This window comes from Vombatus ursinus, unplaced genomic scaffold, assembly GCF_900497805.2.
Source record: "Vombatus ursinus unplaced genomic scaffold, bare-nosed wombat genome assembly UNPS02005286.1, whole genome shotgun sequence".
Taxonomy (NCBI): domain Eukaryota; kingdom Metazoa; phylum Chordata; class Mammalia; order Diprotodontia; family Vombatidae; genus Vombatus; species Vombatus ursinus.
Genome location: NW_020945064.1, coordinates 617,060 through 730,852, shown reverse-complemented (window position 1 = coordinate 730,852; position 113,793 = coordinate 617,060). Strand labels below are relative to the sequence as shown.

General features: G+C 41.5%; 4 protein-coding genes across 5 annotated transcripts; 2 read left to right on the top strand and 2 right to left on the bottom strand.

Moving 5' to 3' along the window:
- Positions 1 to 3,261: 3,261 nt before the first annotated feature.
- PMFBP1 (polyamine modulated factor 1 binding protein 1) lies at positions 3,262 to 69,506 on the top strand. The gene is made up of 31 exons (XM_027846211.1): positions 3,262 to 3,417; positions 5,283 to 5,366; positions 26,513 to 26,665; positions 31,110 to 31,139; positions 35,160 to 35,375; positions 39,558 to 39,788; positions 42,161 to 42,325; positions 42,996 to 43,106; positions 43,952 to 44,078; positions 44,217 to 44,374; positions 45,794 to 46,040; positions 49,839 to 50,028; positions 51,013 to 51,166; positions 51,802 to 51,996; positions 52,200 to 52,328; positions 56,507 to 56,566; positions 57,294 to 57,509; positions 58,824 to 58,958; positions 59,824 to 59,958; positions 60,397 to 60,534; positions 61,735 to 61,872; positions 62,524 to 62,655; positions 63,365 to 63,502; positions 64,852 to 64,944; positions 65,890 to 66,057; positions 66,466 to 66,633; positions 66,671 to 66,709; positions 67,329 to 67,438; positions 67,967 to 68,041; positions 68,484 to 68,577; positions 69,468 to 69,506. Exons 1-31 carry the CDS (start codon positions 3,262 to 3,264, stop codon positions 69,504 to 69,506), a joined length of 4,224 nt encoding a protein of 1,407 aa, XP_027702012.1.
- Positions 69,507 to 73,213: 3,707 nt separating this feature from the next.
- On the bottom strand, positions 73,214 to 96,175 carry DHX38 (DEAH-box helicase 38). Its single transcript, XM_027847178.1, has 27 exons — positions 96,031 to 96,175; positions 94,088 to 94,435; positions 93,492 to 93,679; positions 93,161 to 93,265; positions 92,806 to 92,956; positions 92,242 to 92,360; positions 91,808 to 91,884; positions 90,183 to 90,338; positions 88,691 to 88,852; positions 88,345 to 88,452; positions 87,888 to 88,000; positions 86,123 to 86,260; positions 85,097 to 85,283; positions 84,689 to 84,874; positions 84,109 to 84,249; positions 83,250 to 83,360; positions 83,041 to 83,157; positions 82,740 to 82,847; positions 82,264 to 82,376; positions 80,055 to 80,263; positions 79,783 to 79,937; positions 79,363 to 79,518; positions 78,178 to 78,312; positions 77,827 to 77,952; positions 77,205 to 77,300; positions 76,227 to 76,348; positions 73,214 to 73,750 (listed from the first exon to the last, which is right to left on the bottom strand). Exons 2-27 carry the CDS (start codon positions 94,414 to 94,416, stop codon positions 73,666 to 73,668), a joined length of 3,693 nt encoding a protein of 1,230 aa, XP_027702979.1. The 5' UTR covers positions 94,417 to 94,435; positions 96,031 to 96,175; the 3' UTR covers positions 73,214 to 73,665.
- Positions 96,176 to 96,349: 174 nt separating this feature from the next.
- On the top strand, positions 96,350 to 102,768 carry TXNL4B (thioredoxin like 4B). Of its 2 annotated transcripts, none has more exons than XM_027847194.1 (4): positions 96,350 to 96,513; positions 97,755 to 97,923; positions 98,632 to 98,783; positions 99,890 to 102,768. In XM_027847194.1, exons 2-4 carry the CDS (start codon positions 97,792 to 97,794, stop codon positions 100,053 to 100,055), a joined length of 450 nt encoding a protein of 149 aa, XP_027702995.1. In that variant the 5' UTR covers positions 96,350 to 96,513; positions 97,755 to 97,791; the 3' UTR covers positions 100,056 to 102,768. The 2 variants fall into 2 exon arrangements, with proteins under 2 accessions (XP_027702995.1, XP_027703004.1); XM_027847203.1 differs by lacking the exon at positions 96,350 to 96,513 and adding an exon at positions 96,554 to 96,675.
- Positions 102,769 to 103,193: 425 nt separating this feature from the next.
- Positions 103,194 to 107,711, bottom strand: HP (haptoglobin). The gene is made up of 5 exons (XM_027847185.1): positions 107,606 to 107,711; positions 106,304 to 106,383; positions 105,819 to 105,920; positions 105,035 to 105,109; positions 103,194 to 104,137 (listed from the first exon to the last, which is right to left on the bottom strand). Exons 1-5 carry the CDS (start codon positions 107,608 to 107,610, stop codon positions 103,362 to 103,364), a joined length of 1,038 nt encoding a protein of 345 aa, XP_027702986.1. The 5' UTR covers positions 107,611 to 107,711; the 3' UTR covers positions 103,194 to 103,361.
- Between the last annotated feature and the right edge of the window lie 6,082 nt (positions 107,712 to 113,793).

Sequence of the window (113,793 nt, the reverse complement as noted above, 5' to 3'; positions counted from 1 at the left end):
GGAAGGAAGGAAGGAAGGAAGGAAGGAAGGAAGGAAGGAAGGAAGGAGGGAAGGAAGGAAGGAGGGAGGGAGGACTTTTAGAATTAACCCTGACTCTTGAAGACACGGTTTAGATCCTTAACAGAAGTTATGTCCTGAGGGATGTGTGTGTCTATTTGTGTGTATGTATGTGTGTATGAATCTGTGTGGGTGTGGGTGCCTCTATATATATATGGATATACCTCTGTGTGTCTTTGTGTCTATAAAGGGATGTCTGTGAGTGTGTACGTGCGTGTCTGTATGTGTCTATGTATTTGTGTATATATGTGTCTATATGTGTGTATATGTCCCTGTGTGTATGTATAAGTATCTGTGTGTATGTACATGTATATATGTGTGTCTCTGTGGGTATATGTGTGTACGTGTGTGTCTGTCCATTTGTCTTGGGTGTATGTGTACGTGTGTGTGTTCATTTGTCTCTGTATGTGCATGTGCATGTCTGTGTGTGTGTCTGTATATATGTGGGGGTAGGGGGCTAAGAAGGTTGTATGTGTGTCTGTGTGTGTGCCTGTGTGTCTGAGGAGGACACTAAAGTTGGGTCAGGCCCCTGCAGCCTAGCTGAGCTCACTGGCCCTTCCATCTCTTCCCTGAGAGGAAGAAGAGGGCTCTCCAAGGTCTCCAATTGTCCCTTGGGTCTCCCCATAGGGCACATTCTATGAAAATGCCATTGAGCGGCTGAAGGAAGATTTAAACGCATCCCAAGTGTCCCAAGACCAAATCCTGTCCACCATTCATCTCAAAAAACAGGAAATCCAGGATTCGGAGAGAGAAAGGAAGTTACTCTGTGAGAGGCTGAAGGAGCTGCGGAGAGAGGTTTGGCCCCTCACCATCGTCTGCTGTGGGAAGAGGCTAGCCTTTCCCTCACTGCATTCTGAACCTTTCCTTTGCACCCGGGCTGAGGGAGAAACTGCTTTTGGCCTTATCCGCTCTTGCTTCCATCTCTCCTTCTCTGGGCTGTCTGAGCTGTGCCTTCCTGCCTTTCTCCTCTCTCCCTCTCCTTCTTTCTTTTCTTTTGGGCTGAGATTTTATTTCATGATTGAAACCGGGCTCTTCCTTATGGTCAACTTTTTAAACAGGAAGACTGTGGGCCCTCCTAATCAAATGCTCTTCCACCACGTCTATCGTTCATTGTCTGTTGACTTAGGGTTCAACAGGGGCTGTACAATCCCAATGCACAGCATTAGGGAAGGGAAGAATCATTAGGTAACGCCATTAAGTATTGCAGTAGGGTTTTTAAAGACATCCAGGCAGCCATGTAGAGAATAGGCCTTACATCCATTTAGGGTTCCAAGTCTGAAGACAGACCGGTATTTCTAAGTTAGAGACCCTGTGTGGGGATCATCAAGTCATTCCCTCTGACCCTTGGGATGAGGAATAAGTGTGACAGAAGGGCAGGGAATCTGTCTGGTTTTTCTCCCCTGTAGCTACGCCAAAGGAATTTGAATCACTCAAAGAAGACTACTCAGGAAAGAAGGCGAGCTGAACCAGCTGCCCAAACAGCTCCGACAGTCTCCAAATGTGCTTCAGTACGCCATGTAAGAGAAAGAGAACTACCAGGAGGAGAGAAACTGTCAGAGAGATTCTGGAATGGAGTCAGTGATCCTGGTGGAGGCGAACATGCTACAGGTAAAGCCTCTAAGTATAACACAGCAAGAAGGGAAGGAGAATCTTAAGAAAAGGTGAGACCATCAGAGGTCATAGAAGGAGGCACTTTCTTTAATGGGTGTTGGTTGGATTCTACCCAGGATATTGGAGAGATTAGGACCTGCTAGGAACCTCCCCTCCTGTGTAAGCGTGTTAGGGCAATGTAATCAGAATACAGTGGAAAGAACCAGAAGTCTTGGGTTTGAATTCTAAAACTTATGTGATCTTAGACAAATCACATGACCTCTCCAGGCCTCAGTTCCCTCGTCTGTAAAATGTCTGGCTGGCCTCTGAGATCACTTACAGCTCTAGGCCTGTAGTCTCTATTATTTCTACAGAGAGATGGGCTAGGTGGCACAGTGGATAGAGCGCTGGGCCAGGAGTCAGGAAAACCTTAGTTCAAATTAAACCTTAGACACTTACTAGCTGTGTGACCCTGGGCAAGTCACTTAACCTCTGTCTGCCTGAGTCTTCTCAACTGTGAAATGAGGATAATAATATCACCTACCTCCAAGTTGTTGTGAGGATCAAATGTGGTAATATTTGTAAAGCACTTAGCATAGTGCCTTACACATAGTGGATGCTATATAAACGCTGTTATTATTATTATGACAGCTAGGCGGATCAATGGATAGAGCATTGGACCCGGAGTCAGAGGGACCTGAGTTCAAATCTGGCCTCAGATACTTACTGGCTGTGTGACCTTGGGCAAGTCACTTAACCTCTGTTTGCCTTAATCTACTGGAGAAAGAAATGGCAAACCACTCCAATATCTTTACCAAGAAAAGTCCATGGTCAGTATGGTCCATAGGGTCGTGAAAAGTCAAACGCAACTCAACAACAACAACAACATAAGTGTTAGTATTTCTTGCCAAGTAAGAGGACAACTCAGACTATAGAAAAGAGCTTGGAGGAAATCTTGAGCATACATCTCTAGCATATGCCTCCTACCTGTAGAATGGACATCTAGTTGATGCAGTAGATGTATCCCTATGGAAAAAGAGGACTCACCTAAGCAATGATGAGAGTACTTCCTAAGGCATTATACTATCCTCACCAAGTCTCACCAAGAAAGTTTCCAATCCATGGTCTGGTTTTCTATGATCAGACCATGGATCACAGATAGGAAATGGTGACTCCAGTGCACCTCCTATCAGTTTTCCACAAAGATTCTTTCATAGGCAGCTTTGAGCAGTCAGGACTCAGAATGAATCCAAGAATGGCAGAGCAGGAAGGGACAACAGAGGTCTCACCCTGTCATTTTACAAAAGAGGAAATTAAGGTTCAAAGAGAAGTGAACACTTCTAGTTAGTAGCAGTCAAGACCAGAATCTAGGTGTCTTGACTATTCTGCCTCCTAGAAGACATCCTGGTCTACACCTTCTGTTTGCTGAGCATAGCAAATCCTAAGCTCATCCCTATGATGGCTTCCCAAGCACTGTCCTTGGAACCCTAGTGCCATCTTGACAAGTGAAAGGTAGAGAATGCTCAAGGTACATTAGGCCAGGGCTAACTTGGAAGGGCATTAGACATCACTGTATTGCTAACTAGATTTTTTAAACATTTTAGCTAAGATCGTATGGGAGTTTTTCCCCTTGGGGCACGGCTGTCACAAAGTGAAGAACATGTAAAGAAGCTGATGGATGTAAGAAAACTACTATCCGCGTACATTGGGCGGGCACCAGAGATGAACCACGAAAAAGAGAAGGGAAGGCCTCAGATTGCCTGGGAAGAAGTAAGTCAAAAAACTCTGAGAAGAGACAGATTGACTTGTTTAATGGGAGTACAAGGAGCCGACATTGCCACAGTTGAGAAAACTGTATGAAGTTCCCTCCTTCATAGAATCATGAGCATGCTATATATTCCAGGGGAATGATATGGAGATGAGTTGGATCTGTTGATCAATTATTTTAATCTTCCTGCAAAAACCATGCTACAGCTATACAAAAATGATTACTTTTAGTCTTATTGCCAATAGCTTCTCAAATATTTATCACAAAACCAAATGCTGCCTTCATAAAGCCCTTCTGTCTTGTCTACTCCTGTTGAGAATTAACACGATTCTCACTTCTGTTGCTGCCAAGAGTGGGATCAATTTTCTCAGCTGTAAAATGGGAATGGTAATAGCACCTCACTCTCAGGATTGTTGTGAAGATCAGAGGAGATAAGATTTGTAAAGCACTTAGCACAGGTCTTGGAACATAGTGGATGCTTTATAAATGCTAGCTATTGTTATTTTTATTATTACTGAAGTAACTTTGCCAGTTGCCCTCAGTATCTTTAGTGGGAAGGGGCATTGGCACTCCATGACTTTGTGAATTTGTGAATTCTGTCACTCTAAACGCACTTTTGCAACCCAAACTGCAAACTTGTTGTATGGAGGAGAATATTATAATATGGAGAAGAGCTCTTTCATCCTTACTTTAGAACAAAGAACCTACACAGGATGTAGTCATCTAAGAAAACTGAAGATTTAATTTTAGAATGAGCCTCTAAAAAATACAGGCTTTGCCTTGAGAAAAGTATAATTTTCACCATGATGACTCTTTCATCCCCTAGGATTCTTTCTCACCTCGAGTAATGGAAATTTCTCCTCCTGAAATATCTCAGGTTCATAGATTCCTAGAACGTGGGAGGTGGAAAAGGCTGAAGTTAATGTCTGGTCTGCTTCACTCAGTTTACAGATGAGTTTACAGTTCACAGATGAGAGAAGTAAGCCCACAGACGGGAGATAATTTGCCAGCTAGTTATTGGCTGAGCAGGGTTTGAAATCTAGGTCTCTTCACTCCTATCCAAATTCTTCTTCCATGCCACTGTACTTATCTCTCATCTAGCCTTTGGCCTAGCCTTTGAGCAGGCAAAAGTTACCCTGCCATCCCATAATGCATCTGCTTCTCATGATGGGAAAACAATGCTGCTGATCAGAACCCAACCTGAGGAAACATTCTAAATTCCAGCTATTTAGCTCAGAATCACCAACATTCTTTACCCCTCTCAGTCTATGTGAGAGTGTGGGTGATGGGAGGGTTTGTTTTTTTCACAGGGAGAATATTCTATTAGGTCTCACTTCTGGAACTGATCTCATTGGTAAGTATCTGGTGGAAATTTTATCTGGTCTCAGAAACTGTAAATGTAATTTGTAGGGAGACAGTACTACATAGCAGAAAGAGCACTGGTGTTAGGGTCCAAATATCTATCTATGTTCTAGTTTCATCACGGGCCCTTACCAAGGGTGTGACCTTGAGCAAACTATTGAATCTGTCTGAGACCTGATATTCTCATCCTCAAACTGGATGTAATAATAATTGAATAATTTACCCCAGAAGATAAAGAGGAGCAAATGAGATAATTTGCATTAAGCACTTTGTAAAAGGTTTGAGAGTGGGGTGCTTGGTGTGACCCATAAACACAAAGATTCACTGGCAGCTGGTGCTATGAAAAGCATAAATAGATGGATAGATAAGTATACTGATAAATTCAGAAGGTGTTTCCAAACCCCGTTCTTGAAACCTAGATCCAGATGAGAGAATGAAAGCCTCAAAGTCCTTGATGGACAATTTATCTGTAATTTTCTTATCTCAAATCGTGTGCTTTTTTCAGGTACATGACAAGACTCAGAACATGATTAAAATAAAAGGAGAGTTACAGACCACCAAAGAAGACATAAGGCTAGTGACGAATACGGTAAGGATCTAAAGATATGGCCTCATTTCGTTTTGAGCCTTTTCTTCATAATTCAACAATCTCAATCACAAGTATATAATAAATAAAATCACAAGTCTATAGTAAATGCTCTCTGGTCTATCATAGTTGGGAAGTATCTCAAGTATAGTAAATGCTCTTCTTGTTCATCATGGTTGAGAAGTAAAATGTTTGGATTAATCAACTATTGGAGTCAAGAGGGAGTGAATCATATATACTATTTATGTGACACCAGACCACCATATGCCAGGGGTTTATATCCTTTTTAAAGGGGTAGATAATTCCATCTTCTTTTTGTCCTATTGGGGATAAAGGTTGATTGCTACTGACTCTCAGTGTTTGGGATGGAAAGGGTGTTGGATGGGGAGATGGGGAAGTAGAGATTAGTTGGCCACTAACGGAATGATACTATTAATTTGTAACCTGGGAAGGGAGTGAGCATGTTCTGACTTCCCAGAGCTGGAAGGGAACATGAGCTGGCCACCAGTTCTTTCATTTGGCATTGGGTTTGTAGGTTTATAAACTGTTAAGGAGTCAGGACATAAGAGGCAACTGCTCTGTGTGCCACTGGAAATCGACCATATTGCCTATATCATGTACTGTATGTACATGTATTCCATCTGTGAATTGCCAATGTACAAATCATTTAGAACAGTAGCGTCAACCTCAAATAGAAATGGGGAGCACCAAAGCGTACATACTGACTTGGAAAACATGTTAACCTTACCTATGTTTTTATTTATTTATATTTATTTATTATATTTATTTATATTTTATTTATTTAATTATTTCCCAAATTCATTTTAACCTGATTTGGATCTCACTCAGAAGTGTTACAGGCAGCTAACTGGATCAGTGGATGGAGAGCCAGGCCAGAATGTTGGAAAAACTCATCCTCCTGAGTTCCAATCTGGCCTCAGATACTTCCTGGCTGTGTGACCCTGGCCAAGTCACTTAACCCTGTTCGCCTTAGTTTCCTCATCTGGCAAATGAGCTAGAGAAGGAAATGGCAAAGCCCTCCAGTATCTCCGCCAAGAAAACCCCAAATGGGGTCATGAAGAGTCAGACACAAGTAAAATGACTGAACAATAACAGTGGTCAGTTTATTGGTTGGTTGGTTGTTGTCCTTCATTGTAAAAGAGGGCCAAAATGGCATCACTACGTTGGAGTCAAGGTACAATGTGTCAGACCATGGCTGAATAGTATGGACCCCATGCGGCCTGTAGGCCACATGTTGGAGACCTCTGTATTCTAAATTTTAGAATACGATCAAATATACTAAATACCAAAAACACACTGAACCTAACTCAATCCTTCTCTGATGATTCAGAAGGCCCTTTATGATCTGACAGTGCCTTGAGGTCATCATTATGAGGAACAGGGTATCACCAATGCACCTAGAAGTGCTGGTTATAGGGCTTTCTAGCTGACAGAACATAAGCAAACCCAACTTTTACTGCTTATTGACACTATAGTATCAGAGTCAGCCCTCAATTATTCTCCCTTCTTCATGTATTGTTCAGCACCTTCTAGCACAGTGGAAAGACTATTGGACTGGGGACTAGGAGGCCTGATTTCCAGTTCAGTTACTATCTGTCAAACAAGTCGCTTCCCATCTCAGTCTCAATTTCTCTATATTTAAAAAGGATTTGACTTCAAAATCTCTAAGACACGTCCTTCCCAACACTAATATTCTGTGATTCTATAGTACTCCATTTGTTTTTCTCTATTATCAGAAAGTTTACTACTTGCTCCAAACTTCTAAAGGCAAAAAGTGTAAGCAGATGATGAGATTTATTGGAACCTTGCAAACGTGAGGTTGTTCATAGTAGGGACCTAACACACTGTTCCCACACTTCTTCCTCTTGGCTTCCTTCAAGATTCAAAATCCACCTTCTACTGAAGGTCCTTCCTGGTCATCATCCCCCACCTCCCCCCAGCTACTAGTGCCTTCCTTCTGAAAGTACCTATATTTACACTACATCTATATTGTATGTGAGCAGCTAGGTGGCACGGTGGATAAAGCACCAGGTCTAGAATCAGGAAAACTCATCTTCCTGAGTTCAAATCTGGTCTCAGACACTTATTAACTATGTGACCCTGGGCAAGTCACTTAACCCTGTTTGCTTCAATTTCCTCATCTGTAAAATAAGCTGTCATGTGTGCCTAATTATTTGCATATTGTCTCTTCCACCAGATTACAAACTCCCTGAGGGCAGGGACAGTGTTTTTGCCCTTTTCTTTGTATTAAGAGCCTGGCATATAGTAAGGGCTTAATCATTTCTTGTTGACTGACTGACCCATTGACTTCATAAAACCAAAGCTGCTTGAATGCAACCTCCTTGTTTTCCTCACTTTTGTGCTTACTCATGAGATTCAAATCCTATTTAATCATTTCTTGTTGACTGACTGACCCATTGACTTCATAAAACCAAAGCTGCTCGAATGCAACCACCTTGTTTTCCTCACTTTTGTGCTTACTCATGAGATTCAAATCCTATTTACAATTTGGTCATTAGGGAAAACTGGTTATGTTTTTAACTCAAATGATTTATTTAGAAATCTAGAAATGCTTATTTTCAAATCTAGCGAAGAAACATTTTTCAACCATTTGAGAACAGGCTCAAAATCCCAGAAAGCTATAACCGTCATAGATTTTAGAGATCTAGGCCAACACCCTCATTTGTCAGATTAAGAAACTGCCCCCATGACCTTAATTTTCATAACTCAGTGACTATTAATATAAAATATATCAAAACTTGTATATGTTGGCTCCACTGAAGCCTAACTCTGAAGCCCTCCAGGCTGTTTTTTTGTTAGAGTCAAGGTTACTCAATCTGGCACAATTAACACGTGATATTTCATGGATCAATGAGATCCATAAAGCAGTTAAACAGGGTGGTGTAGTCAAGATAGAACTAAATTTGGATTAAGAGGCCTAGATTTAAAATCAAACTGCTAACTACCCACTTCCTCTGCTAGAGCAAAAAAATGCTATGCATATAGTTTCCTTGGATGTTAGCATAGCACTTACCAAGTGCTACCATGACATCCTTTGGACAACATAGAGCAGTGTGAACTATTCAATAGTAAAGTTACATGGGTCCAAAGATATTTCAATGGCTGGATCCAAAGAGGAGTCACGGTTGATCAAGGCAAGCTTGATATCTGCTTGGAAGGGAATCTCTAGAGTGAAATGCTTCAGGGTACTGTACTTGGTCTTTATGTTGTTTAACATTGCCTTCTGTGACTTAGATGAAGGTATAGATGGAAGCCTTCTCAAACCAAATGGCATCCTTCTCAAAGAGATCTCAGTAGGCTAGTGCAGGAGTTCTATGTGGTAGTAGCCAGAGTGGGAATGTGATCTATGACTCCACAGGGAATGTAAACTACCTTCAGTAAATGTAAACAGCAAAAGGCACTCCAAATATCTCATGGGAAAACTTGCAAGTGACCCTGGGCCATCCCTGGAAATACATCTTCTTTGTTCTGCTTCTATATAATATCTGGTTTGACTTGGGGTTGGTGTGGCAATCCACCATTCTGTCCAGCCACCAAGGACTGGGTCTCGTGAGTAAACTCATCTAACCAACTTAATTAACCTAACAAACTCTAAGAAATCTACACTTATACAACCAAGCTGGCATGTGCCCCTCTTTCTTCTGTATCCCAATATTGTCTCTGAGAGTCTGTGTCCCTACAATTGGCACATCAGGGCAGAACAGATCAGCCCCTTTACATTTGGCCTTATAATTTATGTAGCTGGCAGAATAGTCTACCCCCCTATAAATTTTGCGTCCTTATAAGTTCTTAAGATTTTTTGTGTCATGGACCCCTTTGGCAATCTGGTGAAGCCTATGGACCCCTTCTCAGAATCAAGTTTTTAAATAATCAAAGGTAATAATCAATTTCAGTTAAAATTTAATGAAAAATAAAGATGTATGTAATTCTTTTCCATCCAAGTTCACAGACCCCCTGAAATCTAAATAAGCAAGGTGGAACAGTGGATAGAGCACCAGACTTTAAATTAGGAAGACCTAATTTTGAATCCAACCTCAGATACTCCCTAGTTGTGTGGCTCTGGGCAAGTCATTTAACCTCTCTGTAACTCAGTTTCCTCATCTGTAAAATAAGGATAATAATAGCACCTACCTCCCAGGGTTGTTGTGAGCATCAAATGAGATAATAATTGTAAAGTGCTTTGCAAAACTTAATGTGCTATATAAATGATTATGATTATTATTATTATTATACCTATTCTTGGACCCCAGGTTAAGAACTCTTTAGCTAGAATAGTAAGCTAAATATAATAAGATAAAATTGAATTGATATAAATGTAAAATCTTACCTTTGGGTTCAAAAAATCAATTTCACATCTTCAAGATGGGAGATGTGTAGATGGCTGTTCATCTGAAAAAGTTAAAGTTTTTAGAGAATTATAAATTCAGTGTGAGCCAACAATGTGATATGGCAACCCCAAAACATAATGGGATCTTGAGCTTCATTGAAAGGGATATTGTTCAGAAAAGAGAAAGGTGATGGTCCCCCTTGTACTTGTACTGTGTCCTGGTCAGACACCATCAAAATTATTGTGTTCAATTTGGGGCACCTCAGTTTAGGAAGGACATTAACAACCTGGAGAGTGTCCAGAGGAAGGAATCTAAGACAGAGAAGGGCCTTGACATCATGCCAAGAGGCTTAGTTGAAGGAACTGGGGATGTTCTGCCTGGGAAAGAGAAAGTTTAAGGGATGGGGAATTGGGAGGTGAGGACAGGTATATGAAAGCTGTTGGTTTTGATATAGAAAAAGGACTAGCCTTGTCCTTGGGCCCAGAGGGAAGAGCTATGAACATTGGGTGGGAGTTTCAGAGAAACTCAGAGATTTAAGCTCAGTATGAGGGAAATGGGGGGAACTCCTGACAGAGTAATGCAAAAGGAGATCAATAGAAATGTCTTCCTTCCAATGTCTTCAAGCAAAAGTCATTTGATTCCTGCCAGTAAAGGAAAGTTTTAGGTTTTTCACGTTCAAGTACAAGTTTTTCCATTCCACTTCTGAGATCCTGTGCCAATCCCTCCATCTCAGTTTCCTCATCTGAAAATTGAAAGATCAGACTAAAATGATCTCCAAGATTTTCCAACCTCTCTGCCCTAAAAGCCTGTTTTTATCTCAGCAACTGATAGTGCAGAATTGTGCCTCCCAACTGAAAGGGGTCTGTGCAAGCAATCAGCCTCTTAGCTAAGGAAATGTTATTTGTGTATCATAAGTCTTTCATGGAGGATCTATAGGGTGCTAGAGTAGATATAACCTTAGAGCCCCAAATCATAGATTTGGAGCTGGAAGGGACTTCTCAGGGTTATTGTATCAGGTGAGAGAGCATATGTAAAAGGGCTTTGTAAACCTTAATGCACTATGTAAACTTTATTGTTATCACTGACTAGTCCCAATTCTCTCATTTTTACAACTGAGGAAACTGAGGCCCAAAGAAGTAGGTGACTTGCCCAAGGTCACACAGATAGTAGGTGTCAAAGGTGGGAATTGATCCCAGGTCCTCTGACCACCACCACCTCTTTCTATTGTATCATGCAATCTCCCATCTTCAGCCTCCAAAAGAGATGCCTCTGATGTCAAGGTAAGGGTATGTATGCTCAGTCTGTGTTTCCCTAGACATGTGTGAGAAGCTTGGTGCCTTAGGGTCTATATAGGTGGTGGTGTGGAAAGATTGCTCACTGCCATACTACAGGAGAAAAGGAAATTGAATATAATTGAGATACATCCCACTCACTGGGTTGCTTTATGAATATCAAAGTGCTTTCACATACATTATCTGGTCTGATCCCACAACCACCCTATGAGCTAAGCAGAACAGGTAGGTGTCATTCATTTATCCTCAAGGAAACTGAATCAAGCGAGAGTCATTTGGCACTGGGATTTCCCAGAAATGTTGCTGTCCCTGCTGATTGATTCCCTTGTCGCCATTTAGTACCTGAGGGTTTTTTTAATCATCTTAAGGTTTAATTAGGTTAACAGCATAGCTTTGCCATTAAAAGGATTTCACTGTCTCCAGACTCTCCCCCACCCCCCACCTCCTTTCTCCTAGTCCCTTGTTCTTCTCTTTCAGAGGGATACCATTGGATGGCCTAGCCTCAAGCATGTAATTACCATTAAGACAATTAATGGACTAACTTAGCAAACCTTGCATATGCGTAGCAATTGTAAGAGCCTAAGTAAAAAGATCAGCTTCTCCTGGAATAAAAACTTTGCCATAACCAGGAGCAGCTTCCTGTTCCTGCCCATTAAAGCCCCATGTAGCAATCTGTTATCTAATGTTGGAGTACCTGTCTGTATTCTATGGTTTTAGCTCACCAACTGATTTACATTTGGGATCCAAAAATGTCAGTTTACAGATCTGGCGAGGGAATAATGCTTTGGTTAATAATTAGGGACATATAGGGCAGCTAGGATGGTGCCATAGTACATAGAGCACCAGGCCTAGAATCAGGAAGACTCATCTTTCTGAGATCAAATCTGACCTCAGACACTTACTAGCTACTCAACCCTGGGCAAGTCACTTCACCCTGTATGTCCCAGTTTCCTCATCCATAAAATGGGCTGCAGAAGGAAATGGCAAACCAAGAAAACACCAAATGAGGTCACAGACATGACTGAAACAACTGAACAACCATAATAGTGGCTCTGAGCAGAATAGCTAAGATCCAAAAGTCTTCAACATCGAACTTCAGCAAACATTTATTAAGTACTATGTGCCATTTATTAATGCTATGTGCCAAGCACTGTGCTAGGCACTGGGAACAGAAAGATGAGAAAAACAGTCCCTGCCTTCAAAGAGCTCAGTCAGTCAGCATTTATTAAGTGCCTACTATGTGCCAGGCACTGTACTAAGTGCTCTCCAAAAAAAGCTTCTTGTAAAAGATGGATTTTTAGCTGGAACTTGAAAGAAGCCAGGAGACAGACAAGAGAAAGGAAGAGAATTCCAGGCATGGGGAAAAGCCACTGAGAATTCTGGAGAAGGAAGCTAATCACTGCATCACAGGGTACCTGAAGGGGAATGAGGTGTAAGAAGACTATAAGGTGTAAGAAGACCCAAAAAGTAGGAGGGAATCAGATCGTAAAGAGCTTTGAATGCCAGACAAAGAGTAGAGAGAGACTTAAGGCAAGGGTGTAATGTCAATAGTCCAGGCATAAAGTGAGGAGGGCTGCACCAGAGTGGTATTTGTGTCAGAGGAGAGAAGAGAGCATGTATTATTAGAAATGGTATGAAGGTAAAATCAACATAATTTGGCAGTGGACTGGATATGGGGGAGAGAAAAAGAGGGTAGTCAAGGATGACACCTAGTTTTCAAGCCTGTATAACTGAGAAAATGGTGGTGCTGTTGACAGTAATAGAGAAGTTCAGAAGAGGGGAAAGTTTGGGGGGAATGATAATGAATTCAGTTCGAGACATCGAGTTAAAGATATCTAAGGTTCATGTAGTTTGAGATGTCTAATAGACAGTTAGAAGGTTAGGACAGAAGTTAAGGGCTCCATAAGTAGATCTGAGAATCATCAGCATGGAGATGATATATGAATCCATGGTTGCTGATGAGATAATCAAGTGAAATAGTATAAAGGGAGAATAGAAGAGATCCCAGGACAGAGTCCTGTGGGACATCCACCATTAGCATTCATGACCTGGACAAAGATCTAGCAAAAGACTATGGAGGAGCAGTCAGACAGGTAGAAGGAGAAGCAATTTTAGTTGGAGAGAGAGAGAGAGAGAGAGAGAGAGAGAGAGAAGTAGAGGCGTGTATTCTTGAAAACCTTCTCTGGGAATTTCACCACAAAAGAGAGGAAAGATATGGGAAGATATGAGATGGTAGCTGATAGGCATGGGTAGATCAAGTGAGTTTTTGAGGATAAGAAAAATATGAGCATGTTTGTAGGCACTAGTAAACAGGGAAAGACTGATGATAAGTGAGTGGGTATAATAGATTAAGCAAGCCTCTGTAGAAGATGAGATGTAATGGGATCACTTGTGCCTTTAAAGGGTTTTGCCTTGGTGAGAAGTCTTTATGTGAGATTGGTGAAGGAGGCTATAGCGGCATGATGTGTTTGGGTACGTAAGATGAAGAGAGAAGAGGGAACTCTCAACAAATGTGAGATGAGGGGAGAAGCTCAATTTTTTCAGTGAAAGATGAGGCAAGGTTTTCAGCTGAAAGGGTGGGAGGAGGAGGAGCCTTGGGAGATTTGAGGAGGCATAAAAACACTTTTAAAAGCTGCTATGGTGAGTAGGATAGTGAGTTTATGAGGGAGGAGTACATTTGTCTTGTAGCAGTGAGAGCTCAGTTGAAATTGTGTAAAATAAATTTGTAGTGGACTCAGTCATCATGGTTTCATGATTCTCTCCAATTTTATCCAGCAGCAGGTCAGTAAGAATGAAGAAGGAGCCGGTGGAAGTAATTAAGACTGAGGTTTGGCAGGCAAGATCATTGGTAGAATAAGAGTGAAAGGGTCCCCAGAGAAGAAGGCAATGTAGAGTTAAGCTTGTTCGCCAAGGAGTCAAGATGGAGAGAGTAGGAGAATGGAACTAATTAGAGATGATGGCCTGGGAAAGCCCTGAAGAGTGAAAGGATTGGAAGTCCCATTGAAGACGAAGAAGAAGAGTTGGATTGCAAGACTGAAGGAGAAGTAGGATGACAACAGATTGTGATCAGATATAGGAATTTCAGAATTCATGAACGTGGAAGTGGTACATTTGTGGGTGATGGCAAAATAATGGGTATGACTATCTTTGTATATATATATATATATACATTTATATATATATATATACATATTATTGAAGTAGGGTGGAGGAGTAGGTCATGGAAAATGAGAAAGTTGAGGAATTGTCAGGTTAGAGTATTTGAGGGAGTATCAATATGTATACTGAATTCCCATAAGTATGAGTACAGGAGTTGGAAAGGAGAGAAAGATCATCAGCCAGGCACTGACCTCATTAAGAAAAGAAGGGAACATTGGTAGACAAGTAGCAACCAGAATTTTGATTGAGTGGTAGATACAGATTGAGGGAACCTCAATGGAAGAAAGGTTACTGAGTTATGAGAGCAGAGGGAGAACCTAGAAACAGCAACAAGGAGCAGGAAGTATTCTAACTCCCCACCTTGACCAGTGAGTAGAGGGAAATGAGTGAAAGTACAACCAACGCTATGTCATCAAGAAAGAATCAAGTCTCAGCGAGAGCCAGAATATGGAAGGAATGGGAAGGGGAAAGGGAAAGATTTAAGATGAAAGCAAGTTTGTTACCTATGAGTAACAGTCCAGTGAGCACAGGAGAAGGATTGGGTAGCCTTTGTGTGAAACAGTAGGCAAAGGAAGGGAGTAGTCACAGAACTCTCCAACCCCAGTGGTCTGGAGAGAACATGGAGAGGGTCCCAAAAGTGTTGAGCTTATTTCAATAGTTACCTACAACAGAATGAAAGGAATTCCCAGTAATAAGCTAAATCACCCAAAGAGCATTATGAAAAAAACTCAGAAAATATGGATAAAGACTGATATGGAAAGGAAAATGAGCAAACAATCTAGAAAGAGTCAACACAATGAATAAGTAGTTCTTTTTTCTTCTTTTTAAATAGTATTTTATTTTTCCAATTACATATAAAGATAATTTTTAACATTAATTTTTTAAATTTTTAGTTCCATGTTTTCTTCTTCCCTCTCTCACCTCCCCCCCTCCCTAAGATGGTAAGCAATTTGATATAGGTTATACGTATAAGACATATACGAATGAGTAGTTGAAAATAAAGGAAGTCAAGTGGACAACCCTCAAGGAAGAGAAAAGTATTATGATACTTCAGATCCCTCAAAATTACAAGAGTAACTGCAAGAACCTCCAGAGTGTTTCGGAAGATCAATAAAAGAATTAAAAGAAGAAATAAAAACAAATTGGTATAGAAATTAGGTAAGTTAGAGCTTTCAAGTGAGAAATCAATAAGACAAAAGGATAGAGATGTAGAATAAAAAGAAACCCCCTTCAAAACAGTAGTTTCTCTAAAAAAAGAAAATGGCAGATTTGGGATACAAAAATACAGAAGCAGAAAAAAAATCAAATAATCAAAAGACAAAGATTGGAAGAAGACATAAAGGTTGTATAACACAAAGATATTGAGCTTGAAGATAGAAGGATGTGAAGAGATAATCTAAAGATTACAGGTCTTCCAGGAAAACAAAATTAAAAAAAAAAAACATTTATACCATACTTAAGTAAATAATACAGGAGAATTGCCCACATCATTGAAAGCAGAAGGTAAAGTTAAATCTGATCCAATCTGACAAGCATTTATTAAGCACCTACTCTATGATACAGACAACATCTATGGGCAAAGAATATAAGGGCCAAAAGGGAAGGAGAAAGCAGATAAACATTTTTCAAGAGGAAGGAAGGATTGAATTAGTACCTCTGGGATAAATGGAACACATTTCCTCATTAAAAAATCAAAATGGGGGTAGTTGGAATAGTACAAAGGAAAACCTCTCTAGTGAGCAAGGAACCATAAGGACTCAGAAAAGTGCCATCATCTGACCAGAGGTGATTTTGAAAAAATGCAAGGTGAAAATGATTTTTTTAATTACCTGCCATATATTGTGGAAGCTTTGTGAAAGTCAGGATAGAGTGTTTTTGGCCAGGTCTACAATCAAGGAGTAGGAATAAGATTCCATCCACAAAGGGGGAAGGCTCTAAGGCCGTGTTCCTCCAGAAGTAGGAAGGTATTGTGGGAATCTGGCAATGGACAGGGAGATTGAACACCTCAGAAAAAAAATCTTCTTTAAGCAGGTATGATATTTCTTGGGACAACTTCCCTGTCCAGGTTGGGTCTCTAGGGATAAATATCTCAGAGGATGAGTGGACAGAGACATAGGTCCAGAATGAGGATTCTGACATCAAGAAAGAAAGATAATGAAGGAAAGGGAAAAGAATAGGATTTAATCTCCAATTCTGGAGCATTCCCACTACACCCCACAGCCTACTTTATGAATTAATATTCCTCAGAATTAAGCTCTTAAGAGTCAAAGAGAGATGATGATGAAAGTAAGGCAAGAGAAAGGTCTGTAATTGTATTAATAGGTGAACAGTTAAAGGAGAGAGTGAAGCTTTTGATTCCCAGAAGCCCCATCTTAGACAATGGTCATGAAGATATTAAAGAATGTATAAATGCAATCCATGAATGAGAGATTAGACTCCAGAGTATCCTAGAAGAGAAAAGAATAAGAAAAGAATTGGATTAATTAACATACTTTGAAAGGATACTACAAATGAATGCCATGTGAATATTTTTTTAATTTTTAAAGATTTACTAATATGTTTTATTTTTATATTACAAATATTTACAAATCATTCCCACCTTGAGAGAGTGCTTGTAACAAAGTAAAAAAAATTAAGTAAAACTAATATACAGTGACCCCAACTAAAAGTGCATGCAACATTTCACATCTGTGGCATTCTCCTTTCAATTTTTTTTAATGAACAGAAATCTATTTTCTCTCTCTTCCATCCCCCACACCAGCGGAAAAAAAAAAAAGAAAAGAAAAGAAAAGAAAAATAATTTTTATTATAACAAATCTACATAGTCAAGCAAAACAAATTTCCATGGTGGATATAGAGAGAGACATACTGCAGTAGATGAAATACCAGGCCTGGGGTCAAGAAGACCTGTATTCAAATGTGGCCTCAGACACTTACTAGTTGTGTGACCCTGGGCAAGTCACTTCCCTTTCTTTGCCTCAGTTTCCTCAACTATAAGATGAGCTGGAGAAGGAAATGGCAAACCACTTCAGTACCTTTGCCAAAAAAATCCCCAAATGGGGTCACAAAGAATTGGATACTATTAAAACGACTGAACAGCAACAACAAAAAATAGATTTCTCATTCTGTACCCTAAATCCATCACCTGTCATGGATGGCATTTTTCATCATCAGTCCTCTGAAATCATGAATGGTCATTGTATTGATCATAATTCTTACAACTTTCAAAGTTTCTTGTTTTTACAGTGCTGTTGTTATTTCATAAATTTTTAACCTAGTTTTGTTCATTCTTGTTCATTTCATTCATCATTTTATAAAAGTCCTCAAAATTGTTCATTTTGGTTATATTGATGTTATTGTATATATTGTCGCTCTAGCTCTGCTAATATAAAGACATCTTTCAACATCTTTTGGAAATCTTCTATTTCCTCATTCCTTATAGCACAATAATACTCCATCACGTTCATATACCACGACTTACTCAGTCATTCCTCAATTGGTTGGCACCCCCTTGTTTTTCACATCCCTTTGCCACCACAAAAAGAGCTGCTATCGTTATTTTTACACATATAGGATCTTTTCCTTTCTTTGATCTCTTTGGAGTATAGACCTATACTCCTAAACTATATACAGTGCTATAGCTGGGTCAAAGGGAACATCTTGTTTAGCAACTTTTTGCATGTAATTCCAAATTGCTTTCCAGAGTGGCTGTACCCATTCACAGCTACACCAGCAGAGTAATGGGAAAAGTGCCTGTTTTCCCACATTCTCTCCAACATTAATCATCTTCTTTTCTTTTGCTACCTTTGCTACTCTGATGAGTACGAGGTGGAATCTCAGAAAATTGCTTTAATTTAATTTCTCTAATTAGTAGTGATTTAGAGCATTTTTTTATGTGACTATAGATAGCCTGAGGTTTTTTCCCCCTTGAGAATTGCCTGTTCATGTTCTTATGTCATTTATCAATTGGAGAAAGGCTCTTATTATAAAATTTTCATCAGTTCTTTACAGAGGGTGTCCCAAAAGACTTTGGGGATAAAGAGGAGTTGAGAAAGGCTTTCTGGAGAAGATAAGATTTTAGAAGAAACCTAAAGAAATCCAGGGAAGCCAGGAGGGAGAGCATTCCAGGTATGGGAGACAGCCAGAGAAAATGCCTAGAACCAAGAGAAGGAGTGGAACAGAAAGGAAACCAGAGTTACTGATTTGAAGAGTATGTGAGAGGGAAGAAGAGCTTTGAGTGCCAAACAGATTTTATATTTGCCCAAAGACATTTGAGACACCTGTATCTTGGAAATAAGACTTTTATCAGACAACTTGCTACAAAGTTTTTTCCCCCTGTTAATTGTTACCCTTTTAATCTTAGCTTTATTAGATTTGTTTATTCAAAAAAATTTTATTTTATATAATCAAAGTTATTTAACTTTCTGTAATCCTCTCTATTCCCTGGCTGGTCATGAACTCTTCCTATATCTATACATCTTATAGGTAATTTTTTCCATGTTTCTCTAATTCATTTATGATGTAATCTATTACATTTTATCTAGATCACACACTCTTTTGGAGCTTATCTTTGTATAAGGTGTGAGATACTGGTCTAAATATAATTTCTTCCACACTATGGTCCAATTTTCCAAGCAGTTTTTGTCAAATAGTCCTTATCTAAGTAGCTGGGGTCTTCAAATGGAAACCAGGCAGGAAGGTTTCTTTCCTGGGCCCTCTTAACTTCTCCCTCTGTACTACTTTACTTGATGACCTCATCAACTCCCATGGATTTAATTATCATTTCTATGTTGATTATTTTCAAATCTATCAATCCTGCCCTAACCTCTCTGCTGACCCCTAGTTTCACATCTTCAACTGCCTTTTAGGCAGATCGAACTGGAGGTCTCATAGACATCTTAAATTCAACATGCCCAAAATTGAACTCATCTTTCTCCCTAAGTCTTCCTCCACTCCTTTCTAAACTTCCGTATTACTGTCGAAGGTACCACCATCCTCCCAGTCTCATAGGCTTGCGACCTAGGCATAGTCCTCAATTCCTCACTGTCTCTCACACCCCACATCCAGTCTGCTGCTAAAGCTTATTGGTTCCATCTTTGCAACATCTCTCCAATACGACCCCTCTCTCCTCTGACACTGCCACCCCTCTAATACAGGCCCTCATCACCTCACACTTAGATTATTGCTGCTGGTGGGTCAGTCTGCTTCAATTCTCTCCCTGTGTCAATCTATTCTCCATTTAACCACCAAAGTGATTTTCCCCTATGCCTAAAGGGCTATAAAACTGTGCATACCCTTTAACCCAGCAACACCACTTCTAGGTCTGTATCCCAAAGAGATCATAAAAACAGGAAAAGGCCCCACATGTACAAAAATATTTATAGCAGCCCTTTTTGTGGTGGCAAAGAATTGAAAATTGAGAGGATGCCTATCAATTGGGGAATGACTGAACAAGTTGAGGTATATGAATGTAATGGAATACTATTGTGGTATAAGAAATGATAAGCAGGTGGACTTCAGAAAAACTGGAAAGACTTATATGAACTGATGCTTAGTGAAGTGAGCAGAACCAGAGGAACATTGTACACAGTAACAGCCATATTGTGCAATGACTGACTTTGACAGACTTAGCTCTTCTCAGCAATGCAAGGATCTAAGACAACTCCAAAAGACTCACGATGGAACATGCTATCCACATCCAGAGAAAGAACCATGTAGTCTGAATGCAGATGGAAGCACACCATTTGCTCTCCTCTTCTTTTATTGTTTTGTTTCTTCTTTCTCATAGTTTCTCCCACTAGTTCTAATTCTTCTTTATATCATGACTAATGTGAAAAATATGCTTAATATGAATGTATAAGTAAAACCTATCTCGGATTGCACCCCGTCTTAGGGAGGGAGGAGGAGAAGGAGGGGGAGAAAATTTAAAACTCAAAATCTTATGGAAATGAATGTTGACAACTAAAAATTAATTAATGAATTAATCATTTTAAAAAGTTATTTTCCTAAAGCCCAGGTCTGACCATGTTATACCCCTCCTACTAAATAAAATCCAGTGGTTCCCTATCACCTCCAAGATCAAACACAGAATGCTGTTTGGTGTTCACAGTCATTTGTTATCCAGCCTCCTTCTACTTTTGTAGTCTTCTTACACTTTATTCCACTCCATGTACTCTCCAAACCAGTGACACTGGCCTCCTGGCTCTTCACAAAAAAAGTGAAGGGAGAGGTTAAAAAAAATTAAAAAATAATAATAGAAGAGAACAAAAATCTCAAGGAATTTGGGAGTAGGCAAAAGTAATGAGGGAAGAAGAGTTTGATGGGAGATTTGGTAGGGGGTGACCAAGGTCATATTTTTGTATAAGATGTAAGATGTTATATAAGGCCATAGGTCATATGAGAAAATCAAACCTAAGAGACTAAATGTTGGTTTAAAGAGAAAGACATAAAATAATTTAATGAAAGAAAACACATATGTAGTATTTTAACTCTAAATGTGAATGATTTAAACTCTCCAATAAAACTAAAAAGAATAAAGGAATGAGTAAGAAAACAAATCATAGCAATTTGCTCCATGAATAAATAAAAACCCAGGTCACAGCTAGTAAGTATCTGAATCCAGACATGAACTCAAATCTCCCTGACTCCAGGCCCAGGGCTCTATCCACTGTGTCACCTAATTACAAATCCCAGGTTGACTTGGACCTGGAGATGACTTTAAAACCCCCTCATTTTATGGATGAGGAAACTGAGAGCCAGGGAGTTAAGTAATATTCCCAAGTTCACACAGGCATATTGAAAACATAAATAAATGTAAAAAAGGCAGAAATAACAAACTTAATATTTATAGACCAAAACTACATGAAAATACTAATTAGTAAAGAAAAAAGGAGCAGATGAGCCAGACCTAAATGGAGGAGGCCAAGAACAGACTGAGCTTAAGTGTAAAAATATACAAACAAATGTAAAAAAAAAAATCCCATGTGGCAACATGTCAAAATTTATGGCATGTGGCTCAAGCAGTTTTCTGAAGAAAAACTTACTTCCCTGAAAACATATAATTACAAAATAGAAAATGAACTTATGAATGCAGCATGCAGTTTTTAAAAACTAGGACATAAATTAACTTCAAAATAAGCTCAAAGTAAGAGATCTTGAAAATTAGAGGAGAGATTAAAAAAAAATGGCAGAAATGAAAAGACCATGGAGCTGATAAACAAAACTAAGAGATGTCTTTTTGAAAAGAGTAACCAAATCAATAAACCATTAGCTAACATCTTAAAAAAGAGGAAAACCAAATTAGCAAAATAAAAAACAAGCAAAGTGAATTCACAATAAACAGATAGGAAATAAGGTGAATTATCAGAAACTACTATTCCAAATTATATGCCAGCCAAAATCAAAGGAAATTCTTACTTTTGAGGAGTGAGGCAAAGGACTACTAGGGCAGGATTCTTTATACATTATCAGACATGGAATTGCATTAGGCATTTTTGTTTAATTGTTCTTCTTTGTTGCAAGGAAGGGACCAATCTTTTTTTTTTTTGGTGGGCAAAGGTATTTCCAGAAAGGACTATAATGTAAGAACAAAATGTATTAATAATACTTTAAAGAAACTCAAAGGTAATTTATGAGTTTCTTCAAAAATCTAAATATCTAAACTCACCAAGCAAAAAATAGAAATTTTAAATCATCTAGTCTCAGAAAAAGAAATTGAACAAGCCATAAATGAAATACTAAAGGATAAAATCTTGTTCTAGATGGATTTATAATTTAATTCTATCAAATGCTCAAAAAAACACTAATATTTTAGCTACAAAAATTATTTTCAGTAACACAGAAATAAGAAGCTCTTCTAGACTCCTTTTATGGAACTAATGTGATTATAATATCCAAAACATGGAGGAATAAAGCAGAGAAAGAGAACTATGGGCCAATTTCACTAATAAATATTGATGCAAGAAAAGTAAATAAAATCTTCACCAAAAAAGATTCAACAATATTTTCCAGAAATTCAATATAATCATCTAATAACCATCTGGAATGAACCTAATATTGTGGTTCATTCCAGAAGAGATGGCTCCACATTAGGAAAATAATTAGCGCAATTAAGCTTAGAAACAACAAAAAAAAAACACCAAAACTATGGCTATATCAATACACAGAACAACAACAAAAAAAAAAGCCCTTGACAAAATGTAGTATCCATTTATATCAAAAACCCTAGAAGGCATAAGCATGTAAGATATTTTCCTCAATAATGGTCAAAAGATTTATGAAACTAAAATCTATCCTTATTTGTAATGAAAAAAATAATAAAAGGTTTCCATATAAGTACAGAAATAGAGCAATGATGTTTCTTCTCTTTATTATTGTTTGACATTGTCCTAAAATGATACAATAGCAATAGACAGATAAAAATTAAAGGTATGAGCATCAACAAAGAGGAGACAAAATTATCCCTATTATCAGATGACATGGTAGTTTACTTAGGTAACTCCAAAGAATCAGTGAATAAATTAATCAAAATCATTAATAGCTTCAGGAAAGAAACAGGATACAAAATAAGCCCATAAAAACCATTAGCATTTCTGTATATTACTAACAAGAATCAGGAGAAAATTACATAAAGAGGAAGTACTTTCAGAATAACAACAAAGTACATAAAATATCTGGAAGTAATAAAAACATTCTTTATAGAAATAAAAGAGGGCCAATAATTAAAGCAACATTCTTTGTTCACAGTTGGTTCACACCAATATAATTAAACATTGATGCTATCTAAATTAATTTATGAATTTCGTGTTACACAATTCAAACGACCAACAAGGTACTTTGGAGAACTGTATGGCACCACCATCCTCCCAGTCACCCACTCTAGAGTCACCTTTGTCTCCCCGCCATGTTGAATCTGTGACCAAGTCCTGTCAATTCTTCCTCAAAACATCCCTTGTGTTTCTTTCAAAACATCGCCTCCTCTTCTCCTCTGACACTGTCACAATCCTGATGCAGGCCCTTATCACCTTACACCTAAGATTATTGGTTGGCCTTCTGGTTGGTCTCCTTGTCTTAAGTTTCTTGCTTCTCTGGTCCATTCTCTACTAAGCGATCAGAGTGATCTTCCTAAATTTCAGATCTGACCATATCACTTCCCTATTCAATAGCCAGTGATTCCGCTTACCTCCAGAATCAAATATAACATCCTGTTTGACTTTTAAAGCTCTTCATTAATCTGTCTCCTTTTTACCTTTCCAATCTTCTTACACTTTACTCCTCTCCACACATTATGATCCAGCTATGTTGGCCACCTTCCTGTTCCTCACACACAAGACACTTTCTCTCCCAATTCAGTGTATTTTCACTGGCTATCCCCAATGCCTGCAATGCCCTTTTTCCTCATCTAGACCTCTTGGCTTGTCTGACTTACTTTAAGTCACAGTATCTGACACATAGCATCTCCAATTTCCCCTGCATATATTTGCTTTGTTTGTAGTTGTTTGCATATTCTCTACCCCATAAAATTGCGAGGTCCTAACAACAGTCCATTTTTTTCATTTTTTTCTATCCTCAACTCAATGCTTAGCACAGTGCCTTGCACATAGGAAGTACTTAATAAATGCTTTTTCACTTGATAAGAATGAAATCTACAAACTCTAGACTAGTGACCTTGACTTCTCTTCCTGGCAAAATTCCCTAATGTATGAATTTTTTTCTACTTTTTTAAAATTTTATTTTTATTTTCAGTTCCAACTTTTCACCCTTCTTCCAGCCCCTCATTGAGAAGGCAAGAAATCTAATACCCAATACACATATGAAATCATGCAAAACATATTTCTGCATTAGCCATATTTTTTAAAAAAAGAAAAATAAAGGAAAAAAATACTTCAATCGGCACTGTGAGTCCATCAATTCTTTATCTCAAGGTGGATAACATTTTGCATTATAAGAGTCCTTTGGAATTCCAGTGGAACATTGTATTGATCAGAATCTTTCACAGTTGATTATCTTTACAAATTATTGTTACTGTATAGATTGTTCTCCTGGTTCTGCTTACTTCACTCAGCATCAGTCCATACAAGTCTTCCGAGGTTTTTCTGAAGCCATCCTGCTCATCATTTCTTATAGCACAACAGTATTCCATCACATTCATATACCATAACTTGCATCTATTCCCCAATTGATGGTCTTACCCTCAGTTTCCAATTTATTGCCACCACAAAAAGCACTACTATATTTTTGTACATATGAATCATTTTTCTTTTGCTTTGATATCCTTGGAGTATAGACCTAGTAGCATTATTGTTGGGTCAAAGGATGTGCAGCCCTTTGGGCATAATTCCAAATTGTTCTCCAAAATGGAATGCACTAATATCCCTATTTTCCCACATCACCTCCAACATTTGTCATTTTCCTTTTCTCTTATCTTAGTTGATCTGATGAGTGTGAGATGGTACCTAAGAGTTGCTTTCATTTATTTTTTTCATAGTTTTGATTTCTTCCTCTGAAAATTGCCTGTTCACATCTTTTGGCCATTTATCAAATGGGGAATGGCTCCTACTTTTACAAATTTGGCTCAGTTCTCTATATATTTGAGAAATGAGACCTTTATAAGAGAAACTTGCTGCAAATTTTTTTGTTTTTCCTACTCTTCTAATTTTGGCTTCATTGGTTTTCTAATGTATGATTAAAAGCATAGCTTGGCTATATCAAAAACAAATCATGTCAGACATTTCCTTTTTTTGACAGAGTTGCTAGACTGGTTGGTAAGTCAAAGAAATATTAAGGAACAATCTACCTAGATTCCATTAAAACATTTGGCAGAATTTTACATGCTATTATTGTGGATGAGTTGGAGAGGTATGGGTTAGCCCATCGTAAAGGTAAAACTAGAATAACTACATGCCAAAAAAAAAAAATAGAAGATTCAATGTCAACTTGAAATAAGATATCTACTGGTGTATGCTAGGGCACTTGACCTGTGTGTGTGCCTTTTCAGCTTTATCAATGACTTGAATAAAGGGCTAAATGGATGACCTTGTCAATTTCATTATATGACTCAAGGCTGAGAGATACCTAACATGATATGTGACAAATTCTAGATCCTAAAAGATTCTAAGAGGCTAGAATATTGGGCCATTGGGCTATTAGATTTAATAGTTTAATAGAGATTAAGGCAAAACCCCTATCCTGGGGTTCAAAAAAATCAATTTCACAAGCCTGAGATGGAAGAGTTATGGCTGGATCACAATTCGTATGAAAAAAGTCTAAGGATTTTAGTGAATGTTCTTCTCAATATGAGCAAATAAGGTAGCTAAAAATAATGCAATCTTAGGCTTCATTTAAAGAGACAATTTCTGGAGCTAAGAGGCAACTGGAGGGGCAGCTAGGAGGTGCAGTGGATAGAGCTCCAGCCTTGGAGTCAGGAGGACCTGAGTTCAAATCCGGCATCAGACACTTGACACTTACCAGTTGTGTGACCCTGGGCAAGTCACTTAACCCTGATTGGCTTACCAAAAAGCAAAAAAAAAAAAAACTGAAATAGGAAAAGGAGCACTAGACTTTCTGTCAGGAGGCACCACAATTCAAAACCCATCTTTAGCAATTACTAGCTAGGTGACCATTATAAATCACTTGACTTTTCAAAGTCTCAGTTTCTGTTTCTATAAATTGGGAATAGTAATACCTAGAGTACTTAACTCAAAGGGCTGTTGTAAAATTCAAATGAGATCACACATATAAACACTATGGAAATGCCAACTATCATTATTATTATTGTAGACCTACTATTCTCTTCCCTGATGAGAATATTCCTAAAATATCATGTTCAATTCTGACCACCTAGTTTTAACAAAGACATACTTTGAAGAGCATTCGGGGGAGATCTTAAGATGGTGAAGTCTCAAGGTTGTTCCAAGTTAGCATCAGTTGAAGGAACTGAGAATATTTAACCTGGAGAAGCGGAGAGCTAGGTGGAAGCAGGGAAAGAAGGAAAGAAGGAAGCTGCCAGGAGATAGCTCTAGGTTCCATGCAAGGAGAAAATTCAAACTTTCCAAAAGTAGAACGTATTGCCTTGGGATGCGGTGTGTTTCTCCTCACTAGAGCTTGGGTGAATGACTTTTTGTTGGGATTATAGAGGGGACTCCTGTCCTGATAAGACCTGGATTTTTGTGATGTCTAAGACTCCTTCCATTTCTGAGATTCTCTGATGGAAAAACACTGCCCTCCCCATCTGCCCTACCTCCCCACCCACCCCCGACTAAGCAAACCAAGGAAGCATTTTCTTAACAACGTATACCCAATGTTTTATTTTTGTCTTCTGCCTGCCTAGCTGGAGAGAAACAGGTTGATGAGCAGCCTAAATAATAAGCTGCGGACTCTGCAAGGTGACATACAAAGTCTACATGAAATGTGCAGGAACCAAGGAAGGACCTTGGAAATAAAGGAACTCTCCATTCATGAGATGGAAAGCAGCATCAGCCTGGTAAGGGAAGGCCTGAGCATGCCAGAGCTGGTCTTTTACCAGTCAATCAAATGCACTTACTAAAGACTTGCTGCGTGCAGCATATACACTTAGAAATTACAAAAGAAATAGGAACTACTATCCCTGCCCTAAAACATATATGTGTGTATATATAAATAAATATGTTGTATATATACATATATATATATACATATGTGTGTGTATACATATATACGCATGTATACACACACACAAACATACTCTGTGCAAAAGCTCCAGGTTAAATTCTGGAAACACAAAAGTGAAAAACAGAGTACTTACCCTCAGGAATTTTCAACTTAATATTTTACTGTCCACCTCCTAGATCAAATACATCTAGAACTACGAAGATCTAACTACTTTCTTGTCCAGATCTTCCCATGGGCTATTTCTACAGTATTTCAAAAACCTGCAGTCCTTCTGCCTGATAGATAGTCTATTTCACCCTAAAGATTCTTCACAAGTCTTCTAAACTAGTCACAGAAATAAAAACTCTCCCACCAGACCAGAAGTAGCCTCTTTTACCATTAGCACACTATATCCTGCCAGGGTTTGTAGTAGCAAGGCTGCCCTGATCTCATCATCATTGCAAGCGCCTTTTACTCTGAGCTACTCCTGATGTCCAGACAGTGCATCAGTCAGTCTAGGAGATTTTATTGCAGGCTGAGAATCCCTATCTCTTTGTAGACTCTGGGGCCAACTTTTTAAAAGGCCATCAGACAGTCTTCAAATTTATACCAGCACAGTTGGAGGAATCAGGTACCAAGCAAATTCTTTTGGGAAGTGTTAAGGATGGTATTTCACCTCTCCATGGTTTGGGATTTTTTTTTAAGTTTGCTTATTTTTTTGGCAGCTAGGTGGTACAGTGGATAGAATGTCAGGCCTAGAGTCAGGAAGATCTGAGTCCAAACCTGGCCTCAAACACTTACTGGCTGTGTGACCCTAGACAAGTCACTTAACCCTGTTTGCCTCAGTTTCCTCATCTGTAAAATGAGCTGGAGAAGGACATGATAAACTATTCCAGTATCTTTGCCAAGAAAACCACAAAAGGGCGTCACAAAGAGTCAGACAAAACTGAAAACAACTAAACAAACACCAGAAAAACCTGACATACATACACACACACACACACACACACACACACACACACACCATATGTGTGTGTCTCATATATATATATATAAATATATAGATATAGATATATGAGAGACACATACACACGTAAGGTTAGGGTTATGGTTAGGGTGTGAATTTAGGGTTAGGGATAGATAAGTAGACATGTATATAATATAAAAGACACATTAAAAGAAGGTTGTACATAAATCTGAATATCTCTGTTATGTACAGCTTGCTTTTTTATATATATATTATGTATACAATAAATTCAACTCATAGCTTGCTTTCTTTCTTTTTGTGAGGCAATCGGGGTTAAGTGACTTGCCCAAGGTCACACAGCTAGTACGTGTCAAGTGTTTGGGCTGAGGCTGGATTTGAACTCAGGTCCTCCTGACTTCAGGGCCGGTGCTCTATTCACTGCGCCACCTACCTGCCCCAACTCAGCTTTCAAAGCTGTCCTGTTTGTCTGTGTTTCTTTCTGGCTTGCTTTTTTTTTCCTTTTCACTATACTATTTGTAAAAACATATATATCCCAATAACCTTCTTTTCTTTTTCATTTTTTTTTTTTTGCTATGCCATCCCTAGCCTCCCTCACCCTCCCATCTATCCTTACTGGGGGAAAATGAGCAAAGAAAAGCAAAGCCTTTATGACAAATAGGCATAATCAAGACAAATTCCCACATTGGCTGTGTCTCCAAGGTTCAGTTTTCCTCAAATGCCTTATTTGCCTTCATAATTTTGGCTTTGAGTTGCTGGTAAACTTGGAAGGGATATTGATCACATGGACGCATGGCTGAGTCTTAAAATTACCCTCTGGTTTGCCATCTTATCAACAACTGGGCCCATTAGAGTTGTCATAAAGTTTCTGGTCTTCTTTAATTGTGTCTGTTAGACAGGCCATGCACTTGCCACCTCAATGAAGAGATGAAAAATTGCTAGTCTTCAATGCTCTGGAAATCCTGCTAACACAAACATTTCTACTTCAGCCCACTGAGCATTTCCACCCTTTTCCCAGGGAGTACCAGTTATAGGAGAAACCCTTCAGTTTTCCTAAAAGGTTTCGAGAAAGGATATGAACTTAATTTCCTTTTCTATTAATATTACCCTCAGCTCCACAATTATATCTAGATTCCTCTGCCAGATGTAGGGAGAGATCTTCATATTGCTGCAGCGAGTTTTACTTATTAAGCAATTCTCTTCTGAGACGGGGAGGGTCATGTGACCAAGAGCCCCTGCAGCTCTCTGCCCATACACCCGGCATTTCCCTTCTTCTAATTGCCGGGAAGATGGTCCAACAGCACGAAACCACAGTCAAAGCATTCCTGCTTCTTTCCGGCACTTACAGCAGAATTTAAATTGCTTCCCCATGGAAGCACAAGTAGTTAGATATGGACTCGTATTCATCCTGTCATCTTCTAGAGATATGCAATCATGCCAACTGCCGCATCTACCTTTCTTTTTTTAACCCATCTGTTTATTTGGGGAACACAGACCTACACTGACAGGCCTCCATTCTGAAAGCCACTGACACACATGACCAAGTGTTTTCCTCTAGATCTGTTTTCTCTGGTGGAAACTAAACTTGGAAAAAACTAATGAGGTTAGCTCAGAAGCAAGGGGCAGAAGACAAAATTGTCTGACATTACAACATACAGGCCTTGAAAAATAAGTGCAAATTTCAGGGGAAATATACAGGAGTAACTGAAGGTTTTACCTCAAGCTCACGATGTCTTCAATGGAAAGCTGAGCCCTAATGGAACGGTGTTTGACTAAATGCTAAGTTGGTAAGAATAGAACTCATTCAGAAAGGGCAAGAAGGGGGAAAGGAAAGCAATATAGTCCCATATATCAGAGATATTATTTATACACATTCCAAAACTCAGAAATCAATAGAGCCTTTGAGTTGAGTTGAAAGGGTAAGATAAAGATTAAGAAACAGCAGATAGAGATGAAAACTTTAGGCTGTCAACTGGATTTTTAAATGGTTTGGAATTTTGCTTTCAATGAACATCAGTTATTTGTTTTACTGACCTGACAACTCATCTTCTTTCCTTGTCCATAAGCTATATATACTTCAGGGAGGGGGTTGACCTAGATGACCTAGAAGGTGCCTTTTACCTCTGTAATTCTGTGATCTACTCAATTATAAAGGAGATAGATAATATAATAAGGAGATGCTTAACCAGGAAGAGAAGGTGCAAGAGGCTCTCTTCATAGAATTTCCTAGAGCATCTTTGGGCCTGATGATGATAGGAGACTTTCTCTTTACTCAGACTTCCACTACAAAAAGAAATGATGTAGCAGGCTACATACTGTCACTCCACTGACTGGAGTGTCTTGAGGAGAGAATATCAGCATGAAATTTAGAAGAAAAAACTAGGTAGAGTAGATGCCCTTCTGGATTTGCTTCTTACAAAAGATTGCTGACTGAAAAAAGAGAATTAGATCTTAGCAGAGGTGATGACAAACTGATATCATTTGTAATACTTGGGGATGGAAAAAGAAAATTGAGCAAACTAAGAAAAATGAAACTCACGGAAGTTTAAAGTGTTGGTAAGAAGAAAATCTAAAGAGCAAAAAGTAATCTGGGGATGCTTTGTAAAAAAAAACCAGTTATGCATACAGGCATAAAGATAGGCTTCACTGTAAAGGGCAGGAGATACACCTTGCAAGAAACACAAAAGGTAAGAGATAAATATTATTTAGTGTTAGAAGGCCAAAGAAGAGCTACAAGGAAAATGTCACACACTTACATAAGGAAGGAAAATTGATAACCATGTCTGCAAAAAGGCAGTAGGATTTTTTTTTTACTTCTGTCTTAAACAAACAAACAAAAACTGTGATCAAATAACCAGAACGATTACTCCCTGTGAAGAAACAGCAGGAAGCATGGTTGGAGAATCTTTTTAAAAGTTACATGTAGGCAAATCAGAAGGACCTGATGACAGGCACAGAAGCACACTGAAGGAATTGGCAGGTATTCTTGTGGAACTGCTGTGATTTTTGAGAACTTAAAAAGGAAGAGGATGAGGAAGTCCCTAAGGACTAGAAAAGTGCAAATGATATTTTCAGTGTTTTTTTTTTTTAAAGGTCAGAAAGGACACTTCTGGTAATTATGGGAACAGTTAACTTGGATAACAGGGAAGATACTAGAACTAATCATGAATCAATTAACATCATCCTGAAAAGCACAAACTTGGGGTAACAGCCAGGATGCCTCTTCAAAAAGCAAATCACACCAGACCAATTAATTTCCTTTCATAATGAAATGAGAGACCATCGAGGTAAAGAGGAAGCGAGAGCCATTTAGAAGCAACAAAGCCAATCTGTTAGCGCATCAGTGGACAACAAGGTTGACTAGGCATGGGAACCAGTTCCTGTAGGAATCATGGCTTAGAGTTGGGTGCAAGGCGTGCCTGAGACCAGTTCTGGATCAGATGACCTCTGGAAATGTGGCCTAGCTCTGTGATTCTGTGATTTTTATTCTAAGCACTAATCAAGTTGCTATTAAATTATGTCCAACTTGCTTGATTTCTCCAGATCCCCATTTGGAGGTCAAAATAGAAGCTCATAAAATATTCATATCCTCATTGTATGGAAAGAAAACGTTTCAACAACAAAAGGGTAACAGGAAATGCAATGATGCCTTCAATTATACTTTTCTTTGACTCATATGCAAATTAAATAGAAACAATTCTTTAGCAGCCTATTTTCTATTCACTTTGAATTAAGAAAAATAAAAACCTTTTGAACACATGAGAATAAATAAGTGGAAATTTAAAAGGATTCAAATACATCCAGGCATTCCTCCAAGTCTCCTGAATGTCAATGGTGTCTGAATGTGAAATGTCCTTCTCTTGTCTTCTCCTTATTACTCTGTTACAGGCTGCTCTATTCCAGCCAAAAGAATATAAAACTATCTGAGAAAATGTTTCATGTGGTGACTCTGGAGACAAACACTACAGTTTTTCAGCGGACAGAAATAGTCTCAGAATGTCTTTATAACAAGTGAGACGGTATGAAATAGACCTCTGCTCCCTGATGCCAGGGAGGAATGGACTGCTTCTGCCCAGCTAGCTGGTTTTGAGAGTTCTTTGCACCTTTATAGCTGTCTAGGATACCATGTTATACCAATCTAGCACAAATGTGGAGACTTTCAATATTATCTCCACACTAAGAAAATCATGAGTTTTTTGCACTCGCTAAATATTAAGGGTCGTCACTATTTTCAGCACTTGCTTCTGCTCTCAGGAAATTTCCAAACCTCATTTAAGATATGAATACATGCAGGTTCAGGGTTTATGGAGGAGGTGGCTTTTTTCAAAAATAAAATTTTAAAAGTTTCTTCCATCGTTTTTCTGGATGATGAGAAAAATACATCCACGCAGTGAGGAGAAGGGAAGGCAAAGCAAGGAGAGGTAACTAACAAGGTGATATGGTGCCCAATGTTAGTTTCTCATCAGGTAAAGTATGTCCCAGTCAGCAAAATCCAATCCAGTTCAGCACTGTTGGGGGAACTTCTGTGCGTCCTATTTCCTGATGATCCAAGGTCGAATCATTTTGAAGATGAGTCCTCACTGAGTCAACCTCTGAAAGAAAGGGAATCCAAAAGGAATAAAATGTGCAAAAGCATTTTGTTTGTTGTAATGTTTGCAGCAAGAGGATATTATTGATGAGTCTTTACTTCACGATCCTTTTCCAGGAAGCCTTTCTTAATTCACCCCAACTTTTGACAACCTCTCTCTTGCTTTGTAATCTACCAGCACTGAAGTATCCATAAGCCCAGACTCTGCTACCAGGGCTGTGGCTGGTGTGGTAACGCAACAGGCTCTCTGCCTTCTTTGCTACCACTTGAAGATGTGGAGCTATTTCTCGTCACAGTAGCCTTAAAAGCATCTCATGGCCCTTTGCTTTCCTTATCCTTGTACCTCTCCTCTAGTTGTTTTTCTCCCCCTAACTAACAAGCATTTCTTTTTTCTCCCACCCACCATTGGAAAAAGAAAAAGAAAACGAAAACCCTGATGATAAACACGCAGAGTCAAAGCAAACTCCATATTGGCCATGAAAAATACGTCTCATTCTACAGCTTGAGTCCATCACCTCTCTGGAAGTGATGGATAGTATGCATCATTATTATCAGTCTCCCGAAACTGTGGTCGTTTATTACCATAATCTGTTCAGTCATTCCCTAATTGATGGACACCCCTTTAGTTTCTAGTTTGGGGCTACTATGAAAAGAGCTACTATAACTATTTTTGTACACACGGATCTTTTTCCTTTTTTATCTCTTCGGGGTATAGGCCTAGCAGTGTACCCTTCCTCAGAGAAAGGTAAGTTGTCAGACTGCCACACACTCACACTGACACATTCTTCTTGAATAGAGTAATTACTACTTTGCCAAAAGCAATGAGCTCATATAAGGTCCCAAACTCAAACCAGGTTGGTATACAGGGTTGATACAGTCTGGTCCAGCATTCACCATCCCCAAGTACAGTTTCTACTGATTTCTTCATATCCAGTAGCTCATCAGAGCCAAGACTTAGGTAAGCTTCAATTTCAGTGTTTCATTTTGCCTAACTCTTAGAACCTTCTATCTTCACTTTCTCCTTCCAGGTCAGTCTCTCTCTCTCTCTCTCTCTCTCTTCCTCATCCCCTTCCCTGTCTTGTTCAATCTGAGGTATACTTGCCCCAGCGGCCCAAAAAGTGTATTTCTCATGCAAGCCCACTTGCTTCTCTCTTTCTGGGTCTCAGCCAAGTTGAGATTCCTTTTACCAGCCACCTGAGAAGTCTATGTTCCTTCTGATTCTTAAGACTACTAGAGAGAATATCCCATTGGACCTAGAAGTTCATTGATGTGGGCACTTTATCCATGAGTACAGATCACAATCTCCTGCAATTCTTGTACATTTCCTCCCATAAATCCTCTGGGTCTTTAAAACATTTTGTGGGTATCAGAGAAACACTTCCTTTATTCCTACTTCCTTTCCTAATCATAGGTGTCCTGGATGATATTTTTTCACAGCTTCTTATACTCAAGTCACTGATGATAACATGCCATAGCCTACCTGGGTCCACCATGAATCTTCCCTTTGCATTGTCAGTCACCAGCTTATTTTGGACTAAAATATCTTGCAAAATCTCCTCTTTTTGACTTTCATTGTCTCTTTTCTCGTTCTCTCAGCCTAGAGCCAATTATTCACCCCCTGAAGGATCCAGAGAAGCAACTCTCATTACCCATGGTTAACCACCTAACACATAACATGTAAATATTGGCATACCAAGAATCCCAGACACTGAAAGACATGCAATTGTCTCAAGATGGGATTCGCCAAATTCACCAAACCACAGTTGTTTAGCTTAACATATTTGGTCACTATGCTCATGGAGCAAAGGTTCTCAGTTCACTACCTAAGCAGATTCATTAGCTTTCATTCATTTAAACGTATGTATATATGCATATATACACACCTGTGTGTATACACACACCCATACGTTGAACACCTATGATGTGCTAGATGCTTTTGAAGGTACAAAAAAGTATAAGATATGATCCCTCCTCACAAGGACTTAACAATCCAGTAGAAAGCTCAGATGTGGACATGAATAATCCTAAGGTAGCATATGATAGGTACCCTGTGATTGGCACTAACAATAAACACTATAAAAGGTCAGAGGCCAGGACTACCGGGTTAATCAGAGAAAGTTCCATGGAGGTAGAATTTGAGCCAGGCTTTGTAAGTTGAACAGGCCACCCTGTTAACCCTAGCAACACAAGTGAATGCCACTGGCCTCAAAAGAGCAGTAAAGGTGTAAATGGATCAACGTACTTCTACCACCTCTATGGAAAGAAACGGTTCAAAGAAGTAGTCTAATGATGGTGTGAGCCTAGTGACATCTTTGCATAGGAAAGAAAATACTCATTAGAAATCTGCACATGTTTGTGTGATTAGCTCATGAATATATGGTTCATCTTCCCAATTAGATAATGAGCTCCTAAAGTACAGGGGTCATATATTCTACTTCCCTTGCATCTTCCATTACATCTAGCACATGGTTGCACACAATGGGCTCAGTAAATGTTTGTTGAATGAATGAATGAATGATGTTGAATGACAACTTCTTTAAAAAAATTTTTTCTATTTTTCTATTCCCAATTATCAAAATAAGATAATGCATGTGACAGTAATTTGCAAACCTTAAAGCACCATATGAACATAAGAGATAGGAGGAAATACTTATGAACTATAAAACACGGTGAAAATAGAAGATGGCATGGTTATCTGTTGCTGCTGCTGTTTGTTATCATCATCGTCATCATCATCACCATTGTTATTAATTATTATCATTTCAGTGTAAACAGCAGCTACAAGCAGAGTCTGGGTGCTGTAACCAGACCCGTCAGATACAACTCCATCAGCTAAACAAAAAGTTGCTGGCTCTTCAGCAGGAACTGGAGATTCGCACAGAAGAATTACAGTCTTCTTACTGCTCACTCTTGCAATATCAGTCCATCCTGGATAAGCAAACCTGTGACCTGGAAATGCTTCACCAACACTGCCAGATGAAGGAGGATGAGGTATGGGTTACAACCGCCATTCATGGAAGTGCAGGCCCATTGAAAATCAGGGACTGAGCCCACTGAGCAATCCTACCACTGCTGCATCTCCTTTCTGTTCTCTTTAGGCTTGGTTTTCATAGACACCTCTTTCTGGTACAAAAACTAGAGCTGGGTCATCAAATCCACCTTTCTTCAGGAAAGTCAGATTAAATCCTCCTAAGTGGACTGAGTTTAGCTACTGGTCAAACAAGTTACACATTAATCAATTCACTTCATAAACATTTATTAAGCACCTACTATATGCCAGGCACTGTGCTAAATGCTGAGAATACAAATGAAAACATAGATAACCCTTCAATCTAATGTGGGAAGACAACTGACGAATGGAAGTTGAAAAAAAGTTGAAAAAAAAGCATTGGCAGAAAGAAGGGGAGAAGGAAGGTACTCCTACATGAGGTCATGATGGAGAGATCCAGACATGTCCGCAAGTTGGTGGGAAATGGGGGAGAAAAACTGTGCTGAGTCCCTTCTTTATGGGCCCATAGCCCTGCCCTCCCTCCAGTCATAGGTTCCAATCAGAGGTACAGAGGGGACTGAGGAGATGTGAGGGCCAGGCAGATTCAGTCTTATAGCATAATGAGATTTCCCAATGATGTTTCCCAGGGAAAGAAGACAGATGGGGGTTCCAGGGAAGTCCAAAAGCAGGGTATGTGGTGGGAAAATTTTATAGTATAATCTCTAATATTAACATCACATATTCAGTTAAGATGTATTATAGAATACAGTGTAGGTTATTGGACCAAGCCTAATTTCTGCCAGACTTCTTTCCAGTTTTCCTAGCAGATTTTAGCAAATAGAGAGTTCTTTCCTAAATAATTTATGTTTTCCACTTCATCTAACATTGGTTCCTGAGTTCTATTGTTTTTGATCCTCCCTTATCTAGTCTTTCCTATTAATCTATCCCTACATCTTTTAACCAATACTAAATGGTTTTGACGACTGTTGCTTTATAATGTAGGTTGACGTCTAGAAAGGCCAACCCTCTCCTGCCCCTACCTCTTTTCATCATTTCCCTTGATATTCTAGACCTTTTCTTTTTCCAAATGAATTTTATTAATTTTTTTAGTTCTGTAAAGTATCCCTTTGATAATTTGATTTGGTATAGCATTAAAATGTAAATTAACTTTGGTAACATTATCATTTTTACCATATTGGGACATCCCAACCATGAGCACTGAATATTCCTCCAGTTATTTAAGCTGTTCTTTATTTCTTTAAGAAGCACTTTGTAAGGGGCAGCTAGGTGGTGCAGTGGATAGAGCACCGGCCCTGAGGACCTGAGTTCAAATCCGGCCTCAGACCAAACACTTGACACTTACTAGCTGTGTGCCCTTGGGTGAGTCACTTAACACCGATTGTCTAAAAAAAACAAAAAACAAAAAGAAGCACTTTGTAGTTGAATCTATACAAATATTTTGTGTGTTTTTTGGTAGACTGATCGCCAGATATTTTGTGCATTTTGTAGTTATTTGGAATGGGATGCAATATTCTATTTGGTCTCCTTGCTTCAACTCTCTCCCCACTCCAATCTGTCTTCCATTCAACTACCAAAATGATTTTCCTGAAATTCAGGTCGCCCCACTGCTCAGTAAACTCCAGCTATCTCCCTGATACATCCAGGATCAAATATAAACTCTTCTCTCTGGTATTTAACACCCTCTCCTGCCTGGCCCCTTCCTACCTTTCCAGTCTTCTTACACTTTGTAAGAGAGAATCATCCACATCCTATGGTCCAACAACAGCTGCATTCCTGCTTTTTGCTGCCCACAACCATCATCTTCTCCACTCTGCCCGTTCCCTGTACCTCTGTGCCTGGAATTCCCCACCTACTCATCCCCTGTTAGCTTCCCTGGCTTTTGTCAAGACTCAGTTCAAATTTCCCTTCTACAGGAGGCCTTTGCCAGCCCCTACTGCTGCCACTACCTTCCCTCAGAGATTACATTTCATCCACCTTGTATTTTTCTTGCAAGCATAAAGCTATTTATATGTTGTCTCCTCCACTAGAATGTGAGCTCCTTGAGGGCAGGGATTTGGTTTTTCCTTTATAATTCCAGTTCTTTGCATAGTTCTTAGCACATAGCAAGCACTTAATAAATGCTTGTGGCTGACCACCATTGGAGTGGTGATAATGCTTAAAATGTAGGAATTTTTGAGGAGTGTAGCTATCAGAAGAAGGGGGAAAACATAAACACCAATAACCAGAGACAGAGATAGTAAGAGAAAGGAATGGGAAAGGTAAGCAGTAAGAAGAGGTAAATAAGCTCCAGAGGGTAAGTGTTATCTGCCCAATGATTTCAGAACACTATTTGCAAGGCTGGGTTAAACTTGAATGGTTCAAAGGGGTCGATTTCACTGAGAGAAACTATGCCTCCCACAAGATATCCTAACTCAGATAAAGTGACCCCGGCCTGTACAAATGAGTAAAAGGCTAAAGAGAGATTCAAACAGATATTTCTAGGCATTCTGCCAAGTTCCTCAAACTGAATTCCTCTGAGCACCAAAGCACAAAACTGTCTGAATTTCAAATGCCCCTCTCCTCTCCCCTTTACACAGTGACCACCTTGAACACCATAATTCCTGAAATGTATCTCAAATGAGGGATGGCCATATGTAATCAGCTTAGACTGTCAGATTTAATTTGACTATCAGAGTTCTTCTCAAGATTATTTGGACCCACAGACCCATCCATGAAGTCTTCTCAAATTGCTACAGTTTACATTATCTCTCTCTTTACTCTGAATTTCTATGGTGCTTATCTCATACAACTTAACACTTGCAGGATCATAGAGCCATAAGATTTAAAATGGGAGATAACACATCTGAATGTATACATATCTTTATACATCTCTCTCTCTCTCTCTCTCTCTCTATATATATATATACATACATACACTTATACATACACATACACATATATACTGTCTCTTCATATATAGAGAGAGATGTATAAAGATATGTATATATATATAAAGATATATACATATTTTATACATATCTCTCTCTCCATATAGATATAGATATATGGAGAGAGGGAGAGAGAGAGAGAGAGAGAGAGAGAGAACAAATACAAAAGAGACTCAAGTTAATATTGGGAGGGAATGTACTAAACAGCTAAGGAATTGGAAAAGGCTTCATGAAGGGAGTGTGGCTTAAGGTTAATCCGGTAACAGAATACCGACTTTTCAGGCCAGGATATGTTGATTTGTTATCAAGAGTCCATCTCAATATGGAAAACAGTGGATGTTTTCCAACACACTTTGGGACTCATTTATTTATATGTATTTATAATCTGGTGTTGGTCCTTTCATTGGCCCATTTAAGAAGTCTTGGCAACCTTTTTATGGCTATTTATGTAATCCACAGCAGCCAAAGTAGTACATCTTTCCATTTCATTTTCTCATAATTCATTTGCCACTAAATATTGTTTGTCCCTGTCAATAAGCAAATTTTCCTACACTTTGAGTAAAGCTTGAAGTCACTTTTCTGCCCATTTCCTAATTCAAAACCATCACAACAATCTAATCTCTTTTGCCAAATTGAACAATTTTGAACTTTTAGCTGATCTGATTTTTGTTTCTGAGTTCAGACTTACTTTTGGACAATCTTAGGTTTCCTCTGGGGTGATATTCCAATTTTTAAAGCTTTACCTTTCTAAAACTATGATCGGCTTGACTGCCCAACTCACAAAGTCACAATAGGGTTGTCCTGAAAGATGGGTCCATCAGCTTTTCAACTTGAGAGACAATACAAATTAATAATATTAATTATACCTTTCCTGTGGTCCATCATTCAACAAGATTCATTAAGCACCTACCACGTTCCAGGCGCTGTGCTGGGAAATGGGGATGCATATAGCAGGGTGATAAACTCAGTTGAAGATTTGGGGTGAGGCTCATGAAATTTAGTCAATTAACAGTCTAAATTTAGTCAATTTAGTCAATAACATGTCATATTCTGTGATCTTTGGGTTTTGATTATTCTTATTTGGAGTCTTGTACCATTCATTCCTTCATCCATCCATTCACTCATTCAATGAATACTTACTCAATACTTACACGTGTAAGTAACTCTTTGTGTAGAGATACTTTCTCAATCAGTTGTATCTGAGATGGATAACTCTTGGTGATGTTGTACTAACAGGTTACAATCTATGAGGAAGAGATGGAAAAGAACAAGGAAGATAACAAAAGGCTTCAGGAGAAGCTCCAAATATCTCAGGAACAACTTGCCTTGGCTGAAAACAGGATCATCTCCCTGGAAAGCAGTTTAAATCTGTACAAGGAGAAGTATCAGGCAGCCGAGAAGAGCCTCGAATTGCTGGAGTGCCAAATGAAGGCCTTAGAAGGAGATGTCAAAATCATCTCCGTTCAGGTAAGTCAGAGGCCATGCCCATTCGCTGCAATGAAGTCAAAGGAGGGTCACAGTCACAAGCACAGTGCAGGGCTCCTAAGTTGTTGCTTTGGACAAACCCTGTGGTTCTTTCAAGGGGGAAAAAGCCACCAAACCTTTTGTCAGAAAAGTCCTCTCCTTGAATTTTCAAATTTTGGTCTTTTGAACTGTAGTTCTGTGCTCTCAAAGGGGTTAAAATCTCCTTGAGATTGTAACATGCTTATTTTGAGAATCCCTACTGTGGGAAGGGTTGTCTTAACCCATTAAGGAATAAAGAAAATAGCCAAAACATGTACCTGAATCTCCCATGTCCCCACAGAAAGAAGCGAGATCCTCCACTCAACAAAAATGCAGTTTAACATGTTAGGGAACAGACGGCAAGAGATGGACAGATCACACACAGTGAACAGGAGACAGAACTGAAGTTCTCATATCTTGTTCTCACTTCTCCAACCAACATCCCTTCATTTTGGGAAAGCCTCTTAAAGACTTTTCTGTGCTTCAAATTCATTGGTAGTGAATTGGTAATGATTTATCAATCATTTGGTAAAACAGAGATAATGGTACAGTCAATTCTTAATTGTCTATCTACGTATTACCCACTAAATAATTCTCTCTTTAGAAAATGCATCCTTCACTGTACTTCTGGGCTGCTTCCCCTCACTATAGCCAGTGAATGCAAATTAATTTTAAAATAAGCCCAAGTAAAACATACTAAGGTAAATCCGTTTCAGTGGGGGTGGGGGTGGATGAGGCAAAGTAGGAATACACTGCAATCCAAAGTGATATATAAATGACTTGATAACCTGCTATTAATGAGTACAAAAATCAGTCCTCATTGAGCATTTCAGGTCGTCCAGAAAAAGATTCTAGGTCACAACATGTAGAAAGTATCTATTTCTCCCATCTCCTGTTGTTCCTGTCTTTGGATAGTAGAGGGTGACACCCTTCACTCAATGATGGATATTCTTGTACCTGGTCATAACCTTTACATCCTGGTGTCTCTGAGCTCCTATAGATTATCATCTCAAACCCATTCCATACCCCCTACCAACCAATTCCTCATTCCCATCCCCATCAACCCTTCCACCCCAAAGTTTTGACCTAACTCCATCCAGCCCTTCCACTGTGCCCTCTGGAATGCTTGTTCCATAAGCAACCAACTTACCTTCATCTTAAATCTTTTCCTCTCCTCCTCCTTCCATCTACTAGCTCTTACTGAAACCTTCCCCCCGATGACACAGCCTCCCTGGCCACCCTTTCCAATACTGACTGCAGCTTTACTCATTCTCAGATCACTGGTCAAGGAAGACGAGTTGGAATACTCCTTGCTCCCCATCGCCACTTCCACGTTCTCCCCCCTGCTCCATCACTCAGTAACCTCTCTTCCTTGGAGGTTCATGCTATTCATATCTACAACCCAATCAAAATCTTGGTAGTTATAGTCTACAGGCCCCCAGGTCACTCCCTGTCCTTCCTCAATGAGTTTGGTACCTGGCTCACAATTTTTCTTTCCTGCCCTCATACTGTAGGACTTCAACATACATATTGATTCTGCCTCAAAAATGCTAACCACTCAGTTCCTCAGCCTAGTTACCTCCTCCCAACTTCAGCCACACATAATGATGGTCATACCCTTGAACTTGCCATCCATCAAGTAATCAATAAACATCTATTAAGCACCTGCTATGCGACAAGCACTGTGCTAAGCCCTGGGGATACAAAGAGAGACAAAAGACAGCCCCTGCCCTCAAGAAGTTCACAATCAAATGGGAGATCAGGTACATTAGGTACATCACACAGAGATATACTTCTGTGCTTAAGAATTCTGGAATCCCTTTGTCTGACCAGAAGCTATTGACTTTTCATCTCTCCCTCTGCCTTCCCATTCAAAATCCTACTCCTAGCCTGTACTTTGACTTCCAATCCTTTGACCCCTCAATTCTCTCCCGGGCCATCCCCTGTACTAGCCTCTCTCTCCTTTTCTCCCCTTCTTAACCTCTTGGTAAAATTAATTCAACTTTACACCATCCTCCTCTCTTGAACCCCTAGTCCTTCCCTCTGTTAATTACTTCCTATTTATCCTGAATACAGCTTGCTTTGTATATATTTGTTTATGTGTTGTCTCTCCCATTAGACTGTAAACTCTTAGAGGGCAGGGATTGCCTTTTGCCTCTTTTTGTATGGCCAGCACTTTGCACAGTGCCTGGCACATAGTAGGTGCTTAATAAATGCTTAGTGATATATGGATGTCAACACAAGTCTAGATTTTCTGCCCTCAAACAATTCTGAAATTCCCCCTAAATATATTTACAAAGCCAACATGTGATTTTCTTTTCTCCTAAAAACACCAGGAGGAAGATGGCAAGGGGGATCAGCCAAAGGAAAGAATGGCAGAATATTTAATCTATGAGCTGAAGGAGACCCAGAAGCGTTTGCATGATGCTTTGCAAAATGGCTCTGAACAGGAAGACACGCTTCAGGAGCTCCGCCATAAGCTCTTTTGCAGCAATCTTAAAGTAAATGGGCAGGGAGACCAAGTTTCTCCTAAAGCAACTTTCATAGAGACAAAAAAAAAATTAAAAAAAACCAAAGCTGTCAAGAAAAAAGAAGAGGGAAAGTAAGGGTAGTGAGGGAAAACTATCTCACCCAATGATCCTCAAACACTGTATCATATGGGCTCGTTTCCATTTGTCCTGGTCCACTCTCTAATGCTCATATCCCTTGCTACTCCGACATGTCTGGCCTGCTTCCCTTTCTGATCATAAATTCCTAGCTCTTATACTGCTTCCAGCATGCATAAAGTCAGTATGTGTCACTGCTACTCATACCTACCCTAAACCTTTCCATTACCTTTCGGGCCACATGCAACTATATCATGTGGTCTCAATTAATAATGGCTAACATTTAAACAGCATTTAATAATTTACAAAGCACTTTACACATATTACCTCTTTTGATCCTCTAAACAACCCTTTGAGGTAAACATTGTGGATATTAATACCTGCATTTTACATGTTTACAAGCCAAATCAAAGAAAAATTGAAGAACTTACCCAACTGTCACCCAGCCAGCAGAGACAGAGCAAAGACTTGGCCCCAGGTCTTCTGGTTCCTAACCCAACACCCTTTGCACAATACCATTTAGTATCTTGATTATGTTCTATACCTGAGCTGTGTCCATTTTCAGATATTGGATCATGAAGAAACTCTGATAAAATTAGAAGTGGATTTTGCTACCTATAGAATGTCCCACAGACAACTTTTCTGCCCTCCAGATGAGTCAGAGGATATCAAACAGGTGGGACGTCCTCATTGGAAAATTTCCACCCTACTCGAGACTGAGGATTAGTAGTCAGGAGTTGGAATTTGGATAGAAAAATAGATAGATAGAAAGATAAATAGATCCACACACAGCTATACATATACATATATACAAACACACACACCCCTCTCACACACACACACACACCTTTGCCCACATCCTAAAGTACTCGCAAACTCAGAATTTAGTCTCAGGATTAGGATTAGAGAGGAGAGATAGAGAAATGCAAATCCATCCCCAGGATGGGGAAAACAGCTCACAACCCCAATCACTAGAGGGATCATCTTTGTATACAAAAGATAACATTAGGGCATCAATACCCTTCTTCTTTATCTTTCCACGGGCCACAATGGTGCTCAGTTGGCTGGTCTTTGAAGCTAAGGCTAAGACAGACAGGAAAAACGTCTTCTTATAATTAGCAGTAGGCTGGTAAATGCTTAACAACTAGCTCTCCCAAAAAAAATGTGTGTGCACAGCACACTTTGAAGATTAATCTGCATTATTAACACTTTTTTCATCACCTTCCTCAGTCTAGACAATCAACAAAACAAATCAAGCTCTGATTTGTAGTGCTTACCAATTCACAAGGTGTAAATATGCTCACATTCAAAATTTTACAGCAAGCTCTCATAAGCCAGTATGAGATATGTTCCAGCACACCCCTGGTTGTATACCACCTCCTGGGGATCGGTGAGCTTTCTCTCTTGCAGGTATTCTGTAAACTCGAAGTCAACTGCCTTCCTTTCCTAGACCCATGTCAGAAAGAATATCTTAACCTTGGAAAAACCAGCCATTGACCTCCAGTTATACTGTGTGTCTAGATCTTAGCACATATTGAGGAGCAGTGTGAATACCAATGCATCCGGGTAGAAGAGTACCAGTACCTCCTGAAGGACATGAAGAAGGAACTAGAAAAAGTATCAGAACAGAAGAAGAAGATCATGAAGGGTAAACCTGGGGGGTGGGGGGGTGGAAGGATTCAAATGGGCCCAAGAGGGAGCTGACGTCTTCTCAGCAAGGGACAGCTAGATGGACAATAGCAATTGCGTGTTATGTCCTGTCCTGTCCTGTTCTGTTCTGTTATAGACCTCATGAAGCTGGAGTTAGATATGCACAACCTTCTGCAAGAGACAGCCACCCAAACTGAGTGGAAGGATAGAGAAGCGAAGGACCTGAAGAAACACATTAGGAATCTGGAGGGCCAGCTGAAAGAATGCCAGAACCTCTGTTTGGAGAAGGAAAAGGTAAGACTAAAAGCACTCAGACTCAGTAGGAAAAAAAAAAGCCGGAGAAGACACTAGAGGAGAAAGGGGACCGAGGATCAGAGGACTTCTAGAAATGCTCACTGTTTACATAGATGGCATACAGGCTGTAATCAGAGTCTGCTCAGAGATCAGAGGAAAGCCCAGGATACCATCAACTCACTGAGATCTCTACTCATAATCCCAACGGCTAGTACCTTCTCTCTCTAACAACCATATATTTGTCTTCTTTGTATTAATTTCCTTTAATTATCTAAATATTTATTCTGTACTTGTGGTCTCCTCCACTAGATGGTAAGCTCCTTCAGAGGGGACCAGTTTCCTTCATTGTCTTAGTATGGTGCCTGGCATGCTGTAGGGTACTTAATACCTGCTTGTTGATTGATGGGTACATAGCAGGTTTTTAATAAATACTGGTTAAATTGAAGGAAGAACACTCAATAATATCTACTATTTAAGAAAGAGATTCTTTCTCCAACCCTAAAAAGCAGCATGTGAACACTACAAAGGGACACTAGCTAGGGATATAACTGTACCATATCATTCTTTTTTTAAAGATATCTCAGTGTAGGAGCAGCCAGCTGTCACAGTGGATACAGCACCAGCCCTGAAGTCAGGAGGACCTGAGTTTAAATCTGGCCTCAGAAACATAACACTCACTAGCTGTGCAACCCTGAGCAAGTCACTTAACCCCATTGCCTAGCAAAAAAACAAAACAAAAACAAAAACAAAAAACCAAAACATCTCAGAGTTCAAAAAATATATATGTTTTAGATTTTTTTAAGATATCTCAGTGGTGAAAATATTTCTGTGGTTAGCATCATTAGGGATTTTGATTGATTTTTTAAATTGCAAGACAAACCACACAATGTGAAAACATTCCACATTTTTGCTCAAAATAAATGTCTCTTAAAAGAACGAATTTAACTCAACAGACTTCTTTTAAGTGCATATTATGTGCAAGGCGCTGCACTCCCAATCACAGGTGTTTACGCAGGGTGAGGTGGGGTAGAATTCCACATGCCAGCACTCCTGGCCCACACTCTGTTCACACCTATGCTCTCAACACTAAGAAGTCTAAAATGTGATGAAGCCTGGAAAACCTCTCCTGGAATGGTGAGATTGAGAAACCAGCAGGTATTTCTGTGGCTAATGTTTTCCCATCACCAAACTTCATCAGAACTCCTAAAAGGAGCTAAATTGGCTGGTTTGTGTTTCCCTTCCACATGGTCGTTGGAGGTTCTAGAGAAGAACCAAAACACATGATCCTCTAAGGGAAAAGAGGAGAAGCACTGGGCCCGGACAAACAGCTCCCTATCATCTGGAATTGATTACAAGATGGAAGGTGAAGGGGAGAGCCCTAGACCTCCAATGACCATGCTTCTTTTTTGATCTACTCAGGTCATTCAGAAGAAAGATGAAGCCCTATCCCAAACTAATCAGGAAATAATTCAGGTGCAACATGCTCTTGATGCAAAGGACTCAGATATAGAGAAGCAAAAAGCCAGAGTAGAAGAGGTAGAGCATGCCCTCCAGAAGGTGAAGGAGAAGAAGGAAAAAAGCGAGACCCAGAATGCTGCCCTGGACGCTAAGGTCCAGCAGCTGCAGCATAACCTGAATGAGGCCCACCAAGGACAGCTGCTATTGGGTGAGTGACTTACAGAACCAGACTTGTACGACAACAAGCAAGTCTCTCAATAAAACACTAACTCACATTTTTTTTGTTTTGTAAAGCATTCATGTTTATATAGCACTTTCCTTACTATAGTCTGTGAGGTAGGCAGGCCAAATATCATCCCTATTTTACAGATGAGGAAACTGAGGCTCAGACAGGCTAAATGATTCATCCAAGTTTCCTTCCATTATCTTCTCTTGCCTTAAAAATTCTTTATTCCACTCTCCCCCTCCCTCTGTTTATCTCTCACTGTCTCTGACCTCATTTTAGGGAGAAGATTAAGACCATTCATCATGAGTTCCTCAAGTGCCCCCCACTTCACTTCAACCTATCACTGTCTTAATACCATTCTTTCCAGTCCCACAGGAGAGGTTTTTATCCTCCACTCTAAAACTAACCCTCTCCCTGTCTACTCTGGATGTCATCCCTTTCCACCTCCCCAATTTGATGATCAACTTTTCATTCTTACCCACTGTTCAAACCACAATGCAGTTTAGAACCTAATTGTTCTCCACCCTCCTCTTCAAAAAAAAAAGAAATGAATACTCCTTTCCAATTTTTAATTTCTTTTTTTTTTAGGCAATTGGAGTTAAGTGACTTGCCCAGGGTCACACAGCTAGTAGGTGTCCAGTGTTTGTTCTGAGGCTGGATTTGAACTCAGGTCCTCCTGACTTCAGCTGCCTCCCAATTTTTTTCATTTCTGATAGTGGCACCAGTCTCCCAGGCTAGAAACAATCTCTTGAAATAGTCTCTTCCCTGTACTTCATACACTTTATCCTATTGGCTACTAAGTCCTATGTCTTCCTTCACCATCTCTTTCAAATTAATTGTTGTTGTTGAGTCATTTCAGTTGTGTCTGACTCTTCGTGATCCCATTTTGGGGTTTTCTTGGCAAAGACAATGAAGTGGTTTGCCATCTCCTTCTCGAGCTCATTTTACGAATGATGAAACTGAGGCAAACAGGGTTGAGTGACTTGCCCAGGATCACACAGCTAGTAAGTGTCTGAGGTTGGATTTGAAGTCGAGAAGATGAGTCTTCCTGATTCTAAGCCCAGCCCCATTCTCACTGTCACTGCTTTAGCCATCTGACCCATTTGCCTTGGTAGATGGCCTCCCTACCTACAGTCTCCTTTCTCTGCCTACATGCTTAACAAGCTAGATTGGCTCCCTATTGCCTCAGGCATAGAGTCTACAACCTCTAAGCAGTTTCTAGGATCTTCTATGATCCACTCTCACACTACCTATTCAGCCTCATTTCCCACAACTTTCCAGCAAAAACACTTCATATCTAGACTGATTTATCACTGCCTTCGACATGGAACTCTCATTCACCACTTCATCTCCCTCCACCGTCATCTCCCCAACACACACATCCCCCTCAAATCCTATCCATATTTTTAAAAATGCATTGATGAATTATAATCTTGACACAACAGATACTTTCCTTTACAAAACGTATTTCTGGGGGAAAAAATGGATGATTACAGAAAGGAGGAGTATGGCCTTAAACTTTGGTAGTACAAACTTCGACTGCTATACTTGACCCAAATTCTGTTGCCTCTCTGTATTGGTTGTTCACATCCTTTCAGTCACTGTCTACACTGTTCCTTTGCCTCTGCTTTTTTCTATTCAGTTTCAATTCATAGAAATATTCCCATTTTTCTTTGAATTCTTCATATTTGTCTGTGTTTCGGCACAGAAACATTCTGTTACGCTCATATACCATAATTTGCTTTAGCTAGGAACCAATCATTTGGCACCTAGTGATTTCCAGCTTTTTGTTTTTACACATAATGCAACCATTGATGTTTTTATACATATGGGTCTTTCCTTCAATCCTGTCAATCACTTACTTGGGATATAGTTCTAGTAATAAGATCTCTGGGTGAAAGGGTATAAATAAATAATTCTTCTCACATGCTTCCTAATTGATTTCCAGAATGGTGTCGCCACTCCACCAACAGTGAGTTAGCATCACTGTCTTCCCACAACCCCTCCCAAGTTTTCCTAACTTTTGGCATCTCTGCTAGTTTGATGGATATCTAGGTAGTTTTTATTTGCATTTCTCTGATTGTTATTGATTTGAAATGTTTTTTTTCAGGTTGCTATTAATAGTTTGTGTTTTATCTTTTGAGGACTATTTATGTCCTTTAACTATTTGTCTACTGGGGAGTTCAAATGATTATTTATAATGTGTATTTCCTCTTCTGAAAACTATTCTTTTTTTTAACTATTTGTCTGTTGGGGTACTATCCATCTTTATCTTCTCTACATAAAGGGAAGACATAAAGACTTCTCCAACTCTCTCAGCTCTACTTTGAATTCCTGTTGCAATTATTAAATAAACCTCCAGGTTAGAATTTAATTGGCTTCTCTTTGTCCTGTAGGTATTAAGTCTGTCTGCCCAACTATAGTGTTAAATCTGTGAGGGCAGGGTTCATATTTTCTTCATCTTCCCCTCCTCTCCAACACAGCTTCTCCTCCCTGCCCCATATCTACCCCAGGGTTAATAACAAAGGGCGTTGACACTTCCAAGCTACTGAAGGAAGAAGGATAAATAGTCTGCCTGCTAACTAAACAGGCACAGAAAACCCTAAGGAACCCAGGGAGAATACACTGGGAAATGGGAAGATATGAGGGCTCTCTAGCACCCTTAGCACCCTTTCAACAAATACGAATCAGATCTGGGCAATCACCATCCACACTTGACAATCTCAGGCTACATTAGGCATAGTGTATAGAATAATGGATGGGATGGTCCTCTCACCACATCTGAAGTATTGTGTTTAGCTCTCTGGGACCCACATTTTAGCAGGGTGACCAAGATGGCCCAAAGACTGGAAACCACGCCATAAGAGAAGACTGGTTGAAGGAGATGGGGATGTTCAGCCTGAAGAGGAGAAGGTTTAAGGGGATGTGATCAATGCCTCCCAGTACCTGAAAAGCTGTCACGTGGAGAAAGAATTAGACTTCAATTATGTCATGTTTACTCACCGTATGCCCAAGTAGAATGTAAGCTCCTTGAGGGCAGGGACTGTTTTCATTTCTGCCTTTATATCCACAGTGACTTACAAATACAAGATGCTTAGGAAATCCTTGTTGAATTGAACTCATGAACGCTACATTTCAACCAAACTGCCATTCCCCAAATTTGATCCTCTCTCTCTCTCCAGCCTCTACGCACTCACACAAGCCAATCTCCTTGCCTGGAATGCACTCCCACCTTATCTCTACATCTCAGAATCTTTGTCTTCCTTCAAGACTCAACTCTGAAGCCTGTCCTGGTTCCCCTCGGTTTTTCCCTCTTCCACTTTCCTTGTGCTATACTTATCTGTATAGACTGTAAGCTCCTTGAGAGCAGGAACTCTTTTATTTTTGCCTTTTGTATCCCTAATGCCTTGCACATAGTAGGGCAGTTTAATAAATGATTTTTGAATTGAATTGAATTGAGTGGAATTGACTTGTCCCACTTGGCCGTGGAGGACAGACTGAGGATGAGTGGGTAGAAAGCACAAGAAAGGCAGATTTCCTTTCAACATGAACTGTTCCCTTTCGTGGAATGGGCTATATTAGGAAGCAGTGGGTTCCCCTTCATTAGATGTCCTTAAGCAGAGGTGAAATGGCCCCAGAGGCAAGATGATCTGGGATTCCTGCTCATATATGGGTTGGATTAGATGGAACTCTGAGATCCCTTCCAATTCTGTAATCCTATTATTCTGTGATTCTCTTCTCCCACTGAGACTAAAGTGGTTCTTTCACTCTCTCCTCTAGCTCAGAAGCTGTCATGCGTTGATAAACAGACATCTATGCTAAAGGATAACCTAGACTGTACCCAGCGGAAGCTGGAAGATAAGATAGCTGAGAACATGGAAAAGAAAGAGCTTATCGACAAGCTTTCCAGTGAGCTCAAAGGACATCAGAAAGATAAATCCACACTAGTGGATCTACTGGAAACAGAAAGGTACTAGAATAGTTACCAAGGACAGGGAGCTCGACCTCTCCTGACATAGCCTTGAGAAAAGGAAGTGCTTTGGACATTGACAGCTGCCTACACAGGCTTACTGACTGGAACATTCCCATTGGGGGAAATTGTCCCAAAATTGGGACAAATTATGGAATCTAAAGCTATCCAACTGCTCATGGAATCAGGTTTCAGCTCTCTAGACACTCCTATTGCCACATGGCCTCAGTCTCCACAAGGGCTGAGGCACTCAAGGCCTACTCTGTTGAAGATATTCAAACTAAGGGGATGGGGTTTACAGCCTTCCCACTTGTCACCTAATAGCTATGGTATTTTCCCCTCTGTTTTGTTTTTATTCTTGTGTTTCATTTTTATTTCCAGTTTTTGGTTTTACTTTCATATCCAGATATGTCCCTCTTCTTTCCCTTCTCCTCAAAGAGTTACCCCTTATGACAAAGAAAAAAGAGAGACATAAAAAGAGTTCAGCAAAACTAATCAATACATTAACCAAGCAGTCTAACAGTATATGCAACGTTCCACACCCACAGTCATCCTATCTCTGCAAAGAAGGGAGAGAAGGGCACTTGCCCCTTCCCACTGACTTTTTTAAGGCGAAGCTTAATCATTACAATTGTACAGCATTCAATTCCAGATTTTTGGTTCTTTCTATTTACATGATTGTAGTCATGTATATTATTTTCCTGACTCTGCAACAGTTTATATAATTCTTCCCATGTTTCTTTGTAATTTTCATATTCATTCTTTCTTATGGAGTGGTACTATTCAATTACATTAATGTCAGTCAAACATCAATCATTTTTCAAGCACCTACTTTGCACCAGGCACTTTGCTAAGTGTTGGAGATACAAATTTGGAAAAGCAAATGATAGTCTCTACTTCAAGGAGTTTACAGTCTAATGGATAACAATCTATTTCATTATTCTCCCATCAATGACTTTGCCTTGATTTGTAACATTCTTCTAGAAAGAATATTGAAATGCTGACGTCAGAACTTGAAGTATCCAATAGGAAACACCATGATGCAGAAAAGGAGATCACAGAACTTCAGAAATCAGTGGATGATATGAAACCACAGCTGTGTAAAAGCCAGGAGAAGATGAAGGAACTTATAGACGAGGTTTGATGGACAGACAGGAGATCAACCTTTGATTTTCCTTTGCTCTAGATATAAACAGGAACCTTTAGATAGGAAAGATGATGTTACCAATTCACTGTGAAATATTTTTTTCCAGAACTAGTGGTAGATTGTGCTGAGCCATTCATATATCTCCTCTACTGATCTTGAGACTAAGAGCATGCACATGTAAGCTAGCTGGTCAAAGTTAGTTTTCACTTTTTGCTAAGCTGACAAGGGGTGAGCAGCCTCTTTCTTTAGAATATTTACCCCCAAAGAGAAGATGCTCATAAAAGAACAATAAGAAAAATTCATTGCCCAATGAGATTTCATATAAAAAATATTGGTGGGAGATGGGGAGAGGTAAAAATCTACAGCTGAAGTCCATTAGTATGCCCAAGGCCAAGGCGATCAATGATGGCTAGGAGAAACTGAAGAAATGAAGGAAGTTTTTTTCCTGAATATTAGTGGAAACTCCATCATGAAAGCTGACTTACCACAGAGATGGCCTCAATTATTCTCATAGTTTTCAAATTACAATTACGTGTAATTTCTTTCTTTCTTTATGAGTGCAATGACCATCCCAGAGGGGCATCAGAAAAGATACTGACCCTTTGGTCCTGATTTTATATTCTCAGCTTGAGGAGGAATGTTATATTAATCAGAGTCTGCGAAAACAACTGAAACAGCTAGAGAGGGAGCGAGAGAACCACCAGGACTTGAGACTAGCGTGGAAAAACCAGGAGAAGGAGCTAAAGGACAAAATTGAGACACTCAAGAAGGAAATCCAAGACAATAAGAAACTGGTGAGAAATATTATGCAGGGAACTGAGGTAACGGACCCAGGCAGGGCAGATACATCAGAGAATAGATAAGCAGACATCAAAACTAATAAGAACAATAGAGCATTTGTGGCAGAGAGGTGAGCAGGGCATCCCAGGATGGGAGCAGGACTAGAATGGGGCTGTAGGTGTTATTATTTTAGACAGCATGTGATATCTCAGACTCTGATCTTTGTTCTCTGATGAGGTAATAGGAGATGGAGAAACTGAGTGTCCTTGAACATCAGGTCAAGAATCTTCGGGATCAGCAGAAACATCCTTCACAGCAGAGCAGAACTCAGAACAAGCTCGAGACTGTTATGACATTGCATCTCTCTGAAGAGGTGAGCAGACCCAAAAGACCACAGCAATGGAGAAAAGGGACAACTTGGCCCAGTCCCCTGCACTCCCTACCCATCCTCTGATACACAGACACCACCCACCCAGTGAGTAACACAAAAAAACCCTGTGACCACTGTCACCCCTCAGCTGACAGTCAGCATGCATACCCCTCATGCCAAAGTCTGGTTTCACTTTCATATCCCAGCGACCAGTCAGAGCCCCTTTCTCCAGAATTTATAACCCAAAGAGAAGATGCTTGGCTTCTGTCTCCTCATGTACATATGCATACAGACAGAGACAGATATAAATGTGAATCCTGCAAATATCTAGACCCTGGCATCACCCTCTGCCTTTCCCCATCTCCTACTTCAGGTTGAAGGGGTGTACTGATTGACTGGTTAGTTGTTTAACAGCATGAAATCCAAAGAGGAAATGGCTAGGAGTGGAAAGCAGGAGGATGCCTACCCTCCCAGTGTGTGAGTGAGGAAAAGATGAAAAAAAAAGGCCAAGAATACTAAAATTTCCAACTATACTGGCTCCAGTTTTCTTTTCAAGAGATGAGTTTGTAGAAGAGGTCAAAGAGAGGAAGATGAGGAAAAAAGGAATAAGATCTCACAGGAGGAAGTGTGGAAGAATAGAGAGAAAGAACAACAAGCGTGGGTCTGGGTGGTAGCTGAGGAATCACTCTCTCGAGCTCTAGGCTTCATTTCTCCATGAGGAATAGGAGAAGGAAAGGCTTGCTAAGATAGAGGCTGAGAAGCAGGCTCACTCTCCAGGATCAGCTACAACAGAATTCATTCCAATTAGAATCAGTTACACAAAGTGTTGTCGAAAAGATCCAAGAGCAGGTAAATAAGGTGAGCAGACCCAAAATCACCACAATGGTGGAGAAGGGGGACAGCTTTGGATAGGCAATCTCTGATCCAGCCACCCATCCTTTGTCACACAGGTATACCAACCCAGTAAGTAACTAATGCCTAAAATCCTATGACAAAGGTCAATCCTAGGCATCCTGCTGGAACATCCAGCCCTTCCTATCCTCATAACAGAGCCATGTTTCAGTTTCACGTCACACTCACTAAGGCAAAAGTCACTTCTTTCTCCATGAAGGAAGTGTTTTTTTTTAAATATAGGCTTACTAGCTGAGCATAAAAAGCTGTACCTTGGAACCACCTTTTCCCACCTACTCTTTGAGGTTGGCTAACTGGTTAGTTGGTTGGATTTTTAAACCTGGAAATTTAAAAAAAAAAAAAACATAGATGGAAGTAGAGAGCAAAAGACTACCTCTCCACATTCCTAGGTGAGTAATGAAGTGAGAATAAAGTAAATCCAAACAGTCAGTTTTATAACCTAACTCACTCCAAGGATCTTTGTAAGAGTTTGTAGAAGTCTAATAAATTGATGAGAACAGGCCAAGAAATCACAGGATAGAGTGTAGGTATGACTCCAGGTGATGCAATTTTAGATGACAGGTAATTCCTAATGGTTGGAGCTTTGTTTTTCAATGACAAGTAGGAAGACAGATTGAATGAGCCTGAGGAGGAGAAAGAGACTCCAAGATCAGGTAAAACATTATCCACTGTGATAGGAATCACTTACAAGAAAAGTCAGTCCTGCTGAGAAGAAGATACAACAGGGAGAAAAGGTGAGGACGCCAAGAGCACCACAGGGGTAGGGAAGAGGAACAGCTCTGGACAGTCATTCTCCAAACTAGCCACCCATCCTTTGTTACACAGCTATCAATCCCTAGTTTGTAACTAGGACCTAAAATCCAAGGACAAGGATAAATCTGTGGCTTTCAGGTCAACACACAACCATCCCTCTCCTCCTACCAAAGCCAGGTTTCACTTTCTTATCAAACTCACTGAGGCGTATGTCATTTCTTTCTCCAAGTAGGGAGCCCTTTTAAAAAAAATATTGATTTAATAGGAGCCCCTAACCATCTAGAGGTTGGAACGAGTTTTTTTTTTTCATATCCTCTTTGAGGTTGGCCAACTGGTTGATTGGTTGCATGTCTTCCAGGGGAAACAAAGGGAAAAAGGGAGTGGAGGGCAGGAGAATACCTACTCACTTCCTACTATGTGAGTAAGGAAATAAGAGAAGAGAAAGTCAGTCAGTTTTCCCACCAAACTCACTCCAGTGTTCTTTGCAAAAGTTTATAGAAGAGGTTAAAGAAATTGATGAGAACAGGCCAAGATACCAGGGAATGGAATGTGAGACTGTGGCTAAGGATAAGTATAAGCATTTTTAGGTCACAGGTAATTTCTGATGTCTGAGACTTTGTTCTGCAATAATGAGTAGGAGGACAGGTTGTATGAGCCAAGGGATGAGTACCAGCAAAGCCAGGATAAGATGCAATATTACCCATCACAACGGGACTCACTTCAAGAAAGCACAATGCTGATGAGAAGATCTAACAACAGGGAGAAAAAGTGAGCAGTGCTGGGGAAGGGGGACAGCTCTGGAGAGTCATTTCACTTTCATGTCACACTCACTGAGGCAAAGCTCACTTCTTTCTCCATGTAGGAAGCATTTTTTAAAGTATTTATTTAATAGGAGCCCCAAACCACCTGGACCTTGGTACTACCTTTATCCATCTCCTATTTAAGTTTGGCCAACTGGTTGGTTGATTGGTTGGTTGATTTAGAGCAAGACCATAAAGGAGGAATGAGTGAGAGAGAAAGGCAGGAGGCTACATACCCTGGTTCCTATTATGTGAGTGAAGAAGTGAAGAAAAGGAAAGTCAAGAGAGTCATTTTTCGAACCAAACTCACACCAATTTCCTTTGCAAGAGATTGTAGAAAAGGTGAAGAGAGCTCTTCCTCCTCCTCCTCCTTCTTCTCTTCCTCACCATCACCACCATCATCTTCCTCCTACTTCTGCTGCTTCTCCCCGCACTCCCTTGGCCATGCCTCTTTAGTGAAGCAGCAGCTGAGGAGACTCCCAGACTTGCCATGGCCAAGAAAAAGCCTAAGAAGGAGTCAAGACTGAAAACAATGACCACGTTAATTTGAAGGTGGTAGGACAAGATGGTTCAGTGGTACAATTTAAGATTAAGAGGCACACACCACCTAGTAAACTAATGAAAACCTGTCGTGAACGACAGCGCTTGCAAATGACACAGATCAGATTCCAATTTGATGGGCAACCAATCAATGAAACAGACACACCTACACAGTTGGAAATGGAGGATGAAGATACAATTGATGTATTCTAGCAGCAGATAGGAGGCACTTACTAAAAAGAGAACCTGCAACTCTACTCCAGAACCGTGCTCCCAAAGAAAACAATACATTCACAATTAGAAAACCAAGATTTGGTTCATCTACATCCTGACTACTTCAGTATAGTTTTCTCTCTTCTTTGATTCCCTTCCCCCATGCCTTTATTGTAACTGGTATATGTGCACAGGCATAATGTGTATTTTTTTAACTAAGTGGCTGATGGTATGCTTTGATCAACATCAAATGGAGATGGGGGAAGTGGGAAAACAAACTGGTTCTATGAAAATAACCCTTTTCCCCATTAGTGGCATGCTTATTAACTTTTATCTTTCTATTCCAGTAAGTTATTTTGCTATTTAACACCACTATTTAACAACAAAAAAAAAAACTCACCAAAAAAATACTTGTATATCTTGTTTAATTGGACAATTTCCATGTCTTTCTTTTATCACTGTAAAACTAAGGGTGATTTTATAACCTTTTTGTACGAAGCTGTTACATGTAGGACAGTCTCTGTCTCTCAGTAGGAATAAATTACTATAAATAAATTGATCCCCAGCCCCAGACACAGAACACTTACTAGCTGTGTGACCCCGGGCAAGTCACTTAACCCCATTGCCTAGCCCAAAAAAAAAAAAAAGAAAGAAAGAAAGAAAAGAAATTGATCCTAGATAGTTTTCCCTTCAAGTCAAACAGCATGTTATTCAAATAAACTTCTTGTTTAAAATAAAATTTAAAATGTTTAAAAGGTGAAGAGATTGACGAGAACTGGCTAAGATATCACAGGATAAAGTGTAGAACTGTGACTCAGGGCTATAGGCATGAGCATTTTAGGTGGCAGGTAATTTCTGATGTCTGGGGCTTTATTCTTATATGATAATTAGGAGGGCAGGTTGAATGAATCCAAGGATGATAACCAGTTTCCAGGATAAGTGCAATATTATCAATTGCAACAGGACTCACATACAAGCAAGCTCAGTGCTGCTGAAAGCCTCATCCAACAGCAGGCAGAACAGGTGAGCAGAGCCAAGAGGACCACACTGGTGAGGAAGATGGACAGCTCTGGACACACATTCTCTAATCTAGTCAAACGTCCTTTCTCACACAAGTATCACTCCCTAGTAGGAAATTAATGCCCAAAACCTCACAACAAAGCTCAATGCTAAGCATCCTGGTCAACATCCAATCCTTCCTATCATCCTACCAAAGGCAGGTTTCACTTGCATGTCATGCTCACATGTAGGCTTGCGGGTCACCATCCAAGCCTTCTTGTCGTCCTACCCAAGCCAGGTTTCACTTTTATGTCACAGTAACTGAGGCAAAGGTCACTTCTTCCTGTTTGTATTCAGAGATTTTTTAAAAATATAGACTAATTAGGAGCCCCAAATCACCTGAACTTTGGCACCACCTTTTCTCACTTGTTCTTTGAGGTTGGCTAACTGGTTGTTTGGTTGGTTGTTTGAAAGCTGGAAACCAAAAAAAGAAAGGACTGGGAGTAGAGGTAGTAGCCTACTACCCTTGTTTTCACTGTGAGAGTAAGAAAAAAAAAATCAAGATAGTTTTCCAAACAAAATCACTCCAATTTTCTATGCAAAAGTTGTAGAAGAGGCCAAAGAGATTGATGAGAACAAGCCAAGACATCAGAGGATGAAATGTGGGACTGTGGCTCAGGGCGATAGGTGTGAGCATTTAAGTAGCATGTAATTCCTGATGTCTGGGGCTTTGTTCTTCAATGACAAGTAGGAGGAGGACAGATCGAATGAACCTGAGGATGCAGATGAGAACGAGTGTCTACAGGAGTTATCTAGAAGGAAGCTCAGAGCTGCTGAGAAGGTCCAACAGCAGGATGAAAAGGTGAGCAGACCCAAGAGCACCACACTGGTAGAGAAAGGGGACAGCTCTGGACAATCATTCTGCAATCTAGCCACCTGTCCTTTGACACAGATGTATCACTCTCCAGTAAGTAACTAATACCTAAAATCCAATGACCAAGCTCACTCCTAGGCTTCCTGGTCAGCACTCACCCCTCCATATCCTCCTACCCTTTAAAGCCAAGTTACACATTCATCTCAAACTCACTGAAGCAAAGGTCACATCTTTCTCCACACAATGAACACTTTTAAAAATACAGATTAATTAGGAGCCCCAAACCACCTGGACCTTGGCACACCTTTTCTCACCTCTGCTTTAAGGTAAGCTAACTGGTTGGTTGATTGGTGGGTTGAAAGCTGCAAACCAAAAGAAAACGAATGGGAATAGAGTCAAAAAGTCTAAACAGTCCCCTAACCAAAATCACTACAATTTTGTATGCAAAAGTTGTAGAAGACATCAAAGAGATTGATGAGATCAGAGGATAAAATGTAGGACAATGGCTCAGGTTAATAGGTCGCAGTTAATTCTTGATGTCTGGGGCTTTGTTCTTCTACAATGAGTAGGAAAAGGGCAAACTGAATGAGCCCAAAGATGAGAACTATATTCTCCAGAATAAGATCAAATCTTATCCAACAGGACTCACCTAAAAAGAAGCTCAGTGCTACTGAGAAGAGGATCCAGAAGCTCGTAGAAAAGGTGAAAGACCCAAAAGCATCACACTGGTATAAACTGGGAACAGCCCCAGATAGTCATTCTGTAATCTAGCCACCCAATTTTTGTCACAGAGGTATCAGTCCCCAATTAGTTTACTAACACCTAAAATTTTATTACCAAGGTCAATCCCAGGCTTATATGTCAACATCCAACCCAACTTATTCTCCTACCAAAGCAAGGTTTCACTTTCATGTCACAGTCACTGAGGCAAAAATCAATTTGTTCTCCATGTAGGGAGAGCTTTTGATAATATTTAATAATTTTATAATAATAATTTTGATAATATTTTGGTAATAATAGAGCTAGCCACTAACACTTGGACCTTGATCCACCTTTTCCCTCCTTCTCTTTTGAGTTGGCTGACTGGTTGGTTGGCCAATTGTTTTAGAGTTGGAAAACAAAGTAGAAATGGGTGGGAGACAAGGGCAGGAGTCTACCCACCCTTGCTCCTACAATGTGAGTTAGAAAGTGAGGCGAAAAGGCTTGGAAGTCAGAAGTTTATTTTCCAAAGAAACTCACTCCAATTCTCTTTGCAAGAGTTTGTAGGAGAGGTCAAAGAAATTAATTTGAATGATCTAAGATGTCTCAGGATGAAGTATGGGACTGTGGCTCATGGTGAGAGGTGTGAGCATTTTAGGTGGCAGGTAATTCCTGATATCTGAGGCTTTGTTCTCCTATGAAGAGTAGCAGCAAGAAAGATTGAATGAGCTCGAAGATGAGAACCAGAGCCTCAGGGATAAGATGCAATATTATTCATTACAACTGGAATCTACTACAATCAAGTTTGCTTGTGCTGAGAAGATCCAAGAGCAGGCAGAAAAGGTGAGCAGAGCCAACAGCACCACCATGTTGGGAAGGGGGATATCCCGGACAATCATTCTGAAATCTAGCCACCCATCATTTCTCACAGAAATATCACTCTCCAGTAAGTAACTAGTGCCTACAATCCCATGACCAAGCTCACTCCTAGGCTTGCTGGTCAGACTCCAGCTGTACCTATTCTACTCCCAAAGCCAGGTTTCACTTTCATGTCACACTCCCTGAGGCAAAGGTCACTTCTTTCTCCACGTAGGGAGCCTTTTTAAAATATAGATTAATTAGAGGCCCCAAATCACCTGGACCTTCACACCACCTTTTGCCACCTCCTCTTTGATGTTTGCTAACTGGTTGGTTGGTTGGTTGTTTCAGAACTGAAAATCAAAGGAGGAATGGGTGAGTGTGAAGGGCATGAGGCCACCCTCCTTCCAAAGCCAGGTTTCTCTTTCATGTCACACTTGCTGAGGCAAAGGTTACTTCTTTCTCCATGAATCGAGCGCTTTTAAGAACATAAGATTTTTAGGAGCCTAAAACACCTAGACCTTGGCACCAACTTTTTCCAACTCCTATTTGAGATTTTAGTGCTGGAAACAAAAGGAGGAAGAAGTACAAGTGGAGAGGAGGCTACCTACCCTCATTCCTCCTATGTGAGTGAGGAAGTGAGAAAAAAAGCAAGTCAAGACAGTTTTCCAATCAAACTCACTCCAATTTTCTTTACAAGAGTTTGCAGAAGAGATAAAAGAGATTGATGGGAACGGGTCAAGAGGTCCCAGGATGAAGTGTAGGACAGTGGCTCAGGGCGATAGGCATGAGCATTTTAGGTGGCAAATAATTCCTGATGTCTTGATCTTTGCTCTTCAATGCTGAGTAGGAAAAGGAGAGACTGAATAAGCTCGAGGATGAAAACCAGTATCTCAGGGATCAGATGCAATATTATTCTTTGCAACTTGACTCAGCTACAAAAAAGATCAGTGTTATTGAAAAGATCCAAGAGCAAGCAGAAAAGGTGAGCAGACCCAAGAACACCAAAATGGTGGGGAAAGGAAACAGCTCTGGACAGCCATTCTGTAATCTAGACATCTATCTTCTGTCAGAGAGATACTACTCCCCAGTCAACAATTAACACCTAAAAACCAATAACCAAGCTAGCTCCTGGCTTGCTGGTCCACATCTCACCCTAACTATCCTCCTAGTAAACATTTTCATGTCACGCTCACTGAGGCAAAGGTCACTTCTTTCTCCATGGAGAGAGCACTTTTAAAAAAATTTTTTTTAATGGGAAGAAAAAAACCTGGACCTTGGCACCACATCGAAGTGATTGAAGAGAACAGACCATGATGTCCCAGCATGAAGTGTGGGAGATTGGCTCAGGGTGACAGGCATGAGCATTTTAGGTGGCAGGTAATTTCTGATATCTTGGGCTTTGTTTTTCAATGATGAGTAGGAGAAAGCCAGATTGAATGAGCTTGAGAATGAGAACCAGTGTCTCCAGGATAAGATGCAATGTTATTCATCACAACTGAATTCAGCTACAAGGAAACTCAATGCTGCTGAGAAACAGATCGAAGAGCAGGCAGAAAAGGTGAGCAGACCCAAGAGAACTACAATGGAGATCAAGGGGACAGCCCTAGACAGGCAATCTGTAATCTAGCCATCCATCCTTTGTCACACAGTTACAACTCCCCAGTAAATAACTAATATTTAAATCCTATGACCAAGCTTACCCCTAGTCTTGCTGATCAGCAGGCCACCCTACATATCCTCCTACCCAAGCCAGTTTTCACTTTGATTTCACACATAACTGAAGCAAAGATCATGCCTTTCTCCATTTAAGGAGCACTTCTAATAATATAGATTACCTTTGGATTTTTCACAGGAACAACAAACCACCTCAATCTTGCACCACCATTGCCTAACTTCTATTTTGGCTAACTGGTTGGTTGATTGATTGGTTGGTTGTTTTAGAATAGGAAACCAAATAGAAATGAATGACTGTGGTGGGCAGGGAGCTGGTTATATGCCCTTGTTCCTACTACATGAGTGAGGAAGTGAGAAAAAAGAAAGTCAAGACAGCTTTCCAACCTAATTCATTCAAATTTTCATTCCAAGATTTTGTAGAAGTCAAAGAAACTAATGAGAATAGACCGAGATCTCACAAGATAAAGTTTGGGATGGTGGCTCAGGGGAATAGGTGTGAGCATTTTAGGTGGAAGGTCATCCTAGATGTCTGGAAAGTTATTTTTCCATGAGATGTAGGAGAAGGATAGATATAATGAGCTCAAGAATGAGAACCAGAATCTCCAGGAAAAGATGCAATATTATACATTGCAACTGAACTCAGTTACATTGAAGATCAGTAGTGCTGAGAAGCAGATCTAAGAGCACCACAGTGGAGGTGAAGGCAGATAGCTCTAAACAATCATTCTGAAATCTAGTCACCCCTACCTTCTCACAAAGGTATCTTTCCCCAGTAAGTAACTAAGGATTAAAATCCTATGACCAAGCTCACTCCTCCACTTCCTGGTCAACGTCCAAACTTTTGTGTCAGAGTCACTGAGGCAAAGGTCACTTCTTTCTCCATGGAGAGAGCACTTTTCAAAAAAATTTTTTTAAATGGGAGGAAAAAAAAAAAACCCTGGACCTTGGCACCACATCAAAGTGATTGAAGAGAACAGACCATGATGTCCCAGCATGAAGTGTGGGAGAGTGGCTCAGGGTGACAAGCATTTCAGGTGGCAGGTAATTTCTGATGTCTTGGGCTTTGTTTTTCAATGATGAGTAGGAGAAAGCCAGATTGAATGAGCTTGAGGACGAGAACCAGTGTCTCCGGAATAAGATGCAATGTTATTTATCACAACTGGACTCAGCTACAAGGAAACTCAGTGCTGCTGAGAAGCACATCCAACAGCAGGCAGAAAAGGTGAGCAGACCCAAGAGAACTAGAATGGTGATAAAGGGGGATAGCTCTAGACAGTTAATCTGTAATCTAGCCATCCATCCTTTGTCACACAGTTATCACTCCCCAGTGAATAACTAATAAGTATGACCACGCTCACTCCTAGGCTTGCTGGTCAACATCCAACACTACCTATCCTCCTTCCAAACCAGGATTCATTTTCATGCCACACTCACTGAGGCATACGTCATTTTTTCCAATGTAGGGATCACTTTTAAAAATATAGATTTAATAGGAGCTGTAAGCCACCTGGATATTGGCACCATATTTTCCCACCTCCTATTTAAAGTTGGCTAACTAGTTGATTGGTTGGTTGGTTCAGAGCTAAAAACCAAAGGATAAATGGGTGATAGAGGAAGGCAGGAGGCTACCAACCCTTGTTCCTACTAGGTGAGAAACTAGAGGGGGAAAAAAAACAAACAAGACAGTTTTTCAACCAAACTCACCAAATAAATTTTCTTTGCAAAGAGTTTTTAGAAGAGGTCAAAGTGATTGATGAGAAAAGGCCAAGATATCACAGGATGAAATATGGCATTGTGCCACAGGGTGCTGGGGGTGAGCATTTAAGGTGGCAAATAGTTCCTGATGTCTGGGACTTTGTTCTTCAATGACAAGCAGGAGAAGAATAGATGCTATGAGCCCGAGGAGGACAACCAGTGTCTGATGGATAAGAGGCCATTATACCAAGACTTATTTACAAGAAAATGTAGTTCTTCTGAGGAGAATATCCAACAGCAGGCAGAAAAGGTGAGCAGGTCCAAGAGCACCACAATGGTGGGGAAGAGGAACAGCTCTGAGCAATCATTCTGTAATCAAGGCCATCCATCCTTTGTCACAGACATACAACCGCCCAGTAAATAACTAACACCTCAGATCCTATGACCAAGGCCATTTCTAGGCTCCCTGGCCAACATTCACCCCTATCTAGTCACTTGTCACTTCAAGGTTTCACTTTTACATCCCAGTTAATGACTCAAAGATAGGGAGGACTTTAATATTGATTGACTGACTGAGTTAGTGGGATTCCTCAAACCAGCCCCCAACCATGACCTTTCCTACTCCTATTTTATTTACATCTAGCAATGGCTGATCATTTGCTGGTTGTTTTTAAATATGGAAACCAAAGGGGAAATGGGTAAGAGTGGAAGCAGATGGTTACCTACCCTAATTTCCAAAACATGAGGAAAAGGAAAACCAAGATCATTTCTTTTCCAACTAAACTTGCCCCAGTTTTCTTTGCAAGAGAGGAATTTTTTAGAAGAATTAGAAGACAGTCAATGAAGATAGAGAAGGGTCAAGGTATTACAAGAGGAAGGGTGGAATTGTAGAGAACGGTAGCAAGTATGCACTTCGCTCTTAAATAACAATACTAGTAACAGGTCACATTTATATATAATACTTTAAGAGTTGCAATGTACTTTACATATATTATCTCGTTTGATCAATGAGGGAGTAGGAGAAGGAGAAAGTATGTAAGCTAGAGCTGGAGAACGAGATCCTCCGGGATGCACTGAAACGTTGTACGAAGCAATTGGAGTCAGCTACAAACAAGCTCGAGACTACTAAGGAGGCAACCAAGGTGAAGGAAAATGAGGTGAGTGTTGCAAAGAACTGAACGCTGGGGAATCATTCATCATCTTGCCAGGTAACTCACAGACAAGCTCTGACTCCTCCACCATGGAAGGAAAATGAATCCTGGCTTCTCTGGTCACTTTAGAACACCTCTAACAGATTTCTCATTGACTTCCACTTTGGCTTCCAATGTCTCTGTCCTCATCATGATATCTTTTTACCATTTCACCTTCACGTTGGCATTTCTCAGTCTTGTCACTTCTCAAGCTGTTAGCGTGAATCCCAGACTTTTTAGGGATTCCCTCATTTCCCCCAAATACATATTCCTTAGCTTCTCCAGAAAGTAAACACTTTTCGTGACAGAAGACCAAATAATTTCATTATAGGAATAGTCTCACCCTAGAGCCATTTGTATTAGGAAGTTAGACAACATCCAGTCTTAAGTTTCTCAACACAATTCCTAAAGTCAAACAGCTTAAGCTTCCACAAGAACAGGTGCTATAAATCCAAACGGTTGGCCATTGTAATGGATGGAAGGAAATACAGCACTGACAAACAACAGATACTGTGTGTATGTGTATGTGTTTGTGTGTGTGTGCACGCGTGCATGCACATACACAGACATGCTAAAGAGAGAAAGCCAAGCATAGCCATGATTAGGTTTCCTTCCTGCTCACACAATGATGGGTAAAGGCTTAGCCAACCCAACTTTTAACATAATGACAGTGGCTGACATTTATAAAGTATTGTAAAACTATTATCTCATTGGATCTTCACCACAACCCTATGAGGTTGGTGCAAGTAATATTATTCCCATTCTATAGGAGCAGCCCCTGAGACCCAGAGGCTAATAAGTGGCAAAGCCAGGCTCTGAAACCAGATCTTCCAACTCCAAATGCAGCACATGTTTCTCTACACCATGTAAGGCCTGGGTGTAAAGTTTTAATATTAAGCCTGTCTTTAGGGAATACATTCAGGTCTCTCCTAACACTAAGAAAAATCCTCCCAGAAAGCAACAATTTTAGGGAGTAATGTAGAATATAACTCATCAGTGTAAGTACACAGGGTTATACCTTCACATTTAACCTAGAGTATTTACAAAACACTCCTTTGAGCATATCATATACCAGGCCCCAAAGTGTCACCCTACTCCTGAAATGGGGAACATTACCCCAAAAGAAAACTGGCCATCAACAGAGCCTAGAAACAGAAGCCACAATAGGATTCATGTGAGTATCCAACCTAAGGTCTCCAAAAGTACTTAGTGGTGAGAGTTGGAAGAAGGATGATGGCATTCCCTTCCCCAAGGTGGTGTGCAAGAAAGAAGCTCTGACCCATGTACAAAAGGATCTCCAAGAGGCTGAAAAACAGGAGCAAAAGAACAACCTCAAAAATACTCACTCCTGCCTGGAGTCAGCTCGAAAGTCGTCAAACCAAGACAAACTGAAGGAGGCTCTAGAGAAGGTTAGGAAGTAACCTCATATCCCCTTGTACAGAAATACGGTAGAGCTTGAGGCAGTCAGGCCAGATTCAGGGGACTGGGACTGATGGAAGAGAAGGGTGGGGATCACCATCCAACTGGCTTTGACCAAAATATTCGGCAAAGCCTGGAAGCCAAAGCATTTGGCACCTCAAAAGATAGGGGATAGGATTTCCTTGTAATCTCCTCCTAGGCACCACTACCCTCGAGGCAGAAAGGAAGAGCCAGCACCTGGCTGCTCTTAACCTTGCCCTGGGAGGACCAAGGGTAAAGTGTGGACGGACTTGAAGAAAAAGGGGAAAGGGATAAAGATGGGTTGTCTTAAGGGTGCCTGACTAACCAATAAAGTCAAAGGATTAGAAGAAGAGAGGGCTAGGGAGGGGGGGAAATGTAGGTTTTTAATACTCTCAGCAATTCATTTCCATTGTTGTGTATTGATCTGCAAAGATAACCCCCTCCCAGTTTCCCTTCTAATCTCAGCTACACTGGTTTGTTGGTGTAAAAACTTGAGACCCACCTTTTGGGATTGGGCCAATGTGAGAATTTATTTCCCTTAATTATGCATATGTATTACAAAGGTTTGTTTTTTTTAAATCTTGTTTTGTTGTTTGCTCGTTTTTAGTAGTAGGGGGGAGGAGCTGGGAGGGAAAACAAATTATTGTAAATTGAAAAAACTAACAATTTTTTCAAAAGTAAACATTTTGTTAACCCTCTCCCTTTCTCTTTCCTAAACCACCTAGAAAAGCATTAGATAAATAGAGGTCTTATCACTAGAGAAAAGGAGAACCTTCCAAAAGGAAGCAAGCCTCCATGAGATGCTGTCCATGGTCTCGTGGGGAAGCTTTCTCCACGTCCTTCGTCCTTAACCAAGGTGGGGGGTTAGCCAGGGCAGCTGGGCTCATCACAGCTCATTGGCCTCTGCCCCAAAGCTCACTCAGGCCAAGCTGGAGGCAGCCTCGCTTCGCCAAGAGTTACAGAACACCCAGCAAAAGAAGTCTCAGCTGGAGGAGGAGACATGCGCTTATAAGCACCGCATGAAAAAGCTCAACGGGGAGCTGAGGAAGCTCCAGGACTTTCACCAGCAGAGTGAGAAAGAGGTAAGAGTGCTGGGCTGCCTCATGAGACAAGCACGGTCCTGCCTGGCCCACCTCCTGGGGTAGGAATGATCTGGCCTTTCTGCCCGCCCAGCCTGAGCCGCCACTGCTTCTGTCGCTCAAACCCGTAGGCTCTGCAGGAGGCCGCAGGACTGCCTGGCACCTCGAGTCATGAGCTTCCCCTCCCTTGGTCTCTCCACCTACCTGCTCATGTGGGCTGGTTTGGGGAGCCCCTCAAGGGCCCTCTGCCACCCCCAGTCAGACGTTTTGAAAGGGTATCTGCTTCTGAACAACTGGACCTTACTTGCTTCCCAGGGTGTGGGGAGCCCCCCACGTGACTGTACAGGGAATACTCTCAGGCCAGGGCATGTCTCACTCCCTGGGCTCAATGGGCTCTGTTTCCTCGGGCAGGTCGATGCCTTCATTCAGCAGATAGAAGATATGAATTATCAGTTGGCCTTCTGGCAAAAGACACATGAGAATGACCTCCAGTTCTTGGCAGCCAAAGATGAGCAGCTTGTGGTCTTCAAAGTGGAAATGGCCTCCCTCAAGGAGAACCTGCGGGAAGAAGAGAAAAAGGTAACAGGGGCCAGCCTCCTTGTGCCGCGGCTTCTAGCCCCCCACTAGCCTGGGACCTAAGAATAAGCCACGGGAGGTGCAGTAAGAAGTCTCTGCACCATGAATTGAGCAAGGTTTGGGATGTGCACAGCAGTACTCCGTCATCTTCTGATTGTTCTTGATAGACTTTCTACAGGATGAAATCTCCATCTTAAAGCACAGATATGTATTAACTAGCTGAGAGGTACACGAGCCTCTCTTCGATTGCAGGTTTTGTTAGTTCTCATTCTAACCTCACTTCTGACTTCACCTACATGTGGTTCCTTCCGTGGGACCCATGGACACAGGATGAGGGTTGGGATTTAAGGCTCATTTCATACACCAAGGGTCAGGCATTCAACTTAGGCAACTCTCAAACCTGAACAGGGTGGGGGTGCTTAGAAACTAGAATCCAAGAAGGGGTTAGGGAGGAATGTGCTGGAGAATTTCCTTCTGGATGTGTTAATAGCCAGCAGCTCTTCTGTCCACCTTCCTCCCAAGAGTAACTGCTCCTGGTAGAGCTGAAGAGTTTAGTAGAAACAAACCGCAGTTAAGGGTCTTGCCCTCTAACCAAGGGAATAGGTAATAAAGTTGGTCTTCTCCTCGGGGGAGACCAGACCTTACCTCAGTTAGGAGGCAGATAGGCCATACCCCTACCTCTTTCCCACTTGTCCCAGGTAGAAGCCCTTCGGAACACCCTGGAGAGTGCTCAGAAGGACACCCGGAGATTTCACCAGGAGAATGAAATGGTTGCATCTGATGTACATCAGTGGGTGAAAGAACAAAAGTAAGGAGGAAAGATGTCAGGCAGGGTGGTCCTTCAGCTCACCCTCACTTTCCTGAAGCATTCCACATGGAGCCAAGTGTATCCCTGAAAACACTGTCTAATCCCTGCCCTTCAGGTCCAGCCCATACTGGGTTTGAGTAGGATTAGAGCGAAGAAGTTTGGAGCTCCTGTTCCGGAGTATCCAACTGGTATAGAATTGAGCCCGAAGGCAGCTTTTTTGTGACATACCTAGGAATGCTTCTCTTTTATTTCATCAAAATCTCATCAATTCTGTCACGAAAACTCTTGGATTTTCAAGGTTTTCAAGGATTAAAGGGCCTCTTTCCTGCCTTGTTGTGGTTACTAATGAGGCTGGGGCCTGTCTCTGCCCCCCACCCCACACAGTGCCAAGAACTCAGCCTTCCCAGCCACAGAACTATCAATCTAAACCTCAAAAGAATATAGCTATGGTGCTTCAGTCTAAGAGAAGGGAGGTGGGTCTGTGGGGACTGGACTAGCTATTACTTTCTCTTGTGAATTTAATTACAGAGATAACACAGAGAAATTAGGATCCAAGATCCGAGAACAAGTCAAATGCATTTCTCAACTGGCTGGTGAAAAGGAGTAAGTCACCCTACTCTAGGAAGGCTGAGTCTCCCTGGTATGTACCCTTTCCTTCCTCATTGCCCCGAGCCAGGCAAGGGGATCCACAAAGAATTTGGGCAGTTCTTTTCATCATTCACACCTAATGAGAAGCCCAAAGGAGGCACTAGGGATTCTTTTTTTTTTCCCCTCGTTTCAGGGAAGGAAGCAGAGTTGGGCCCTAGATCAGGGAGTATCACAGGACTGATGTAATCCTGGGTCTGCTGCTCCCAGATGTGTGATCTCACACAGATCCCTTCCTTCTCTGGACTTGTTCCCTCTTTATCAAGGGACACTCAGTGATCTCTAAGGTTCCCTTCCAGCTTTCAAACTCCGTGAATGGTATCTCTCTCCATCCCTCCCAGACGCCTTTGTGTTCCACACTGATCTCTCACTATTGGTACACCCTCCCCTTTTCCCACAGCCATCTCCACAACGTGATGGTCCATTTGCAGCATGAAAACAAGAAGCTGAGGAAAGAAATAGATGACAGGCGCCAACAAAATGAGCATCTGATGGTAAGGAGTATCCCCTACACCTTGGCCAAAGGGGGACTCAAATAATAGAAGGAAACCATAGGTGCCTCCCTAAAGAAAGATGGCGGTCACATTACTTGACTTAAGATTGATGCCTATGCACAGTGCTGCTCCCCATGAGGTGGTCTGACCACCAGAGAAGGGCAGCTAGCCACTGAGAGCAAGGGAGAGAGGTAGGAAATAAAGGATGCCCCACACTAGAGAAACAGTAATGCTCTTAGCCACCTAAAAACACTAACACACACACGCGCATACACATACACGCCTTAGTAGTTCACATGTAACTTGTTCAGGTGCTATATTCTTCATTTGGCTCATATTTAGAAAAATAAATGCTGAAAAGTGCCTTAAACCCAGAGAACCCTAGCTTTGACCCTATTGCAGAGGGTACAAGATCAGATTTCCATTATCGTGTTTTTTTAATCTTTCCTGAAGAAAACACCATAACTCTACAAGTGTATTTTTCTGCCGCCTTTAAAATCTCCATCATTCCTCCGTACCACAGGGTAAACTCAGAGGGAAGAAGCCATTCTTGAAATCTGGCCTCTTGGGCTTTCCAGTTGCCTCAAAACATGTTATTTTCTTTCCCCTTGAGTCAAAATTGTCATTTTCTGCTTCCTCCTAGGTTCCTCACTACGATATTACAATTCCTTGCATTGAGTATCATCTCATACCACAGTGTGTAGAAAACCACTAAGTTTACACCTTCATAATTTGTCTTTAATCAATTCCCACCGCTTTTTGGTTTTGTCCAGTCACAAAGGAGCAAGCCTCCAAACCATAATAGTATCTATCTGACTGAGATTTGTAATAAATGTTTTTCAGACAGAAGAGGTCTCACTGGGATTCCAGACCCTTCTGCCCATTTCAAGGCTCATGACAGTCAGGTGCCCCAGCCCTGCCCTCCCTGATCCTGAGCAGAGTAATGATAGGTTTCTTTCATTTATATTGACGTGCTTCACCACTCATGTACAACAACCAGAGCAAACCTCTGGATCTTATTTTTTTAATTTAACAGGAAATCATTCATGAGGAAAGAAAAATGAGTTTTTTAAGATCTAAAGACATAGGAATCTTTAAACCTTGAAAGGGAAAGAGAAAGGAAAAGGGGAAAAAAAGTCCAAGAGAGGATGAAAAATATAAGGGATAATAGTGAGCCTAATGCAGATTTTCCAAGTTAAGAGTTGCAAATACATGTTAGCTACCTTCTCCTCAGTCTCCATAATCCTTTCCTCCTTTTAACCATATTTTTCTCCTATACAAGTAAAATCCCATTATAATGAAATCCACAGGACATCCAAATTATTTTATTGAAGTGAAACTGCATTACATTGACTAGAATGCTAGAAATCACATCCCTAATCTGCAGGACCTAGGGAGAAATAGTTAATGCCATGCTTTCCATAGTGAATCACCAAGTAGAAAAACATGTTTTCCTTGAACAAAGTAAGAGAGAGGTTATATACACACTTGCTCTCACTTCTCAATTCTTAACTCTTTTGTGTTCAATTTGGAAGTCTTTCTGGAGGAGGCCAAAAAAAAAAAAAGGATTTATTTCTTCTCCCTTCTTCTTGGTCCACAGTTATCAACCCCACACATTGATACATTCTTTATGGTAACTGTTACATGAGAAGGGACTGAATTATTCACTGCAGTGAATTTGTTATAAGCTAATCAATAAAGCTTAAAGTGGGTCAAATGATAGACCATAGAAGTTGCTTGGGTATATGAGACACATCTCATTCAGAAAACATCTATTTTAAAGAATGACATATCCTACTCCCAGCTGATGGTTCACTTATATAATCAATATAATGAAAATACAGTTCAACAAAAAGATTTGGATGGTCCCATTTGCAGCTCGTTGTAACGGACTCTGCAAATACAAAATGCTGCTGGTTGCCCGTATGCTGGAAGCAGAAGTTAGCCCCTTCAGTTATCGTCTTCAGGAATTCTCTTACCTTTTTAAACTAGCAGTGAGTTAAACTGCAAAAGAACAGAGCCATGTATAAACTGTAAGAGATGCACAAAAATCTGAAGACAATGCACCAGCTCTGAGAGCACAGCCAGTACTAGGAGACTTTGGCTACAAGAGGGACACACAGAAATGTTAAGTGTACAAATAAGCTACCTCCCCAAAACAGACAAGTGGAGTTTCAAGAAGAGACCATCAAATGTTGCCTGCCTACAAATCTACAAGTAGCAAAAATAAAGTATAGAGAAAAGAGGTAAAGTGGTGAGACTGTCTAAAATTATACAAACTAAGGCTATAAAATATCATGATTAAAAACTTTGATACTAAATAATAGTGTTGACTATTACAATTGATTAAAGTTAAAGCATATATCCCTCCTTTCTAACAGCCAAAAAACCCTACCTTGTAGAAGTTTATTGGGAAGTCTTGGGTCAAAAGAAACTCTAAAAAATTTAAATTTTTTTTAAACGATATGATTGAGAGAATGAAACTGGCCAATGGGGGTCACAGACAAAAACCTAAGCCCAAATGAGGCATTTGCTTTAGTTTGGTTTGTAGGGAGAAAGAAAAGAGAAAAGTATTGGGGTGATGGGGTCTTTCACTAGGAATTTGCTCTTCTCAATCCCCAGAATATGAGTTCAGATCTTGCACCTGACTCAGAATCTTGGCCCCCCTCACTCACTACTTAGAAGTCCCTTTCTCCATCTGTGAAAGAAAAGTGCCTTTAAATCCCACTCACTTTGGGGCAGCCAGGTGGCGCAGTGGATAGAGCACCGGCCCTGAAGTCAGGAGGCCCTGAGTTCAAATCCAGCCTCAGATCAAACACACACTTGACACTTACTAGCTGTGTGACCCTGGGCAAGTCACTTAACCCCAATTGCCTAAAAAAAAAAAAAATCAGTTACTTTGTACAAAAATTAAGTGACTTTTGTGCCTTCTCTAGTCAACAGCAAGGATAGGAAAAGAAGCAAGCTACTTACATGAGTAGAACCTGTGAACCTATGAGGCTTGCAAAGTAGTCTTTCCCACTTACACATCAAACACAATGGCTGGCTTTTATTATCTTTTTAAACTAAAAGCATTCCCCATGTCCACAAACTCAACATTTGGCAGGCCCGTTCGAGAAAATTTTAAATACATCAACAGCCATCTGCAGGTGAACTACATAATGCCTCATGAGGGAAATGATGACCTACCTGCCCAGCAGAATCCTGAAAGTATAAAAAGCCATCTCATTCTCAGGGCAGCTAGGTGGCACTGAGTCACAAAGAGTCATCTTCCTGAGTACAAATCCGGCCTCAGGCACATACTAGCTGTGTGACCCTGGGCAAGTCACTTAACCCTGTTTGCCTCAGTTTCCTCATCTGTAAAATGAGCTGGAGAAGGAAATGGCAAACCACTCTAGTGTCTTTGCCAAGGAAACCCCAAATGAGATCGCCAAGAGTCAGACATGACTGAAACAGCTGAATGAGCTCCATTCTAAGACCAAAGGTTTCAACTTAAGTAATTTTTCACTTCTAAAAAGGGGTGCATAAGTAAGTCACACCAATAAACAGCCGTCATCGGATGTCACAGTTGAAATAGACTTTTGAGATCATTTAGTCCACCTCATTTTACAGATGAGATAATCTAGGAAAGTTAAGTGACCTAGGGTTATAGGAGTGGCAAAGGCCAGGCTAGAGCTCTGGCTTCATGATTACAAGTCCAGTGGTCTCAGGTCCATACTATGCTGACTCAATATATAACCAGAGGTCTAAACACCTGATTATCATTCCCACCTACGAAAGAACGAAAGTGTTTGAGTCCTTCCAGCCATCCCACCAAGGCGGCCAACTTAGGAAACTTCCTCAGTAAAGCAGGTTGGACAGCCAAATTCCACTCCAGAATTTGCTCTGAATATCCCAGGAACGTTCCTGGGTGATGCTCAGTGCTAGCCTAATCACAAAATGGGGCTCACAGCTTCAACAAAGAGAACTCCAGGTTTCTGAAATAGAATCTCCAGAGACCCTGCCTCACTGTTATAGCTCAGTTTGGGAACTCATTAAGCAAAACACCAGACAAAAACCCTGTCTTACAGACATCTGCTAGGAGGGATGAAGCCGGGCAGCTGAAATGACTGCACACAAAAGGTAACATCTCAGCAAGTCAAAGAGATGCTTTAACTGGGGGGCAGGGGAAATCAATCTGAGGACTTCCCTCTTCTCCAGGAGATCAATAAAGCAGAACTTAGCCAACAGGGTCAAAGTGCCTGGAAGCAGAAATGACCAATAACGAGGGGTAATGGAGCCGCCACAGCAGTCAGTCTTCAGGTGGACATTTCTTCTTGCTCATTAAAGACTTTCTCACACCCCATTAATGACTGCACAGTCGTCAAGGCTTTGTCATGGCCAACTATTCCTAAAGCAAAGCTGGCTAACCCTAGCCTTGCCAACTCAAATCCAGCTCCTGGGTCCTTCCAGTGTGGGGAGCTACCCAGCATGCTCCACAGGAGAAGGAAAGGTGCTTTCTGGGAGAAAAGAAAGGAAGTCAGGACTACCAAGGGTTTTGTGGAGAAATAAAAAAGAAAAAAAGCAGAGCAACCCGACCTGACTTTGAAGTGACGCTGTAGGGCAGCATAAAACAAAGGAACAGCCAGAAACACAGTAAAGTTTTAGAAACAATAAAATTATTTCCAAATTCCTGGGTTGTAAACGTGTTACAATTCCCTCCAGATCCATTTTGCTGCTTTACACAAAGATTAAAAAACAAGACACAGACAAAGCAAAGATACATTTATACACCAAGCATCGCAACGTTCTCCCCTTCTCAGACAACATGGGTTCTGGCCCCTCCTGGTCACTCTGGCAGTACAAAAAGGAAAGCCGGGAACCTAGGGTTCCTCAGCCCTGAAGGAGTCACCCTGCCAACATGCCAGAGGAAAGAGGTCGATGAAAAAGTGTCATTAAGCCACCAAAAGACAACCGTGCTTTCTGATCTTGGGTCTCAGCAAGAAACACCAGTCAATACAAGTTTCATTCACAGCCACCAACAGGCCTGCGAGGAAGCTCAGCACTGGCTCCTGGGTACTATAGGCCTTCCACAGATCCAGCGCTGGCTTAGAGTCCAAAGCGGGCTGGGGTCCGGCGAGGGCTAGCAGGCTCCCCTTGCTCCTTCCGCCCAGGCGTGTAGATCTTCACAGACCTAGGAGACAGAAGGCAGAGTTTGCCAGCAAACGGATGACATTCACTCCAGCCCAAGAAACCCAGAGAAGCCTTAGATCACTGTATTCTTTCTACCCTGTACTTTGGGGCACTCTGAAGAATAAAATGTCCATGATGTGTTTCCCCATTACTCTATGGGACTTTTTTTGGGTAGGAATATGGATGTAGATTGACAGCTATATGGCATCACAGAGGTTATCTAGCCCAACCTGCTCATTTTACAGAAGAGGAAACTGAGGGCCAAAGAGAAGATGTGTCAGACTAAAGTTAGAAGTCTCTGCCTCTCTATAACAAAAGAAATAATTAGGAATGTGGGAAACCCACTGATTCCTTGGAAATTAAGCAATTTCCTAGTTTCCTGTCTGATTGAGGGACCTCATGGGCAGCTACGTGTCACAGTGATTACAGCACCGGCACTGAAGTCAGGAGGATCTGAGTTCAAATCCAGCCTCAGACCAAACACTTGACACTTACTAGCTGTGTGACCCTGGGCAAATCACTTAACCCCAACTGCCTTAAAAAAAAAAAAAAAAGGAAACTGATTGAGGGACCTCACATTACAGATTAAGTAGCCACCCTTCTGAAAGCTTTCCCTAACATTGTTCCCCTTTTCCAAAACCTCAAAGGTGGCAGGGATTTCTACAGCCTATACTTGAACAAGAACTCCCTATGAGAGAGCAGGCAAACGGTCATCTCACCTCCTCTTGAAAACTTCAAGGCAAAGGGAGATCACTACCTCTGGGACAGCTCACTAAGGTTGCTGCCCTCCTATGACTTCTGCCCAGTACTAAGCTTAATGCATCTTCTAGAAACGTGGCAGTCCTTCACATCCTTGAAGTCAGCTCACATATCCTGCCTTACTCCTTCTCCCCCGCTCTGGGCTAACCATCCCCAGTGCCTTCCAATGATCCTTGGAGGGCATCATCTCCAGCTCCTTCACTATCACGGTCACCATGAATCCAAGAGTACAAATCATTACCAGGAACAGGACATGCTGAGTGCAAGCAACTACCCAGGAATGGGGAAAACGAAACAGTAACAGAAGCTGCTTCATGAGAGTCAGGAGACATTCTTTAAAACACTCTCTTGCCCTGAGGATGGCGGGAAGCCATAAGACTCTCCCAAAGCACAAAAGGGACCATGACTGTTCTTTCTAGCATTTGGAAATAAGCATTTGCAAGCCAAACTCACAAATGCCAAACCTGTCCACCTGTTAGAAAAACTTCCTAAATCGTAAACTCCTCAAGGACCAGAAGAATATGTGCATTACTCTGGAAATTCCTTTAGAACCAAAAAATATTAACTAAAGGTAATAAAATTTAGAGGCAGAGGCAACTAAGCAAAGCTAGAGAGTATTGGACCTAGAGTCAGAAGACCCGAGTTCAAATCTAGCCTTGGACACCTAGATGTGTGACCCTTGGTCAGTCACTTCACCGCTGCCTGCCTCAGTTTCCTCAAGTGTAAAACAAGAATAACAATAGCACCTACTTCCCAGGGGTGTTGTAAAAATCAAATGAGACAATAATTATAAAGTACACGGCACAGTGCCTGAAACATAACGGGCCCTTCATCAATTCCTTTCCCCATTCCTTTTATAAAATTTGGAATAATCAGTATATCATTTGCACTTTGCATATTTGACCTCAAATATGCCTGCCACTTGAATTCATTGTGACCTAGTCATCCCCTTACTTTCAGAGACATTCTTTAACTTGTAAAATAAAAGTACTGCTCCAATGAAAAACAATCACTCCCAGGGAATTTCTCAAAAGGGACAAAAATAGAAATGGAGCATTCCAGTCTTTCCAGGGACAAAGCCTGTTTATAAACTAGGCCCAAGTCATTTCTAGAAGCCCAATTTGTTGCTGGCTGATTTTCTGACTTCACATTGGAAAACCGTGGTTTATGATTCCTAAACTGAGGGAAATGGATATGTGCTTATTACCACCTTTCACTGTTATGATTTGACGGCACTTTTCATCTAAGTCCAGACTGGTGGATCTGGTAAATTTGGTTGACTGCATGCCGCCCTGGGGCAGACAACACACGTCCTTCTTAATGTGCCTGGCCAAACATGGCGAAGACTACATAACATCTGTGGGCCTTTTATAAAAAAAGCTTCCCAAGTCCCAAAGACACAGGGCCAGTGCTGGGAAGTCGTGCTCGTTATTGTAATGAAACACTTCCCCACCTCCATGTTTAATAAGAACTCCTCCCACCTTCTCCGTGACCACTGCCCCAGACTCCCTTCTACAGCATTTGGGATGTTCATCCTATTCCCTCACCTGGGTCCACGTCCATGTCCATGTTATACAGGGACTTCCAATAAGAGAACAGGAAAAGGAGAATAACCCACCATGAGCTCCCACAAAGCATTCACTCAGGGGCCTGCCTTCTCCCTTGAGCCTGGCCAGGTGGGAACCCCACTTCTGCCTCCCTGCCTAGGCCCTGCTCACCTCACACTGCCCAGGGGGTTACGCTTCTCCTGCTCCTGCCGCCGAGCTCGCAACTGCTCCTCAGCCAAAGCCATCTCCTCTTCCATTGCAGATGCTTCCTCTTTGGCCCGGCGGCGATTCTCCTAAAGAAGAAGACAGGGACTGATCCAAATGGAGATCATCCAGTGAGATGCATCTTAAGAGAGCCTGGCCAGCTTGCCACTGTGACCCACTTTACTGCAGAGGCCAAGGCCAAGTCAATTCTCAGAAGCAGGGGCACTGTTCCTTCCACTAATAATGCTTCTCCTTCTCTGTCTCTCTTCTCCCCTCACCCTCCCTGAGACTGCTGTCTACTTATTTCCCCTAAATCAGAGCTGGAGATTCAGCCCTGACTCAGAGAATGCCGAGTGTTCTATTCAAGGCAACAAAGGCCTGTTTCCTGGACGCCCGCCATCACACCGGGTGCTATTTATAACCTTCCTATGGAGGACATAAAAGAAGACAATCATTGACTTTGATATTCTCCTTATGCTGGGGAGATGAGATACACAGAAGAAACAGAAACAAACTACCAAGTGTTCAATTTGGACACAGCCTAAGTGCTTGGAGGAATTCAGAGAAAGGACAGATCAAGGTAGGCTGAAATAGTCAGAAAAAGGTCCCCAGAGAGAAATGACTTGATCTGGGTCCTGAAGGATGGACAAGCAAGTTGGCTACTAGAGAGAGGAAAGGAAAAGACATTCCAGGCGAGGAGAGCAGCGTAAGCAAAAAAGCATGAAGCTAGGAATAAACATACGGAAGGAGAGGGAGGAGGCAGCCTGGCTGGAGTGAAGATCCATGATGGAGAGGAACAGAAAGGCAGGTCGGACACAGTAGGGGAGGAACAGATAATGGAAGTCCTTGAATACCCAGCTGAGTTTGGACCTAATCAGCTAAGCAATAGGAAATAGTCACAGGTTCCCGAATAGACTTTCTCCTGATGAGAAAAGGCACACTTACCTGGCGTGACTTGCCTGCATGTTTAATGCTGTAAAACATGGGGCCCAACTCTGCTAGCCACTCGCCATCCACGGCAGTCACACATTGCATGTATTCCTAAGGAGGAACACAGAAGTCGAGGTGAGTGCTGAGGCAGAGGCAGCTCAAGCCAGCACCCAAGCGACCCTTAGTCAGCCTAGGGCTCAGCTATCTCCTCTCAGAGGAAGCGTCATCAATTCGAGGAAGCATTCCAGGGAGCCCAAAGCAGGGGGGCAAAAATGCCAGACATCATTATATTTCTACACTCCCCCACAACTGAGCCTAATTTTTTCTCTTTGAGAACCACTGTCTTCGCCCAAGATGACAAAAAAAGAAAAAGCAAGGCACAGAGAAGATTCTATGTTCCTTAAAAAAGAAATCAGGTCAAGATCTGCTTTCCCTAGGACAACAGTTACTAACAAATGTGTGCAAAGCATCTCCTAGCACCTTCTCTCAAAATTCCCAATTGTCACGCAAACTCAGCAAGCTTTCCCATTAAACAGAAGCCACAATTCCCCTCAGCTAAAATTACGTATCGAGAAAAGACAACAAAAAGATTTCATGTTCAGCCCAGAGAGCTGGGCTCACAACAGAGCAGGCTCACCTTAGTAGTCATGACCAATTCATGATACACAATGTAGTCTGGAGTATACCCCATTCCGAAGAGAGAGCTGGTAGGATGCAAATGGCAAGGCATCCCCGTCCGGATATTCACATACTCCCCAATTCCCTAGGGAAGACATTTGTCAGGTAGATGCCTTAGGAAACCTCCCTATACCGATGTAGTTATCCCCCCCCACCCCGAAAAACACACCCACATTACAGAGCCACGTGAGAAAGGGACAAACTGGGAGAAGAAATCTCCTCCTTGTCTCTATATCAAACAAGGAGAGAAACAAGAATCCTACGACATAGGGGGACACTACTGCTATCCCCTACTCTGCTCTGAGCTTACCTTCAGCTTGGCTGCCTGATGGAAATAGGCAGCACAGACGCACTTCCTTACAATGTCCCAGTCTGTGCCACAGGAAGCTAAGCTCATTCGCTGCTGCACCATGATGTCCTTCAGTTGGGCCCGCACCTCTCGAACCTATAGAGAGACACAGCATAAGCAAACGTGCCGTACTCAGAACTGCAAAGTTAGACGGGAGGTCAGAGTTCATTTAGTCTCATCCCTCCCAAAACATAAAACCCATTTGTAACACCTCCAACAAGGAGTCACCCAGCTTCTGCTGGAAGATCTCTAGTGACATGCAACTCACCACCTCCAGAGGAAGCCCATCGCATTTCTAGAGAGTTCTAATTATTAGCAAGTTCTCCCCTATACTAGGCTACAATCTGCTTCCCTCTAACTCTCACCCAGTGGTCCTGCTTCTGCCTTCCAGGGCCAAGCAGAATTAAGTCTACTCTCTGTCTGAACAAGAAAGAAGAACCAGGAGAACAATCTATACCAACGACTCAAATGCGAGGATAATGCCGACGACGCTAAAAGGCAGCCTAACTCAGATTCAAGGCAATAATCAAGCTTGGCCCTAGCAAAAAGATTATTTACCCTCCTCTTGGAAGAGGGTGCAGGCTACAGGTAAAAAATATTACATAAACTGTCCAGTGTGGCTGCTACGTCAGCTGGTTTGGCTTAACTGGTATTTTGTTAGAAAGACATGGGGCGGGGGTAAGCAGTGAATTCTTATAGAGTCATACTGTAAAATGATTATGGTGTAAGAAACATAAGCCGTTAATAAAACTTCTGTAAGTCTGTCCCCTCTTCCAAAGGATAAGCTCTCAAATATTTCAAGACAATAACTACAATCCCCTAAGTTCCCGTCCCTCCCTGGTTCGTTGAGACCGTTGTCTCGTTGACAGAGCTGTAACCATCTGACAATTCTATGAAGGTCCCCGATCCCTCTGGCCGAAAGCGATCCCTCCCATGTCAAATGTTCCTACTGTTTTTGCCTGATCTCTCTTTTCTCTTCTCATCCAACTCGCCCTCGTTACACACCTGTGCTTACGTGTTACAGCCCTGCACTGTAATGTAAGGTCCAGAGCAGGGCCTGCCATGTCTCATCTGTTTCTCTTCAACGCCTGGATCTGGCGTTGCTGACCAGAGCCTCTCGCCTCATCCTGGGCCCAGCCTCCTCACCTTCCTCATGGCCTTGGCATGGATGAAGTGTTCATTACACCACAGAGTGGAGTAATTATTGTTCTTCCACTGCAGGTACACGTTCAGGTAGGTCAAATGATCGCTCTCAGGGACAGCGAATTTCTCTCGAATTTGATCACTCTCCTCTTCTCGGCCCTGGGGAGAAAAGTAAGCGAGTGGGAGTCCCGGCAGATTGCAACCGAACCCTTCAGCACCAGCAGCGCCTCCGTTCCCCCCAGCCATTTACAAGATACTGTGACTGCTGTGTCTACAGAGAACAAAATTTCCAAACGATGTCCTCTGGAGCTATTCCCTTTGTTTCGTAGGAAGAGGAGAAGGAGATTGCTAAAATGACGCTTACTCTAGCGCTTGCCAACTCAGCAGTCTCTAGGAGTGAAACGCAAGACACAACTTCCCTACCTTAGGTCTATAGAATATGGCTGGGACGGAAAGCATGGAGACAATCAGGAGAATCTCAGAGCTACAACCCATGTCGCAGGAGACGATCAGCATCTTAGAGAGGGCTGGATCCAGGGGAAACTCCACCATCAGTCGCCCAGTGGATGTAAGACCACCTAAGAAAAGACAGCCCAGACATCAAGGTGACAGGTATGCTAGGTCAAAGAAAAAAGAGAATGGAAAACCTTGCCTGGGGCTAAAATGCCTTTTTTAGGTTCCAGCTGCTACATCACCTGTGTTATCCATGGCCCCCAGGATCCAGAGCTGGTACATAGAGTTCAACATGTTGTCTTCTGGGGGTGGGTCCATAAAGTGGAATTGAAGTAAGTCCTGAACCCCTAAAGATTTGAGCAGCAGCACGACATTGGCCAAATTAGTTCGCTGAATCTCAGGTACTGTTGTGGTCAAGAGCTCATTTTTATATGCACTCTGGGTGTAGAGCCTAAGAAGAAATGAGGTTGAAAGTAAAAACATTTTTGTCACCATTGGGGGACCATCTGTGTTAAGCTCTTTTAACTTCTCACCCATATATTTCAGATTAATTTCAGAATAATTTCACACTACTTCAGAATAACTCTTAGTACAAATTTCTCCCATCCCAAAACCTTTAAAAGAATTACATGCCAGACATAGAGAAATAACAACTGAATCCACAAGATGACAGAAAATCCACAAGGTTAAAAAAAAAAAAAAGCTTATGATTAACATCAGAGAACTCAAATATTTAGAGCTCCTATTTACCATCCCTGCCCACAGCCAACTGGAAATATCCACTACAGCAAGCATAAACAAGCTAGCAGCCTTGTGACTCAGGGTCTAATGATAAGGATCCTCCATGCCAATTACTGCCCAAATACCTCCTAACCCCACAAAAGGTGGTAGATGCTAATGTTACCAAGCCACATGAAAGGAGAGTATTGGCACAGGGGAAAAGCCAGAAGGGCAGAAGATACATATAAAGCTCCAGAGCAAGAGAGAGAAAAACAAATGCTGGACACGAGGGAAAGGGAACTGGAAACTCAGCTAGAGTCTGACAGTCCTAGTCAACCTCCCCCCCCCCACTCCACCCCACAGGCCCAGCCCTAGTCCAGACTAAGAGGTCTGGGCAGCATCAATTGGGGAATGGCTGAACAAGTTGTGGTCTATGAATGTAACGGAATACTACTGTGCTATAAGAAATGATGAACAGGCTGACTCAGAAAAACCTGAAAAGACTTGTACGGTCTGACGCTGAGTGAAGTGAGCCAAACCAGGAGAACGTCATACACAGTAACAGCCATGCTGTGCGATGACTAACGTTGATAGACTTAGCTCTTCTCAGCAACGCAAGGATCTAAGACAACTTAGGTATAGATGGAAAATGCTAGGGGCAGCTAGGTGGAGCAGTGGATAGAGGACCGGCCCTGAAGTCAGGAGGACCTGAGTTCAAATCCGGCCTCAGACCAAACACTTGACACATTTACTAGCTGTGTGACCCTGGGCAAGTCACTTAACCCCAATTGACTAAAAAAAAAGAAAAAAAAGAAAAAAATAAAGAAAATGCTATCCACATCCAGAGAAAGAACTATGGAGTTTGAATGCAGATAAACGCATATACTATTTGCTATTTTTTTTTCTTCTGTTGTGTTCTGTTATCTCTTTCTGGTGGTTCCTCCTATTGGTTCTAATTCTTACAACATCACTAATGTGAAAATTGTTTAATAGGAATGCATATGTATAGCCTGTATCAGATTGCACGCTGTCTTGGGGAGGGAAATGGTGAGGGATGGGGAGAAAAATTTAAAACTCAAAAAAAAAAAAGAGGTCTGGGCAGAAGCAGAAAGGGGGAGAAGCCAAACAGTGAAGATTTACAAATCTTTCTGAGTAACAAGGAATACAAAGTAAACCATTTTGGGTAACAAAGATTACAAGAGAGAAAAAGCCTAAAGAAGAACCCAGCTCACAAGCAGCTAAAACAATAGAGATGATCAACCAAACACAAAGGTAAACCATCAAAGAGAAACAAAACCCCTGAGAGAGAAAAAAATCCTGGGAAGGGGCTTTGCTCATTTTATTTTATTTTTTAAGTTCACTGAAATTTATGATGAAAACTCTAATGAAAGAGCCAGATGTACAGGATTAAGTTTTGAACGAGTAGTTCTGTAATAATGCAATCAGGTACCAACCGTAACCCAGACGTCCCGTCCGCCTGTTAAGTACCCAGTACAGTGCGGCTGCTGCTGCACATCTATCTGAGTGGATGGCCTCTCCCACAATTTCACAGCTGGCAGAGCCGTCTGTACCTTCAGTCTCTCAGCCCGGAGGATAAGTTCTAACCCAGGAATCCCTTCTAACCCCAGCACAATTTCTATCACATCAGGCCAGAGTGAAAAAGAAAATCAAATCCGAAATCCCCAGCTGTCCCAGCAGCATGACTCAGCACACTGGCAACCATGCTCCTACCTGAAGCACTGACCTGGGCCCGTCCTCCCAGCTCTCCCAGATCGCTGGTTAGCATTGGCCTGGCTAATGGGGTAGATCTGCAGAGCATCCATCCCAATCCTGGGGTTGAAGACCTAAGAAATGAGGCAGAAAAAAAACTTGTTAAAGATATAACAAGAAGAGAAAAGAGAGGCAGTACCCAATGAGGGCAAGACATCACACAAGCAGAAAAAGCCTTAGTGATGGGGGCGGGGCACAAAAACTCTAAGGTAAGCATCATGCCCAAAATCCCATAACTGAATGCCCAGAGTCATAAATGTTCACCTTCTGCCTGACAAAGAAAGAGAGTAAAATCAGTATAAACAGCCTGGGGCAAAGGAGGTTCTGTTATATGTCCCAGAGTATGAGGCATAAACTCTGAATATTCTCCCAGGCCAGGAAACTCTACAGCCCCAACATCAAGGCATCTGGGAAATCACAGAGGGCTCACCTCTCACCTTTAGTTTGCAGTAGCCAGAATCAATAACAAACATGATGCCATCAACAGTCAGTGAAGTCTCAGCAATATTGGTGGCAACAATACATTTCCTGACGCCATCTGGAGCCTATGACACAGGAGGGAAGGAAACTGATTGGTCCCTCAGATGGAAAGAAAAACCACAAGGGGAAAGTTTCTTCCCTATCCACAACAAGCAACAATACAGTCCCCCAGGAAACATCAAGAGAAACAACACTAAGGCCTTTATTTAACTCCCCTCGCTATGGCGCCAGGCCCCAAAGAGATTCTGGCCAAGATACCTTCTGGAAGATCTTGGCCTGGAGGTCAGAGGGCAGCTGGGAATAGATGGGAAGCACAGCCAGGGCAGGAGCATTCTCCAGTTCCTCCAGATGTTCCACGATCTGGTCTGAGGTCACCTGAGGACACAGAGGGCCTGGGCTGTAAGACAGGCTGAGCACCACGAACTTGGGGTGCGCTGCAGGTGCCAGTCCAGAGCAGGAGCCCTCACCTCAATGTCCTCCTGGCCAGGCATGAAGATGAGGATGTCCCCTGGAGCCCCCGAGAGGTGCACCTGCAAGGACTGCTTCACGGCAGCCTCCACATAATCCTCCTGAGGAGTCTGAAACACAAAGCATTTCCAGTCTTCTCAGACTCCTCCACAACCCAGCCTCCCTGCACCACTCTGCTATTCTCCGCACAGAACACGCCATTGTCCACGCTGAGCCTTGCCTGGAGTGCCCTGCCCCCCTCACCTCTGCCCACCTTAGCTTCCCTGGCTTCCTTCAAGCCTCAGCGTGGATCCCACGCTCCACTGGAGGCCTTTCTCAGGGCCCTTTCTGCACCACCCCCCCCAGCTGCTAGTTACGAGCTGAGCCAGGTAGCGTGTGATGTCCTGTCCACCCCATCTCTGCCACCCGCCTTCCTGGCTTCCTTTAAGTCCCAACTGAAACCTCATCTTCTACAGGCAGCTTCTCCCGACCTCTACTAATTCCAGTGCCTCCTTTTAATTATTTCCTATTCATCCTCTACATAGTTTGTCTGTACGTAGTTGTTTGCTTGCTGTCTCTCTCGTTAGACTGTAAGCTCCTCAAGGGCAGGAACTGTCTCCTGCCTCTTCTTGTAGCCCCATTACTTAACACAGTGCCTGACACATGGACGAGCGTAATAAAGGTCTACTGACTGACACGAATCAGCCTGTGTCCAGAGAACAACCTCAGCCTCAGGGCCGCTCACAAAGATTCCCCAGTCACCAGCAGACCCAGAGACTCCCCCAGCATTGGGTAAATCTTCTCAACACCTACGCCATTAACCCCCGGTCTTCTCTTCTTCAGCATTCAGGCTTACAGAAGCAACTCGGACCCCAGTACCTTGCTGAAGAGGATGTCGACAGGGAAGGTTCGGCCAGGAATGTGAAAGATGGGAACGTTCCCAAAGAAAGCAGCAAATTTCTCCGCATCCATAGTGGCTGAAGTGACAATAAGCTTCAGATCTGAGCGTCGCGCTACTACCTAAACAAGAGATATTTGTCAGGAGGTCTCACCAAAAAGGTTGTGTCTCCTCTGAGACACCGGACCCTCTCCTTCCTGTAATAGCAACAGGATCCCCATACGTGAGGCAGCAGACCCAGCCGGGGCCAAATCAGATCTCAACGATTACCCACTGGTCTCAAGACTGACACCAGAAACATGAAACACTGGGGCTGAGGAGGAACCAGAAGTCAGAGGCAACATATGAACCTACAAAAGCTAAGGGCACAAAGCCAGGGCATCTTCATCAAGCACCCTAGCCAGGCCATAAAAAAATCACTCCATCTTTTCCAAAATGCACCCCAAATCCCTTCCAGATTATCAGAGCAACCCTCCATTGCTGTTACCTAGAATAAACTTGGACAAAGACTCAGAAGTCTTGATAAGGAGGAAACTCTGGGACCCCCGCAGACAGCCTCACCTCTCGAAGCAACCCAAACAGCACATCTGTGTTCAGCGAACGCTCGTGGGCTTCGTCCATGATGATGGCACTATAATGATCCAGGTCGGCTTCTCGCAGGGACTCTCTAAGCAGGATCCCATCTGTCATGTATTTTATCACAGTGTTTTCTGAAGTACAGTCCTCAAAGCGGATAGCATAACCCACCTATGAAAGCAGAGAAAGGGCTATGGTCGGCTCACGATTCATCTTCTAGGCACACTCTTCATTCGGATACCCCTCACTGAGGAGAGAGACAACACACTACTCTAACTTTGCCTTCTGGATACCTTTAGGCAGGACTAGACAGGTACTACCAAATACTGAAATCACCAAGCTAAAAACCCAGTTACCCCCAAATCCTCCAACTCTTCTTTCTTATCTGCTTACCTCTTCTCCAAGGCTTCCACCCATCTCTTCGCTGACTCTCTTGGCTACCGACATGGCAGCCACCCGTCGGGGCTGGGTACAGCCAATCATGCCATAGTCTGTATAACCATCTTCATGTAAGTACTGAGTCAGCTGAGTGGTCTTTCCACTTCCTGTCTCCCCCACCACTATCACAATGCTGTTGTCTCTAGAGGGACAGAAGATGTAGAAATATTAATGAACTTAACTGGAAGGAAAAAACCAAGGTTCCAGAAAGAAATACCCAAAGGCACCATCTCCAACCCAAGTCACTAAGACTTGGAACTAATCCCCTCCGTTGCTTGGAGGAAGCCTAGTACAAACAGAAATAATCCATTTATTTAAAAGGAAAAAAAACGCCTCTGTACTGAAGCAAAGAAAAAGCATTGAGACTTTCAGTGAGAAGAGGGCAGAGACAAGATCAAGACCTGTGATTTCACTGGTACATGGAATTCCCAGGTGAGGAAACTCCTTCTACCAATGCAGGGCAACAATTTCTCTACAACTTCTGGTCTTCAAGAGATGCCCAGATCACTAAGAGGTTCAGTGACTTGCCCAGGGTCACAGAGCCAGGATGCGTGGGTGGCAGGACTTGAACCCAGGTTCCTCTGACTCCTGAGCTCATTCTCTATCTACTATACTAGTAAGAGACCTATCCAGAAAAAGCAGAATATACTCTTGCCTGAAAAAGATAGCATAAAACCCACCAGTTTCTGCTTTCTGGATGTGTGATAATGAAAATGAGGGATCTGCTCCAGATGAGTGGGGAACTGGGGAGAAAAATATAAGTGTTCAACGGACTATCAGGATCTTATGCTGTGATATCAATGGAAACCAACAAATAAAAGGTTCAGGCCAAGGAAGACACTAAAGTGCCAGTGGGAGGTCAGGAAGGAATCCTGTCCCTTCTTCACCTTCAGCAATAAGGGACAAACCAAGAGAAGCAAACAAGGAAGGCAAACAAGGCGAGTAGACGAGGCACCCCACCCCCACACCGGCCGGAGGTACCTGACAATGGTGAGCAGCTCCTGCTGCACTGCAAAGATGGGTAGGTACTGTCTCTGTTCCAGAATTGACTTCTTTTTTGCAAACTCACTGCTGGCTTCACTCTTTTTCTTCATATGATTAGCAAATTTCTGCTCTGTCCTGAAAACACACAACAGCAGCCTGAGGCCCTTGCCTAGTCCCCTGCTAATTTCTTGCCTACTTTATGTCTCTCCACCCACGACCAGGTCACTGTATGAAGAGGAATAAACCCTGGAGAAATACTGTGATCAAAGGAAGAGGAGAAGGACCCACACACACAAACATTTATAGAAGCTCTTTTTGTAGTTGAAAAGAACTGGACGCTAAGGGGGTGCCCATCAACTGGGGAATGGCTGAACAAATTATGGTATACGCACGTGACAGAATACTATTGTGCACTAAGGAATCATGAAGGCTACCGTTTCAGAGAAGCCTCGGAAGACAAAGTACTGAGAGTAAAGGAAGCAGAACCAATAACAATAACACTGTAAAGACAAACATCTTTACAGACTTAAAAACTCTCATCGGTGTGGCAATTAGAGGTCCCATCACAATGAACTATGTTTTCACCTCCTGACAAGAGAGCTGATGGATTCGAGACTCAGAATGAGATATATTTTTGGACATGGGCCTTATGGGGATTCGTTCTGCTTGACTATGTATATTTGTTACAAAGGTATTGTTTTCATTCTTTTTTTTTTTTTATTGGGAAGAGAGACGGGAGAGAGAAAATAAATGCTTATTGACGGGAAAAAAAAAGTAATCCATAAAAGTTACATAAAATACTACAGCAAAAAGCAACCTCTCAGGCCTGAAAAAAAAGGGTATTATCCTGGAACGGCTCTGAGAATCTATGATCCACAAAATCAAATAAAGCCAAATGAGGAACAGAGAAAGTCATGTGCACTAAGTGGACAAATTCATTGAATTTGCCCATGCATGAAAAATAATCTGATCAAAACTAAAGCAGCCAACTACTAATCTTTGAATAACCTCAAGCTACCTCAGTTTAACCCTCTAAGGAATGGGACCGCTAACACTAGAGCAGTACAAAGAATCAGGGTGAGAGAACCCTCCTACTTGGTTCTCTCTGAAGCAAGGCTTCATCTCCAGACCAACACGACAATCGTTCTTATTTATCTAGGACATCTCTCTGGAAAGCCCACGCATCTCTACATTCCAATGAAGGAGCAAGAAATGGAGTGAACGGTGTCCTTCGCACAGATGACGACTTGGTCTAGCTCTTCGTCGGCTTTCATAAGCTTCAAAATCGTTCCGCCGCTTTTTCGGGGGACTGCACATACCAGATCCTCAGATCTAACAAAAGCTACTCTTCTGTAAAATCATCCAGTTACTCCAAGCTTATTAAAAGAATGTGTGACTAAGTACATCAAACAGAGAAAAAGGAGTAGAAAATGTCAAAAGCTGATCACCTCAGTTCAAAAGAACTAGATAAGATCCTATGGACTTCATCCTAAGTAATATTAACGATCTTGAAAATTAAGCTTCTAGGAGCTGACGTGGAGACGGGGAAGAGGGAGGAGAGCAAAAGTCTTAAAAGTCCTTTTGCCTTAAGTTCAAAGTGATATCCCACTTTCTGAACCAACGGTCCCTGAGTTTTAAATACAATACAAATGAATGTTCTCTTTGAAAGGCCCTGACCTCCTGAGAATGGAAAAAAGACAAATTCAAGGAAGGACCATTCTAACATCAAGAACGCTGAAGTACCACAAGGACCTCTTCCTACCTGTAATCTACTTTGCCATCTTCTGTCAAGGGCTTATCTGGCTCTTCCTCTTTCTTGAGGCCCATAATGTCTCCCAATTTGGTACCAGCCAGTTCCCAATGCTTGTGCTGGGCCTAAAACATCCAAGAAAAGTAGGTCAATCCCATCCAGTACCACTATTGTGTCCACAAACAATCTGTCCATTTGACAAGTAGAAGACTCCCCCAAGGCAATTGGGATCAATGAATCCTAGGGCCTGACTACAAAGAATTAAGGTGTGTGAGCCCCTGTGGACTCCGGTGTACACCTGGTGAAACTGAAGAAGTTCAGGAGAGGAAGGCGGTTTACTCTCCCCATACAAGCCTTGTGTCAAGTCTCAAAAAGAACTCTTCTTGTGAGGTCCAGTGAAGACCAAGCACCCTCCAGAACAATCCCACCTAATGTTCACGGTGCATTCCCTCAATCCCACGAAACCAACCTTTTTGCGCTCCTTCTGTTCCCTGTGCTTGCGCACTGTCTGGCTGCCTTTCCGAGCAATAATGGCCAAGTCAGAAGTAGCATCCTTGACTGGAATCACAGGCTCTGGCTACAGGAAATTATGAAAAAGAGAAATTTCCCTTCAGTCATGAAATCTTTCAAACAATAAAAGACAGCCATTTCAAAATGCTCCTATCTATTAAAAAGTTGGATTTTTTCCTAAATTCACTCATCTACAGAAACTGATGCTAACTTTTGTACAAGGCACTGTAACAGCTGCCATAGGAGTTACATGGTCTTTGGCCCCCCTGTTTATATTTCCTCTCTCCATCCAGAGAAGTCCTTACCTGTTTGGTAAAAACAATGCGCCCATCCAGAAATGGTGGCACCAGATTATGCACCAGCAGATGCACCTTGGCCGCATTATCTTCCTCGAAATCTTCGTCCACTTCGAGCCGATGGACCACACCACTGGTCAGCATGCGGTTAGTCTCCCAGCGCTCATTATCCTGTGGGGTTCCAAAGACAGCCACAATACATCGATAAAGAGATGGCAAGATGAAGGCTCTCTTGTTGACTCAGAACAGAATCCTACTTCAACAGAATTAAAGAATTACAGAAAGGAAGGGCTAGAAGGGAAAAACCCATGGTATCCCCACCATAACACACTTGACAAGTGGTCATCAAGCCTTGACTTACAGACGTGAGGAGAAAGCACTCGCCCTGGCTTGAGGCAGCCCATTCTCCAGCTCTATTAAGAAGCTTTTCTTATTCTCAAGCCTAAATTAGCCTCTTTGCAACTTCCATCCACTGCTCCCGCTTCCACCATCTGCGATCCAACATAACCAAGTCTCATACCTCCCCCACAGGATAGCTCTTCAAATACTTAAAGATGGCTCTCCTGTCTCCCGAGTCCTTTCTTCTCCAGACTAAACATGCCCAGCAACTTGAGATAACCTCCTATGCCATGGACTGAAGACTCCTCACAATCCTGGCTGCCCTCCATCAGACACTTTCTAGCTTATCAATTCTGTTAAACTGTGGCACAGAAGTGAACAGTCCTCCAGATGATACCAGATGAGAGTAGAGTACAAAGGAATTATCCTCAAAGCTGCGCCTCTCTTAATGAAGCTCAAGATTTCATTCGTTTTTGAGGCTGCTGAGGTACACTACTTACTGATACTGAACTTAAAGTCCACCAAAACTCCCAGATCTTTATCAGAACAACTGCTCTCTGACAATACTCCCATAATGACCTCCCCCATCTTATACCTATTCATTGAAAGTTCAATAAACACACTTGCAAAATGAAACCTAAGGGGCAAAAACAAGAAGCAGACTCTTCAGAATCTGACTTGCAGTTCCTTGTAGAATTACATCATTGACCCCAAGTGATTAGAATACTTTGTGAAGCTTCAGAAAACCACTCAAAACCTTTAGACCCATTCAAGTCACAATAGCTTCCCTACAAACATATACGCATTAATGATTTAAAGCTGGAAGAGATATCAGAAGTCATCTCATCCAATTCCCTCATGTTACAAATAAGCTTAGCTCAGAGATTAAATAGGGTGAATCAGAGAACAGGATCGTGTGTCAATTTCCCAGTAGAAACTCCCACCAAGTAAATGGCTAACTTGCCAAGTAAGTGGCAAATTTTGTTTCTGAAAACCTCACATTGCTACATTCTTTAAGTACCACCATCAACCTCATTTGAACAATGGGAAAAAATAATTTGCTCACGGTAGAAATAGGCCAGTTACTAACTAGATGTGTACACTGCCACCATGAGGTCTGAGGTTGACCAGTGGACTTTAGTTTGGATTCCTCCATCCCTACCTCATTGATTTGTCTCCGCTGGGCTGAAATGCGTTTCTGTTTCTGTTTGTGCAGGTGCTGTTCTCGTTTCTTCACATAGTCTTCCGAGGAGTAAGCCAGTGGGTTATGAAACTCATCATATCCCTCATCCATCATGTACCAGTCTCGATCAGCTTGCTACAGTGTAAAAAGAACAAACAGGTATTACAATAGATAGTACCTCTGAATAGGAAAGCTATTATGCCACAGAACCAGGGAGATAGGTAGAGCTATCTAATGACATATTAACAATGCTTAACTGGTGCATTGCAACCCTCTGAGTGAGGGTGCCGAACCAACCTCTTGTCCTACTATAATTAGTCAGGTAAAAAAAACAGGGAAGGAATATTATGTTTAGTATGAAGGATAATAGCAGTTTACAGACATACCACATGGTGGCGCCAAGAGACAACAAAAAGAGGCAGCTCTCTCTGCCAGTGAAGGAGCCTATTCTCTGTGCAGGGTATTCCACAACCTCTGCCTAAATGACACTAGGCATTTCCACTGGCCCGTAATTTCAGTAATGCCCTTGTCAAAAACAAGCCCCTTCACTGTGGAAAGATAGGATTATCACTGAACTATACAGTGGAACTGTGACCAGTCCAACCATTTTGGAAAAAAATGGGGAATTACTCTAAGAAAGTTACTAAAATGTTCACAACCACTGACCCAGAGACTTCACTGCTAGGAATAGGTCCAAAAATGACAATGACCAAAAAGGCCCATAGACAGCAGCCTATTTATAACAGCAAAGAACAGGAAATAAAGGAAATACCCAAGGATTAGGGAATGACTAAACATCAACAGTACTAAATACATATAATGAAATATTACTGTGATTAATGTGATTATGTGATTAATACAGAAAAACAAACACTAAATTGATGCAAAGCAAAAAAACAGAACCAAAAAAACGATATCCATCACGACTTCAACCACGTACATGGAAAAAACAAGATCAGAAAAAACCGAATGCTATAAAATTATAGCCAAGCCTGGCCCCAAAGAAGGTATGTATGTTAAGGCACCTCCCTGACTTCTTTTCAAAGGTGGGGGACTAGGGGTATTGAAAACTGTACAGAGTCAGATTTTTCTTCCAACTTGTGGGTTACTTTTGCTGAGCTGTTTTCCCTCCCTCATTGATACAAAGATTTGCTTTCCGGGAAGGTGAGAGTGGAGACATATCCTGAGAAATGCAAGTGACATAAAAACAAAAGATGGCAATAAAAATTTATTTAAAAGAGTCCCCATACCAGAGGCAAGCAGCTAGACCTTCTGATCCAGGGGCGGGGTACCTTCGGCCTCAAGGCCACATTGGCCCTCTAGGTCCTCAAGTGCAGCCCTTTGACTGAATCCAAAGTTCACAGAACAAATCCTCTTGATAAAAGGACTTGTTCTATAAACTTGAACTCAAAACTCAAAAGGCCGCACCCAAGGACCTAGAAGGCCACAGGCAGCCGAAGGTTCCCCACCCCTGGAATCCTATCTAATAACAGATGTATGTTCAGCAAAGTGCTTTGTACACATTATTTCATCTTGCTGTTACCCAAAGGTTACTACTATATCTCTTTGTCAACAAAAAGGAACCAGAAGAAAAAGCTTTTTACCCTCTGGTCATCTTCCCATTGCTGCCTCTCCTCTTCAGTGTCAAAAGAGATTCCATCCTCTCCGTCTTCTCGCCTCCCTGAAAGATGATGAACTGTCAGCAACAAATGGTGCCCAGTCTCATCCTTGAGTTCTCATGCCTTGAGGAAAGGACACCCCAGAGCAGGGTGCCAAACTCAAAGAGAAACAAGGCTCAGCAATCTGTACACAAGGACCCCTGCAGGCTGCGTACTGTTTTAAAATATAATATTATTTGTTTTATTGTATTTTCTTATTTTGTTAAATATTTCCCAACTACATTTTAATCTGGTTCTGGCCTCATGTGGGAGTGCTGTGTATGACATGTTTGCCCCAGATCACTATTCTAGAAACATGGCCCTCACTCGGTTTTATCAAAGCTTCTAATCTCTAATCCTTATCACACTGTATACGTTACCTCGGCCTCTGGAAAGCCGAGGGGTAGACCCCAGGTGTCTTCTGTCATCAGCCCATTCATTGTACTTATATGATGGGGTAGGTAGAGGTGTGTCATCTGGGCACTTGCTCCTCACAGACCTGGGAAAAATACATATTGAGAACATTTACCAAGTTCTTCCAACAAAAAATATCACCCATGTTGTTACATTCCCCTTCCACTTATCTCTTCTTCTACTACAGATTCTTTGGCCCTCACCAGTTTTAATGGTTCTCTTCCAGACAATCTAACTGCCAGTGAAGTTGGGCAGCTAGGGAGCACAATGGATAGAATGGCAGACATGGAGTCAGGAAGATCTGAGCTCAAATCTGGCCTCAGATACTTACTAGCAGCATGACCCTGGGCAAGTCACTAAACTCTGCCTCAGTTCCTCATCTGTAAAAAATGAGCTGGAGAAAGAAATGGCAGACCACTCTAATATCTTTGCCATGGAAACCCCAAACGGAGTCACAAAGAGTCAAATGCAACTGAAACAAATGAGTAACAACAACAAATGAAGTTAGGCTATTTAGCCCAGAACATTACCTTTCTTTATCTCGAGTGGACGAAGACCGGTGACTCCTCTCAGAATCCCGATAGGAAGGTACTGGGGAGGGTGATTCCCACTGAGAACGCCGGGAGCTACCATATCCACTCTCCTCTTCTTCCCAATTAGAGCGTGAAGGGGTTGCTGCATCTGGCATCAAAGCAAAAAAGGTACATAATTATTCAATTTCACATCCCATCTAAAGGACCCTGCGCTAAGGCATAGGTTAAAAGGCACAGGTTAAAAGGCACAGTGGACCTGAACGCTATTGCCACAGAGATCTGGAGCCAGGATACTCAAGGCAATGAGAATGGAGATTACTCTCTTATGCCACATGCTAACCGTAAAGCTTACCTCTGGGTCGGTGTCTTGGGCTCTCTGGTTCACTCCTCCTGCTGCCGCGTTCTGAGCCTCCATCTCGGTCTGATCGGCTGCTGTGCCGACTCCTGTCCCGCTCATCTTCCGAAAGTTGGACACACATTAGAATGTAAGCTCCTTGAGAGTACGCATTGTTTCACTCTTTCTATTTGGAGCCCCAGCTAACATAGTGACTTGCACACAGAAGGCACGTAATAGATGGTTGGTAATTGCTGATATACAGGCATAGCACTAGTTTCCCCATAGCCTACCCTTGAGGGATGGCAGACCCTCCCCACCCCTCACAGGAAGGAGCCAAAGCCTTTACCTCTATCTCTCTTCCGATCATAGTCTCGATCCCGAGTTCTCTCCTTTTTCCGGTCCTTTTCTTCTTTGGAGGAGGCATAGACACCATGTTCCCGTCTTTCCCGTTCTCTTTGCCTGCTGCGCTCCCAGAACTCTTCACTCACACCACCAGGATGGGATGGTGTCTCTACCCGGGCAGCTCGATAATGTCTGAACCAAAAGGAGAGAGAAAACTGCTACTAAAAGACTTTTGTCACTAAAAGCTCTTGGTGGCTCCAAACCACATATTTTGCCTTTTATCTCGCTATCTTCCCAGAAGAGTCTTATAGGTAGCACTGACCATGTCAGAAGAGATCCTCGTCTCTTCTTAACTAGTTCTAGTCTCACCTTAACTGCCAAAGTCTCCCCCTGATCTTTAGTTAGTAATTATTCTTAAAAGTCTCCTTGAGATGATGAGAACGCTTAAGTTTTTGTGATCATTACAAAAATTTAAGAATTGGTGTTCATAGAGAACGTGAAGGTTTCAAGAAAAAAATTCAGGAATACACAAAAGCTATTGCAGTATACCACCACCAACCAGTTCATCACCTTTCTGTTCTACCATCCAAGTGATTTTACCTGTCTTTCCTGCTGCTTCGGCTGGCCTGGTCACCCCCTTCCTCCTCAGAATCCTTCTGATCATCCTTGCTTTCCTCCCAGTCCTTGAATGAAGAAACTCTGGACTTCTTCTTGTCTTCCCCATCATCCTTTTCCTCTCGTTCCCTCCGTTTTAATGCAGCCAAGAGATCTAATCCCAACAAAGAGGGACGAGGTGCAGGGGCTTTGAAAACATGTTGCTCACTAGCTGCACTTTTGGTCTTGCAAATGAGACCACCAACCTGTGTCTCTTGGTCAATGCCTTCTAGCCGATGAATTGAGGCCTCACCCTCATCACTGGTGTCTTCCATCACAGACTTAGGGAACTCTCTGAAAAGGAAAATCATCAGGCATCAGGCACTGAGAGAAAATGAATGAGCTTCAGAGTTCCCTAGAATAGCTTCAGTAATGAGTATACAAGAACTTCTTGAATTACTTTTGGCCTAGACCTAACCTACACATACAAAGACCCCCTCCCCCCAAAGGACTGTCCTCTACCCAAGACAGGTAGGCCTCACTAAGTTAAAGTTTTATTAGAACAAAATAAACATACCACCTACTCCCTACAGGAACTAAAAAGAATACCTTTTCAATTCCTCTACCCTTCTAATATAAAACCCAGAAAATTAACAATAGTAAATCCTTTTGTAATGCAGGTACTAGAAAAGAGGGCTAGCACAGTATTATCCATATTTCACCAGACATTTATTCTATATGTGATTATCTAGAACAAGAGGGACCCTCAGTATGTACCAATCTGTATAACAAAGTCGTGTTATGTTGCAATTTACTTAAACAAATTAGTAGAATTAAAAATGGTGTAGTAGTCTTCCTACACATTCAATGACAAAATCATCAATGACTCTAAAACCATTTAACTCTCTCTATGTAGTAACATTCTTACTTACACCTCATCCCACATCTACTTTAAAATACAGTCTTTTAGAGGTTATTACCTGAGACACCTTCAAAAGGCACACAGGACAAACCTAAATTATTGACCCAGTTCCTATTAACATACAGAGTTCTGTGAAAAAGCATTTTCATAGTCTGACATTCACAATATGGCCAAAAAATTTGGTGAATCATTTTGGTGTAGTGGAAAGTGTTGGATCTGGAGTCAGAGGGCTTGAGGTTAAAATCCTGGCTCTGCTACCTGCTATCTTATAAACTTTCTAGACCTCAGTCTCCTCATCTGTAAAATAACAGTACGTGCCCAGATGATCTCTAGGTTCCTTTTCGGGCACTGGAATTTTTTTTTTTAAGCCCAAGTCTGTATGAAACAATAAATTCAATCATAAAGAGAAGGGGGATGGGTGTCATGAATGGGTTGAAAAGAAGAGAAATCTATACTTGAGTCAAGAGAACTAAGCTGTAAGAACACTTCAACTACAGTTAATTACGTGCTTACTATAGCAGTCAACAGTTGGCAAGCATTTATTAAGCACCTACTAAGTGCAAGGCACTGTGATAAGCACTGGATATTCAAAGTAAGGCAAAAGCCAGTCTCGGCCCTCAGGAAGCTTCCAATCTAACGAGGAGACAACGTGCGAACAACTGCGTCCAAACAAGAGATTGAGTAAATTGGGGCGGGAGCGGGAGGAAGCTCAGCGCGAGGGAAGCTCTAGCGGGCCGTCTGCCCCAGCCCCCTCGTCTTACATGAAGACCCCAGAGGTCCAGAAACGTGACCCGACTGGCCCAAAGCCACCCCGCCGGCCTCGGGCCCCGGCCGTCTCTCCCCCCTCCCCAGGCCGGCTGCCTCCGCAACGAAAAGAGGGTCGGAAACGCAAGGGAGGGTCTGCGGGCCCCGGGAGGAAGGGACGCGTCCCTAACTTCCCGGGCCAAGGCAGGGCCGGCATCCGCGACACCTGGTCCGCAGCCCCGTGCGGAGCCTACCCTGGGGAGAAGAAGAAGCGGCCACTCACCACGCCACCCAAGGGGTCTTCGCGGCCCCACCACTCCGCTATTCACCCCACATCCGTCGCCTCAGAAGCTAGGGAAACGGAACGTCTCGCAAGCTGCCATTCTCGTCCCACAAAGCCCCGCGGCGTCCGCTCTATCCGGCCGCCCGCACCATCGAGAACGGCCCGAGAACCATAGAGCTGAGCCACAACCAAGCTTCCCCCCAGCGGGGAGGAAGCGCTAGAGCGGCCTCTTGCTGCGCCCCAATCACAGAGACTTCCGGCTTTCCCTGAAAGCCAATCGTACACCCCCGAATCCCACGGGCGAGGGAGCCCTGGGAGGCGTGGTCAGAATTGGCGGACCGTTGATTGGTAAATGTAGACGGAAGCGATTCAAGATCGAGGGATTTCCGGTCGGGCGTGAGTGAGATGAAGAGGATGGTGTCTTCCGTCAGTTGAGCTGCAGAGAGAGCCGGGAATCTGAGCGCGCCGACCGGGAAACTCGAGGTAGAAGCTGCGTGTGTGCGCATGCGCATCAAAAATGTTCTTCCGCTTCCTCTCCCATGACGCCCGCCTAAGAATTTGTCTTTTGAGGGGTTGCTAAGCAACGGCGGCTCGGGGAGGGTGGCTCGGGGCGTGTGCCTACAGACTAGGAAACCCAGGATGGAGGTGAGGAAAGTACAGAGGCCCCAGGGGCCTGGGTCTGGTCCGGTCTCTGACCCGAGGGTGACCTCGGGCCAGCCCTCTGGGCCTCAGTTTCCTTCGACTATAAAATGGGGGCGGGGGTGGCGATAGACTGAAAGAAATCATAAGTTCCCCTCCCTGCTCCAAACTCACCCCCCCTGCTGTGTGACAGCAGTGCCCCGTTGCTCTTTGCTGTCACCTCCCCCCTCTCTTGCTAGCACCGTTAATTAATTAATTGATTAATCGTATCCGTTGGATGCGTGGCCTTCTTGTGACCAGAGCATTGATCACTTGGTGGCCAGCCTGCTCGCCGCACTTGCCCCTGCTCGTTTTCTGCGTGGTGCTGGAGATCAAGAAGGCATGCACTGCATTGGGCAGACCTTTAGGGGAGGGAAGGGTGGACAACAGTGGGCATCGGCATCGTCAAAGTTAATGAATCGTTATTTGTTTGGTCTGCATTAGCCAATAGGTCCACCTTCCACTTGGGTATTTTGCAGTAGTTTTCTTAGCCCCTTGGCTAAGAGGGAACTTAGAGGTCATCTAGCCTAGCATTGTATAGGAAGGAGGAACATCAAGTGTGTAGCTTGCTCAAAGTCAGAAAGAAATAGAGCCAAAGCCAGGTCTAGGACTGTACTTAGCACAGAGATTGGCACAGAGCAGACACTGAAGAAATATTTATTGATTGACTCAGTTCTTTCCACCCAACTGAGTGCCTTTATTTCAATTAATAATTTATTTTGTCTTGCAGGATCAGGAAAGTACTTTGTTAAGTTATATAAATGTGAGCAAGTATCCCTGTGCTTTTACAAAAACTTCAGTCTTTGTGAAGGGAGTTGACAAGGATAGGTTGTCAGGGCTTTTTTTGAAGGATATGAATTTTAATCTAGGGTTTCCACAGACATTCCTGATGAGTTAGTGTGACATACGGTTTGAGGAAAAGTGTGTGTGTGTAAACTGTTATTCTCAGACTTGAATTCTTCTGACATCAAATAAAGTCATTCCAGTAGATCTCCTACTTTTGAATATGACTGTCTTTCAGCACTGACCCTGTGGCTTTATTTTAGGTCTGAGAGTGAGAACTAACATTTGGATTGGTTCAGGATGAGTCTCCTGCTACCCAAGCTTTCATCTAAAAAAGAAGTAGACCAGGCAATAAAAAGTACTGCAGAAAAGGTTTTGGTCCTCAGATTTGGAAGAGATGAGGATCCTGTCTGTTTGCAGATAGATGACATCGTAAGTATGTTCCACACAGAATTCTTTAGGCTTCGTATATTCCCCACTATCCCTATATAAAGTGATTGTAATGAAGGTAGTACCCAGAGAGATGTGTGCCATGATTATCATCCGTGCGGTTCTCTGCCATATCTGTGAACAGCAGTAGACCTATGAAAATATATTGACACAGTTGACTCATTTCTCCATTCATTCTGCATAGAGGCCTCACAAAGCACCTGAGATAACAGTATAAATTGTAGACAGGAAGAGAAGGCAAATGGGTGGAATGGATGAAATAAGCATTTATTAAGCACTGACTGTGTACTCGGCACTGTGATAAGTGCTTTTTCCAAATATTATTTCATTTGATCTTCACAACAGACCTGGGAGGAAAGTGCTATTATTGTACTCATTTTATGCTTGAAGAAACTAAGGCAAACAGGTTGACCAGGGTCACACTAATAAGTATCTGAGGCCAGATTTGAACTCAGGTCATCTTAACTCCTGGCACAGTGCACTGCCACTAGCTGCCCTTGATAAAAAGGAATATATGTGAACAGCTTCAGGCCCTCCCACGGAAGAGTGTGCCTAATATAGCATAACAGCAAAACTAAATTTTCCTAACCCTTGGTCCAATGTTTTCTTAACATACTACTCAGAAACACATCACAGAAACAACTAGCTTCTTCCTATTTTATAACCTCTATCTTTTTTTCAATTCAACAGCTTTCTAAGACTTATCATGACTTAAGTAAAATGGCTATGATATATCTGGTGGATGTGGACGAAACACCAATTTACACCCAGTATTTTGACATCAGTTATATTCCATCTACTGTCTTTTTCTTCAATGGGCAGCATATGAAAGTGGATTATGGGTAAGTGAAGTTGATATTACTTTGTCAATGTAATCTTAGAAATTTGCACTGTCAAAACAGTTATATTTGCTTGTTTGGTTTAAACATGATTTTTGTCACATGACAATCTTGAAATAATTAAATCTTGGAACTGATGTTTCCCCAGTTAGTATCCTCTATCTGAGTTTTTTCATTTCAAGGAAAAACTTAAATTTTTTCCTGAAAACCTTAGCTTTTTGCTAAACATTTCACGTATAAGTGATATAGTAATAATGAAAAATGTATGTATATATATATATATATATTTATAAAAATAATATATATACTTTCCCTTGAAAGTGGGAAGGATACAGCATTTTTAAAAAATCTAAAGGTACAATTTGACACTGTCATGAGAAGCAGCAGTTTTCCTGAGTATCATGAGTAAATGTCCATTTCCTACTAAGTTGGTTACATTTCAGTATAGAGTGACAGAATGATTTGTAAAATACTATCAGATTTTTGAATATGACTGATGCTAGGTAACTTCAAAGTTTGTACTAAGGAATTCTTTAACTTAAAATGTTTAAATATTTTTAAACTTCTAGGACCATTAATTTCTGTTTACAAAAGAATATAGTACACCTTATTTTATAACTTAAATATCCTTCTTCAACACGAAACTGATAGCAGTGCTTCTTATACAAAATGCAAATTCTTTCATTTATTTCTAGTTCGTTGCCTTTGTAGTCAATATCATTGACTGTTGCTGCAATTGAGTTATCTGTTTGTCTATGTTGCCATTTTGTATTTTCAACATAACTCCAAGTCATCAGCGATCATGCCTGCTTACCCATGCTCTATGTGTAGTAAGTGCTTTGGACAGTCAAATGTAACTTGGAAAATTTTGAAATTCATTCCCTTTTACATCAGACTTTGAGTTAAATCTTTCAAATGCAAAACTGCTATACTAAGATAACCCCCTAACAAATTGTATTCCAAGCCATATTTGCAGTTGAGGCCAGCACTGAGCCTCTTGTGTACAGTCTCCCTGTTAGTAGTTTGTCATTCTAGTTCTTCAGAAAGTTTTCAGTCGGTTGGTCTGAAGCACTTCCAAATGGGGTTCTTTCTTACACTGTTTCCTTTAGGTCTCCAGATCACACTAAGTTTGTGGGAAGTTTCAAAACTAAACAGGACTTCATAGACTTGGTTGAAGTAATCTATCGGGGAGCAATGCGAGGAAAACTTATCGTCCAAAGTCCAATCGATCCCAAGAACGTTCCTAAATATGACCTTCTTTATCAAGGCATTTGAAACATCGACTTGAACCATAGTTGAAGAGAGAACCGCAGTTGAAACAACACACGTGACCAGATATGCTGCTGTTGTGTGACCCTGTTTTCCTGAAGAGATCACACACCAGAGAGGGGAGGAGGGTAGAAAAGGTTTTAATTTTATATCAAATTCTAAAATGGTGTCAGACCCCTGATTAAGAAATCATATTGAAATTGTTGATTCGGGGGATGGGGGAGGTGGCTCATCGCTGATAGGCAAGTTTTGTTCTAGAGCCTTTGAAGTGTTGTAATAGCTTGAAATCTATATAAATTTCTGCAACAGTGCCCTTGTGTAGAGCATAAAGTAACACTCACTATTTGCACTGCTCTGTATGAGGTGGTTCTTATGGTAGCTGGAGGCTCAGACTCTCACCATTCTGCGCCTCATCTGATTGAACCTTTCATGGGATGAGTCTCTCCTAGCAGCCCAAGGCTCAAAAGAAGGAGAAGCCAAACTGGATTAGTAACAGCGGTGGGGAATCACCTGATTGGCTTCTGGACTTCTGGAATCTCCGATTCTTCCAGAGCCTCAGTGTTGCACCCTCTTTCCTCAAGAAACACTGTACCCCCATTTCTACAAGGATCATTACTGCAGTCACATCTCTTCGTGAGCATTTGTGGGAGTACATCTTTGGAGTCCTAATTTCCACAAATAGTTCTTCCTTAATTAAAGGCCTAATTAGGAGAATAAGGACCAGATCTGTGATTTCATTAACAAATGAAACTCTAAGATGAGGAAATTCCTTCTCCCAATGCAGGTAGCACTTTCTCTGCAACTCATACTCCTCAAATGTTGCCTGGAGGACCAAAAATTTAAGTGACTCACCCAGGGCCACACAGTCAGTGTATATAGAGTCAAGATTCAAATTCAGGTCTTCCGGGCTCCAAGGATACTTCTATTATGCCACCCTGTCTAAACAGAGTAAATAGTAGCTCTCTATAGTATTATTTTCCTTCTGAAGACTGAATGGATGAGAGCCAATAAAATAATTATTTTCTGCTGGCTTTATTGTTCCACAAGCTTTTGAAATTATTAAACAACTGATATGTGAAGATATCAGATATACATATATGTCTATATATGCACACATATGTACACATATGTATGAAGGGAATTTAATAGGGAAACAAAATAGGCTTTTGTGGAGACAATATTATCTTATGGTAGGAAATTGTACTTGAAAAAGGAGAGTATAATTTGAAGGGGGCAGTAGGATTAAACAGGTGGTGGTGTTGGGCTATCTGTGACCTAAACACTGAGAGAGACAGAAAAAGAAGAACTTTGTCATTGAAAGAGTTCTGGGATTTTCTTCTCTTCTTCCAGCCTATTTGAGCTGTAAGTGAACTTAGGTCTGTATCAAACTGCTTCATTTTCTAGGTTATTGTCATAGCTGTCTTCCCCTAGACTAACTACCAAACTCATAGAAGCAGCTGTCTGCATTCATTGACTATACTTCCTCACATTCTACTCACTTCTCAGCCCTATGAAATGGAGCTTCCTAATCCATCATTTGATTGAAACTGCACCCTCAGGCTTATCAGTGGGTCAACAAACATTTTTATTAAGCATTCACTACATGCTGGTGATCTCTTTAACTGCTAAGTCTGATAGCTTTTCTCAGTCCTCACCCTGCTTGACTGCAGCATTTGATATTTGTTACTACCCACATCTTTTTGTATTGCTTCTATTCCTTGGGGTTTTGTGACATCGCTATCTTCCTGATTCTCCTCCCACTTGTCTGATAAGTTGTTTGCTAGAACATCACCCTGTCCCATCACTTTACATGGCTGTGCCACAGGGCTCTGTCCTAGGTCCTCTTGTCTTTCTTTATACCTTCTCTCGGTGATCTTATCTGTTCCCTTTGCTTCAGTTATTATCTCTATGCAGATAACTCCGAAATCTACATATCTTGCTTTTATATTTCTCCTGAGTTCCGATCCCACATCACTAGCTTCTCCCTAGACATTTCCACCTCAACGTGTCCAGAATGGAACTCCGTGTCTTCTTCACCAAAGCCCACCCTTGTCCTCATTTCCCTGTATCTTCAAGAATACCACCATACTTCTGGTTACCCGGATACCCAATAGGAAGTCATCTTTACCTATTCCCCCTCTGGCAATAATGCCTCTCTCCTAATCCCAATCCAATCAATTGCTAAATCCGGTTGATTCTAACTCCAGAACATTTCTCTAAGCTGTCACCTTGGCTCCATTCAGACATTGCCAGGGAAGGTTCTCATCACCTCTGACGTGGACTGTTGTGATAGCCTCCTATGGGTCTCCTCTCAAGTCTTTACTTTTTCAAACCTAGCCTCCCTAAAGCATAGAGGTTGCTGCTGAAGATGCTTTGGCAGCTCCCTATTGTTTGTAGCATGAGAAACAAACTCGTATTTGGCATTTAAAACCCTGGCTCCTACCTTTCTTTCCAGACCATTTTCATATGGCTTGCCCTTTCTTTCTGTTCCAGACAAACTGGCCTGTTCACTGTCCTCTGTGTGCCTCTGAACAAGCTGTTCGCCATGCCTGGAATGCTCTACCATTCAAGATCTCCCATATGATTTCTTTCCTGATTCCTCCGATTATTAAGTGATCTGTGTACATGTTGTTTTCCCCCAAGTAGAATATAAGGTCCTTCATATTTCCAGGGCCTGCCACAGAGTGGGCACTTAATAAATGCTTGTTTAATTGAGTTACAGATACAGAAATTGAGGATTAGAAAAACTTATCATTATGCCTGAGGCTCTACAGCTAGCTTCTAGAATGTCTGGGAATAGAACCTAGACCTTTCCAGTCTTTTGCCATTAGACCTGCTGCCTTGTATTCAATAAAGTGCCAAAAGCCCAAATCTAAATAGAGAAAACATTTTCTCTGTCTAAATTAAATTAGATTAAATTAAATTCATTCTAGCAATAATGATGGAGCTTTGACCCAAGGTCTTTCTAATAGGGCTTTGATGTTTTTTCATGAGGAGAGTTCTTATTTGCCAGTGGTTCTGCCATTTGGATAATTTTTCACTCTTTTACTTGCTTCCCCAATGGACTCTAGCCCAAAAGGCTGCCCAGAATTGTACATGTGAGGATGACCAATGGACCAAGACTTAAAAGGAAGAGTACATGAGTATATTCAAGAGAACACTTTATTGTTTATACTTAGCTGGACTAGCTGCCACTAATTTACAGATATTTTTTGTGACATCCAACTTGCCTAGCCATATGTGAAATCTTGCCATCTTGTGCAACTCATTACAAGCCTTGAGCTAAAAGCAGAGTTCCAGCCTGCTTCCTGTCTAGTTGGTGGCGATTGTCTCTTGGATCCAGTCCAGGATGGAAGGCACTTTCACGTAAACGCCATATTCAGCCACTGCACAACTCTTATCAAAGGACAGAATACCTGCTGCATACCAGGTATCATCATCCTCATCACGAATGGCAAAGGCACCACCAGCATCACCATAGCATGTGTCTTCGTTGAATCGGGTCAGACCGGCACAGAATGTATGTTGGTTCAATATGGGCTGGACTCCAACAGGACTCTTTTTTCCCTTCTTTTCTGGGTCTGTGCTGCCTTCATAGTGTTCTATACATTTGTCGTTGTCAGCCACAGGCAGCATGACATACTTCAAACGTTCAGTAAAGGCAAAATTGCTATTTCTTCCCCAACCAGAGACATAGCCTACACGCCCCACTTTTATGTAGTCTTTCTGGGGCAAGCAAATGGGCATCACCTTCTCATTAACAAGTACTTTACTTTTAAGTTTGATGAGTCCGATGTCCACTTCGGAGTGGTTGGGGTATAGAATCACTCGATCAATGTCCACAGGCTTCTTCCCCAGGAAGAGCTTCAGGGTAGGGGTGATGTCTTCGAGAGTGGCATTTTCATCATGACTCAGAAAGACGTTTTTAGCTGTGGTCAGTAACCATTGATCGCTAATCAGAGTAGCTCCACTGCTGAGATTTTCCTGGGAAACCATGTGACCTTGCCAGGGAAAACTACCGTTGGCATCTAGTGAGCCCCCAATGATCCGCTGTAGTGGTTTGGCTGGAATCACAGGTTTTCCACATACTGATAGGAAAGAGAAGAAAAGCAAGGGCTAAAAGATGAAAGGGATTCCCAATCTGTGAGACAGGGTTAAAATGCCATTATAATGAAAATTTTTGTACAAGAAAGATGTTCGAGCCCTAGCCAATGACTGCCTTATTTAAGCAGCATTCATTATCAGATCCATTTGGACAGTCCCTTGGGGTTCATCTGAAAGAGTTCAGCCTGGGGTAAAGGATAATTCGTAGTAGCCTTGGTCCGAATTGAGTTTAGTGACACACTCATCCTACAGGTTGACCGTATTCTACCTAGAAAGAGGTGGAGAATTGGTGGAACAGCCCCTAAGGCTTCTTGCTCACCTAAGAAATTTCTGCATATACTTGAGGAGTCAAGAAAAAACTCAGGCTTTTATCTAATCTATAGCTTTATTGAGAGGTATCCTTGATTCATTCATGGCTTCCCTTAAATTTTTCTTCCTAAATCTCTCTTATCTTCTTTGGTTCTGGAACTCTAGATTTCTGAAGCAGAAGACTGAACATTTTTATCTGTCAGTCAACAAGCCTTTGTTAAGTGCTTGCTTCCTATGTGTGAGTCATTGTGCTAAATCTGGGAGACAGAAAGGAGCAAAATGTCTTTGCTGTCAAGAGACTCATATTTAACTGATGTGGGTCCCTACATGTCAGCTCTAATTTATTTTGATCAGATGTCAATACTGTCCCAACTTTATCAACAGATAACTGCTCAATTCTCTACTTAGTTTGTTGTAGACCTTGTTTTTCTGAGAGCTTCAAATTCCCTTTCTCTTGAGTAAGCCAGATGAGATACATCATTGCAACAGATGTGTGACCTAGCTTTTGATCCATGCCACCCAATTTGCTTCCCACACTATTTTTCTTCACTCTCATAGTTTCTTGTGCCTACCTGCTTCACATGTAGGTAGTTTTTCACCAACATCCTTGTTAGTCCACTGTTTCTCGTTATTTAAGGTATAGAGGCCTGAGGAAAAATATGAAAAAGTGCCAAAAAAAGATTGAAATCAAGCAGGTAAATTCTGAAACAGAACTACTAAAACTGAGAACTGGAATGAGCACAGAAAAGCCCCAGATGCAGAAAAAAAAATAAAAGAATTATGCTAGGATCCATTCAACAAACTTTTTGAGTGCCTATTATGTGAAAGGTTCTGAGAATACAAATATAAAATAAAGGATAATCCCTCAAAGTGTTTACAGTATAGTAACTGAGCAAGGGTTCTTCGTCTTATATGTGCCATGACTTGCTTTGGAGGCCGGCAATCTAGTGAAGGCAGTGGACCCCTTCTCAGAGCCATGTTTCTAAATTCATTTTTTTTTAAAATAGAGATTACAAAAGAAACTAATTCTTCTGAAATGTATTTATCAAATTTCTTTTTAAGTTCACAGACTCCAGATTAAAAATCCCTGCTAAAGAATGCCAAATATTTCTTCTTTTATCCCAAAGACACTCGTATACATGACCTCATTAGATCCTCACAACAGCCCTGCGACAGATTGGGTGGTATTATCCCTATTTGAAGAAATGGGAGAAGTTGTAACATCCCCAGGATTACACTAGTAGGACTAATTCCTCATGGAAGTCATGGACTTCTGGAAATTATGACTCTGGATCACTGACTTTTATCCCACTTCTGAAGGAGGAGTGTATCAAGGAACAGTCATTCAAGGCTTACCATCCCCATCACTTTTCAGTCTGTAGAACTTGTCACATTTATAGCGGACTGCATGCTCGACATAGCCATGTTCAATAGGAGGGGGTCTTGGGCAGATGTCATCTGTAAGGAGAGAGGGTGAGGAGGTCAGGTTAAGACACCAAAGCAGAACCCCACCAAAGCTTAGATGAGAAAAAAGACCCCATTGCTCAACCAAAAGCATGAAATAAGCAGCCACTAAACAGTAGGGTCCTTAATACTTTACATGAAAGTAAAAGTTAAGATATTGATGAGAGAGACACACTTGCCCCAGAATGCAAGGGATTCGACATTAAAAACAAGATTAGTCTTCTCTCTAGGGCTGCAGATTCATCGAGATGGTAATAGTACTCGGCTTTGTCAAGGTCACACCAAGTGCTATAAATCGGGGAGCGGCAGAACCGATGGTCATCTACCTCGCTTCTGCTCTTCACAACCCTCCCAGGCCTTACAACATGCACACCTACTTTCCATATCCAGCACATCATTTTGGGCATCTGCAGACAGCAGTCCCCAGAGAAGGAGGGCAACGACAGTATTTAGAATCCTATGGAAAGAAAATGGACAGAGTGGCAATGCCAGTCTTTCCTTTCCCCAGTGAAAGGCTGACCCCCAACACAGACATAGGCATATAGCATGAAGCAACCTGAGAAGAAAAACAGGGCTTCTAGGACCAATTCAGTTCAATAAGCATTTATCAAGCACCTACTGTAAATTCTCTAGGCACTGTTAATATGATTCTTTTAAAAAATCCAATCCCTCCCCTTAAGGAGCCTTCATTCTACTGGGTGAGAAGTTGATTCCCTGGAAGAGATCCCCTGGATCCCCAGTTGCCACCTGCTACAAACCAGCCCATATCTGTATTGAAAGTGAGCAGCTGTAGAAAGGGCATAAGAAAATCCATAACTGCTGTCGGTTGGCCCTAATTTCTGGCAGCATCCAAGAGACAAAATATAAAAAGATACACAAGTCATCCGTGAATAGTAATAAATTTTTTTTAAACTGGCATTTGCCAATAAAGTTTACAAGTCATTTTTCATGCATCATCTCATTTGAGTTTCACAACAACCCTGTGAGGTAGTAACTATCCCCATTTTTTTTAAACAAACCTGTGGTTTCATTGGCCTAAGAAGCTCCTCTGCCAATACAGATTGGTGCTATCTCTGCAACTTTAGCACTAAGAAGCACTCACCAAGGGCTCATAACCAGTGTGGTCCCACAACCAGTATTGGCAAAGAAAGGACCTGAAGCCAGCTCTCTATCCAGTACAACATTTTATAACCAAGGAAAGGGAAGAGAAATCCCAGAAACACTAGCAATTCCCCTTCTCCTTTAGTCAGATAGTACTTAAGATACTTAACCATATCTCCTGTCTTGCCTATCCCTCTGATAACCATCCTGACAGCATGGCATGCAGAGAGATTCCAAATGGATCTAGATCAAATTTAAGGAGGTGGGTCAGTACAAATCTCCTGGCAACCCTTGTTAAATGGAAACCCAGTGGTCTCAGGGAAACGAACCTTCCTCTTGTACTGTGTTACCTTGGGAAAGACACCAAATGACATCAGAAAACACTTGCTAAGAAATAACAAAATGAGGGACAGCAAATCCTTCAACAAGTACATAGTTCATTTGCCCTGTTTGCATGGGGGGCCCATTTGAATTCTACTCCTTCCATGCCTAGTGCCTCAAGCAAGAAGAAGAATGAGAAAAAGAAACAAAAAAAGGGGGAAAGGGGGGAAAATAAAGAGGGGAACAAGAACACCTACCTCATCTTGGGTTTGTGTTGTGTCTGAGAGAAGAGTGCTGTGAAAGGGGTGGCAGCACTCTTTTTATCCCTCCATTGCTGCACCCAGCCCCCTTGCAGTTTTGCAATTCCAGTGACCACATGGCCTTGGCCTTGTTGAGGCCATTGGCATTGCTCAATAGCAAAACCACAAACATGGGTTGGGGGGAGGGGAGAGCTAAGGTCTTGCATCATATTTCAATTTCCCTTACTTTTTTTTTCCTGGTACTTCATAAACTTGGCAGCTCCATGGCCCTAGGATTCTGCCAGAAAAGTTCTTGGAACCAGCTCTTGAGAAGGCTGGGAAGAGCCTTTCTGGAACACATTCTGTGTTTCTTTCTGTCATTTCCAAAACCAGGAGGGTTTTTTTTTCAGCTATTATTGACCCTTTGTGAACCTGCTGCATTCTTCCTTAGGTGAGGCCTTGTAGAAAGTGCTTCTTTCAGACTCATTTTATTTACTTCCCATTGATATCTCTGTTGCTTAAAGCCACTCATTTCTCTATCTAGCAATCAATAAAAGATGTTACTGAGTATCACTTTATGGATTGCTCTGTAGGGGAAAGTTTGAGCTAGGGTCAATGCTATGATATACACCCAATATTATTTAAATGCAACAATGAAAAAATCCTAGGCTGGTATAGGGGGATGATTGAATCTTCAATTTATCAAAGTAAGAGCTTTCTCCTTCTTTAGTACTAGGATTAGGAAACCCCCCCACCCCCATAAAGAGTAATTTCAGTCTAACTCTCTATTTTAGTAAATCAGATTTTTTTTAAAGTGCATCAAAAACCTAAGGGATTGTGGAAATTCAAAAATAAAAGAGGACATTCTCTGTTCACAGGAATTGAGGAGGGCAAATTTGCACAGCATTACTTCAGAACACTAAACACAAGTGCAAACTAAAATATTAGAAATGGTATATGGGTACACAGTAGTAGTAATATCACATTACATATAGTACAGAGAGCTTTATAGATTACAAACTTTGTGGGAATATGGCAACGTATTAGGACCTAGAACCTAGATCCCCCACAAACACCCCAGTCAAGCTATAAAAGTGCATCAGATGGAACAGAGATAAAACCGAAGAGAGATGGCAATGACCACACAAAAGGGCCTCCATGTTCCCACAGAAGTTCTGAGCAGAGACATGGAAAGCAAAGTACACAACTGTAAAACAGCCAGGTACAAATTGAACAGCTGGGTCCCACCACAGGAGATAGGGCCCAACTGGTGTCCAGAATGAGCAACCCCAGTGCTTCATACTGGCAGGAGACAGGGTGACCCAGGGGGCCACTCTGAGGAAGGAGACAGGGAAGAGTGGGATGTGGGGGTGGGAAGAGTGACCCAGGACCTCAGTCATTAGGAAAATGGGTCCAGATCAGTACCTAGCATAGGGCATCCCAGGGACCCCATCCATAGAAGGAGAAAGGGCTAGACTGCACCCAGCCCAGCCTCCAGGGGACCTGGGCCCAAACCATAGAAGGAGACAAGGACAGATAATTCTGGCAGAAGGTAAGGCCCCGTCTTAACCACCTAACTCAGAATCAAGCGGGACCTACCCAAAAGTCAGGAGTATGGGAGCGGCATTTGAATCGAGAAACGGAGGCCATGCTATGAGTTCAAAGAATAAAACAAGAAAGAAATTCCTTGGACAGAAAGAAATCTAAGGTACAAACCAGAAGAAGAAAGTAACTCTCTCTTCAACAAGTCCAGTTGGAACCTCAGAAAAAGAATGTTCTGGACACAAGAGCAACAGTAATACCTGGAAGAAATGACACAAGATGCAAAATGGAATACCTATGGAGCAAAGATAGGGAGGGGAATGAACACCTCAGAACATATAGAATTGATTCCTGAAAACAGAGTGGGCCAAACAGGAAACAACTCCATGAGATAACAAGAAGTATTAAAAAAAATTAAAAAAAAAAAGAAAATGTAATAAATTATCAAAAACAACTGACCTAGAAAACAGGTCGAGGAGAGATCATCTAAAAATCACTGGACTTGCCTGAAAATCATGAAAAGTTACCAAATGCTTTCCTCACAATAACCCCGAGATTTGTTAGTGAAAGAATTAACCCATTTTAAAGATTAGGAAACTGAGGTAGAGAGAGGTTAAATGTCTTGCCCAAGACTACACACAGTTAAGCATCAAAGCCAGGATTTAAACCCCAATCTAACCCCCTATCTAGTATCCTCGCCACATTTCAAAGACAATGATTAGGAGACCTTCCAAGAAGAATTGAGTTTGGGGAGTTGGATTTTGAAGGGAAATCATAAATTTATATGTGGATCATTGATTTGGATCAAAGAAAAAGAGAAAGGGCATTACATGTAAGAAAACTAACATGGAGACTAAGGCATGGAGATGGGAATGTGAACAAGTATTATAGTGATCATATTACTGGGGAAGGGAAGTAACTGGTGGAGGATCTTGAATTTTATCCAGATGTGGATTTTATCTAATAAGTTCTTAAACAAAAGAGTAAAAAGATGAAAAGTTTTTGAAGATTATTCTAGGAGTTTTTTTATAAAATGGATCAAAATGGGGATTCCGAAGCTAAGAATACTAAGGAGGCTGGTACAATAATCTAGACATAATCTGGTGAAAGCCTGGATGAAATTGATGACTTTGGGAAAAGAAAGGAAAAATAGATCAAGGAGACATTACATGGAAAGTAGATGATGAAAACGGTGAACACCATCACTACAACAATCTAAATGAAAAAGCGGCCATAAAATAAATCAAAAGTGAATGTTGCAAAATTACAAAGAATAAGCATGGCTCCAAAGAAGAGATACAAGAAGACACCCCACTCCACCACTTTGTAAAGTGGGAGGTCCATGAGTATGGCGCATCACACATATTTCAGATGTTTTTTATACATTGATCAGTTTTACCATCTTTTTTCTTTCCTTTTTTGTCCTTAAAAATATTGTTATATGATATGGCTCTCTGGGACAAAAAAAAAAAAGAGAGAAAAATTAGGTGGTGTTAAAAAATCAAAGACAATACTAAAATTTTATTTTAAAAAAAGTTGATGATAGGGTTGAAAATAGCCCAAGATGATAAATCTAGGGCATCAGAAAAAAGGACGAAGCTGTTGACAAGTTTAGGAAAATTAATAACAGGGAAATGTGTGTGGAAAATATGATGGAACTCAGGTTTTGACAATAAAACCCAACATTTTACCTAGCATTGTAAAGTTTGCAAAGCCCTATATATTACACACACACACACACACACACACACACACACACACACACACACATGCACACACCTGTAGAAATGTGGCGTCCCTAAAGTTTTAGTGTAGTTTTAAGCTTTAATAACTTCAGAAGTATAAATATTATAGACTTACAAAAACCATCACTTGAAAATTTATTTAAATTCCTTTTACATTTATTTGGTTTTGTGAACTTTGAATAAAACATTTTAATTTTAATTTTAATTTGAACAATAGAGGATATTTAATGTGCCACAGTGTCTGGATGACTCTCAGAGCAGTGGCTTGGTAGAAGGGGTCTTCTTGCTTGTCCCCCTCAGCCACCTGATCTGTCTCTATCAGACACTGTCTTGGGGCGGGGGGGTCATGTCAAAACTGGCATGTATGCATCAAAACCTTGTTCTTTGGATGATCTGAAGCCTATAATTATAAATGCAATCCTTTCAGTCACTGAGTGGCAGCTGATGAGAAAGTTTTTACAAAATCAACTAGCATTTTAATAAAAACATTAACATTTTAAAAATTTAAATAATTGACATTTCAGATAGAGGGTTAAGTTTGAAGGCTTTATACTTCTGAAGGTATCAAAGCTTAAAACTACATTAAGAATTTGGAGACATCCTTTGTGGCATAGTGGATAGAGCTCCAGGTCTGGAGTCAGGAAAATCTGAGTTCAAATCTGACCTCAGACACTCTCTAGCTGTGTGACCCTAGGCAAATTGCTTAACCTCTGTTGGCCTCAGTTTCCTCATCTGTAAAATATAGATAATAGCACCTACCTCCCAAGATTGCTCTGAGGATCAAACAATATAATAATTGTGAAGCACTTAGCACACTGCCTAGCACACGGTAGCTGGTATATAAAGGTTAGTTATTCATTATTATGATATATAATCTCATTTGATTCTCACAACAGTCCTGAGAGACAGGTGCTATTATTATTCCTATTTATTGGTAAGGAAACCAAGGTGTAGACAGATGAAATGACTTGTCCAGGGGTCACACAACTAATAAGTATGATAGGCAGGATTTGAACTCACACCTTCCTGACCCCACATTCAGCACTCTCTCCACTGCACAACCTCGCTGCCATGATTAAATTTTAAGTATCCAAGGGATATTCAAGGCAGCTGGGCAGCTGAAAATCCAGGAATGGAAAGAGAGTAAGAGGTTAAAATCTGATAGCGGCATTGTGAGTGAGTTTAATAAGGGCTGGAATCTAGAGAACGGCAGAAAAGGCTTCAGCTAGATGGTTAGTTGATAAGAAGAGGAATTATCAAAGGTGGCTTTCCAAGAATGACCCAAACACACATTTCTGTAGGGCTTCACATTTGCTAAGCATGTTCCCTAGAGAGCCCTATAAGGATGGTAATGAAAGGATTGTTCTCCATTTTACCGGTGCAGAGAAAGCCAAATGACTTGCCCAGGGTCGCACAGTGTCAGAGCCAAGATTGATACCCAGGTCTATTTGACTTTTTCTATTATCCCAAATAGAGGCAGCATAGCCGGGCAGAGGAAGAGCCAGGTTGAGCGTCAGAGAAGTCCCAGGACAGGAGCCCAGCTCCAAAAACATACAAGCAGAGTGACTGAGGGCAAGTCACCAGAAACTCTCTGATCCTCACCCTCCTCATTTTTGAAATGTAAATTACACTTGTACTACAACCTAGCTCATCAGGAGAGTGTGAGGAAAGGGCATTGTAAACCTGATAGCACTATGTAATGTGAGTAATTATTATCCACGGGAAGAGCATCCTTTCATGAAATCCCAGGAGGCAGCCAGTCATTGGGAATAGGACAGAGCATAAAGCCTCAGGACCCAAATTCAAAATAGACCCGCCATTGGCAGCCTGTGTTACCTCAGACAAGTCATTTATTTAACCTCCTCAGACCTCAGTTTCCTTATCAGGAAAATAAAGGGTTGTACTCAATCAATGGCCTTTGAGGTCCCTTCCAGCTCTAAATCTATGTATGACCTTGTGGAAAATAGAATAATATGGAAAATAGAATTGAATGTAGCTGTAGGCTATAGATAAGAGTTCTTGACCTTTTCCAATGTCATCTTGGGTGACAATCTAGAGAAGCTTATGGAATCTCTTTCAGAATAATGTGTTTAAATGCATAAAATAAAATACATAGGATTACAAAGGAAGCCAATTATATTGAAATACAATTATCAATATGTGTTTAAAAAAAAAGTTCACAGACCTCACAATAACCTGGGTCTTGAAGTATAAGAATGAAATAAAAGAAAATATAAGAAGTATAAGAATGAAAAAAAGATTGCTTCTAATTCTTCTTTACAAGACTAATGTGGAAATATGTTTAATACGATTGTACATGTATAGCCTATATCAGATCGCATGCTATCTTGGGGAGGTGGGAGGGGAAGGAGAGGGAGAAAATTTAAAGCTCAAAATCTTGCAAAAGTGAATGTAGAAAACTAAAAAACAAATAAATAAGTAAATATATATAACATTTTTAAAAAGAAAAAGAGACCTTTGGATTTCACAAGGGTGCTCTTGGCAACCTTGGAGGGGAAAATGAAGCAGAGAACTGAATTCAAAGCTGCTTACACAGTTCAAAATTTCAGTTTGTCCCAATAAGGAAACTAAGCAGAGATTTCCAGGTAATTACTCATTCTCTCATTCTTCCCCAGTCACTGGGGATCACAAATTAGAAGATCCCATCATTCTGGGAATGTTGGGGCCACTGTTTGCAAATTGCATTTTCTCTTGTTTTCACATTTCCTAAAACCTTGCAATTTTGGGGGGGAAAAAGTGGAGATGTGAAGTTTCACAGCTATGTATCAACCTTCTAAGTTTAAAAAAAAGGGGGGTAGAAAGGGCTAATTTATACACCTTATCAATAACAAACTTACCCATTTTAGACCTTGTGACCTTGGACAATCACTTAATCTCTGAAAACCTCAGTTTTTATAG

What these genes read in the sequence shown, in the direction of transcription:
- PMFBP1 (XM_027846211.1), top strand. Translation starts at nt 3,262, where the DNA reads ATGGGAGTTTTTCCCCTTGGGGCACGGCTGTCACAAAGTGAAGAACAT. An exon ending in GAAGAAGAAGATCATGAAGG is followed by an intron (nt 44,079 to 44,216) that starts GTAAACCTGGGG and finishes GTTCTGTTATAG; the next exon opens with ACCTCATGAAGCTGGAGTTA. An exon ending in CAACTGGCTGGTGAAAAGGA is followed by an intron (nt 68,042 to 68,483) that starts GTAAGTCACCCT and finishes CTTTTCCCACAG; the next exon opens with CCATCTCCACAACGTGATGG.
- DHX38 (XM_027847178.1), bottom strand. Translation starts at nt 94,416, where the DNA reads ATGGAAGACACCAGTGATGAGGGTGAGGCCTCAATTCATCGGCTAGAA. An exon ending in AATGGGAAGATGACCAGAGG is followed by an intron (nt 90,339 to 91,807) that starts GTAAAAAGCTTT and finishes TTTACACTGTAG; the next exon opens with CAAGCTGATCGAGACTGGTA. An exon ending in AGCGGAGACAAATCAATGAG is followed by an intron (nt 88,853 to 90,182) that starts GTAGGGATGGAG and finishes GGAACCCCACAG; the next exon opens with GATAATGAGCGCTGGGAGAC.
- HP (XM_027847185.1), bottom strand. An exon ending in ACTGAAAAGTGATGGGGATG is followed by an intron (nt 105,110 to 105,818) that starts GTAAGCCTTGAA and finishes ATTTTTCCTCAG; the next exon opens with GCCTCTATACCTTAAATAAC. An exon ending in ACTACCTACATGTGAAGCAG is followed by an intron (nt 104,138 to 105,034) that starts GTAGGCACAAGA and finishes CTTTCCTATCAG; the next exon opens with TATGTGGAAAACCTGTGATT.
- TXNL4B (XM_027847194.1), top strand. Translation starts at nt 97,792, where the DNA reads ATGAGTCTCCTGCTACCCAAGCTTTCATCTAAAAAAGAAGTAGACCAG. An exon ending in GTTTGCAGATAGATGACATC is followed by an intron (nt 97,924 to 98,631) that starts GTAAGTATGTTC and finishes TCAATTCAACAG; the next exon opens with CTTTCTAAGACTTATCATGA. An exon ending in CATATGAAAGTGGATTATGG is followed by an intron (nt 98,784 to 99,889) that starts GTAAGTGAAGTT and finishes TGTTTCCTTTAG; the next exon opens with GTCTCCAGATCACACTAAGT.